General features: G+C 45.2%; 1 protein-coding gene across 1 annotated transcript; it reads right to left on the minus strand.

Annotated features, from left to right (window-relative positions):
* Positions 1-11,828: 11,828 nt before the first annotated feature.
* CTNNBIP1 (catenin beta interacting protein 1) lies at positions 11,829-93,903 on the minus strand. The gene is made up of 5 exons (XM_069241171.1): positions 93,768-93,903; positions 48,391-48,496; positions 45,948-46,066; positions 44,687-44,777; positions 11,829-15,728 (listed from the first exon to the last, which is right to left on the minus strand). Exons 3-5 carry the CDS (start codon positions 46,041-46,043, stop codon positions 15,670-15,672), a joined length of 246 nt encoding a protein of 81 aa, XP_069097272.1. The 5' UTR covers positions 46,044-46,066; positions 48,391-48,496; positions 93,768-93,903; the 3' UTR covers positions 11,829-15,669.
* Positions 93,904-144,179: the final 50,276 nt, after the last annotated feature.

Genomic DNA, 144,179 nt, shown 5'->3' on the forward strand with positions numbered 1-144,179 from the left:
CTAGTAATGCCATAGTCTTTTCTTGACGACCGTCAGGAAGTTGTAACAGGACAGGAAAGATGAACAAGGCAGTTGTATTGTCATTAAAGGAGCTGATGGAAGGTATAGCTGTAGATCCCGTCCCCTCCCTTCTTACAGAGGACGGGAGGTGGCGTTTCCCGAAGGTCTGGACGGACGTACTGGACAGGTACGGAGTATGTGACCAGCAGAACCACAATACAGGCACAACCCTCTCTTGCGTCTGTCTTCTCGTTCACTAGCAGAGAGCGGACCTCGGGTAGTATCCACCTGCATGGGTTCCCCTTCGATGTCTCTAGCAGGAGTGCGAGGTTCCTCGGAACGCTGCAGGTATGCACGTGAGCTACTTGGCTGGGTAAACCCTCTACTCCTTTTCTTTTCCGATCTCCGTTCCTGAAGACGATATTCGATGGACAGTGCTTGATCCATCAGGCCACGAAGATCTTCGCATCTGGTAGAATGCACTAGTTCATCCTTTATTTCTTCTTTGAGTCCTCTACGAAATAATGTTACCAGAGTACGTTCCACCCAAGTGGTCTCTGCCGCCAGCTGACGAAAACGGGTTATATATTGCAGGACGTCTTGGGAGCCTTGTTGGATGTCGCACAAGGCTTCTTCAGCGGAGGCTTCCAATCCAGGACGGCTAAACATTTGTTTGAAGCGACTCACAAAGGCGGAATAGTCTGACAATACAGGGTCGTCGGAGGACACCATCGGGGTTGCCCAGGCCAAGGCTGGACCGGATAAGGCACTGATAAGATAACCCACCTTGGTCCTGTCGTGGGAGAATTGAGTAGGTCGGAAGGCGAAATACACCGTTAAAGCATCCAAGAACTCGCGAAGCTTGGTTGGTTCACCAGAGAAACAAGGGGTAGAAGCGGAGATTGTCGGAACATCACTGGTGCGGAGGGCCAAAGCCTGTCGTAACGCAGCATTTTCATTACGTAGTTGTTGCAACTCCTGGGCTTGTTGCTGAATCGTGGTTAACAGAGATTGCTCCGGATCTGCAGCAGCCGCCACTGTATTATCCATGGGGTTTGAGGACGTCGGAATGGTTAGGCGCTGCAATCTGTCACGACTCACGTGCTGCTTGCGCCTGGAATTTGCAGATCTGGTGGCGTGAATCTTCAATGTTCGGCTTTGGCCCAAAAAGGGGCGACTCTTTCTGGTAGCCACGGTGCTGTAGGCAATGGAGACACCAAGAACAGACCGTGCCCTTCAGAAAGTAGCGCCAGAGGGAAAAACCCCTTCCAAAGGGGAAAAACCTCCAAACAGGAAAAGTCCTGGAGAAAAACAAGAACAAACAAACAGGAATCCAAAAGGAGCAAAAATCAGAAAACACAGAATGCTGAGTCCAAAACCAAAAGGCAAGGAAATCAGGAGCGAAGACACCAACTGAGCAGAAAGTGTTGCAGCGCAAAGAAAGAGGAAAAACACAGCCCTTATATACCAAAAAACAGGAAGTGACCCACAGGAAGTAAAAGGACACCATCTTAGATAGGGAAACAATATATAGAACAGAATAGTAGAGGAACCATAGAGAATAGGGAACAATGAATGCTGGGAAAGCACAGGAATCTGGGAAGGAGGAAAAGACATAAAGAAAGGCACACAACAGACTGCAAAAAGAAGAAAGGACAAAGAAACGAAGAAAAACAGGTAAGAGGGTTCAGAGACCCCTGGGACAGTGAAAGGCAGAAGGAAGAACGAGGCCCCAAGCAAATCTGGGGCCTCGAAACGCGCAGGAGAGGCTGGGGGCCCGCCGCGTCTTAATAACGCGGTGCGCGGCCCGAGCCGAACGCCCGGCAGAAGTCGAGCTCTCGGCTCGCGCCGCACCGCGCGGCGCGACAAGCACAGCTTGGACCAAGTGGCCAAGGCAGCATCTATGAGTCTCACTGAATAGCAAGCGGTTCAGAAGAGGGTGGGCATGACTGAAGAATTTGTCTTAGTAGGTATTTTTAAGTCTAGCCTTTTAACTGCCCTTTGAACAACTACTGCAAAAGAGGCACTTACTTCCATTGGTGGCCCAGGTCAAGAGCTCAGTCTCTGCCGACAAATCCCATCCAGATATAACCCACCACCAGTGTAGTGAGAGGAAAGAAGGCTGTCACCTGGTCCGTCATCATCAATGTCATGGGGAACATTTTGCATTCCTTGAACCATTTTAGAGTCAGATCCAAATAAGGCCTTTAGACCTCCTTAATAGTACTGGTGACAAGGATGAGGATTAGAGTCTGGCTACAAATTCACCTGTTGGGCTTTTGTTATATCGTAGTGTATCTTGTGCCGGCCAGGGTGTCTGTATTATCGCCCAGAATCCATCCACGGTTACCTTTAAAAACTGTTTAAAGGACATTTTAAAAGGCTAAAAAGTGGCAATTGGTCTGGAATGTGAATAAATGTCATCTACTTCAAAGCAAATAGCAACTTTCCGGATTTAGCATTTGCAGCAGAGGTTTCGATAGTAAATGTTTTGCACAGAACAATTCCTTGCTGGGGGCCCGGTGGGAGGTTTTTAACAAGGACCAATTACATTATTGGTGCATTTTCCTGTTCACCTTTTGCGGAGTGAGGTGGAAAGAGTTCAAGCGGGCCTTCGGGTAAGCAGAGTGTTTCTCTTGTTGTGAGCTGGGAAACAGGTTCAAACACATTATTTTTAAGGTTAAACGTTGCACAGTAATGAAAATGTCACTTACCCAGTGTACATCTGTTCGTGGCATCAGTCGCTGAGATTCACATGGTATGCATGAGCTCGCCATCTGGTGTTGGGTCGGAGTGTTACAAGTTGTTTTTCTTCGAAGAAGTGTTTTCGAGTCACGGGACCGAGTGACTCCACCTTCTGTGCTCATTGCGCATGGGCGTCGACTCCATCTTCGATTGTTTTCCCCGCAGAGGGTGAGGTAGGAGTTGTACTATAGTAATAGTGCCCGCGCAATGAAAAATGTAAGTATGTACCTATTAAAGGATTAAGTAATATATATACAAATGTACAAAATTGAAGGTAACTTCTGAACTGCTACAGGCTTCCGGGGAGGTGGGTGGGTCCATGTGAATCTCAGCGACTGATGCCACGAACAGATGTACACTGGGTAAGTGACATTTTCAGTTCGATGGCATCTGTCGCTGTAGATACACATGGTATGCATAGACTAGTAAGCAGTTAGTTCCCCATAAGCGGTGGTTTAGCCTGTAGGAGTAGAAGTTGTCTGAAATAGAGTTCTTAATACAGCTTGACCTACTGTAGCTTGTTGTGCGGATAGCACATCTATACAGTAGTGTTTGGTGAATGTGTGAGGCGTAGACCAAGTGGCTGCCTTACATATTTCTTGCATTGGGATGTTTCCTAAAAAGGCCATTGAAGCACCTTTTTTCCTTGTTGAATGTGCCCTGGGAGTAATGGGCAGTTGTCTTTTTGCTTTAAGGTAGCAGATTTGGATGCATTTAACTATCCATCTGGCTATACCTTGTTTTGATATTGGGTTACCTGCATGAGGTTTTTGGAATGCAATAAATAGCTGTTTAGTTTTTCTGATGTTCTTCGTTCTGTCAATGTAGTACATTAATGCTCTTTTGACATCTAATGTATGTAGTGCTCTTTCAGCCACAGAATCTGGCTGTGGGAAGAATACTGGTAATTCTACCGTTTGATTTAGATGGAATGGAGAAATAACTTTTGGTAAAAATTTTGGATTAGGTCGTAGGACGACCTTATTTTTATGTATTTGTATAAAAGGCTCTTGTGTTGTGAACGCTTGAATTTCACTTACTCTTCTTAGAGATGTAATGGCGATGAGAAAGGCAACTTTCCAGGTGAGGAATTGTATTCCGCAAGAGTGCATGGGTTCGAAGGGTGGGCCCATGAGTCTTGTTAGAACCACGTTTAGGTTCCATGAAGGAACAGGTGGTGTTCTTGGTGGTATAATTCTTTTAAGCCCTTCTATGAATGCTTTGATAACTGGTATCCTATACAAGGAAGTTGAATATGTAGTTTGCAGGTATGCAGATATTGCTGCAAGGTGTATTTTAATAGAAGAGAAGGCTAGCTTTGCTTTTTGTAAATGGAGCAAGTAATTTACTATATGTTTTGGAGTTGCCTCTAGTGGTTGTATCTGATTATGATGGCAGTACCAAACAAATCTTTTCCACTTACTTGCGTAGCAGTGTCTAGTGGATGGCCTTCTGGCCTGCTTTATGACTTCCATACACTCTTGGCTAAGTTGTAAGTGTCCGAATTCTAGGATTTCAGGAGCCAGATTGCTAGATTCAGCGATGCTGGGTCCGGGTGTCTGATGTGTTGGTTGTGTTGCGTTAACAGATCTGGTTTGTTGGGCAGTTTGATGTGTGGTACTACAGACAGATCTAGCAGTGTTGTGTACCAGGGTTGTCTTGCCCACGTTGGTGCTATTAAAATGAGTTTGAGTTTGTTTTGACTCAATTTGTTTACTAGGTAAGGAAGGAGAGGGAGAGGAGGAAAAGCGTAAGCAAATATTCCTGACCAGTTCATCCATAGGGCATTGCCTTGGGATTGCTTGTGTGGGTATCTGGACGCGAAGTTTTGGCATTTTGCGTTCTCTTTTGTTGCAAATAAGTCTATTTGTGGTGTTCCCCAGAGTGTGAAGTAGGTGTTCAGAATTTGTGGGTGGATTTCCCATTCGTGGACTTGCTGGTGATCTCGAGAGAGATTGTCTGCCAGCTGATTCTGGATCCCCGGAATAAACTGTGCTATTAGACCAATTTGATGGTGGATTGCCCACTTCCATATTTTTTGAGCTAACAAGCTTAACTGCGTTGAATGTGTTCCTCCTTGTTTGTTTAGATAATACATCGTTGTCATGTTGTCTGTTTTGACAAGGATGTATTTGTGGGTTATGATTGGTTGGAAAGCTTTTAGTGCTTGAAAAACTGCTAATAATTCTAGATGATTTATATGCAGTTTTGTTTGATGTATGTTCCATTGTCCTCTTATGTTGTGTTGATTGAGATGTGCTCCCCACCCTGTCATGGAAGCATCTGTTGTTATTACGTACTGTGGCACTGGGTCTTGGAAAGGCCGCCCTATGTTTAAATTTATACTGTTCCACCATAGAAGCGATAGGTAAGTTTGGCGGTCTAGCAACACCAGATCTAGAAGGTGACCCTGTGCTTGAGACCACTGTGAGGCTAGGCACTGTTGTAAGGGCCTCATGTGCAGTCTTGCGTTTGGGACAATGGCTATGCATGAGGACATCATGCCTAGGAGCTGTAGTATTGTTCTTGCTTGTATTGTTTGGTTTGGAGACATGTGTTGAATGACCCTGTTGAAATTGTGGATCCTTTGTGGAGTTGGCGTTGCTACTCCTTTTGTTGTGTCTATTATGGCTCCTAGATATTGCTGTACTTTGCTTGGCAGAATGTTTGATTTTGCAAAGTTGACGGTGAACCCTAAATTGTAGAGGGTTTGTATGACTTGATTTGTGTGGTTTGAGCATTGTGTGAGCGAACTGGTTTTGATTAGCCAGTCGTCTAGATACGGGAACACATGTATTTGCTGCCTTCTGATGTGTGCAGCGACTACTGCTAGGCACTTTGTGAATACTCTTGGAGCGGTTGTTAAACCAAAAGGCAATACTTTGAATTGGTAATGTATTCCTTTGAATACAAACCTTAGATATTTCCTGTGTGATTGATGGATTGGTATATGGAAATATGCGTCCTTGAGGTCTAGGGTTGTCATGTAGTCGTGTTTTCTGAGCAATGGTAACACTTCTTGTAGTGTGACCATGTGAAAGTGGTCTGATTTGATGAATGTGTTTACTACCCTGAGGTCTAGAATTGGTCTCAGTGTTTCGTCCTTTTTTGGTATCAAGAAGTACAGTGAATAAACTCCTGTGTTTATTTGTGTGCTTGGTACTAATTCTATTGCATTTTTTTGCAGTAGTGCTTGAACTTCTATCTCTAGAAGTTGTGAATGGTATTTTGATAAATTTTGTGATTTTGGTGGTATGTCTGGAGGGAATTGCATGAATTCTATGCAATAACCATGTTGGATAATTGCTAGGACCCATGTATCTGTAGTTATTTTGTCCCATGCTTCGTAATATTGATGTATCCTCCCCCCCACTGATGTTGTGTGGGAGGGGTGAGTGACGTGTGAGTCACTGCTTGTTGGTAGTGTTTTTGGGGCTTTGAAATCTTCCTCTATTCCTAGGAAATTGCCCCCCTCTATACTGGCCCCGAAAACCTCCCCTGTACTGTCCCTGGTAGGTGGGCGGTGCGGACTGTGAGGTGCTAGCTTGTGTGGCCTGACCCCGAAACCCTCCTCTAAAAGGTGTTTTGCGGAAGGTGTTATAAGATCCTCTGCTCTGCGGGGAGTAGAGTGCGCCCATGGCCTTGGCAGTGTCAGTGTCCTTCTTGAGCTTTTCTATAGCTGTGTCGACCTCCGGACCGAACAGAAGTTTCTCGTTTACTGGCATGTTAAGCACTGCCTGCTGAATTTCTGGCTTGAATCCAGACGTTCTGAGCCATGCGTGCCTACGGATGGTAACCGACGTATTAATGGTTCTTGCGGCCGTGTCTGCTGCATCCATGGAGGAGCGTATTTGATTGTTGGAAATGTTTTGACCCTCCTCAACAACCTGTTTTGCTCTTTTTTGCAGATCTTTTGGGAGATGTTCAATGAGATGCTGCATCTCATCCCAGTGGGCTCTGTCGTATCGCGCTAGCAGCGCTTGTGAATTTGCGATGCGCCACTGGTTTGCTGCTTGGACAGCAACCCTCTTCCCGGCTGCATCGAACTTCCTACTTTCTTTATCTGGGGGAGGTGCATCCCCAGAAGTGTGTGAGTTTGCCCGTTTTCTGGCAGCCCCTACCACCACAGAGTCTGGTGGCAGCTGAGAGGTGATGAAGACAGGGTCCGTAGGAGGCGCCTTATACTTTTTGTCCACCCTAGGCGTCACTGCCCTACTTTTAACTGGCTCCTTGAAAATGTCCTTTGCATGGCGTAGCATGCCTGGGAGCATCGGCAGGCTTTGGTAGGAGCTGTGGGTTGAGGAGAGGGTGTTAAATAAAAAATCATCCTCTACTTGTTCCGAGTGTAGTTCCACATTATGGAATAGAGCTGCTCTAGCCACCACTTGTGAGTAGGCTGTGCTGTCTTCCGGTGGTGATGGCCTAGTTGGGTATGTGTCTGGACTGTTATCAGACACTGGTGCGTCGTACAAGTCCCACGCATCCTGATCTTGGTCGTCGTGGCTCATGGCGGTGTGAGCTGGCGAATGTGACGGGGTGTAAGTTGGCGAAGCCGGAGTTACAGGTGGAGGCGAGGGAGGAGGTGTTACCTTTTGTGTTGTTTCTTGCTGAGGAGTAAACTGAAGCGTTCTCTTTCGTTTGACAGGTGGAAGGGTACTGATCTTCCCAGTCCCCTGCTGAATAAAGATACGCTTTTGCGTGTGATCCACGTCAGTGGATTGCAGTTCTTGTTCAAATCTATGTTTCTTCATTTGAGAAGACATAGAATGCTCTTCGGTATAGGAGCCAGAAACAGGGTCTGATGTCGCTTTTTTCGGCTCCGAAAGCCCTGTCGATTGTTTTTTCGGCTCCGAGGTAACCTTCCTCTTTTTCTGTGCCGAAAATTCTTGGCCTCTATGGTCTTCGGCGCCACTGTCTCGGCGTCGATCGGTGTCGACACCGAACTCTCGGTGTCGATGCTTCTGTTTAGCACTCTCTCGGTCCCGAGGAGGCTGCGTGCCGGTGTCTCGACCGAAGTCGGACGATCTCGACACTGAATGGGCCTTTTTCGGTGCCGATTGTTGGTCACCGAGAATTTGGGTGGAGCCATGGCCGGTTGGCAGTGGCGTCCCCTGGGCCTTCTTTCCTTTTTTAAGGTTTGATCTCGACGTCTTACTCACAGTTCTTGTAGAGTGTAGCTCGTCGGAGTCTGAATCCTGGATGGAAAAGGATTCCTCCTGTTCTTCTTCTGTCTCGAACTGTCGACGCTCTTTTGGCGTGGACGCCATCTGCAGTCTTCTCGCTCGACGGTCGCGCAGAGTTTTTCGGGACCGGAACGCCCGACAGGCCTCGCAGGATTCTTCACTGTGCTCGGGTGACAGGCACAGATTACAGACCGAGTGCAGGTCCGTATAAGGATATTTGTTGTGGCATTCGGGGCAGAATCGAAACGGGGTCCGATCCATCGGCGTTGTCCTCCACGCGGTCGGGCCGACTAGGCCCCGACGGGGTGCCGAAATCTACCCCGAAGGGCACCGAAGCGCTTCGATGTTCAACGCGTCGTCGTATGTGTCTATCTCTAACCGGATCGCAACGATACCGTCGAAAATCTTCCGTCTTCAGCTATCTTTCCGTTCCGAAACTCGGAGCGACATGAACACGTCCGAACCCGATGGCGGAAAGAAAACAATCGAAGATGGAGTCGACGCCCATGCGCAATGAGCACAGAAGGTGGAGTCACTCGGTCCCGTGACTCGAAAACACTTCTTCGAAGAAAAACAACTTGTAACACTCCGACCCAACACCAGATGGCGAGCTCATGCATACCATGTGTATCTACAGCGACAGATGCCATCGAACCATGGGTTTTAGATGAAATATGAATCACATACCTACAGGCGAGGCGTTGGTGCATTCCACAAGAGAAGCGTCCCTCCTGTCTCTGGCAGACACCTCAGATTCCACTCAGACATCTTAATTAGCAACAATAAAAGCTCTCAATTTTCGCAACAAACCTAGACTTTACAATATGTAGTGCCAGACGAAACTACAAGCAGCGCCACATACCACACAGGGGTTTATTAACCCAATCTAGCGCAGAATCAGAAATGTGGAAACCAGTGGTAGATGACGCCTTTGTCGACCCATTTCAGTATTCCCTCACTATATTGCACGTGTTTTATTGCAAAATATGAATGCCGCAGCCACAACATTGGCCTAACATTGCAATGCAAGGATTGGTTAAGTAGATGTATAGTTAGGAGCAATAAATATATACTTTGATAATTTAGCGCAGTGGTTCCCAACCTGGGGGTCCACCACTGCTTAGAAAATGAAATAATATTCACAAATTAATAAAGTGTGTACAAATTAATCGGCTAAATGTACAATTGAATTTTTTTTAATGTATTGTCAATGCCAAGGAATTTGAAATTGGAGTCTTAAAATTAAATTAGTATCCTGAGATTGATTTGTGAGAGCAACTCAGGTGCTACAAACAGAATACAGTATGGACGAAGTGTGGCGTTCATTAAATTTAGAAAAGCTCCAACCTTCCAATTGATTTTTTTTTTTTTTTTTGTATTTGTTTGCAAATTAAATAAAATGTGTTATCATTTGTGTATGTGTTTGATGGATGCTTATTTCTGTATTTTTTGTGTATTGTAGAATATTTAGACCTTGGTCCCCTGAATTCAGTAATAACTTAGTGGGGGTCCCCGGATTCTGATGATAAAGTGTGGGTCCACAGAAGGCAAATGGTTGGGAACCAGTGATGTAGCAGATGCAATATTTTTGTAGGTCGATGTTTCAAACCTCTGTACAGTGTCATATAGCCCCCATTTCTAAGCTTCCTGTCTTTCTTTTACTATCATTTCTCTGGGCCTGCCTGCAGTGTATCCCATTGTGCTGTTTCCAGGCCATTCGTTGATGTACTCCAGTTTAACCTGTACTCTGTCTTACCATGTCTGTCTAGGGCTGTAAAGGGACAGATTAATCTGTCTCAGGTGTGACATGTATGGTAAAGTGAGGGCTACAGTCCTCTCTAGTTGCAGGATAATTCAGTTACAGGCGTCTAATGGCTGGGCTAGGGTATTCATCTGGGTGACATCAAGTCTCCGGGCATTTGGTCCGCACAACAGCATAGTCTACACATGAATGAGCTGGGAGTTGTAGACTAACTTGCCATGAAGGACTTCCTCCCATTTCAGAAGGTACCATTCAAATACTGTCGGACTACACCACCATCATCCATTACAGTAACAGACACAGCAGTGTGGGGTCAAAGACCACTAGTTGGAAGGTGCACTCTTACTACAACAAAATACGTTCAATTTATACCAAACTTGGCAAGAAAGAATCATTTCACAAAAACCAACACATTAAGTACATCATAACCAACAGCTCTCCTTTTGCTCTTGGTAGGCAGATTTCTTTCTTCACATGTTTTTAGTAAACGGGTCTACAAAGCATGGTGGGGGCATCAGTTATGATGTATTTTGAGTGGTGCATACCATAACTGCAAATTTCAGATTACTTGTTTTCTTTTGTTATCAGTCAATATATGTGTGTGTGTATATATACAGACACACACACAGATACATATATAATACGGTGGCTGTTGCCACTGAATAGTTAGATATGAGTTTCCTAGTAAATGCTTTCTTCATTGCTTTTGTGCTATTTTACAAATCTACATTAAAAGTTTTGCAAGTGTGCTAAGAAAATGGAAGGTCCCAAAAGAACAATTTCCCATGTTAATTGCCATGGGAACCTTTGCTTGCCAATACAGAAAAACAGCAAAATAGCTAAATGGAATTACACCAAATTTGGCACATTAGAAGACATCTACTCAGAAAGTGTGCTTTTTGTGACTGCATGTAAACCCTTACAGTTGTTAACAAAATTAACGAGCCCTCAGAAAAGGTAAGATATATCGACGGTGGTAGTGCAGTATTACTCACACAGTAACAAAATCTGATTGGCCAAGGGAGCCTTTGCTCCTGTCAAGTCACTCCAGTACAGAAATGATCTGATTGGCAGGCTGCAACACTGAACTACATGTTTTGCCCGCCACTGCAGGACTCTGTCCAGACTATTAAAACAAAACAAACGAAAACAATTTAAAGCCATGTAAGGGGGCATGATGGGAACATCCTGTCCCCAGCGCCAGGTGAGGCTGGAGTTCCAAAGTGGTGTATATATATGGTCACTGGCATCCCCGGCTAGTACCACTGTACCCATCAAGGCTTCCCCAGTTGTACCGCAGTAATGAAAATTTAAATAAAAAAAAAAAAGGGTCCCTGCAGCAAACCACCATTATGCAGGCTATATGCCACGCACAGCGAGGGGTTAGGCGGCAGGCTGAAGGCTGGGCGCAGGTTGTGTTTAGGTTCCCTTGAGCTGGGGGGGGGTGGTGGGCACAAGCCAGGCCCAGCAACAACCCCATGCTGCACACAACTGAAGACCTTGAGCAGTGGAGGCTGAAGGGGATTGAGGGTTTGTTGGAAGGCCCGGCCACAGACCAGGTTCTGCAGCTAACAACAGTCCCCTCACCTGCTGCTCACGGCCAAAGGCACATGACTTAAAATGTCATACTGGGTGCCATTACGATGGCGACCCTATTTAACAAAGTCGAAATTACCTTGTTGTTCTTTTCTTTGGTGTTGCCATTATCCACATAAAAGCTCGACAAAGTACAAACGTGGTGAAAAGTGATGTACGTGTTCCACTAGGCAATTATACTTCAACTATGCAAGCAGGGTGCACTGCACTCCATAGGTTGGTTCTGTCAGTTTGAAAATGATTTCCCTTCCCTGGGCAGAGACGTGTGGGCGACTGTAGGGTGTCTGTGCAGGAGCTGCAGTGCTCTGTAATATGGCGCGGATGTGCAATGGCTCGAAATTAGTTCTCCAATTGAACAGGTTGACGCAGTCTCTTCAACATCCCAGAAACAGCTTACAAAAACGTTTGTTGTTCACCCCCAGTCAATCTCTAAAAGTATCAGATGGAACTCAAATAAGGCCAGAGGTTTCAAAAACCATAATGCACCAGTGTTTCAATTGTAATCATGCCCCGCCTCCCAGAAAATAAATCAGAAACACGGCTAGCAATTAAAAACTGTATTGTTACTTTCCCACTGTTACATTTTCAGTTAAATGGAGAAAACACAATGATCAAGGCAAAAGTTCTTCCCTGTGGGTATGTTTCGAACTGGTTTGATTTGAAGGAAGTGCGAAGGTCAGAGGTCACAGAATAATGTCTGTTCACCAGTGACAGAAGATGCTACCATAATTCCATGCACGCCCTAGAACCAACCTCAGCTCTATTAATGGAACCGGCTGCGTTGTTGGCCACATTTTGGGACTGCTGCTTAGTTGCAAAATGGAAACTATGGGTCCTTGTTCCCGCCCTGCAAGCTAATTTCAGTTTTTGCTGGATACAGACTGCGGCTGGATGCATTAAACTGGAGGAGCTTCCAGCGGTACTGCGGACCAACGTGCAAACCTAAGGACATGTTGCCAAAATACGGGTGTTCCCCACCAGTTATGACCGACAGTATGAACATTTTGACAAAACACTGCAATTATTATATACTCCATTCTCGCATGTTTCTTTTAGGTCTTAAAGTTCAGTGGCAGATTGCAATCTGTAAAAAATGCTCAGTACTGTCCCCATATTGGACTATAGCCCTTTATAAAGCCATGTTAAGGTTCTGAACCTTCTCACTGGACGTCATCCTCAAACATCTATCAATCAGAGCGTCTAGCCTTTAAACACCCAACACCTTGGAGGGGCCATGTGAAAACAAGCATAGCACAATAAGACTGCTGGTGTTCGTGCTATGCTCAGCACATATGTCGCCTAAACCTGAAGTCACTTGCCTCCTCGTCTGATGTTTCATCCTGAGATGGTCTTTTTGTGATTGAAGGGTAGCATTTTTTACTGCAGTAACATCTTATGCTTGTTTTTCAACCTCTTGATCATTCACCTCTTGGTACCTGTGTAGGATCCAACATTCTCCATATCTGCACAGTATTTTACCCATGTTTCTAGTATGTGAGCTCAGTCAGAGAAACCATCATATCATCCACAGTTAAAAAATGCAAACTTCTGAGAGAAACATTTAAAAAGGCAAATGTTGGGTGTTGATCTTATGACCAACCACACCACTGCCACATATTGGATCCTCTCAAAACCTTTGCTTTTTTTATGCAAAATGATGAGGAACCCGCAACTGAACGCCAGGAAGAGGCTTTGTTAAAAGCTAGGACGGTGCAAAACTAATAGCAGACATTTTAGTAATGGCTAGCCAGTGTCTCGTTAGGCAAGCATCATGCTACGTGCAAGCAGAGTATGCTGTTTGTAGCATTTTCATATTAAAGTCTCAGGGAACAATGTGTTCAAATTTGGTATAGCACGATTCTACAACACACAAATGCTTAAGTCGCCAATGGGCGCAGCTTAACTTAGTCTCGGCATCCGTCCACATTTCGGTGAGGCAGACTAAATGATTAACAGGCAGACCCCAACAATATTAGGGCCCCCTTCTACCTCCTCTTCCACCGCAGTCCATTAACGCCCATTCGTGTCTTTTTTATTTGCACAATTGGCCTTACCCTGTATTCCTACTCAAATTGAACCCCCTTGCACCCTTTAAGCCTGTCGTGGGGCAGCTTGGAAACATAGTTTAATGTTAAAAATAAAGAATGTGGACCTCTTCCCTTGGAAATGCTTCCACTGTCAGAGGCGGCAGATGTATGAAATGATGCGTTTTAGGAGGAAAATCAACCCTATGGGAACCAGCCCCCATGCCCCAGGGAACAATTATGAGACAGCCTTTCATGGAGCACCCAAAAACATCCTCAATTGATGGCTACAAGCGCCCACACCTGAGGATACCGTCATGGAAGCTAACAGCCCAGAGACACGATTTAAGGAGCAAGTGCCTTCATGAAAATCCTCACAGGATAGTTACCACCTCCCCTGTCGGCTCTCAGGATATGGAAGCAGCAGCCAAGGTACATTAAGGGAGGGAATTCACTGCATCCAGGACGGAAATATCTAATAATCTCAACAGCAGAAGACGACTCTTAACCAAAAAAAAACAACAACAAAACAGGAATGGACGACTCCTAATGAACGATGTGTAAATAAAGTATGAAATTAATGTGATGATCATTATTGTCATATCACAGACTAAAGATCCATGACCGTAGATACAAGACGAACAGATCAGTGCACAATAAAAAGGGGAACCCTGCCCACATTTTTGGACTTCCGTTAACTAATGCAGTTGAGGGAAGCTGCTAGCCCAACCCAGGACAGAACCAAGAAGTGGCCGCAACCAGGACTTAGAGACAAATAAACCAGTTGGGACTTTGGCACTAGCTCATGATCCAAATGAGACATTCCTGTGCTCCAGAATCCCATCAAAGAATACTGACCAGCAGCCTCACACGCAAATAATTTTTTGTAATGCCAATTGTTATCTTGGACTAGGATGCCCTATTTCTGCTCTCGTGCAGTCTAACCAGGGTAGCTCATCAGAATCGCTTTCATCTTGGCTGCTCTCAGTCACTCCTGGATAGAACTTAATTCCCCTGGGAATCATGGCAAGGAAACATGGTGTCATTAACAATATATGCAAGAAGGCAATATGGTGAGCACACCAGGATGTTTCATAGGCATGGAAATAGTAAAGTCCCACCATGAAAAGTCAGAGGAATGATTCCAGGGTTCAAGCAGGGCCTAAAATTCCCAAGTTGGGGCACTACGTGCCATGATCCAAGATAATCAGGGTCGACAGAGCACTTTGAAAAAATTTTTTACTGCAACGGCCATCGTGGACAACTCCCGCCCACAGATTAAAAGTGAAGATCAGCCCTTGCAGGCGACTAAGATGCTGGACCCCTTTTACTGCTAACATGACAGCAAAACAAGGAAGCCAACATCATCCTTAGGGTAAACTTTCCGCTTTATGAGTAGAAGCAGCCAGAAATATTATTGTAAATATTTCCATCTTTGCTAATGACAGATCAGAGCTGACATGACAGAGATACCATCTTCCCAACAATACCTGTTGCAAGGTAAACAATTAGGACTGCTTCCTCATAGACTAGGTTTCTATGTTTAGGGTGGTAACATGGTCGGTGTTAACTGCAGGGGGCTTGAACAGCCTCTATCTTTAGAGCAACAAATGGCGTCAGACACCTGCCAGCCAGCAGCACAGACAAAACAATCACAGTCCCACATCCTACTAAGCCCCGTGTCCCTCTGTGAGTAAAATAAATATTACAAAAGCACCCTGGGGTCTTTCAAGTCAGCAAACTCAGTGTAACATCAACTGAAGAGAGCAACAATCAGCACATTCATAATACTATATAAAAAAGTCAATGTCAGCAGAACGCCTGGAAACAATCACAATTGAAACAGCAACAAAATAGACCAATCAGAAGACAGCTCCAGCTCTTCACCCGTGCTCACAAAATGCATACTCCTTAGTTGGGGGCCACGAAGAAGCTAAGCTGACCAGTCTCCCCCGAAACCGAACTCCAGACACACTGTTGCAGGGCAGAGGGAGGAGGCCGGAATCAAAACTGTGAAGGAAAGGTTCATGTTGTTGGTGATAAAATCAAACATTCATGGTATGCTTTCCTCCTCCTCATGTTTTACTTCTGCCAAAGCAGAGGAAATCCATTTTAAGTCCGTCGTGACAATGCCATCGACGTCTTCTGTGCTTCATGACAGTCCTGAGGAGTGTATTCAAGGAGGCGAAGCTGGAGAGGACATTAAAAAAGGTGAACCCTCCTCTCACAAACACATGGCTCAGTCAAAAATAAGAAAGAAAAAACAGACCACCACTCAGTAGACACCATGGCCGGTCAGTACCCCCCTCCCATCCACCCTTTAAGTCCTATTGTTTCTCCAGATTCAAGATATTTCTGGTTATTGCCTTCTGTCCTCTGCTTCGGATTTAGAAAACGCCATTACCACGTCCTCTGCACCTGAAAAGCACACATGTGAATAATATTAAAAAAACAATAGGGTTAATACATAAAATTCATTCAACATGCATACACAAATATTCCTAAACCATTTGTAACTAAAGTCAATAGTTAAGAAACAAAATTAATAAGGATTAAGTCTCATCTTTTCAATGTAAACAAATATATATATATTTTTTCACTGAGAAAACAAAGGTTACAGGGACGTTATAGTTAAATTCAGATTTTGCACACACAAAACCATAGAAATTTAGCAGCAGTTATAGTTATCTCAAGTAATTATTGCTCGTGCCCTCCTCATGCACTGCCAATTATACCAGCAATAAATCACTTATGACATCTTCTATGACATCATTGATAATATCACTGGCACATTAGCAGTGAAATTTATGATGAGAAAAAAACTGTGCAAGGTGGGGGCACGAGTTAAAGATTCTTGAGATAACTACAATTTGCACTTATCTGTGAATAAACATATATATATAAAAAAAAAAAAAAAAATTTTGTTTTGCCGGCGTGCTGCAGTGCTCATATTCTAAGACATGACATCTGGTTACTGAAATACCCAGTTCTTGATTGTTCTGATTAAGAAAAAAGGTCGAGCCACAAAAGGCTGTTTAAGGTGGTACAAACTATTCCAGACAGTACTTAGGAGCATTAAAGTGAGAGACCCAACCAGCACAACGCACATTCCTTAGAAAGTTTACTTGAAACGTGGAAAACTGGAACACGCAGGAAAACAACACGGGGAGACTTCTGGTCAATGAAAAACATACCACAGTACTAAGAAATATCACTTGCAAATGAGAACCACATCCCTGAGCAATGTGCAAACCACAAAAAGGCCTGAACATTGGGGAACTAGTGGGTATTGTATTGTGGTGAGGTCTCGGTGCATGCACAGCACTGCTTGCACATAAGGATTCCATTTATTTAAAGCACACATACCTAATCTGTAGGAAGGTGTCTTCCACACCAGGTGTGAATTCCATTCAAGATGGAAGAAGGTACAGATTACAAAGAACGCCACAAAACGTCCAATACAAAACAATCGAAGGGCTCTTTTCGCTAGTGGTATTCTTTGTCCTCTGGTTTTGGAGCGCACAACTGAAAACAGGATGTAGAGCCTTCTACTAAGAAACGCCAATGATTTTGCGAGCAATCAGAATGTTAAATTGTATGGGCCTTATAATTTCAATAAATTGTAATTATAGGGTGTATTTAAAAAATAGTAACTTTCCAGCTTACAAACAGTAAATTCGTTGGGTTCTGCATTTTCTTGTAGCATGGAATACCGCCCACATTTTATTTGACATTATTCTTTGTTTTTGTGTAATGTGGGCACATCTTAAGGGTGTAAACAAGACTGTCAGATGACAGGGGGAGAAGGATAGCGGGAGCAGGTCACTGGAGCCAGGATGACCGCTTTGTTGCCGTCCAAAGGCCGGTTTCAAACCGCGCATTTTTAAGTAGGTTCTGAGCCCTCGACTACATACACAGGTACCTTCCAGCATCTTTTGGTGTACTTGGCTTGTGTTGCACACACCACACAGCTCAGAGTATATTCTTGAGACAAACAATCTTTTAATCGCCTGTCTGTCATTAAACCTGATTCCTTAGCCACGTGACCTCCATTGCGAGACTGATGAAGCATCTCCAAGGCCATCGTGTCCTTCTTGCTCTCCGTGGAGACATGGTGTCCTACCAATGGCACGTCATGAAATGGCTCCTCTGAAGCAGATGGGGAGGGCTGAAGCCCAGAGATGCATCAGTCATTCCACACTGTGCCTCAAACGTAGCAGTCACCGAGAAAGCGTTAATGGAAGTTAAGCTTTTTTTCTGGTGGTTACTTCTGCTTCAGGCTCAGACTGTGGAGCAACAGCAAGATGGAGCGAATAAACGACTGCAGAAAGCAGAGGAGCCCAGCAGCAAAGCCCGCTGCACAAAGCACAAGGGTTCAGAAAGCACAGCAGACTTAAACACACGGTACAGTTTATATTTATTGTGTAGTATAGCACACACCTCACAACCCAATTACCTCAAGGTGCTTCGGAGAAAAGTAAACTGAAGGCCAAGAGTTGTGTTAATAATACACACACTAGCACTGAAAAGCAAGCACAAAATGTACATTATCTGCAATTGGGCACCAGAGGGTTCATGGCAACAATAACTTCCCTTGGACCTGACATATTGAACGTAACACTTTCATGCTCTGGCATTTAATAGGTATTTGCCTGGGGAAGGAAGGCACGGTATTCCCACCAGAGTGTATGAAGACGGGCATTGAGGATTCGCTTTTATTCAGTCCCTTCCCATTGGTGGCAATGACATGTTCATGTTCAAGCAGTTCCTGGGTCGTAGCAGTCTCATAAGTGTGGTTGAGATTTTTTTCTATGTGAACCAAGTCTTAGTGTTAGAAGGTGTACGTTTTTAGTTCAACTTGAACAGCAAGATGGTGTAAGTCTAGAGCACATCATTAACAGGGTTGTTTCGGTGGCATGGTGCATCTACTGCAAAGTGTGTCCTGTCTCTACTTCTGCATCTGGTGTGGGAGTACCCACTATGGCCCTGCCAGAGAGTGAAGTAGAGGGTGGCGTGGTAGTGTTTTGATCTTCTCAAGGAGATACATGGATAAACATCCTGTTAAAAATGTGTCCTATAACATATCTTGAGTAAGATCATGGCCTACACAGGGAACCAGCGAAGGCTTTCTAGTTGGGTTACCACAGGTGGGCAGTTTTTAGCCTGCAAATGGGGTGTCCAGGGCGTGATAGGCTTTAAAAAAAAAAATGTTTAAGTCTTTCGATCTTACATGCAGAGAGACTAATGTAAATAGTCTTACAGTAATTGAGATGCTGATTTGTGTGCTGAGGCACATGACGCCAAGTATCTCATCTTCGTTCTAGTGTTTTGGCACGAGGGGGACCCGGGGCACAGTGATTCAATTTTATTGACCGACTGAGATGGTCCTGGGATGGTAATTTCCATTTCTGAGCCGTTTAGTTTTCGGCTGTTGAGTCCCATCCAGGTCTTGGGGCTTCAGGAGCTTAGGAAATGGAAGGAAGTAGTTTTTCTTCTGTGACACCAAGGTAGGTATAGGAGGTGAATGAGATCTTGGAGGTGTGTAATATAAATATTGAAGAGCAGGATATTTTTAGTTTGGGGGGTGTGAGGGTGGAGTGGCAGTGGTTTAAATATACTCTGCATGAGACTGCCCTGGGTGGCGACGATAGGTAATTTACTCATACCCAGGGCCAGAGAGAGGAAGGATGTAAATAATAGGAGTGTTCCATGTGGGAATCGGGCCACTAATTACCGGCAGTGGATTAGGATTTTGTGGTCCATTATTACATCAAAGGTGCCTCAGCGGTCTAGAGCGAGGACAACTTCATATAGTGGGAGTACAGCTACCACCGGACTAAAACTGCAGAACACAGCAGGAGTGTGGAATGACTGCAAAATGTAGAGGGAGTACACGGAGGCCCAATGACCACAATGAACAAAACGATTGCAGGCACAATTGCAAGCCAGAACATGAATCCAGAAACCACTGCACAGGCGACTGCAGTACACACAAAGTGCCGCTAGCAGGTATGGCAAGGGTAGAGGAACAGCTGCAGAACAGTGGTTCAGGAGCCAATGAAAACCCGTAAACCACGGCAGAATGCAGCAATTACTATCGGACACCTGAGAATGCACTGACTATTGCAGAATCGCAGAAACAATTGTAAGATAACTGCAAAAAACAGCAGTACACAGACACCACCTTAGAGCACTGCTGAAATACAAGCTCCTCTAAACAGCACGGCAGGTGGACGGAACTACCACTGAAAGTAAGGAGCGTGCAGTAACCACAAAAAAAAGGTGTGCATTAAATGCGCGAAATTTCAGTGTAGAACTTCAGACCAAAATAGAAGTGTGGGAACCACTGCTGAATAGAGTGGGGAGTAACAAAACAAGCATAACACATGGGTGGTGCTAAAACCACTGGAAATCTGACCACAGCAGAATACACCAGCCATGCAGGAGCCTCTGCATGTTAGTGGCAGCTCCGGGTATCATTACAGAAAGAAGGGATGCGGGGACCACTGCAGGACACAGAGATACAGACATCAATGCTAAAGAGAAGGGTTGCAGGGCCCAATGCAAAACACAAAGGGTCTGCAGGACCCACTGAAAATGTGCAGAAGGGATCCGCAGTGCAGAGATTACAACAGAATACACCAGGATCCAGGAATAATTGTACGAAAACTGCTAAAAATAATGGGCTGTATAAAGAACCGCAGAAAGCATTGTAGAATTTAAGCGGTGCAGGGAAGGTGCAGAAACTACTGACAAGGAACCGCCCAATACAACAGAGCTGTAGAAACCACTGGAGGAAGCATTACAAACCGGGGGACAAGAACCACTTCAGAATACATCGTGTTGCGTACAAACACGCCTGCACCCACGCACAATGAACTCAGCCATTCTGTTTTGCATAATGTCTGCATGTGCTGGGTGTGAGTCACATGCAAAGCAGAGGCGAGAACGGTTCTATTTCTACCCTCACCCGTCTCCACTACCTGCGTGTGCTGATGAGGAAGGAGTGACTGGCACTGTCCTGTTTCTACGCACTCCATCCCATAGGCCTGCTCCCCCCCCAATCTATAGTAGTTGTCACTGTCCTGGTTGGACCCTTCCTCGACTGCTCACTACGTGTGTTGGCTGGAGAGGGGAGCAGTATCAGTCACGGGCGTGTTCTAACCCCTCCAGCACGCTTGGTCCTCACCTGCCGCAGGTGCTGGATACAGAAGCAGATCAGTCACTGTACTGTTTTCACCTTTACCCAGGCACTCATTACCTGTAGGTGGTGAAAGGGGAAGCAGCAGTCACTGGTTCAGTTTCCGAGCCTGGTGCCCCTTCTCTTCCCCCTCCCCGACCCCTTTACGGGGGACACAATAGCAGTCAGTGTCCTGTTTGCACTAACAACCTTCCCCCCCCCCCCCCCCCCCCCCGATAGTGTTCATCTCCTGCATGTACTGGGGAAGCATTGCAGTCACTAGCCTGCTTCCACCCCACTAACCCCTAAAACCACCCCACCACCTGCAGACCGTGGGAAGGCAGCAGCAGTCACTGCACAGTTTCCGCGCCTGGTGCGTTCCACCTGCACTGCCCTATTTCCACCCCTCCCCCGCGCGCCACCTGCATGCGCTGGAAGCAGCGGTACCCAGATCACCCAGAGGACGCCACGAGCTATCAGGCTCCTGTCGTTGCCATGGAGACGGCAGTCGTCTAATCTCCCGGGATTACACCGAGCTCCAAGCAGCATTACGGCTCGGGGTAATGTTCGCAGCCGAGGGATAGAGAGGAGGCAGAGAGCGAGCTCAATGCCGGGGAGCAGCGGGGAGGTAGTGCCCACCATGGAGACTCGGGGCAAAATTAACAGTCTGCTCTTTCCCTGTCCGAAAGACCACACCTGGGGTGAAGTGGAGGATACCAGGCGCCTTTCAGTTTAGCACACAACAAATTCGACTAGCTGCGCGTTTACACCTCGAGGTGTAGGGAAAGAAGCCCCAAGTGGAGGCCTAGGACCAGTGCCTAATTTGTAAATAAAAACGTGCCGGTGCACAAAACTCTCCTCTGAAACACGCGGTTGCTGCAATGAAATGTGTCAGCACGGAATACGGAGGCAGAGTAACTCTGAAGAAATCTGGGGCCTCTTTAATCTATTTATAGCCACTCACTGCCCCTCCAGCTCACTCTTCAAGCTTTCTAACTCTGTGACGTTTTTTCGCTTTTCTCTTCCTCCGTCTTTCCCATATGTGTCTTTTGCTACAAGAACTCGCAGCAAATGCTTGAGGCAGAACAATAAGCCCAGGCCCACAAAAAAAGTGCCGGTGCTCAGCACCGGAAACAACAAGCACAAATTAAGCACTGCCTAGGCCTAGACCTCCGCTACCAACACGTGCCGCCAATCGAGCGTTCCAACTCCTCTGGTATCCGATTGTAGCAGGGTGTATTTTCTGAGGCTGACAGCAGACGCCCAAGCAAGGCAGTCCGTTCAGGTCCTTCCCGCCCTACTTTTTCACATCTAGAGGTAAAGCCTAAGGAGTTGGGGTGAGTTCGCAAAGAAGCCTAGAAGACACGAGGCCTCACAGGCCCACTCCAACTACAGCTGAGTACTGAATCTGGGATCTACATGACAGCAGCATATCAAGACTTCGGGTTCGCACATCTGTATTAGAATGTTACAGGTGGGGTGACCACCTGGCACAGAGGTAAGTTCAGCATGGGACTGTAAACACAATCAGGACAAAGGGCCAAAATTCAGGACAAAAAGGAGGATTGACCATGCCCCACTGGTTTAGCAATGCATTCATTTTCTATTTTTTTTACATTGCACTACATATTCACTATGCTGTGAGGCTGACTCTAAGTATGGTACATTCAGAAGGCACAGTATGCCCTTGTCGAATAGTAAATTGATGCCCTTGAGCAAAGTGTCACAAGAATACCCAGTCCTTCTTGGAGAGAAAGCAACAGAAACATTTTGATTAGGTTTCTAAACATTTCAATACACCTGGCAGTCTGGGAAATATTAAGATAACTGACTTTTTCACCTTCTGCTAGTTTGGGTAAGTTGAACAAAAAAATCTGGCTCACCTGACACTCCACTAGACGCCAAACCTAAAACAAGCATGTGCAATGCAAAAGGTCTCTCATTTGTTTGTGTTAGAGCTATTGGCATTGTAAATTGTTAACTAGACTTTTCTTGAAACATAAATTGGTCAATACTGCCTCACAATTTTAGTCTTTTCCTGCCACATAATTCCAGTGGCTACTGCACAGGATGTTTAAATATTTAGAGTAGTTGTGGCTTTTAAAAACAATTAAAGTGGTGCATTTCATAAGGCAGTTACTCAGGAATTTTTAACTGCTCTCCCTCATGTATTTAAAATTGTGTTCAGATCCCAGGCTGCCATATCAGCAATATTTTGTTGCCTTCACTTTCTGTAAATTTCAGTTCTGTATCGTCACATTCAAAAACTACAAGTACCAGAATTTAAAGGACGAAACCTGAAGGTATTAGGAGTACAGAATGTAGCTCTCCACGCAGTCCGAGACATTAAGCAAAATACATTTTCTCTGTTTAACAGAGAGACTAAGGACATGATGTTTAACAATGTAAACTTTCAGCATTTGAGGGAAATACGCTTGAATAACCACGTTTCAACATAGTACTTCATTTCAAAGCACTCTAGATAAGCTTTACCATTACCCAGTTCAAGAGTACTTACGAGCCTTCGAAGGAAGAGTTACCATGATTCAAATGTGTGACCTGCAGTTCATATCAGAGATAAACAGCAAGCAATAATTTGCTAGCTTGCAGAAAATGTGTTTAGTGACTAGAGCCAGCTACAGTGTGTCTCTATTAGTAGAGAGTTTCACAAGGATTTTTCCTAGGTGCAGATTTGAATTGAAATAATAAAAAAAAGTGTTGTAAAATGCACTATTGCCAACCCATGGGCAGCTAGTTACACATGACCTGTACCAGAGAAAAGAGCTGAGAAGGAACTCAACAGAAAGGTATGGGATAAAAGGTAGGATGTCAGATTTACTCATAACAAGATTTTACAGTGAACTGTAAACAGTGGCAGGGAAAATGAGCATGTAAAGGGGGCTGAAGCAGAAACAGTTCGAGTAACAGATTATGAAGGAAAGGTTGAAAGTGTGGCAGAAAGAGTAGGAGAGAAAGGGATGAAAGGTGAACAGAAAAATACAAAAAGCAGCGGAACCTTACAGAGGATGGGAGAGTACAAGAGTGTGAATGAAAACAGACACAGGGAAAGAAGAGTGACGGTTAATAATGAAGAGTAGTGCACTGATTGCAACAGATAGAATAACTTCTACACAGTGACAGAGTGAAATGAAGATAGCAAACAGAAACTTGAAGATGACTGCACTACCTCAAGTTGTGTAAACGTCTGAACAGAAATTGGAAAAGTATTTTCTTTTTATGTTAACAGAATGAAAAGTCTTGCAAGCCTTGTCTCGCCTTTCAACGAAGCTCTATTGAAGATAATAGCGGAGCAGCCTGAAAAGATTTATGGCCCCAATAAAGGAGATAAGCAATGCCCTGTGGGCTGATATCAGAAGGGGCTATGGAGAAAGAAAGGCTCCAGATGCCAGGTTCTGCAAGCTTCACATCATTCCTTCAAGGTTTAGCTACATTCTACATGAAAGGGCATATTGTGGCTTTCCTGAGCCAAATGTCAGTGACATAGGAGGAGGTGGGAGGAACGGAATACTGCAATAAAATGCAGGCAGCTACCAGCCTAAAACATCCACAGTGAAAAGGCAGCAACAAAGAAATGACTAAAGTAGTCTGTCACAGCAACAGATAAAGAAAGCAAAGTGGAATAACACAATAGTTGGTCACTTCTCTGAAACAGAAAAAGGCAGAACTGACCACTAGCAAGCAAGAATTTTTAAAGGACACTGCAACCAACAAATGAAATTGCTTTAAGCCATAAGAATTATACTAAAAGTATACACAAGGTCGAACCCTTAAGCTCAACCTAAAAATTATACACAAGTTTGAACGCTTAGGCTGAACCTAAAAATAATGAGGCAGAGTAGATGGTATGCGTGACAGTCTCACACCGAATGGCAGGATGTGAGGTACCCGCAACTTGTCTGTAGTCTTACAGCACCAATAATGCCCGGCTGCTGCAGCAATAAGAAAGAGAAGAAAAAGAGGGGACAAATCCCAAAACCAGATAGGTGCTCTATGAGTATTGGAAAGTATTGCTTACCTAGAAAGAAGTCTCATTAGGGAGGCCCGAAACAGAAGAGGCACCTGGTTGAATAAGCAGCACCCTCCCACCCAGGCAAACTGCTGGTGCGATGGACCAAGGGCAGTGCTTGTGAAGGATGGATAGGGGCCGACCTCTTTGAATGTTAGGCCCTGGGCAACTGCCCACTCTTTCCATGTCTAAAAATGAGTCTGCAGTGAGCCAAGCCTGAGCCAGTTGTCTGACTGATCCCTAAATGCCAAAGAGCAAGCAGAACCTTCAAAATATGTGGGGTATAAATTACACAACAAATAAAATACAATGACATGATAAATACTTTAAAATGTATTAAGTGTTTCTTTAGATGGAAGTGTTTCAATTTAGTATATTAGATCACAAAATTGCACTAATATTTATTTGAATTGGAAGTTTCTAAACATGAACTTTAGAACATTTATTAACCATCTATACTGATAAAGCCAAGAGAGAATAATGGGTACAAATTGTCAGGTGTCCCTTATGTCATGGATATTATAATTTTTATAGAAGAGGAACATTACAGGCTATTGACACACATATAGGTGAGGTTTTTACGCAGGAAACATCTTGAACTGAATATCTTGATTGTGCTCTCAAATGTCACTATCAAATAAACTAGACACAAGAACTAACTTGATGTGAGTTAAATCACACAATTTAGTCATGCAGGTGAGCCAGGATTTGCTCACACATTGTGCAATTAAGCAACTGACTAGATTACTTTCTTTTTCTCAATTCCTTTAAGCACTAGAAGGCAGTGTTTCATACAGTTCTGTCAGAGGCATAGTACATCGCGTTAAGTAATACAGATCACAGGTTAATTTGACACAATGTCTAAAAAGGAGTTACATAGTAAAGGTGAGGGACTGTGGGCCAACATATGTTAACAACAACGGCTTTCTCAGTGATCGAAGGGCATTAAAAAAGTATGGATACTGCGATCTTAAGTACAATAGGGGTGTGGTTAGTGTGCGTGGAGGCAGAATCAAAGGCATAGCTAAAAAGACAAAAATATTCTATGACAATTTTTTTACCTTTTACCATCAGGTAGCTGCCTAAAAAATGGTGGACACCTTAAATGAAAAGTAGAAGCAACTTTAAAAAAAAAAAAAAGTGGGGACTACACTATTTTATGTTATGAAACATCTGTTGGTTAACGTGATCACTGTAGAAATAGTGACTTGTGTATGTTTAGTGCTATGGGGTCTCTGCCTGTCACAGAAAGCACTGTGAAAGTGTAAGTCATTAGTTTAAATTTGCAGTAAGATGGGCTGCCACAAAATGTTGACATAAAATTATTACAAAAGTATTTTCAAGGTGTACATTTTAGTAATATGGATAATACACCTAGTACAAACAGTTTTATAACTGTCCATTAAAGGCAGGCATCCCACAACTCAGCCTGAAACACCCCCTTACAGTACCTCTAAAAATAATGAATGTTTGTCTTCTGGAAGCTTAAGTATGTCTCCATCAATTAACACCAGCTCCGAAGCATCCTCTACAGGTAAAACCAACTTTACCGAGCTGCATTTCTGTTCAGGCAGCTGGCACCCTAGTGAGAAGGCTTGTTTCTGTACAGTGACTCGGGTCACAGCACACAAGACCTTCCACTTCAGCGGAGAATTTAACTGTAAAGTTGGTCTTTTATCAAAAAGGCTAAAATTATGGACACATTCCGTCCATTGAAAATCTTTATCACGGACAACCGACTTTGGGGTTAATTCACAGACAGTCCCGAAAATTACAGACAGGTAGTCACCCTAGTTACATGATGAGGTCAAGGGACAAGGGGGTGGTCCGACTGACCGTGTAATGGAGTCCATATAAGTCAAGTTCATATTATTATTGGTGTGGCCCAAGTCATATTAGCAATTCCACGGATGCTAAATTCCAAGCTTATCTTGAAGCATGGCATTAATAAAATGCACACCATGGAAAAGACCAGAAATGAAAGAACTCATTTATGACTCAAGAACAAAAAACAAGGAACTTATGTATTTTGTGTGAGCCAGCCAAGCAGTGCTAGGTAGCCTTGCATGGCATTCCTTGAACCCTGAAAGCAGGAAACAAGCCCCAGGAAAATAGGTGGCGAATAATTGGTGTAGGTAATGTGCATCAATGTGACCTCATCATTTCAAGGCACTAACAAGCTAATTGTACCCTCCATTAGTCATATGTTAGGTAAAAACTTAACAAATTTAATACACAGATCACATGCAGGGAAATCAGAGGTTTATGATAATACGTTTTCATTGGTGCCTTGAAGAGACAGCCTGATTGTTTGAGGTCTATAAAAAATAAACAACATTTTTCCAAATGGAAATGTCGCATGCATATTTTGTAAACATCAGGGCCACTGGAATTATGGTATTGTGCAGGTGCAGATTTTTTCATATAATTATGGTTTTGCTGCATTTGCCACATAAACAATCATCTGAAGCATAATCAGCAGATTGCACCAAAAATGTTTCTAGCTCAAATGGATCAAAAGTTACAAAAAAATGTGGCAACGTGGTCGCGCCCTGGAGAAGGGCTTTGACAATGTTTAACTGGTCATGTTTCAGTTGCTTATTTCTATTTTTGGTTGTAGAACTGGAACTAATGGGGTGAAATATTTGCCCAGACAGTATTACCAGGTGAAAAAATAATGAAGTGATACTATAAAAAGATGTGGCTCATAATTTAGTGAAACCTGCTGCAAAAAAAAAAAAAAAAAAAAAAAAAAAAAAAACAACTGTATATATTATTCTTTCGTTGCGAAACGGGCGGGGCCTTGTGGGATGACCTGGACGTGGGGAGTGCACTGTGCGCTCCCCTCAGTGCGCATGTGTTTTTGGCCGGCCGGCCAAACACACATGCGCAGTGTGCTCTCTCCAGCCGGGCACTGTGTTGTAGGGCTGGAGAGAGCAGGCACAGGGTCCCAGTCTGCCTGGGAGCACCCTAACTGGGCGCTGCCAGCCATTCCAATTGCTGCTCTGAGCAGCGTCAGGATTGGCCGTAGGCAGGCTGGGAGCCTGTGCCTGCCTGCGGTGACGAGGGAAAGGAGCGGCGCGGCGGCAGAACAGGTACGTTTTTATTCTCAACTAAATGTCTGCCCTTACCATCTCCCCCCTGACCCTCCCCCCGCTTGTGAGCGCAGCGAGCCACGACTGGCCTCACTTATGTCCAGCCAGTAAACAATGTGAAGTGTACTGACCCAACTCTTGGACTCTTATCAGATTGTTGGTGGAACCCAAGAACCACAAGTCTGCATGACCTGGCGTCAATAGTATTTTCAGGCCTCTCAGGGCTGGCCCCTCCATCAACAGAACACTGCAGAGCTAGGAGGGAGATTCCAACACTCTGAGAAGCATTGTAAACTCTATAACTCTGTCCCCTTCAATCTGAATGTCTCTGAACTAATCCAATTCGTGTCATCCTTTGTACAAATCAGTTTACCAGGATTAAGCATTATGTAAAGGAAATGTTTTCAGTGTGGTTGTCAATTGTGGCATGGGACTGACGTTACACTGGTCGGTATGTTGTTTGACCAAAAAATTGAGCATTTAACATGGGTTCCACTGGTAATGCGGATTGAGGGCACGACTAATAAGATCAGTTTCCCGAGATTGGTTATTATAACACTTCAGTATATGACAGCATAGTAGTAAGAGATAAAACCCATTTCTTACCACTGTCACCTCTCGTGGGTGGTAGTAAAACTGAATCTACCTCTAACAGACTGTATGCAGTTACATCCTAAAGGTGGACAAGGGTGGCATGGGAAGAGCTAATCTACCAATACTTCAGAACACTTATTTCTTCGATATGTGTTAAGGCGACCTTAATAGTACTCTTCACCATTTTCATTTTTACCTGCTATATTCTACAGAAAATGTAAACAATGGAGAATATTGAAATCCCGGTAAAATGATAATATTCTGCAAATATTTTAAGATGCCTGTACAAACAAACTTTGCACTTAAGATTTTAATTTTAACTTGCACATAGCTGGTACACAAAAGGGATGCCGGTCTGTATAGCTAAAGCTTAGCAGTAACACTAGTTTAACAGCAGTTGCCTGCATAATTTCATATGCTCAACATGTTATATTAGGTTGCGCGCTCTAGCGCTCTGACATTTTGTAATCTATCTGTGGGCTTTTAACCACGCCCATCACTATCACCCGTTCATGGGCTTGCCTTTCAAAAATCCTTTATCATTGATAAATGCTTTACGTTTGTCCCTCCTTGGGGCAGTTTTGTTACCGCCTTGGCCATCGACCCCGTTACATGGATAATTGCAGGTTTGCCTGTACGTTTGACTTCAAGCAAACTTCTTTTTCCTTTTGTGTCTCTCATTTGCACTCACGCTCATTGCAGCCGTGGCGCTTTGAATTGGCTTGCTTATGTCAACTGTTTTACTTTTCATTTTCAATTTATGTGGCAAGAAAAGTCCATTTAGGAATTTACAATGCTAATAGCGCTAACGCAGGACCCATTGCATTGCAAATGCTTATTTGTCTAATGGCTGGATCGTGAACATGCTAGAATGCTTAGTAAGCAACTGTATGGCCATTTACGCGGGGAAGTCTTTATAACCAGGACATTTGCAATGTTGACAGGAATCAGCCCAAAGCCAGCTTAACCGGGACTCCAATTTGTGGCGCTAGTAGGCACCTAACTGGTGTTAAACATAAGTAATCCTTCCTTTTGCTACACAAAACGGTCGAGGAGCACAGGATTTACATAGAATAATTATTAATATATCACTTTGCAGGAGGGTTTAACATAAAGTAGGTTATTCAAGTATGTTTAAATCCAAGTGTGGCCGTTTTCAGCCTTGCAGTAGGACTATGAGATGCCTGGCTGTTGGTTAAGTGATAACAGAAGTGAATTCCTGAAAAAGGTCGGCTAGGTAAGTTTTTCTTTATAAATATCTCCCAATTGTCAACAGGCCAGGACCCTGCAAAAATAACTGAGAAGTACTTCCAATGTATGCACATTTGTAAATGTAATATGTTAGTATCCTTCTGATACAAAGTATATGAAGGCTGCTCTACTGTCTTCAGAAGAGTAGAAAGAGGCCAATCGTTTTGTCGATACAGAATTTTGAAAAAGACCTTTGGCAGAAATTTTATATTTAAGCATAACACAACTTTCTGTGGAAAACAAGTCAATGGTTTATATGCAGACAATGCACGTAATTCACTGCTACAACAGCCTGATGCTAATCTCACAATAAATGCAACTTCCAAAAGAAAGATTTTTCACATCCATCTGCGCACCATTCGAAATGGCGGCCCCATAAGCTTAGATAATAGTGCATTAAGCTCCCTAGATAGAGCCGACTGTCTCACTTAAAGGCATTTACGCTCTAATCCTTATAGAACAGTATGTACCTACGGACACTTACAATAAAAACAGACTTCAGGGTCTCTTGTTAAATATTGTAAGATGTAATTAAATGGATTACACAAGCCCTGTTCACTCAGTGCTTTAAATATTATGCTGTCATGGCATTAAATACATTTTATATCTGAAATGCCTCATGCTCTACACCACAAACAATTTTCAATTCAAGATGAAAGCCCATCCAACAGCTTCAAAATATGAACACAATCTTTTAAAAGTAGTATAATATCGCATCCTCAAGACCAGCGTTGGCCAGATCAGTGATTCTTAACCTTTTGACTTCTGTGGAACCCCACTGAACCCTTATTGCAATCTGGGGACACCCACTGAGTAATTTACTGGAAGCCTGGGGTCCCGAACTAAGAATTTTCGATGATCTGACCCGCAAATCAATAAAAACAGAAACAAGCATTCAACAATACACAAAAGATGATTTTTTTAAATTTAACTCAAACAAATATAAAACAATAACAACATGTTAATTTTAATCAGAAGGTTGGAACTTGTCTAAATTCAAATGAGGCCACTCGCTGTTGATACTAAATTCTGTATGATGCACTTGCACTGCTCCCACAAATCAATCTGAGGATATTAACTTCATTTTTAGCCACCAACTTCAAGTTCTTTCACATTTACAGAACGTTTTAAAATGTTCAAATGTACATGTTGCTTCCTTTTTTTCTACACTTTATTATTAATCTGCTAATAATATTTAATTTTCTAGACAGTCAAAATATGTCCTGAAGGTACTTCAGGTTTAGTTTTGCCAGCATTTGATGACAAACCTTATCCTTGACAAGTTATCAACCCTGGATCTGAAAGACGATTCCTTTAGCATAACCCAATAAGCACCACCCAATGGCTACACCATGGTTTTGCCCAGTATATATGGATTTAAAAGTTGCAGTTTGGTCAACCCAACGTTCACCAGCTCAGGACACAATGCCAGAGTTAGAGAGGTTGTTCTGCACTACAAACGGCAATTACAAATGTATCCTTAAAGGCTGCCCATGAAGCATTCTCACGCCTTGTGTGTTTATTGTTGCCAAAACATATCTGGGCTGTTTCTGATTCAGTTCAAGTGGACCATGCCTTGCAGTCCTGGTTGCATTTCTTTGTCTGGTGTGATGCCTAAACTAATTACAAATGGTTGTGCAATCCCCAAATTCTGAATTCAAGGTTGCACAAAGTACTTAATGAAAATGTTTAAAAGGAATGCCTTAAGTATGCTTTCCAAGATGGATTCCCATAAAAACCTGGATCTCTTGCCTTGTTTCTCCATTTACAGAGCTAAATCCTTGTTCTTGGAATAGGTCTTTAAAAGTGTTCTCTTTCTCAGAATTAAGATTTGATTCTTAAAAGAAAGACTGTCTTTTGTGCCCATCATCTGAAAAGCAAGCAAGGTGGGCGAAAATTATTTTCAATGTGATTTTTCTTCTCTACTTGTTGATTTTCTATATGACATGTGTCAAATTTCATTCAGCACATCTACTGATTATGCATTCTCTAGTTGCTTCCCATCCCCATATGTGTTTCTTTTCAGGTTATTTTATTTCACATGGAAGAACATATATGCCTTACCTGTATTTTAACCAGGCTATCACTTTATCTTACGAAATGCCCAGCGGTTTTCAGCCTGTAATTTTGTGGGAGTTGGCTGACAATACTTCTCTAGATCCCCATTACCTCACAAGGTGTTCCAGGCTTTCAAATGCTGGCATTTCCCTTTTTAGCCCTAAGGTATTCACAATGTTTTTAAGTTGGAACTGGGCAGCAACTGGAGGTATCAACAGGCTGCCTAGTGAAACCTCACATCCAGTTTCATGGGCTGTGGCACTGTGCCACACTGAGGTAAAGGAGTGTTTTATTTTTCAACCCTGATTTTGCGAGAACGATTTGTGTTGTACTGATTATTAATGATTTTCAACTTTGTATGGAGTGTTTCTTCAAGTTGGGATTTTTTCCTTGGCTCCCACTATTATTATTAATTCCAGACATTTTGGATGAAGTACACCTGTGGGGCATTGCCACCCAAGACAATCTGGGCTGGTGGATACAATAGAGGCAGGCAGCCATCAGTGTACGTACACTGTCATTTTACAAGAACCTAACCTCAACTACTTTTCATCTCAAAAACTCCAGCAGGTCTGCTTCTCGCTCCTGCTGCAACTGACTAGCTACCTTCACAGGACATGGCTTGGCAAAGCTGTTGGGATGGGTAGTAGGGATGGAATGAAGTGCCAACCTCTCAATGTCCTCACTTTTACCTCTTTTCTACTCTTGAACAAGAGAGATTACATCCTTAGTTCACTGCTTTAATGGAATAACCCACAAGAATGCCTATGAAAAACTTAAGATACGTGGGATGGAGACCTAAGAATTTTAGAGGATGATGTGTGAAAGAAGCACTGTGGCATCACAAGGAAATGGTGATCACGGCGAATTACAGAAAGCTATAAAGCAACTAAAGTTGATACATCAAGTGTGTTACAATAAAAGTAGATTATATGATATAGGTATGGCTCCAGATGGTGAATGTTAGAAGAATAGAGCAGAAAAGGGAACTTTTTCATTTTATAAAACAATTCATTACAAAGGAGCTCACCTGAACAATTCTGCATCAGTCAAAAAATAAATGTGTACTTGCACGGAAAAAGAATACATCAAGATCAAAGAAAAAGGTAAAAAATAAACGAGTTTCTAGTAAAAGTCAAAACTGCTTCTTTTGATTGCTCCAGCAATGGTTTCAGAAACTGCCTTCTTTCCATTAACAAATTTAGACAAATTAATAAGAAAATGGACAAACCCATTTGGTCAATGGCTCGAACTGCTGCGTTTATGCGCACTCAAGATTCTCCTAAATATAATGATAAAAACAATACCCTAATCTAAAAAGTAACAGGCGTCGCCTGATATGTGGCTTGGGACACCTCAATAAACTTGCCACATAAGATTTTATTTTAACGAAATGGGATAATATTAATGGCTTCTTGCTATGTATATATAATAAGAGTTAAAAACATTTCGAAAGAGATTCTGCCTTTAACCCTTTCTTATTAATTTTTTTTTGACAATCTACTATAACATTAAGCTCAATATTAATATAGCAATTAGATATTAAACTTTTAATTTTCTGTCTCAACTTTTGTATTTTGTCACAAATATTATTAGACAAATCTTTTAAGCAATCCATTGCCAGGGATCTATTTACAACACTTTTTAATAAAGCAAATAAACTAATACTAGCTGCCTCTTTCTGAAATTTATATAAACAGAGACTTAATTCCAGGTGGGCTTCTTCTAACCCTTCCCCACTTGCCCCACCCCGCCACCTCTAAGATGGAAAACCTAAAGCCTATCAAATTTCTTGAAATCTAACTCCGATTAAGTCTTTAGCCCTGACAATCCATACTATATCATAGTCTCTATTAACACCAAGTAAGATTTAAGAAAATGTTGGACAGGGAGGCACCAAAACGACTATTAAATCGAAAAAAACAAATCAGTGCTGTTCTACTGTGTCATAATTTGACCATAACGTTCACTGAATCACATCATATTGCTAAAACTCACTGCCAATAGACTGACTCAAGGCTTAACTGATGATCCAATTAAAATTAAATTTCTTACAACCAACGTGCACGACCTGGGTCTTAGTTCTGTTTTTATCAACATATTGGAAGTACAATGAACAGCACGTCATCTGCATATAACAAGGCATTATTTGGAGCGTTAAGTATCCTTGGGGGGGGGGGACTACCCACTGCCATCATCAGGATTGATGGGATATAATAAATAAACGAGGAGAACAGCAGGGGGTGAGGGCGTGTCTTGTCTAGCACTCCTGCAGGCCTTCCACCCTCAGGTTTTACCAGAATGCTTGTCTTAGCATAAATAGTAATTGATAGGCTCAATAATATTTTAGGTATTCCTACTTAATCTAGCTTTATCCGTACCACATGCCTACCCACCAAGTTAAATGCAACTTTAGGATCAACAAAGCACAGAGCCAGTTATCCATTTGCCGCAGTTGTAGACATTATTTAAATTAACTTGTGGGTACAGTGGTGTGATTGAAAGGTGCAGAGATTCTGTAAAGAAGGTCGGAATAATCATATGTATTCCTAGGAACTCCAATGCCTTGGATACGCAACTTCCATTACTAGATATTTTAATACTAGGCACCGAAATGCCCTGTTCACTGGCTGCAGTGAAGAGGGAGATAGCCAGGAAATGGAAAAGTCTAACATGGCCCACCAAGACAAGACGAACAGCTTAGGTTCGGCTCATAAAGTGATTGATTACACTTACTTGCCTCATGTGTGATCTCTCGTATACATTACAACCTAAAAGATGGATCAGTGCACGACAAAGGGGAGATTGACATGTGAAAAAAGGGGAAGCCTTCAGAAGTTTGAACAAAATATAGGAAACCTGGAGAGAGATGGGATTGGGGGCAGGGAGACCTCCTTGGGGAATATTGGAGATTGACCTGCTTTGTAGACTTCGCTAACCCAGACTTTGAGAGAATTGTATTCTTGCCTGTGATGGCTAAAGTCCATGGCTCACAGACAGGCTGTGGAAGACGGAGAAGACAACTATGTCAACTGTACTGATAGCAACTTTGTGATTGTTACTTCAAATTATTTCAATTTGCAGACTACGAAAATCAATAAAAAGAATTTCAAAACTAGCCAAGAAATGAAAATGTCACTTACCCAGTGTACATCTGTTCGTGGCATCAGTCGCAGTAGATTCGCATGTTTTGCAATAGCTCGCCATCTGGTGTTGGGCCGGAGTGTTACAAGTTGTTTTTCTTCGAAGAAGTCTTTCGAGTCACGGGACCGAGTGACTCCTCCTTTTGTCTCCATTGCGCATGGGCGTCGACTCCATCTTCGATTGTTTTTCCCCGCAGAGGGTGAGGTAGGAGTTGAATTGTAGTAATAGTGCCGATGCAATGGAGTGACTAAGTATGCACCTATTTAAGGTTGAGATGATACATATATAAATAATTGAAGGTAACTTCCAAACTGCTACAGGCTCCCGGGGAGGTGGGTGGGCACATGCGAATCTACTGCGACTGATGCCACGAACAGATGTACACTGGGTAAGTGACATTTTCAGTTCGATGGCATCTGTCGCTGTAGATACGCATGTTTTGCATAGACTAGTAAGCAGTTATCTCCCCAAAAGCGGTGGATCAGCCTGTAGGAGTGGAAGTAGTCTGAAATAATGTTCTTAATACGGCTTGACCTACTGTGGCTTGTTGTGCGGACAACACGTCTACACAGTAGTGCTTGGTGAATGTGTGAGGCGTAGACCATGTGGCTGACTTACATATTTCTTGCATTGGGATGTTTCCTAGAAAGGCCATGGTAGCACCTTTCTTTCTGGTTGAGTGTGCCCTTGGTGTAATGGGCAGCTGTCGTTTAGCTTTAAGGTAGCAGATTTGGATGCATTTAACTATCCATCTGGCTATACCTTGTTTTGATATTGGGTTTCCTGCATGAGGTTTTTGAAATGCAATAAATAGTTGTTTAGTCTTTCTGATGTTTTTTGTTCTGTCAATGTAATACATCAATGCTCTTTTGACATCTAATGTATGTAGTGCCCTTTCAGCTACGGTATCTGGCTGTGGAAAGAACACTGGAAGTTCCACTGTTTGATTTAGATGGAACGGTGAAATAACCTTTGGCAAAAATTTAGGATTGGTCCTTAGGACGACCTTATTCTTGTGTAGTTGTATAAAAGGTTCCTGTATTGTAAACGCCTGAATCTCGCTTACTCTTCTTAGGGAAGTAATGGCGATGAGAAATGCCACCTTCCAGGTTAGGAACTGTATGTCGCAGGAGTGCATGGGTTCAAAAGGTGGACCCATAAGTCTAGTTAGGACAACATTTAGGTTCCATGAAGGAACAGGTGGTGTTCTTGGTGGTATAATTCTCCTAAGGCCCTCCATGAATGCTTTAATGACTGGTATCTTATATAGGGAAGTTGAATAGGTAGTCTGCAGGTATGCAGATATTGCTGCAAGGTGTATTTTAATGGAAGAGAAAGCCAGGTTAGATTTTTGTAAGTGAAGCAAGTAACCCACTACATGTTCTGGAGTTGTGTGTAATGGTTGTATTTGATTAATATGGCAGTAGCAAACAAACCTCTTCCATTTACTTGCATAGCAGTGCCTGGTGGATGGCCTTCTGGCTTGTTTTATGACTTCCATACATTCTTGGGTAAGTTGTAAGTGCCCGAATTCTAGGATTTCAGGAGCCAGATTGCTAGATTCAGCTATGCTGGATCTGGGTGTCTGATCTTTTGGTTGTGCTGTGTCAACAGATCTGGCCTGTTGGGCAATTTGATGCAGGGTACTACTGATAGGTCTAGCAGCGTTGTGTACCAGGGTTGCCTTGCCCAAGTTGGTGCAATCAATATGAGTTTGAGTTTGTTTTGACTGAGTTTGTTTACCAGGTAAGGAAGGAGAGGGAGAGGAGGAAAAGCGTAAGCAAATATCCCTGACCAGTTCATCCATAGGGCATTGCCTTGGGATTGTTCGTGTGGGTATCTGGATGCGAAGTTTTGGCATTTTGCGTTCTCCCTTGTCGCAAACAAGTCTATCTGAGGTGTTCCCCAGAGTTTGAAATAAGTGTTCAGAATTTGGGGGTGAATTTCCCATTCGTGGACCTGTTGGTGATCTCGAGAGAGATTGTCTGCGAGTTGATTTTGGATCCCTGGTATAAATTGTGCTATTAGGCGAATTTGGTTGTGAATTGCCCAACGTCAAATCTTTTGTGCTAGCAGGCTTAACTGCGTGGAGTGCGTCCCCCCCGCTTGTTTAGATAATACATTGTTGTCATGTTGTCTGTTTTGACGAGAATGTATTTGTGAACTATTATTGGTTGGAAAGCTTTTAGTGCTTGAAAAACTGCTAGAAGTTCTAGGTGATTTATATGCAGTTTTGTTTGATGTACGTTCCATTGTCCTTGTATGCTGTGTTGATCGAGGTGTGCTCCCCACCCTGTCATGGAAGCATCTGTTGTTATTACGTATTGTGGCACTGGGTCTTGGAAAGGCCGCCCTTTGTTTAAATTTATGTTGTTCCACCACAGAAGCGAGAGGTAAGTTTGGCGGTCTATTAACACCAGATCTAGAAGGTGACCCTGTGCTTGTGACCATTGTGATGCTAGGCACTGTTGTAAGGGCCTCATGTGCAGTCTTGCGTTTGGGACAATGGCTATGCATGAAGACATCATGCCTTGGAGTTGTAGTACCATCTTTGCGTGTATCCTTTGTGTTGGATACATGCGTTGTATGATGGTGTTGAAATTTCGAATTCTTTGTGGACTTGGAGTGGCTACTCCTTTTGATGTGTCTATTATGGCTCCCAGGTATTGTTGTACCTTGCGCGGCAGAATTTTGGATTTTGTGAAATTGACGGTGAACCCTAGTTTGAAGAGGGTTTGTATGATATGATGTGTGATTTGAGCACTGTATTAACGAATGGGCCTTGATTAGCCAGTCGTCTAGATATGGGAACACATGTATTTGCTGCCTTCTTATGTGTGCAGCGACTACCGCTAGGCATTTGGTAAAGACTCTTGGTGCGGTTGTTAATCCGAAAGGCAGTACCTTGAATTGGTAATGTATTCCTTTGAATACAAACCTTAGGTATTTCCTGTGCGATGGGTGTATTGGTATATGGAAATAAGCATCCTTGAGGTCTAAAGTTGCCATGTAGTCGTGTAGTTTTAGCAATGGCAATACTTCTTGTAGTGTGACCATGTGAAAGTGGTCTGATTTGATGAAAGTGTTCACTACTCTGAGGTCTAGGATTGGTCTCAGCGTTTTGTCCTTTTTTGGTATCAGAAAGTACAGTGAGTAAACTCCTGTGTTTATTTGTGTGTTTGGCACTAATTCGATTGCATTCTTTTGCAATAGTGCCTGCACTTCTATCTCCAGGAGATTGGAATGGTGTGTTGTCAAATTTTGTGCTTTTGGTGGTATGTTTGGAGGGAATTGTAGAAATTCTATGCAATAACCATGTTGGATAATTGCTAGAACCCAAGTGTCTGTAGTGATCTCCTCCCATGCTTTGTAATAATGACTTATTCTTCCCCCCACTGGTGTTGTGTGGAGGGGGTGAGTGACATGTGAGTCACTGTTTAGTAGTAGGGGTTTTGGGGCTCTGAAATCTTCCTCTATTTCTAGGGAATTGCCCTCCTCTATATTGTCCCCGAAAACCTCCTCTATACTGTCCCTGGTAACTGGACGGTGTTGCTTGTGAGGTGCTGGCTTGTGTGCTCTGACCCCGAAACCCCCCTCGAAAGGGCGTTTTACGGAATGTGCTGTAATTCCCTCTGCTCTGCGGGGAGTAGAGTGCGCCCATGGCTTTGGCAGTGTCCGTATCTTTTTTGAGTTTCTCAATCGCTGTGTCCACTTCTGGACCGAACAGTTCTTTTTCATTAAAAGGCATATTGAGAACTGCTTGTTGAATCTCTGGTTTAAATCCAGACGTTCGGAGCCATGCATGCCTTCTGATAGTTACAGATGTATTAATTGTCCGTGCAGCTGTATCTGCAGCGTCCATGGAGGAGCGGATCTGGTTGTTGGAAATGGTCTGTCCCTCCTCAACCACTTGTTTTGCCCTATTTTGTAAGTCCTTGGGCAGATGTTCAATGAGATGTTGCATCTCGTCCCAGTGGGCTCTGTCATAGCGCGCAAGTAGTGCCTGGGAGTTCGCGATGCGCCACTGGTTTGCAGCTTGTGCTGCGACTCTTTTACCAGCTGCATCGAACTTGCGGCTTTCTTTATCTGGGGGTGGTGCATCTCCAGATGTGTGAGAGTTGGCCCTTTTCCTAGCTGCTCCTACAACGACAGAGTCTGGTGGCAGCTGTGTAGTGATGAAAACCGGGTTTGTAGGAGGCGCCTTATACTTTTTTTCCACCCTTGGTGTGATTGCCCTACTTTTGACCGGCTCCTTAAAGATTTCTTTCGCGTGCCGGAGCATACCAGGGAGCATAGGCAGGCTTTGGTATGAGCTGTGGGTGGAGGAGAGTGTGTTGAATAAAAAATCATCCTCGACCTGTTCTGAGTGGAGGCTTACGTTGTGAAATTGTGCTGCTCTAGCCACCACTTGCGAATACGCGGTGCTGTCTTCTGGTGGAGATGGCTTCGTAGGGTATGCCTCCGGACTGTTATCTGACACTGGGGCGTCGTATAGGTCCCATGCGTCTTGATCTTGGTCACCCTGGCTTATGGTGGTGTGAGCTGGGGAGTGTGATGGAGTTCGTGCTGGTGAGACGTTAATCACGGGCGGAGGAGAGGGTGGTGGGGTAACTCTTTTCACCACTTTTGGTTGTGGTGTCTGTTCAGTTTGGAACTCCAACCTTCTCTTTCTTCTAATGGGGGGAAGGGTGCTTATTTTTCCTGTCCCCTGCTGTATGAAGATACGCTTTTGCGTATGGTCCACATCAGTTGCTTGTAGCTCTTCCTCAAACCTATGCTTTTGCATTTGGGAGGTTAGCGAGTGCTCTTCTGTATGAGAGCCTGAAGCTGGGTCGCTTGTAGTTTGTTTCGGCATCGAAACCCTGTCTGCGTGTTTTTTCGGCTCCGAGGTGACTTTTTTCTTTTTCGGGCCGAAACCTCTCGGCGTCGATCTTCTTCGGTGCCGCTGTCTCGGCGTCGAGCCGTGTCCACACCGGCATCTCGGTGTCGAGGCTTGTCTCCAGCACTTTCTCGGTCCCGAGAAGGCTGCGTGCCGGTGTCTCGACCGGAGTCGGACGACCTCGGCACTGTTTGGGCCTTTTTCGGTGCCGACGGTCGGTCACCGAATTTATGGGTGGAGCCATGGCCTGATGGCAGTGGCGTCCCCTGGGCCTTGTAAATCTTTCTCTGTGTGGTTTTCGACGTCTTACTCACGGTTTGTGTATCGTCGAATCCTTCGGAGTCCGATTCTTGGATCGAGAAGGTACCTTCCTCTTCCTGCTCCTCGAACTCTCGGTGGGCTGTCGGCGCGGACGCCATCTGAAGTCTTCTGGCTCGACGGTCTCGGAGTGTCTTTCGGGACCGGAACGCACGACAGGCCTCACAGGTGTCTTCACTGTGCTCAGGTGACAGGCACAGGTTACAGACCAAGTGTTGGTCCGTATAGGGGTATTTATTGTGGCATTTGGGGCAGAAACGGAACGGGGTCCGTTCCATCGGCGTTCTTCAGCACGCGGTCGGGCCGACCAGGCCCCGACGGGGGATCGAAAAACTACCCCGAAGGGGCACCGGAGCTCTTCGATCTTCGATGCGGTGTGGAATCTAAGTACGCCGATCCCGAACGCAACAATACCGACGAAAATCTTCCCAAATTAGCTAATTTTCCGTTCCGAAACTCGGAGCGACAGGAACACGTCCGAACCCGATGGCGGAAAAAAAACAATCGAAGATGGAGTCGACGCCCATGCGCAATGGAGACAAAAGGAGGAGTCACTCGGTCCCGTGACTCGAAAGACTTCTTCGAAGAAAAACAACTTGTAACACTCCGGCCCAACACCAGATGGCGAGCTATTGCAAAACATGCGTATCTACAGCGACAGATGCCATTGAACGGTCTGATATCCCTGTGCTACTTCAGAAGTGTTTCTAAAATTGACACACTTCGTTCCTGTCGTAAAGCTACTTAAGTCCTTGCATCCTAGGCCATAAAAGTATCTCCAGGTTTTCCCTGCTGCCTCTCTCTGTCTAGCATTAACTCTGCACCTCTTCAGCTGGTAGACTGGACAAATGTTGAGATGATTTTGATGATTTATGGAGCAATGTTGTTGTTCAGAGTACATAACACAAATAGTGAAACAAATATCTAGCCTATTTCAGGTATCAGAGATGAGGATTATGCAAGAAGGGCCGGAAACAGTGGGTTTTCTACAAGTGATTCTCACCTGGAAGGAATTTATGCTTCCAATTCCTTGCAGGCTGCCGGATAAGGACAATACTTGAGCCCGATATTATCACTTATTCTAGTACATGCCTTTGAAATGCCTTGTCTATATTGTTCTACCGCCTGCTTGCTTCCGTCTCTCGTCCTGGTACTCTAGTACATGAGTTGGGGGAGACAGTGCACATGGCAGAGGGTAAAGCTTGTTTTGGTAGGGGGAAACATTTATCAATCTTGCTTTATTTCAGACTGATTGAGTCGGTTAATAATTAAAGTTCAGAGCTTGGGAATATTGATGGGTTCATATGTAGACTATTGCAACATAGGGCATCATAGAGACTAGGAATCACCAACTCACACGCAGGCAGCAATCAGACATCACACTGACATAGCATAAAGGTTTGCAGGCTGCCCCCCAAATCTTTGTTACCCTTGAACCCCAATATCTCTTACCAGCTTTCCACTTGCATGTTTTAGGTTAGAAAAACTCCAAACACAGGCACTGACAGACCTGTAAAGCTTAGGCCTTAAAAGGTAAGCAGAAAGGCAGAGCAGTGGCCAGAAACCTCCAGTAAGCCATGCAACAGCAAGGAACAGATGAAGTAGACACCACCTGCTCTCAAGCCCTGGCATGCTCCAAGCGCATGCTGAGCCAAGGAATAGACAGCCCTGCTCAGCTAATGGAAACAGCATTAGCAAACCTCACCGACAACAAGATGGCAGAACTGGTGTCAATAGTCACTTCACTCACTCCACCTATTCCTGCCACTGGTAACTTAAAAAGATGGCAGTCAATTGGCAAATTCACTGCTGGCTACAACTACCGTAGGAGGGGCACCAAAGAACTATTAATATATTCGAAACCTGGTTCTAATGACAGAGAAACCCATTGCTCTGGCTGAACCCACCTGCTTTCAACATCGGAAGGCTCAGCCCGTTAAAGCCGAAGTTAATTGTTTTGCTTTGGTTATCCACCCTAAAGTAGGTGAAAAATATCGTTTGTCATAGGGAAGTTGTGTGTGTATAACCAACATTTAGAAACCTGTGGCTCAGAGATTAAAAACTACAAGTAACCAAATGTCAGGCGAGACTTTCCATGTACAAGTGGAAAAGAACCACGTTTGGAATTCACAAACATTCCCCCCTAGTATGCCTGGAAAGTTGTGTCCCTCAGTAGAGCTTACTTAGTACCTTCTGTGCAGGAAAACCATTACGCCGCCCAGAAATCATTTTAGTAGATTCTTGATGTGTAAATTGAGCCACTTCGGGCTGTAAGTGTATGCTTGTGGCAAAATACGGCTTTATGACTAGAGCCCCACGACTCTGGAACACATTCCAAGGTTGTGTCCAAGGCCGTAACAGCCTTGGGATGCAGGCGTCCACATATCAATGCTTCACGGCTACAATGTGGCTATTCTCATTACAAATAGAAATTATATATCATTTGCCAAGCTGCATTCACAATGACGCAATGTGCTTTGTGATGTTCTTCGAGGTGATGTAGTGAAGACCAAAATGCTGTTTCTCAGGCCTGGAGCCTCTGGCTGTAACGCCTTTGGAGTAACAACATAACTTCGCAGCTAAGTAAGACGAAACAGTAGTCGCTCGCTGTACCAGGCTTCATCATTTTATTATTTTACATTTATGACCGGTTTGACTGCGCGAGATGAGGGTGTCTGGAGATGTAATGCTGCCATCCAGTGGACATATGGAGGATTGCAGAGAGGAAAGCAAAATGGGACACAGTCATACGGTACCACGCACCTCCAATTTTAGACAATGAGGAACACAGAGCCTCAGCGTAATATGTGAAAGAAAAAAAAAAGTAGCGCAGCGCAACACAAGCTGTTAGGGTGGGTGGGGTGAGTGTGCGCGCGAATGTGTGATTCTCGGCACAAAAGCAACAGGAAAATGTAGGCTAATGCAAAGATGGCTGGACACATCAAAGCAGGCAAGGGTACGGTAGGATAAAGCAGGGTACAGCAGAGTACGGTTTATGACAGGAGGCTTGCAAAACAAAGAAGGGAGGGGCAGGTTTAGCAAAGAAGGATAAGGTTACTGGGAATGGATACGCAGGACATGAGCGAAAGTGCCAGGAATGGCGGCCCATAGCTATGGCAAAAAAGTGCTGTGCTGGTTATATAAGCGGCAAGCAAAGGAGGACAAAATAAGGCAGAACCGAAAAAAGCTAAACATAAGAGAGCGGCTGGAAATGGATAAAAAAAAAAAGCAAGGCAGAGGAAGACGAGCGAGAAAAAAGTATCAAAGGCTTAGGCAGGCAAAGGCAAAACAGCATATACAAGTTTAGGATAGCCTATGCAAGGTAAGAAAACCTTCCTTAACAAGCAGGATGAAGATCAAGCATTTGCAATGCAATGGGTCTCACGTTTACTCGAGTTAAAGCTATTAGCGTTGTAAACTCCTAACCGGACTTTTCTTGCCACATAAACTGAAAAATAAAACAGTTTCACATGAGTGAGCCGACGGCCATGAGTGCAAGGCGAACACACAAAAGGAAACAGAAGTTCGCTCGAAGTGAAACGTATCGGCAAAAGTGCAATTATCCATGTAACTGGCAAAAGTGCAATTATCCATGTAACCGGCAAAAGTGCAATTATCCAAGTAACAGGGTCGATGTTATGCAAAGCGCTCTACTACCACCCAGCGAGATTGCGCTGCCTACGAAATAAAGAAAAAAAAAGTGCAGCTACCATAAAGAAAACATGGAGCCTCGTATTTTTTCAGTAGTTGGCCGGTGCGCTCGCAGCGGGGTAAACACTGGAAAAGGCATGAAGTATGCATGCTTTTCACTAATTAAGTCAAACTAATATTAAAAGGCAAGCCCACGAACCAAACTGATGGGCTTGACATGGGTGTGGTTAAAAGCCCACAGAGAGATTACACCAGGGACAAAGCGATTTGCGCTCAATGCTAAAAAATGACTTGCGTGTTGCATATCAAAGGCACAATGAAGGTAAAAAAAGCTATGCATGATGTTGATGTTTAGATCGCTGCAGGTTTGACTCCACATTACAGAAAGGCATCTTAGTAAAGTCTATATATGCATGTGTATATATTATGTATAGGTATTTGTGGCACAATGAATACCAGAATAGCTGCAGGAGTCCGGAGTTAAGATTCAAGATCCTTTACAATAACGCAGAACTTTCACAGGTGGTGAGTCACAATGAGTGGAAATCTAATGGCTTCTAAAGAGGCGGGTCTTCAGCTCATTTCTGAACTGCAGAAGGGTTTGACCAGTCCCTACTAATAATCACTTCACACCAAAAGCCATATCATTCCCAATCTACACCACCGGATACAGAATAGTGCACAGTATGTAAATTTACAATCACTTTACACTGCTAAGTACTCCTTATTTTTTGCGCCCATGGTTTTAGGAGATGGTTTCCGATATTCGAGTCTACTCTGAAGAGCCTACACGTCCATTTGATTAAGGAGCGTTATATCTGTGCACTGTGACTTTATCTTCCACCATGGATCCAACCAACTGAGCTCATTTTCTATTTACTGGCGAACAAGCAATCCTGATTAGGCGCAAGGTCAACAATATGTAATAATTATGTGAAGAGACGCCTGCTTCTTAAGTGAGACCATGTGCGAACACAGGCATTGAAATCTAACCCCATCTCTGGCAAACTATATGAACACATCTCTTTCCTGGCACTCAGCCGGAAAGATCATTAAAGTATCTAACTTCACTTGCTAAAGGGGAGCTCCTAGGACTCGACTGAACTCTGTTCAGGACTGCCACAAACCCCCACCCCACAACTATGGGCGATGAGACCCCGCTTGACCTCCTGCACTCACCCTGGTCAATGTTGTGTTGCGGCAGCTGGCTGAGTTGACTGTTCACCACACAAGCATACGTCCGAAGAAAGGCTTCCTCATTCGGCGTCAGCTATAGAAACCGGAAAAGGTAAGGAAAGGACAAAGATGATTAGTAGCTCCCTTCAACCAGCAACGCCAACGCCAACCCCAACCCCATCCTTCTTGACTCGAGCTGTTTCTGGGGCTCACTCGAACACAGTGTTCTCAAAGGAATAATGGTGGTCTACCAGGTCGAGTTAGTAGCCACTTCCGATCACTGAGCTAAAGGGACTCTTTAAGCACAAAGCATTATGAGTTTGTGACTCCTTGAGGCCACAACCCTTAGGGTCTCAATAAGCTTATATTAAGAAGCAGCAAATGTGACAGTCGGCATACCACCTTACTAAAACTCTATTAATATTCTTGGCCAATTCAGGCCCACAAAATCAAACTTTACACAAGATCCTGATATCAAACCATTCTACATCAACCCCAGTCACTAAATACACTGCTGGAAAAACAGAAAACACTGGCATTTCCACCCACATTCACACACTCTTCTCTTTTTATTATAAAGGAGTTTCATTGGCATTTTCAAATGATTGATTAAAAGACAATATTCCATGTTTTACATATAGCTAATAATTGTTTACATCTTTGCATTATTCATGCTAATTAGTTGAGGCACAGATTCAATTTGTGGTATGGCACTGTTGTCTCCGTGTGACGATCACACAACAGTTATTTTTAATCCCCATTATAACTTCTAACCATCCCACAAAAATGATTAACAATTCCTGGAGAACTAAATATTTTACGTCTTGCTGACCTAGGTAAAGAGAAGGATAAGCTACGTGGCTATAATCGCCTCTCTGTTCATGCCTGCCTTTCTTGCAGCTTGTGCTTGCAGTCTCATCAATTGAGGGCGTACCATCGCACACTGTTAACACCCATTAAATACACAGAGTAGATACGCACCCCAAAGAAAATACAGAACAATGACCACACATGCACTCGAACCAGTATCCTCCACTCGTGCACAACTCATTCACAGAGGAAAATTAGAGTTCCGGGTATGCAGGCAATTTCTTGATAGGCTAGCGAGCCTTAAGGGTCAGCAGGGCTGCTGCCACAGCTAAGCTTGCCTTTCAAAGGTGGCTGCAAAAACCCCCTTTTTGGTTTCTCCAACGAGTACCCTGCTTCAGTGCTCTTAACCTATGGAGTTATTGGGTTGGGGCAAGAGGTGAACCAAGCAACTTACATTGGAGCCCATCTTCCGAAGCATGAGCAGGACCCGCACTTTTTGTTGGATGTACATCTCCTCAGGAGTCTTCCCGGGGGTGGTCTCAGGGTTCATCCCCTTTCCCTGGCTCCCAGGTCCTACAGAGAGGATCAGATACGCTTTTTATTATGTTGGTTATCTATGTATTGATTTAAACAATTGTAAGGTGTGAGCAGAACACTTACATCAAAGACCCTAAAGAAACAACAACACAAAGGCTAGACAAAGCAGCTTTCGATAAGCAAGGCTCATAGGGAGGAAGGGAAGGGGGTTACAAATCACAAGGGTAGACAGTGAAAGTCTCCGCCAGGCAAAGATGGATCTGCTAGGAGCATGCACACAATATTAACTGGCAACCAGTGAAAGCTGTACTGCAACAAGCAGAATGTGGAGAATCATAGGGTCTCACCAAAAAGGGAATCTGCTTTATTTTTAGGCTTAAGGGCCAAATCATGAGGTGTATACAGAATTTACTGTACCAATGTAGTCAGATACACCTGGTTTCAGCATTTAACAAGTGCTTTAAATTCTGCTTTTAGAAATTTTTACTCGTGAATGGGGAATAACATGTAGAATTTGGTCCTCGCTGCACCAACATCTGCATGTCCTCATAAATACCGGGCCCTTTCCCCTATTAAATAGCATTAGTTTTGACTGCCAAAAGTTATCGTGGGATACACACTTTATCTCAACCTATAGGGGGTGCAATAAAGTCCACACAACTTGGAGTTACCATTGGAGAAATTGTTTTTTTTGCAGGGTTCGAAATGTAGCAGGCAACTTTTAATCTGCCCCTAGATGTCCATACAGCGAGTAACCAAGGTACCTACTAGAGTTCTCCCTTTGGTTTCTATGTGACCCTGTTTCCTGCTCAGGAACCGTGTGAGATAGACAGTTATGGTAAAGTGGCACAAAGACAAGAACAGATGCAGTGCTAGATCTTGCCATTTATGGGGGGCTTGAGCAAACACTCCCCTCTTTCTGCCCGAGTCCGAGGAGACCTCAGACCTGGACCACTTTTGAGAATTCGACTGGGTTGGCTACATCCTATACTGTCGGTGGAAGGCACAGGGAAGCTGCTACCAAAGCAGCCATGAAAAACCTACCTGCAGTTCTTCATAGGTGGGTCAATTACCCACTTTCATGAGTAAAGATCCCACACCCATTAACTCATGGCAGCCTCCTTGTGTGCATGCGGGAACTTGACACAGGATGGCCTGCTTCATACAAACAGAACCTGAACAAAGGTTCCAACTGTTCTGGCGGCACCACTAAAACCTATAGACTGTGTAAAAGAGGCGCGGAGTCCATCTATTTTTTTCAAACATTGTACAACCGTACCTTATTCTTTCCTTTGGCGAGCCTGCCACTTCCAGGGATGTGAGTGGGTACCTTCCATGAGTGCGAGCAGACACTTTGCAGTGATGTGACTGGCTCCGGCTGCGATATGGTGGTTTTCCTCCATGAGACTAAGCAGACTTTATCCTTGGGCTGGTGTGCCTGTACTCAGCCTAGAAGGCTTCTTCTATTGACAGGGCACTCCCTCCACTTGGCGGAGCGGGATTCCTACCTCTGAGCTGCTAGGACCTTTCACGAGTAGGAGTGGGCACATTGGTATGGCAGCCTCCTGCTTACGATAGGGCAGATTCTTTTATGGGACTGGGCATCCTCGAAATAGCGTTCTCGTTGCAGATTCTACCACAGGATGTGCATCACTGATAGTATAGTTGGATAAGAATGTTTATAAACTCACAACCAGGACTCAGTCTACAAAAACAGTAGATATTGTGCATTTGCGGGACGTCCTAACAGAAGTCAGACAAAGAAGGGTCCAGTGAGATGGTTTGTCAATAACAATTTGGCAAAATTGCGAAGTAGATTAATCTGAATTTGGCACTCTATCCTTGTCAGTTGCAGAAGCTTGTACTGGTATAATTCCATCTGATGCCTTTAGAACAGCTGGAGTGAAACCTTTCTGCTGGCCAGTAGATCCTAGGGATCCATCTTCTTGTTTGTCTTGTTTGCTGCTCCTCCTCGCAGTCATTCAAGTGAAAGCTTCTGTCTCTGCTTCAAGCCCTCACAGAAAGAGGCGTGCCACCCCTCATGTTGTGAATGCCTATGCCCCTACGTGAGAGATATCTTTAATTTCAATGCTACCCCTCCCCCCTTCGAGTGGAAGACTACATTGTCAAAGGAAGGAATGTTAACACCCAGCCAAATATGAAGCCTTTCTACTCCCAAGAAAGAACCAATCCATCACTAGCATGGGCCAGCCACACCATTGGGAAGTGCTAAATCACTTGAAAATATGTCCCACTAGACCCTACACCCCCGAGTAGGGAGAGTGGCCTGTCAGAGGAAGAGAGATATCCCACCCTAACATGAGCCCATCCCACCCAAGGGACCGTCAAGGCATCCTCACCTGCTTTTGAATGTTCCAATATGGTCTACTCAGCAGACTTCACAAATCCAGAGTGACTGAGGGGAATCATAGGGGGCGGTGAAGGGCGTCACAAAATGACAATGTCCTGCAAAATAGAAATGACAGCATTCTCCAGATCAGTCAACATCTTTCAAAGAAAATCCAAGACTAATACCAAGAATGAATTCAAAATCCCTGGCATATTAGTAGAACTGTGCTCGTTCTTCATGGACAGTCTCAGCAACCTAGATAACAAACACCCTTACACACATGGCTTCACTACTCATCCTCTTGGTTAACACGGGGCCTGGACAAACACGTACAAGCCCACCATTTAACTGCACCAACAGCAGCAGTTCAGATGTAGTTTGTCAAAGAAAACATTTTCACCCAGTTCCAAAGGCTTGACCCACAAGGTGCAGCCTCCACAGGAGATGAGGACTGCCCAACAGGGGAGGCTATCTAGACTTGAACAGTCTTCCAAGGTAAAAGTAGAAAACATGCCTATCGGACCTAGCCTCAACAAGAGACACCAACCAAGAGCAACCAATCTAAAGAGAGACTGGACCCCAGGCAACCGCATGCAGCCTTTCCAAACAAGGGCTAATGAAAGTGGTTACAGCCTTCCTAGGAGAAGTCAAGGCTCGGCCAACCAAACACAACCTCCGTAGGTGAAAGGGGTTCCTTGGCCAAATGGACACAATCTCCTCCGTGGGAAAGAGGATTAATGGGAGAGAGCATGAGTGAGATAGAGGGAGAAGGTCAAAATGAGGGCTGGAGGATGAAGAATATAAGTTAAATTAGGACACAGAGTGAGAAAATAGTGGCAGAAACAAAGGACAGAGCAGTCATCAGCGCCATTGATGTGCCATTCTACTGCCAGTACCCTTTTCACTTTCGAGGTCCCTGTTTGTGATGATCAAATTATGGGTTTCTGGGTCCACGATGGGATTCACAAATGCTGTTTGCATGCATTGTTTATCACATTAATGTCTGTCCTACTGGCTTTGCCAATGCCATGGAAAACGTAGCAAAATGTATTGCTGTCTACGTAGACTGCATGTATGAGAAACAGAACCAAGTGTGACAAACTGCATACTTGAGTTTATTTTTCAGATTCAGAATAATTCCTCACTAATTCTAATGGAAACACTTCCTGGAAGGTGACATAATACATCATCACATGTAGTGAGAGTATAATAAGGGGTTGGATGGGGCCAAGCCAAAGCCCACTCTGCATATTTTAAAGAATTACTAAAAATATGTAATCCAAAAAAACAGCACTGTCAGACCAGAATTAAAAAGGTTCCTTTACCATACCTAGTTAGGCCATTGTTGCAAACAACTTAGAATAGTCATGCACCCTCATTTGCTGTATTTTGTTACTCACGAGCATACTACTTTGGGTCTGCAAAATGCGTGGAAAGTAGTTTTCAGTGCATTTAACACTATTTGCATTGGCATGGACTGGTACACCAAATTGCAAGAGACAATATATCGGTCTAGGGGACGCCCTCAGAAGCATGCCAAGGTGTAGGGGAAATGGTGAGAGTATTATGGTCTTTCAGATGTTCAGTTGTGGGTCCTCTCCTGGTCTTTAATGACTTGTTTTGTGGCTATGTATTTCTTATATGTGCTCAGAAAACCAATAAAATATGTATGAGTTACAGAAACAGAGGTAGGGTGGATTGGAATAGGGTGGACTGGAGTGGATTAGGTTGGACTGGAGAGTGGTGGATTGGATTGGGATGGGAGTGAGGTTGATTGGAGTGGGGTGGATTGCATTGGGGTGGGCTGGATGGATTGGAGTAGGGTGATCTGAACTGGGGGTCGGGTGGATTGGGAAAGAGTGGGTGGATTGGTATGGGGTGGATTGGAGTGGGGTAGCTTGGATTGGGGTTTATTGGAATGGGGTTGATTGGAGTGGGGTGGAATGGACTGGATGGATTGGAGCAGGGTGGACTGAACTGGAATTAAATGGGGCAGGGTGGATTTGATTGTGGTGGACTCGATTGTCATGGGGTGGATTGGGATGTGGTAGGGTAGGCTGGAAGGATTGGATTGCAGTGGACTGGGGTGTGGTGAAGTGTGGTGGTCTGGAGTGGGTGGACTGGACCGAAATGAAGTGGGGTGGACTGGGGTGGGGTGTGCTGCGCTGCACTGGGATGCAGTGGGGTGAAATGGGGTGTGCTGATTTGGAGTATGGTGGATTGGATTGGGTGAATTGCATTGAGGTGAGGTGGACTGGATTGGCGTTCGGTCATTTGGTTTGAAGTGGGGTGGATTGGAGTGGGGTGGGTGGACTGGAGTGGGGTGATTTGACTGGAGCAGGGTGGACTGGATTGCAGTGGGGTAGATTGGGCTGGGGTGGATTGGAGTGGTGCGGAGTGGATTGTGTAGGGTGGACTTGATTGTAGTTAGGGTGATTGTGGTGGGATGGAGTGGGGGGATTGGGACAGACTGTTTTTGATTGAGTGGGCAGGGTGGAATGTGCAGATTGGAGTGAGGCAGATTGAAATGGACTGGAGTGGGGCAGGTTGGTCTGGATTGGAGTGGGGCAAGCCATTTTAGATTGGAGAGGGGCAGATTGATCTGGATTGGATTCGGGGCAGATTAATCTGGATTGAAATGGGGAAGATTGGAGTGGGTTGGATTGGAGTGAGTCAGATTGCTTTGGATTAGAGTGGGGCAAACTGGAGAGGGTCCAATTGCATTGGATTCGAGTGGGAAGATTGTATTAGAGTGGGGTGGATTGGATGGAAGGGGGTGGATTGGATGGGAGTGGAGTGGTCTGGAGAGGGGTGAATTGGGGTGGGGTGGACTAGGGTGAGGTGGCTAGGAATGGAGTGGAACGTATTGTTTTGGATTGGAGCACATTTTTTTGGTTTGGAGTGGGGCAGAATCCAGTGGGACAGCCTGTTTTGGATTGGAATGGGGCAGATTGTTTTGGATTGGAGTGGGGCAGATTGTTTTGGATTGGAGTGGGGTGGATTTGAGTGGGGCAGATTGTTTTGGGGGCAGACTGGAGAAGAGCACCCACGAGCAAAAACAAAAGAAAACATGAGTGGAAAATGAGAAAAGATGAGTTGGCAAAATAAAAGAAAGTTCGCTATAAAAAATAAAAACTTTGCAATTTTGTTTGTCCTGCAGGGTACGTTTTTGCCAGTCACAGGCTTTCCGTTTGAAGTTAAAAAGAACAAAACAGTACCTCGATCAATTCAGGCGCAGTGGACGGGCACTGATTAAGTTGAATCAATCAGCGGCAGGTCACTACTCCAGAGAGGAACGGAAATTATGCCAGGCTTGTAGTGACGAATTATGAGGCTGTAAAAAGTGTGTTGCGAAAGCCAACAAATGGTGAGCGTTAGGCGTGCTCCAAGCTCTTTACTGTACACAACAGTCTTGTATTTGCAATACCGCACGCTCTTGCAGGCTCAACCCTAAAAATTATGGTAATTTCCCCAGAGTAAGTGTTATGGTCGTAGGGTTCAGGGAAGGGTGGAGTTAAAGGGTAGTAAGAGCTGTTTAAGGATCATGGAAGGGTAGCATTAAGGGTCAGCAATGGTTTTAGGGTTTCAAGGATGACTAACATTAAAGAGGAAATATTTAGGGTTCAATTTAGGTTTGTGGTAAGGTGTAGTTTGGGTTTTTAGAGTTCGGGTATAGGTAGCATAAGGCCTTATAAGATTTGTAGAGTTCATGGAAAGGCGGTGTTAAGATTTTGTTGAGTTCATGGAAGGGAATCTTTATGGGGCAGTAGGCAGTTTTTAGGGTTCATGGGAGGGTAGTGTTAAGAAGTAGCAGGTTGATTTTGAGGTTCATGGAAGTGTAACAGCAAGGGGTATTTAGGGCTCAAGTAAAAGGTAGCATTAACGAGTAATAGCAATTTTTAGCGCTCAGGGATGGGCATCGTTAAGGGCTAGGAAGGGTTTCTTGCAGTCATGGAAGGGTGCAGGGTTAGTTAGCATTAAGGAGTATTAAGGATCTTTATGGTTCAAGGATGGGTAGCATTAAGAGGAAGTAGGGTTTTCTGGTTCATGAAAAGGTAGCGTTCAGGGATAGTATAGGGGTTAAGGACGGGGCATTAAGAGTAATAAGGGGTTTTCGGAATCATGGAAGGGTAGCGTTAAGGTGCAGTAATATGTTTTATGGTTTAGGAAAATTATTTTTTAGGTTCAGAGAAGGACAGCGTTAAAGATAAGTAAGGGTTTTCAAGGTTCAGGGATGGGTAGCATTCAGAGACTGAATGGGGTTTGTAGGGTTTAGAGAAGGAAGCGTTATGGGTTTCGCAGGTTTAGTTAAGGGTTGCTGCAAAGGGTAGTAAGAGTTTTAGGGTTCGTGGATGGCTACCGTTAAAGGATAGTAATGTGTTTTTAGAGTTTAGGGAAGGGTAACATTTAGGGGGTTGTAGGGTTTTGGCAAAGGTAGCATTAATGGGTTGTAAAAGTTGATTAGGGTTCAGGAATTGGTAGTGTTAAGGGGTAGTAGTTATCCAGTTGAGGGAAAGGTAGCATTAAGGCACCGTATGGGGTATTTAGGGTTCAGGACAGGGTAGCTATGAGGGGGTAGCAATGCGCTTTTAGAGTTTAGGCACGGGTAGCTTTAAGCTGTTCTAAAGAGTTTTTAAGGGTCACAGAAAGGTATAGTTATTTCATAGGATGAAGGTTCTAGGGTTCAGGAAAGGGTACCTTTAAGTGGCTTTAAGGGGTTTCAAGGGTTCAGGAATGGGTAGCATAAAGGGTAATGGGTCTTTAGGGTTCAGGAAACTGAAGCATTAACGGGTAGTAAAGGTTTTTAGGGTTTAGGGAATGGTAGCATTAAGGGGAAGCAAGAACCTTGTACGGTTCAGGGAATGGTAGTGTTAAGGGGCAGTAAGGGGTTTTTAGGATTCATGGAAGGATGATTTTAAATGACAGTATAATAAATTAGCAAAATAATTTACCATGTTAAACACTAAATTTTAAATGAATTAAATCTAATATTAGTAATTCGTTTTTCCAAAATTAAATAATTGTTTTGGGAGTCAAGGTGCGTAAAAGAGTCTCTCCAGCCCATAAAACTTAAATTTAGCAATTAGACTGATGAAAAGGCACCATTGTCTCAAGGAGTGTATGTTGAGGTATCCTGAGGTTGATGATGGAAAGTGAGGTTGGGAGGTGGCTGGGACTTCAATACAACAAAACACTCCTCCTCATGACCTTCCAACCAGCTGTGCTGCTAACAGAAAAGAACAAACACCACAATTATTTATCTAGGATTGCAGTGGCATGTTTGACTTAAATGTCAAGCTTTGTTGTTATACATCAGCTATACTTATTAAAGAGCCCTGACAACTCGATAAACCAATAACTACATCTCTTGGATTGTTAGCATTTTTTATTGGAAGCACGCAACTTCTGCCGAATCCAAACCTGTACTCCTGTCCACCAACATATGGGCGGAGGCAGTCCTTCATGTTATAATCCTGAAAGCTCTTTTTTAAGTTGATCACATAAGGTCTACTGTGACTTCCGCTGTCAAGTCAGCCCTATTGAAACAAATATTACCAAGCATTACCCAACTCTCTTGGCACCTCGACGAAAGAAAACAGTGGTGGGAAGAGGAGCTAGTAAGGAGAAAGAAAGATAGGTACAAAGGGAGAGGGTAAAAAGAAAGTGGGAAAGAAGGGACATTAAAAGGGTGAGAAAGAAGGGTGGATAGAGGGGTGTGAAAAGGAAGAGAGTAGGCAAGAGAGAACAAAAATGGGGGGAGTTGAGAAGAGAGGTAAGCTAATAGAGCTATGGGCGAAGGGATTGTGAGAAAAACTGAGTAACAGAGGGAGGTGAACAGAGTGAGATAGGTGGATGGGAAGGAGAAATGAGGAGCAGAGAGTGGAGAAGGTGGTGGGAGAGAAATATGTAACTGGAGAGGGGGAGGCTGGGTTGCAGGCATTCTGAGAAAAACCTAACAGACAATAGACTCTGGTCTGCTACATGCTGTGACTGAAGGTCAGACCAGTTAATGAAATTCCTTAGAAGCAAGACCGAGAGCCACTCAGATTGCGCAAGCTCCTGAAAAACATAGAGGTCTCGAGTGACCGAAGGGCACATTGGTTGTATCCATGTGATTATCAGGACTTGGGGTCATGAGAGAACTGTAGGAAAGTACTCTTTTTGGCATGGTTACCCCCACTTTGTGCCTGCTGTCAGTGTGTTTTGACTGTCTTCACTGGGATCCTGCTAACCAGGGCCCCAGCGACTGTGCTCCCTCCCTCGAAATTTGGTTGCTTAGGATTTAGCACATCCCACAATTGGCATACTGGTGCCCCCACATAAGTCCCTAGTATATGGTACTTAGGTACCCAGGGTGTTGGGGCACCAGGGGTTCCCCATGGGCCGCAGCATGTATTGCGTCACCCATGGGAGTCAATGCAAAATGTGTCCATTGCAGCCTGCGTGAAAAGGTGCTTGCACCCTTTCACTACAGGTCACTGCACCAGGTCAATGTAAGTTACCCCTATGGCAGGCCCTCCTAGCCCAGAGGGCAGGGTGCAGGTACCTGTGTGTGAGGGTACCCGTGCATGAGCAGAGGTGCCCTTAAGAACTCCAACTCCATTACACTGGACTTCGTAAGTGCGGGGAAACCATTTTACATGTGTACTAGACACAGGACACTACCTATGTCCTGCTACATAATGGTAACTCCAAACCTGGCCATGTTCAGTGTCAAACATGTCAGAATCATACCCCAACACTAATCACAATATTGGTAGTATGATTCCATGCACTAGGGGACTCCTTAGAGAACCCCCTGCATTGTTCCTACCAGTCTTCTGGGGTTTTCGGGGCAGCCCTCGCTGCTGCCACCTCACAGACACGTTTCTGCCCTCCTACTGCTTGACCAGCTCAAACTGAAGAAGGTAGAACAAAGGATTTCCTTTGGGCGAGGGAGGCAACGCCCTCTCCTTTTGGAAATAGGTGTTACATAGCTTGGGAGAGGTAGCCTCCCCAAGCCACCGGTGTGCTTTGAAGGGTACATTTGGTGCCCTCCTTGCATAAACCGATTTGCACCAGTCCAGTGAAGGAGTCACTCCCCTGCATCTGCTGGCACCAACTGCAAGGACAACAGGCTGTGTGGATCCTCTCACCTCCGGAACTGCGTGGATCCTGCATCACAAGTGGTAGTCTGGAGTGGTCCCCTTGGTCCTCTCTACCAGCTATCCAACTTGGGAGATGGTAAGCCCCTGCCTCTCCTTGCAGGACAGTACACCTATGCACCCTCAACCCTTGCAGCTACCAAGGCTTGTTTGTTCCTCCTCCAAGGGATCTTCAGGCTCCGTGTAGCCCTGGCCTCCAGCACTCTCCCCTTCAAAGCAGTCTCCTGCCTGCTGCTCCAGCGACATGGGACTCCCTCCTTTCCAGGTGTGCTGAATGGGCCTCACTGCCACTCATGTGCCTGTTGCCTGTGGGGGCTGCATCCTTGTCTTCTGACTCTCCTCACTGCTGGGGGTCACATGGGACTCCCCTCCTTGGATTGAGTATCCCTGGACCTTGCTGGTCCCCGGCAGCTCTGTAACTCTTCATCTGCAACTTTTGCCTTTGCCAAGGCGTGTTGGTGGTTTTCCAACACCATTGACTAACTGCAACTCTTCTTCTGTTGCTAGACATCAACTGCATCACTTCTGGTACTCTTCTGCTCCAGTGCTGCACAGCAAACTCCTTGTCTCCATCGTCGACCTGGTCCTGCGTCTCCAGAACGGTGGGTAGTGGCTCCTGCTACAACCGGACACTCCAACTTGAACTGGACTTGGTCCCCTTCTTTTCCAAGTCCTTTTCTGACAGGATTTACCTTTGGTTTCCTCCAGTCTTGCTTGGGTCTTGTACAGCCCTTTTCCAAAGTTAACCTGTGGGTTTGGGGCAAATAAGGTACTTAACTCTTCTCTCCTCTCCTGGTGGCTAGGGGCACCCTGGTACTTACATTTTGGGGTTCCTAGCTTCTCCAGCTCCCTTCTACAGATTCCACTTCCTTGGGTGGAGGACTGTCTTTCACATTCCACTTTCTTAGTATTTGGTTTGGTCTCACCCAAGGGCCTTCACTATTTTCTATTGTTTTACTATTTGCTATTCCTTTCTATGCTAATCACCGATTTCTAATGTGTATATAATAGTGTGTTTACTCACCTCCTAATGGAGCTTTACACATACGGTATTTTAGTTTTTGTGTTACCATATTGAAGTACCTTTATTTTTATTACACTGTGTGGTTCTTTCATGTGTGTAAGTACTGTGTGACTATAGTTTTGTTACATAAGCTTTGCATGTCTCCTAGATAACTCTTGGCTGCTCATCCACAGCTACCTCTAGAGAGCCCTGGCTTCCTAGACCCCGCCTACACTTCCCTAGCAGGGGATACCTGGACCTGGTATAAGGTGATAACAACATAGGTACTCACCACAAACCAGGCCAGCTTCCTACAGGGTCAGACCCACAAGACATCAAAGAATTAAGTTGCAACCTTACTCGTGCAAATGTTCTGAAGATCTAAAGGAGCCTTATTAAGCAACAAAACACACGTGGGGGTCTGGCAGAATTAGAGCGGGAGATGCTGATTACCCCCAAGAACAGGACCCGATGCCGGGAGATAAAGAGGGGGAAGGAGAGGGGGGGAAGAGAGAACGAGAGAGAGTGGACCCTGTGCTTGGAGAACAAACGCAGGTCAAGGTCAGGGAGGGGAGAGAGGGAAGATAAGGGACTAGGAAGGGGCGTCTGTGCGAAGGAAGTAACAGAGAAAGGGACTCGTGGATGACGAGTGGACCGGGCAGTCAATGTAAGAAATGTGGGCTTAGGACATCTGGTGCCAGGAGATGATGAAGAGAGAAGCTTAGCGCACCCAATACAGCTAAGAGATATGGCGAAGGGAAGAAAAGTCCTGATCTCTCGCTGTTAGGTGCCGACAGAGGTGGTCGGGGCACTCACTACCAAAGAAGGACAATATGGCTCAGAGACCCATATGCAGGTGACGGAAAAAAGGGTGGGGTCCTAGTACCCACTCAGAGTACATCCTAGAGAGAGGGTCCGGGGAATACAGCGCCAGGGATGTGCTGGGGGGGGGGGGGCTCACGGCACTCCCTAGCCCTTCAGATGGGCGAAGAGAGGAGGGCTCGGGCATACACAGTTCCAAAAGAGGGGAGGGAGGGGGGAATGGCGACAAGAGGGGGATTGTGAGGGTAACAACGCACCCGCTCTCCTACTCCATTTGTTCGCGACCACATCGGGCTATGTGACCACTCGTCACGCACAGCCGGGCTGCCAGGCAGCAGCGTCCTGCGGCTGTTTCTGCCCATAGGGGTGGGGGAGAAGGAAGGAGGGCGTCTGTCCGGTGACGACTACATGTGCCAACGCTTTCAATTCTCAGCATCCCGGCAATGTGTCAGCGTGATCCGACACCCAGCCAAGAATCCGACACAGTGCCAGCCCCAGCTGCCACCGAGGCCGGACACGAGCACCAGCAGCAGGGTCAGGGAGGGGTCACTCGCCGTCACTCTCCGGTTAAACTGACAGGCGCGCCCAACATACGGGCTCCGCAGCTAAACAGGAGTGAGGGGAGGCGCAAGGGAAGCGTACCCGGCCTCATCCGTCCTGACCAGCGGCGGCACTGTGATGCACGGGAGACAAGTCCCACCCTATCATATGGTTGGGGAGAGCTGTTCCAAACCAGCAGAACCAGGCCTCCGACCACTTGGGGAGCTTGGGGAGGCTTGTTGTACCCTATGAGAACTAGGCCTGAGACTACTTGGGGTGCTTAGGGAGACTTGTCGTGCCCTATCAGAACCAGGCTTGCGACCAACCGGATAGGAAAGCGACACTTCTCGTCTGTTGCCACTCTGGGAAGCACAGGCAGGCCAGTCCTAACCCAGCAGAATTAGGCCTGCAGCCACCCAGGAATACTTACGGAGACCTGTCCCATCCTATGAGAACCACACCTCCAGCACTCAGGAATACATAGGGAGACCTGTTCCAGCCTAAGAGAATTTGGCCTCCAGCCACCCAAGAATGCTTAGCGAGACCTGTCTGGTCCTATGAGAATCAGGCCTGCATCCACCCCAAGAATGCATAGGAAGACCTGTCCCAATCTATGAGAACCACACCTCCAGCCACTCAGGGATGCATAAGGAGACCTGTCCCATCCTATGAGAACCAGGCCTTCATCCACCCAAGAATGCATAGGGAAGCCTGTCCCATCTTATCAGAACTAGGCTTGCAGTCACCCGGGAATGCTTAGGGAGACCTGCCCCACCCCACTATAATAAGGCTTGCAGCCAACCAGGAAGCAAAGGTTGATTTATCCTACTCTTTAAGAACCAGGCATGAGGCCACCAAGGGCTCCAGAACAGACCACACCTATGAGAACCAGCTATGCAGGAATCTGCCTGGTTTGTAAGAACTGTAGAAGGTCATCCAAGCAAGGTATTAGTCAAACACACCAGGAAAAAGGAGGGTGTACAGTGCACAAACACTGTGTGCATCTTTACCACGGGGTCTTACTGACAGCTGCTGGAGCCTTGGAACCCAGCCCAGGCCCGAAATGTTAATGGACGGAGACCATCTTCATATTGCATCCCATCGGACACCTGACCTTCAGCCTCCGGCAGCTGGACGGCGTGCTAATGCCAGGTCTGCGAGAGATGAGCAGGACTCGAGCATGGACAGTCTATTTATAAGTGTGCGGTTATACAGCCCAGGATACTCAGTCAGTAAGCCAACACCAGAGCCAAGACTTAGGCAAGCAGCGATCACTCCCTCCACCTAGCATCAATGCCAGGAGAGCCCATCCCTCCACCACCATGATTAGCAGGATCCCCCTCCAATTTCCAAAATCATGGTCAGCTGGACCACCTCTCAGCACATGAGCATTAGTACCCTTTCACCTAGACCCAGGCACACATATTCTGAATGAGCATGACCAAAAGAAACCCATCACCTTCCCTTAGCTCTGATCAGCACAGCCTGCTACCCTAGTTACCGGCCAAGAAACCACCCAAGGTATACAGTATGTAAAAGCTCTGACCACCAGATCCCTGGGACCCTGGCCAGTAACATCAATGCAGCGCTGCTTTAAAGTGAAACAGGTACTTATGTACCAATAGCTCGAAAAACTTTGGGCTTGTATCCTGCCATAGGTTGCTCAGTGCAGAAGTACTGTGAGCATGCCAGGAGGTGTACAGTCTGGGGACAACCAGGTGAAAAGTACCATTAATAAAATTACATACTAAATCAAGATAACAGAGGGAAACAAACCAGAAAACTATAATTGGGGCCACTGCAAATATGTGGCAGAGGAGGGCCAAATTGCGGCGCGAGGTGGTCATTTTGTGGTAGTTTTACCTCGTTATTTTGTCATTTGTTGCACTTGTTAATATTCTCTGGGCATTGGTTGCACCTCATTAGTATCAGTTTAACACCCAATTATAGCAATAGGCAAAAAAAGATAAACAGTCAACCTTTACAAAGGGCCTTTTGCTGCACAGTAACACATGTTGCTGTGGATTTAGTAACTTTTGCACCTTTTGAGTTATAAATTATTTATTTATTTAAAATCTGCAGATTATGCAGCAAAATGAAGGATTATGTGGCAAACGTGGCTAATCTACAACTATGCAACAAATGTCGCATCTGCACAATCACTTAATTCCAGTAGACCTGACTATAATGTCGAATTGTACTTTTGGCCTATAAACCCATATGTTTCTTGTGTTTTGTTTGCTGGCTTCTATGGCATTAGGGCCTGCCATACATTTTATGTTGGAGTTGTACGTTGTCAGTGAGAGTTTCACACTTATCAGTTTGTGCTTAAGCAGGCAAGGCAACACAAAAGGATGATGGACGGAGTGTTGAAACTTTTCAAACACTCACCCCAAGTCACAGATCTGGGTTCAATCCACTGTTCTTTTGCTCACCATGCCACCCCAGTTTGGACCTAGCCATTTGCAAATCAGTCTTGACCCTGTTCCCCATGGGAACAGTCCAGTCTGAACTGCCAGGCCTGGTCCTCCCTGGACCGGAAACAAGCATCCTGGGACCGGTTTCAGGGTATCACCCTTCATCAGCCAGGCTAGCTTGAATCCAGTAGCACAGTGAGCAAGGGACCCACGTCTGGGCATACCCTTCCCACTTAGAGCAACTTTAGCAACACAAAAGGATGCCTAATTGTACTTTTGGCCTATAAACCCATATGTTTCTTGTGTTTTGTTTGCTGGCTTCTATGGCATTAGGGCCTGCCATGCATTTTATGTTGGAGTTGTACGTTGTCAATGAGAGTTTCACACTTGTCAGTTTGTGCTTAAGCAGGCAAGGCAACACAAAAGGATGATAGACAGAGTGCTGAACAATGCAAACACTCAACCCCAGTCACAGATCTGGGTTTAATCCATCGTTCTTTTGCTTACCATGCCACCCTAGTTTGGACCTAGCCATATGCAAATCAGTCTTGACCCTGTTTCCCATGGGAACAGTCCAGCCTGAACTGCCAGGCCAGGTACTGATACCCTGAAAGCAGTCCCAGGATGCTTGTTTCCGATCCAGGGCGGACCTTGCCTGGCAGTTCGGGCTGGACTGTTCCCATGAGCAACAGGGTCAAGACTGATTTGCATATGGCTGGTTCCAAACTGGGGTGGTTTTTTAGGGAATAACATTTGCGCTAACTCCTGAGCTACAACACCAAATTGCACAAAGACAAAGCAATGGGGAATATTTACAGAATAAATAATTATGTTAATTGCGGAAGCAGAAGGACCCTAAAGAAAGATGCCTCAGACCGCCAACAACTTTAAATGTTGGATTTCAGCATAAGGGCCATAAGCGAATAAGAAGACAGGAAGGGAAGGGAGTCAACAAGTGAGTGATATTACTAACCACAGCAGTGGCAGGAGAAGAAGAAAACAACAACATGGAAAACACACCGAGGAAGAAAAAACTTGAAGGAACAGAATGAAAAAAGTATAGGGATAATTGCAACTACAAACAGATAATTTTCAACTGACACCGCAAAGTGATAGAAATAGAGAATGTGTAGCTGCGACACCAGTTCAATAGTTTTTTAGTAGCAACAACTGTCCGTGAACTCAAGAATTTTCCAGGCACCAAGGTACATCGTGAATGTAAGCTAGGTTCAAGAATGCACATAAAGAGGAGAGTATCTGGCCAATTAAAAAAAAAAAAAAACACACACACACACACACTCTTCTCTATCTCACTCACTCCACCCTAGTTAACAGGCAAGTGAATACAACAGTTTGTATCGGGGCAAGCAAAGTAAAGCAGGATATGCCAGCATCTAAATGGGCGCTGAAATAGGACATCAATAATTATTACAATTTCAACATGCTAAGTGTTAGCTTTCTCTTAACACCCTCCATTGGCACAATGTTAACCTATGAGGCTACATTCAATGCGACTCATAGATCTTCAGGGATACTCTGGTCTTGTCCAAAAGCTTCTATTCCGCCCCGGGGTGGCAAGCTACAAATGTAGGAATTCTGGATCTAACAACTGCCAGGCGATTCTTGGCATAAAACTATAAAAGACAACGAAAAGAGCTGAAGCCTCAGTATCCAAGGAAAGGTAAAAGATGCAACACAAGATACAGTATCCAAAAAAATCTACCACAGAAGCAACAAAGTTTCCACGTTGGTGAAATCAAAGGTGCTGTCTTGAAGATCTTATGGAGAAGTCAAAGGGGACCCCAGTTCTGGACATGGTTTACAGACTACTGTCCCTCAACCATTTTAGGAGCCAACTGGTTGTACTATGTTTGTGAAGGGACAACTGTAATAGAATGTCAGTGCCTATGAAGAAGACCTTGTGGAGTTGTAAGATTTCAAGCATCCCGTTTTGCAGGATCTAATGGTTGTGGGTAATATTTCCCAGGGGCATGGATACCCACAGAACCGGGGGCATTTACCGCAGTCCCTGGCCACACCAATCTCAACTAGCAACTATCTTTCAGGTTAAGGCTTGACTGCAACTTCAAAAGTCGATGTCTCTGGCCTGTAAGTCCTAGAAATTAGGTTCAAACAGCTTGGTAATGAAGGTAATCGCAGGCAGCAAACACCACAGGTGTTATGGTTTTACAGATAAGGTGCACAATCCTACACTGTGCCAATATGCATCATCAACTGGGTTTGACAGATGCAAACCAGAACAATGCACCCTAATACAGTGAATGGTGCGCTCTTTAGAGCATAAGTGCAAACCCACAACTGCACTCAGAACAGCACATTGGCGAAAGGCAGTCTGGTTCCTGAAAACCGCTTGCCTGTGTTTAATGGCAGGTGTAAATCTGGCCTAAGTTTCAAAGAGGGGCAGTTATCCTCTACAAATGGGTGCAGTCAATTAGTTCACTTGCCTGCAGGGGGGATTCTTCGTGGCTCTTTAGGAACCCCCTATTTACTAACTTCCAAGGGTCACCTTGGAATGGCTGGGTCCAAACTGAGGTGATGCAGTGTGCAAAATACCAATGGACTGGGATGTGGCCCGAGTAATTACCAGTGGCTGAGATTAATTCAAACATTCTTTCCATCACTTTTTTGTCAACGATGAACCAAGTGCTAGATAAGAACGTCAGTACTTGCCCCTGTAGTAGCCAAAAGGTGAGACAAGCCAATCAGACGGTTTGCCTTCTTTAAATGTTGGGGGGGGATCATACTCCAGTGCTGGAGCAGTCCATGTTGCTCTTTATGTCCATATTAAAGAAGTTTCTCAGCCATTCATCACACCAGTTCAAAGTGGTTCCAGGTGAGATGCAGTTTCAGCTCAGATATAGCAGAGCAGCTGTTCCTATTGTTATAGACCATTACAACAACGTACAATAGTAGGCATAGGTGGACAGGTTTCGATCAGATTAAGAGAAAACTAACCAAGATAGGAGAGTTGGCTAACCCCGCCTCCCTCAATCCATCAGTTACAATATGTTTCGGCGATGGGGGGCACGTGTACATACAGTATAGTCCGTTTTACATAGACAGCCTGCATTTCTCCCCACACCCCATGAACCCCAGTTGTGGGGAGCAGACAGACCTTTGGGTGGGCGGAAATGAGTAGTCAGTCTTCAAACAGGGGTAAAGGTGAAAAGATCATTATCCATCGACTAGAATCAAGCTGTCTCCACCATGAATAACCATTGAGGCACGTTTGATGGGGCAGTACCCACCCTCACATAGAAAAGGGGGTACACCATGCGTTTCCACTCAGTCACAAGAGCACAGTTGTGATGACAACAAATTTAAAATCATCATGAAGTTCCTAAACTGGACTCACAGGACTGTTGAGCTCACAGAAAAGAACACATTACGGAGCAAGCATGCACTGATTTACCAAGTTATGTAGGAGACTGTTACCTCAACTGACGTCAAATGCCCATCAGATCTTGTCACTCAGCAAAAGAAAACTTTAAAAAAAAACAACTTAAGATTGAGCTTTTGCATCATTCACATGGTTTGCTATTTAGTAGGAGTATAAATACACTTTCACTGAATGTGATAACTATACATCTGACTTCAATAAAATGAATGACACCAGTTAAAATCATGTCGTACAGCTAGCGAATGCACACTTTAACAAGAGGCTTGGGGAAACAGCCTAGCAGCACGACTAAAACCGCTTAAGCGGCTAAGCATAGACTTCCGGTGAATAGCAGTACCTCGGCAGGTACCTGTATCAGTCCTCGTCGCACCCACGCCTTCGTAGCTACACTCATTTGCTTCTAATGATTTTCGACGGAAACGAGAGGTTGTACACCTGTGCGGCGCATTGTATCTTGGCTTCGGAGCACTAGGAACGCTTCTGTTGCAGAAGTACCATGAAGGCAGGTAAATGTCGCCATTTCCTTCTAAACCCGATTTGTGCAAGCCCACGCCTTGCACTTCTAACCGTTCGAAGTAGTCCTGCGCCTTTTAAAGTACAACACTTCAGTTTTATTTTGTTAGTACAGACAATGTCAATTTATAGTTTTGAAAATCATTTGGCATTTTTGCACACACAGTTGCCATTGCAATTCAAAAGATTACGGTTCTAGGACATCAGCCTAACACATACACGCACCTAGTACACTCACATGCACTCTAAATTAGAGGTACTCTTCTCATGCTGTTACACAACCAAGCTTGACATGTATCTAATATGTATGTATTGGCAATACAGCCCTGCCACACACAGCAGTGTCTGGGCTCAAAAGCTGTGTTGGTTACTGGCACGTTTTTGCTTTCAGACTATTTTCGCATACACACTGTTCCCACACTGATACAAAAGCACGGGTTCACGATCATAAGCATTTGGGTAAAAACTCTTCTTCATTGTAGCAGCATTCTGGTCTTCTATGTTTAAAGCTCCATTGATAGAACCCAGAGCTTATGGACCTTGGTTACATGAAACTGGCCATCGCTTTAATTATTTGGACTATGCATTCACCCTGTTCAAATCTCAATCTGGCCTTGTAACTCAATATCCTGGCTCTCATCGGGATTCAGACGCAGCCAGCTGTCCTCCTACCACCTGACCTCTTCAGGCAGGCAACTAGCCAGGGTGCTTCCTGCTATCTCAGGTCTCCTGTACAACAAAACACGGCTTGGTTTGCTTTTATTGTTCTTAGAACACAGTTGGCAATACCTATTTTATCCACACGAAATTTCAGCAAAAGAGGGGGCGGTACCATCATCTGCGGACCCACATACTGCACAGCTTCCACTGTGCTGTTTACACAGTAGGCATCAGGTTAGAAGCTTGTTCATCTTCTACGGAAAAGTAGAAGCACTACCAAGCCACTCATCTAGTACCCACTAAGATCGGTGAAATGACACAGTAGCTTTCTACAGACTAACGTGCTGAAGATTACTAAGAGAAAATGTGGACAGTAAGAGGTCAAGGCAGACCAGAGCACACTCGTTCGATTGTCAAACCCCAGGAGGTGACGTGGTGGTTGATTTGCCGACCTGCTGTAGAAGCCCTGCAGTTAAGGGATTGTGACCTCTGCAGATGCTACAACTGGGAGTATAAGGTCTCCGGTCAGCTGCTAAATAGCTACTTTCTGACTGGTCTGCTGCCTACTGCAGGAAACAGAGGAGTTCTTGATGGGATCACAAAGTGGAAAACTTAAGATTGCTCTATGTTTCCCCCCTTGATAAATTCTCCAACCGTGGGAGAAATTAATTATTGTGTATACAGTTCTTCCCATAGGTTTCTCGTGGGGAAGAGAGTCTGGGTCCCTACACATCCTTCTGACAGTGCGGGCCACATGCCTATCCTACAAACTACTGCCTGGATCCGATCTGGAAACTGCAGATTTCCTACCGGATCTGATGCTGCAATGGAGGCTCTTCCGGTGCAATCCTCTTAAAGACTTCTTGCCTCTGTAGGAGAGGAGCTCTAAGTAGCGTCTAGGGCTATTAGTAGAGGTATGCCCAGGGATGAGACCACAAAGAGAACTGATGCCAACTACCTACCATTACTATTTTATCTGTGTCTAAGATCACACATTGTCATTCATCACCTCTACAGACAAGGTGAAGTGTCAGTGCTAAAAGGACAACAAACCCAGGTGATGCAGACCGACATATGGCGAAAGAGAGGAACAATCTATGATACAAGCCTTAACTCGGTTTTGAACATTAAATCAAATTAAGAGACACTGCTGGCACCCAAACAATGGCAAAGCCAAAGTAGCGTTGCAGTTGTACCTCAGACGGGCAGGCTGATCTCACCAAAGTTAAAATAAAGATTGGAAGTTCTTGGGCCGAGTTGGAGGACATTTATATTTCTCACAATACTTTGGTTAAGTGCCCCAGCATTGCCTTGCAGCTGTAAATAAGCCAGGCACAGAACTGTTAGTGATACTGGAGGCTGCAAAGAATAACTTAGTCTACCCTGCCTGCCTCCTTGATCCCCCAGGTCAACGCTTAAGGCCATAGATCCCCACTGACACGCGGCCATCTTGGACAGGCAGTTTTATCCTCCACATCAATTTCCTTCTCTTCCGTTACAAGGTGCTTATATGGAAGGGGCGGGGGGGGGACAGAAGCAGCTCCTCCTCTGGGGCAGACTTGAACATTAGTAGGTCAAGCAGTATAGTTCATCGAGGGCCCGCTGCAGAGACAGGGGTGTGGAATTTATTGAAATATCTACTTGTCCACGGGACAGGCTGCTTCTCAAATCTACTTGTCCTGTAAAAAGATCTACTTGTCCCTTTGGTGCCATGTAGTGTGGCGCCAAATTATGGCAGCAATCTCATTATGTAGGAGCTCTGATAATAGCCTCTCTGATTATGCCATGGCTACTACCATAGTAGGGCTTGAATACTTGCAGTTTCAATCCCTACTGTAGCAATTTCCTTATTTTTCCACCTTTCTGCAGATCTGCATACTGGGGCTGGAGGAAGCAGTAAGCAATAGTTCCAGGGCTGAAATGCCTTTGAGTCTGCAAACCTACTAACCTGCATGTTTTAAAGATTTTCACCAGCTTCTCTCTAATATTTTCCCATAATAAGAAAGGTTGGACATTTACTCCTGACAATGGCAGAATTAGAACTTCTTCCAGGGTTGGGAAGAAAGTGGCTGGAGGGAAAATGAACTTGCAAATGCTCAATAGATTTTCACATGAGAAAATCTACACATGCGTATTTACCCATGCTAAAATACAGTTCACAAATATTTTATAGGGGTACGACATATACCATGGGTGCACTTTTGTGACTTTCTTTAAGAATTTGGGGCCACATGTAGGTAGGTTCAGATTTGCGACCCGTAAATTGCGAGTCGCAAATCCGAATGTAGGATGGTGTCCCTGACACCATCTGTGATTCGCAAGGGCTTCGCAAATGCACACCTCATGAAAAATCATGAGGTGGGATGCAATTTGCGACCCCTTTGCGAATGGCGGCCTCACAGGGATGGTGGCCTGCTGGAGACAGCAGACCACCATGTCTGTGACTGCTTTTCAATAAAGCAGTTTTTTTTTTTTTGTAATGCAGCCCGTTTTCCTTAAAGGAAAACGAGATGCATTACAAAAACGAAAAATGAAACGTTTTAGTTTCATTTTTTCAGAGCAGGCAGTGGTCCGCAGGACCACTGCCTGCTCTGAAAAAATGTTTACAGTGACATTCACAATGGGGAAGGGGTCCCAGTGGGACCCCTTCCCTTTTGTGAAAGTGTTAGCACCCATTTGAAATGGGTGCAAACTGCGATTGGCTTGCGCCCGCGTTCGCAAAGCAATCCTACATTGCACTGCGAGTCGCAATTAGGAAGGGAACACCTCTTCCTAATTGCGAGTCTCAAACCCGTTTTGCGATTCGGTAACCAGGTTACCGAATCGCAAAACTGGGTTTGTGCATCGCAATGTGCTTTTTGCACGTCGCAAACAGCGAAAGTCGCTGTTTGCGACATGCAAAAAGCTACCTACATGTGGGTCTTGGTCCCTAATTAGGTCTGGTGTTAACAAAGACATTTTGTTTTTATTAAACTTCTATTTCTCTCTCTTTTGGCTGGCTTTACTGTGAGTGATCGCATTCTTCTCTTCCACAAGGAGCATATTGGCACACAAAGTAGTTTTGTTCAGTGTCAGGAACAACAGTGGCAATCAGTGACGTAACGAAACTGGAGGGTGCCCCTTTGCAAAGAACATGGAGGAGCCCCCTCTCCAGACTCACTTCAGGGCAGGTGCTGTGCTGAAGGGGCCCCCTGGAGGGCGGCTGCGGGGCCTTTGTTATGCCACTGGTGGCAACGTGTGCTTTTGGAGTTCAAAAACGTTTTGGGTTTTTTTTGCCAGTGTTTGTTACAATGTTGAGGGCCTGGTAGCTCCCACAACAATAAAGTGTTACAAAAGCCATGTCAAAACAAGACACGCATTGATGAAACTAAAAGACTTATAAAAATATGTCAGATCAGTTGGCTTTGTCAGTGTTTGTTTATTTTCATGCTTCCCATAATAGTGTTGAAAATGGTTACACTGATTTTCCATTCGAAATATTTTTGGGAAATACTAGCATGCATCAAAACATTTTACTAAATGACACTTCATTTGCATCTAATCAGAGAGCATTCTGGGAGCATTATACTTAGCCTCATAGCCTAAACTTTTCAAACATGTGTATACACGTTTTTTTTTTTTTTGTACTGGAACCAACGTCAGTAGTGAAGTGTGACCTTAAAACATTTATTTACAGCACTCACCCTAATAATGAAGGTTTTCAAATAATGAACCATAAATACAAGTTCGAACAGCATTATCTTTTGGAAACACATTACCTCAACTGCAGAGAGTTCCACTCTCTGTAAACAGGCAGCCACAGGGTTTGTGCTGCAGAGGGTTGGGCCTACTTGTCCCAAGGACAAAGTGAACATAAAAACTTGTTGCCCTTGACCTCAAACAAGATGTCCCGGGCGTCAGGCGATAGGAATTCCACATCCCTGAGAGATAATGGACACCGCATGCATATATCACAGGTTCACGTATCAGCAGCAGCAAATCAGCCTCTCATCTTTACCATGTTAATTAAACGAGTATTAAAGAGTGGGTTAATAGTACATCTATTGTTAAACAGGAGAATGTGAGGCTAACGCTATTTAAACAGTCAATACATTTTTTTGTGAGCGTGTTTGGTAAAGGGAAATGTAATTCTATTTAAGCTGCACTTTCCATGACAAAATTTGTTTTTTTCATTTGCTAATCTCTTAGAAGTAGTTTGACAAATGCAGAAAACGTGGTAGTCGCTCGGCAAGTCGAGTTTAGTCTCTCAGCAAAATTTGTTGCAGAGCTTTATAGGATAAGGAAACTAGGGTTGATCTGAAAGTAACATTCTCGTTTTTCCTCTCCACTATAATAATAAAATTACCAAACTTGGCATTAAGTATTGTACTGTATATCCGTGGAGGGCTTCAAAGCCCTAGGAAGGCAGATAACACGTTCTGGGCTGTTGGGTTTCAGGCTACCATGCAAGTTGCACTTGGTTGATAATGTGTGGATTTAGACTGTAGCGTGTGTAGGAAGCATCAGGTGATATGCATGTGGTTTGGAGTGGTGCACTAATCAAGCTGCGGTAAACACAAAACTGCACTTGCGCATGAAGTGAATAAAATTCCAATATTACCAGTGCTTAATTTGTTTAAAAAAAAGGTAAATGCCAGGGCCCTCGTCAGGAGGCCACAGCAGTTTGCACCACGCATTGTCATTGACAGTGCTGCCAAAGACTCTACCTGCACAACTACTAATCAACACACTCCTACAAGTGTAGCAGTTCAGATTATCCGAGATCCCCAAAGCTACAAGAATGGTTTGGGTGGCAGGTATTCGTTGTTTTTAACTGATTTTGAATTAATAAACAACTGTTACTCCATTCAACTCTAAATTACACAAACAGTGCCACCATGTGGAGGCTGTCACAACTGCAGGTGTTGACAATTAAGTGCCTGTAGGAGCACTGGAAACCACGGGCTCAATTTAAGCACTGAATTTCACAAACCTGCAGCCAGAATCAGAATGAACGGTCTTCTTTGCAGATTCATAGGGGTACACAGAAGTGGTGCTCACTCGCTCCTATTTCACATGCGTTGGTGACAGAGCCCTTTGTGGGTGCTATCAAGCAGCTGTGTTAGAAAGGCTATATTTCAGAGGGTAATTTGATAATTTCCCTTTACAACCACCTTCATAAGCCAGCCTGTAACCTCAGCCCAGTGATATGGGAGTTTTTGGGCTGTTCACCAGGATCTTCATCAACTGAAACAGGTCTACTATATTCCCCCTTACTTCACGCACCACAAAATACACCCTGGACTACCCTATACCATAGTGTAAAACTCAGTTAAATACCTTGGGGTCTGGATTAGCCGGGATATCAACACTAGCGCCTCTGAGTACTATGGGGTGGCCTTAGCGCAAACTGAAGACCGGGTGACTAATATCGCTGGTTGGCAGACGGCCATTAGTGAAAATGGTTATCCTATCTATTTATCTATTCTATATGGTTCCTATTATATTGATGCAGATGTTCTTCAGGACACTCAAATCCCACATGATAACCCTAGCATGGGCTGGAAAACAACTTAGAATCCTCTGGGAGGTGCTGACCCTGCCATACACACAAGGTGGACTGGGTGCCTGTGACTTCGAGCTCTATTACAGCTGCACACAAGTACTGTTCACTCACTACCGGGTTAAAAAAAAAAAAAAAAAAAAAAAACACACACACCAGAGACGTCATCAACAAAAGTCCGTTTTTGAATAGCCCAGACGTGGGGGAGGGAGAAACCTACTTGCGGATGAACACACTAGTATATTGCAGATCACGAGCCCTGTTGTAGGACTCGCTAGCCTTCCTTTCCACAGGCACATGGAAAGTGCTAGGTATGCTTATTACAACTCCATCTAATTGACACATAGTGATGACACTTTATAAAACAATACAAATCGAGGTCTTACAACCGCAACCCAAGACCAGAATACACTGGGAAAGATACTTGGGGCATGGTTCACAGTCAAGGAATGGAAATACAGCTGTGAACAAATAGAGGAGCTGTCCCCAAGACTTCATGGACTTAGCTTGGGATTGCATGTGTTGGGGGATATTGGTCGGAAGTGTTCATTTAGCTCTCAGACATGACCGGTGTGTTGTTGCGACCCTGGCCTAATAGCTCTTCTGGGATGTACCCTCGCAGTGCAAAAGGATCTCTGACACTTCATCTCTGTTGCCCTACTGCTAGCAAAGTGACAGGTAGCCTGCATTTGGGGCAGAAACAGGGTAACAACTGTGAATACATGGGGGAAAGCATGGTATACTGTAATGCCCATATGGACCAATACTATACCACGATTCCGGTGGCCAGCTGGCCAAAAGACTTTTGGAGCTCACTGTAGACATGCCTACTGAACACTACAGTGCAGGAGGCTGAGACTGTATTAGGCCAAGCACAGACATCTACCCCTGAGCTGTCGTCCACACCTTGATTGATACCCTGCTGGAGTACCCACCACACTTTAGTAACTCAAAGTAATGACTGTCCTTGCATGCCCTGCTTGGTAATTGCACTATAATTTACCTAGACGACTAAAGCTAAACCTATTTTAGCAGCTGACTGCCCCGTCCTCAATGATGAAGTGTTTTTTTTGTATTTCATTACCGTTCGTTTAATATCAAGTCACCCTGGTTGCAGGGACTCTTTATACTGTATGTTTTTAATTAAATCTAATAAAGCTAAAAAATAAAAAGTTCCAACTATGAGCTGGAGGAAGACTAGTCCTGACCTGTGGATGAACCAGTGTATGATACCATGCGACCTCAATGGGATGAGTATTACCACATACAGCTAGAACAGAGCTTGAAGCGGGTGAATGATGTGTCATATATGCACTATTATAAGGAGGTATCTAGTGGCTGCATTCTGGACTGGCAGTAGTCTACAAAGTACAGAAGGGCCCCAAGGTACAGTCTGTTAGCATAATCTACGGCACAACAGGAAGGAGGAGGAGACATGGACCCTCTGAGGTAGCCTAATATGTAGAAAGTGTGGAAACATTTTTTTATCCACAATACCAAGGAGAGGTTAGACTCCACAATCAAACCCATGATGAAACCCAGGTTCTTCGCTTCCACAGAGATGGTTGGGGGGGGAGGTGGGGGGGTCCAGGTTTTTAGGTCATAGGGCGATGTCCATGTTTTCCAGATGAGAACCTTGTGTTTTTTTTAGGAGGTATGTTTGAGGCAGCTGCATTACATCCAATATTCCACTATGGAAGACACTGACCGAAGGAACACATATCCAAAAAGAAGCAATTTCCAGCTTTTGGATAACCTGGATGTCATCTTCATAGTGGTAACAAACAAGGTAAAGGACTTGGTGAGGTCCAGAACAGGGCAGAGGTATGTCTTAAACTGGAAAGGGATGATGGTGGCGAGTACAAAAGTAGAAGAGACATAGAGCCCAATTTTGAGCTCGGCCAATGGGTACTCCATCACAAATGTGGCAGATACCCTGTCAGCTTTATTACAAATGCACTATAATGGTGTTTGAGAAAGACATCTTTTTTCTAGGAAAGGAGAAATCTGGGCAAAATATATTACTTGTAGGTATTTGCCTTAGAAGGGATTGTTGGAGATAGGCCAGAAGCAGATCAGGTTGGCAAAAGACGACATTATTTTATTAAGATAGTGTGATGTAAAAGGTCTTAAGGTCACTGGCACACGTGCTGGATGTTAGTGTGGTTGGTGATTGGATTGCACTGGTCACACAAGTAGTTGTGGCGGAAAGGAGGACATTCTTGAATAACTAAAGGGAAGCACTGGTCGGCCAGCAAGCCAGCAGAGTCCAGGCCTTGACAATTCCATTATGTTGTTGGTAGCGAAGAGAGTGAAAGTGAGTAGTGTCGCTGCTAACCATAGTGGAGCCCTGAGTGCAGGAACTGAAGTGTAGTCTGCCAAGTGATTTGATAAGGAAGTATATCTCCAATTACCTGGCTTTGGATAGTTGTCTATGGTAAGCCAGATGAGAAGCAGCCACCTGGACCCCGAAATTTAGCAAAAATCTTGCTAATTCCTTTGATAGGTTTGCAGCTTCTGAGATGCTTTGGGTATAATGGAGTATCTTCACCATCGTTATAGTGGATGAGTGTCTTCTGAAGTTCCATTTGATTTGAGTTGTTTTTCTTTCACAGTTTTACAGGGAATTTGTTTCCTGCTTTTAACATCTGTCTGAAAAAGAAGAATCCGTCTTCTATAAGGTTTGTGGGCTGGGATGTTTTAAGAGACATCTATTTGTCTAAGGTGGTAGTGAAAATGTGGTAGGGTGCTTGACCTGTCATCATCATGATGACAACCTTAAAAACTCAAGCTGTAAATGAAGAACACGGACATAGCGTTTCTTCCACAGTTAGAAAACAACCATGGCTTTCAAAACAATGTGTGTGGAAGAAGCAATGAGGAAGTTGAGATCAAACTATGTGATCCGTCCATGTAATTAGTAAGTTTACTATCAAATTAAAGTACCCTACAAAGATGAATATTACATAGCTGTGTTGCCTTGCGAAGTCACAGGGTCAAAGTTGGTTGAGGTTCTCAGCTGGTAGGTTCCAAAGGATGAATCTGGGTGGACTCTAAGCTGGGTTGTCAAACAAGTTTCTGAGGTTGTCCAATATGCATAGGCTGGAGTGGTCAAAGGCAATGTTAGCAATGAAGTTAAAGTGGGCTTTGAAGGTGAATGGGTTGCTCTGCTCGGGAGTCTGCAGCTCAGAAGAAACAAGAGATAAAAGGCAGAATAATGGGAGCAATAGATAATCACAGATTCAGATACTGTGGCTGAAAATATTTGGATCCTAGTAGTATGTAAGAAGTCCTATAAAATGACTGCTAGTTTTTCAACTAATGCTCTTGGTAAGCCAGTTTCTGATCAGAATTTACTAGCCTGGTGGATCTGCCCTGTGTTGAGTGGGGGCTGTGCCATCTTAAAGCAAGATTTCTGTTATAAAGAGGAGGCTAGGGTCAACTGATCTTGCACTCATAAAGCTATATGGAAAGTAAGGGATTACAAGATGAGGCCCGGTTAGTGGTGGCAGAATCAATATGTTCACCGTGAGATTGCAGGAGGCTGAAGAGCAGGTTGACTGGTTGGGAGGAGCAAAGTAGCACACTGACTAAAGGATACTAGCAAATACAGGCGGTAAGAGCATGTAGACAGGAGTGAAGTAATTAAGAAAGAAAGATAAAAGAAGGTTGGGGGTTGAGGTAATGACAAGAGGGGTAGATAGAATATATATATATATATATATATATATATATATATATATATATATATATATATATATATATATATATATATATATAAATATATAAATATAAAAGTGAGAAACTGCACTGGAGGAAACAAACTCATAGAAAATCATTTTAAGAAAATAAAAATAAACTGAAAATTAATGGAAGCAATGCAGTTTAAAAAAAATTTTTAACAGAAAATAACTGAAAAAACTGCACAAATAAACAATACTATTTTGCTGTGCTTGGAAATTACCAAGTATAGCATATCTGCAACGGAATATATGTTTAAAATGGGGAAAAAATGACATACCCCAGATAAGGTTGAAAGTCAAAAAAAAAAAAAAAAAAAAAATAAAGTTGCTACAATCTCAAAAATGAAGTTTCAGATAGATAGAGGACACGTAACACCATGAAATAAGGTTGTCTATTGCTGTTGAGGGGTTCTGCCGACATTATAAAACATGAGAGCAATGGCAGATTGGTTTCTGAAAGTCACCAGCACCATGAGATGGCAATATAGGACCATAATATACATGTCACCCATCATATATATATTTTTTATATTACATGTTTAGTTTGTGGTATTCCACGTGAAATTAACAGCGTACAATTGACACCAATTAAAATAAGAATGTTTGTGTTTTATTTATTTTTCTTAAATGAATTGTTGGCAAAACAATGGACTACAGTGAGTGCCAATGTATTCATGCAATTAATTATGTGCCTACATTTAATGCATTGTTATGGAGCATATTTGCCGTTTAATTTACAGATTTCACAAAAAATCTGTTTCTAGGAAAATAATGCCAGAGAACGTGTTGCATAATTTAAAGAACCCGACACATAACCATAGCAGGTTCCCTGTGAAATATAGGTTTTTATATCCCTGCATTTGGTGCAGTACAAGCACCCAAACGATTATATATATATATATATATATATATATATATATATATATACACACACACACACACATTTATTTTGTACTATGACGGTTACCACTGTGTAATTACAGTTCAGTTGTACTTTGCAATGAAAATGTGCCTATCCACTAGCTTAGTCAGCTAAAGTTCAGCATGCCACATTTCATGAAGATCCGTACAAGTGGGAAAAAAGTTAAGTCAGAGTTGAAAAAACAATAAGAGTTATCCCCATTTTAGTTCCCACAGGGAATTTTACACACATCTGCAGCCTGAACCGCTGAATGCATTTAGACCAAGTTTGGCATGAAAAACTGAGCTCGAGTCAGAGACGTGCTTTTGTTGGTTTGGTATAACTTTGCTGTTTGGGATTCTCGAATCTGGGCATTCAAAAAATAAAGGCATCTGATCGGACAAAGGAGCCTTCTCGACAATTAGCCCTTTTGCAACCACAATGCTGACAAATCAGTTTGGCTACCTTATGAGAAATCTTTCTTTCTGGAATCTATTTCAGGATGCAGGGTACAGCCCTTTGCACTGAACAGCAAAAACAACCTTATTGGGGTATGTAGGCATACTGAAGCCCCAGGCCACAGTGGAGGACTTTGAAAAAAAAGTTGCAAGGTTCGCAAATCTCTAATACTTAACATGTACAGTAGCTGCCTAGCACCTCAGTCATCGGCTGCAATTTTAGATTGGAATTTGTTAGGTCAGAAAACAGAAACACGATTCTGAGGTAAGCTTTACGACACGAAGCCTGCCTCAGATTTGCAAATCCTATTTAAGATTTGCGAATGTGAAAAAAATAAGGCTTTGCCAAAGGCCAAGCACTAATGGTTAACCCTCTGCACAGCAGACGTCACCTCCCACCCTCTCTTGCGCACGGCTGATAGCGTCAAAATACAACCCATTGAAAAATGGAGCATCCCAAAAACCACCGAGTGTTAAGAATGACTTTGATCACCGACATTGACAAACCACAAGGACATGCAGCTACCCAAACTACCAAGTTTAAAAAGAAAGTCCCAAACCCATAAAGTAACAGGCTAAAAGTAATCCACTACAAGACTGTAACGAAAATCATAACGAGCTGTGGAGGTCAATCACTTACCCAACTACCACATTTCTAAGGATTCCATGGCATCCAGAAAGGAGTGACCAAGGGTTTCACCTCATCACCCGGGCTAATCCAGATCAAAGTGTAAATCTCTGTTGGTGCCCCAATCAGGACCAGTAACAAACACTGTAGTTTTGTATCAATACAATTTGTGTCAAGCATGTCATGGAGCAAATCATGAAGGCAAATAGTGCACACTCAAGATTGTGCATCTTAAAACAAAAGGAAACGTGCACTATTAGATGTTATCACCTATTGAAAGCTTTGCAAATCAGAAGGGTTCAGTAACTGTGTACACAGTAGATACAGCACAGCAATATTAGCATTTACCAGGTTTTCAGTTACCACCTGGGATTAAGCAGCTCCTTTAAATCAGTCCCAGTGTTAAAAATCTATACGGTGCGCCTAGAAGCAGCAGAGTGCAACCCTCTGGAAGATGCAGCCTTCAAAGGCCTCTATATGTTAAGAATCAATGGGGTCAACCCAGTAACGATAGACATGTCGTTTCCCAGTCAGTAAGTAGTATTACTCTTATGGATCTACACAGTACCAACAAACGTGCAATCTAGCTACCCAAACCCCCTGTAAGAAATAAGAACTGTATAAAATAGACAATCAAGCAGCGAAAGTGCAATCCACTGGAAGAATCCAGCTTCCCAAAGACATCAAGTGTTATAATCTACATTTCCACAAAGGAGGGGCTGAGAAGAAATCTACTGGAAGAAGAAGCTCCCTACCCAGCAAAAAGATCTATGGTCCACTCAATCAGGAGCAGAAAAGGTGCAACTTAAGGAACACAATCAACCAAGGTTGATAAGGATTTCAAAGGGGTCCCCAGAGAAGACGTGGAGTTGCTACTCACTAGAAGATGAAAATGCCAAAAACGTTTGGGTGCTACAAATCTATGAAATGCTCCATGGAATACTGGAACTGCAATACTCTGAATGTTGCAGTTTCCAAGCAAAAGATATTTGAAGCATCCACCCAGAGGTTACAATAACTATGGGACTGCACAAGAGGCAGAGATGTGCACCTAGACTGAGTCAAGGCAGAATATTAAACATTAGATTAGGATGAACTCTATTAAAAAAAAACCTTCTTGTGGTACGATAAACACCACAATTTTAGTACCTGTTGTGAACTACATAATACCAACGGGGGCATATTTTGCAATGTAGATGTTTATAATAATTTAATAAACCAGTGTCAAAGTAACCAGGAGCCATAGTGGGTCAAAAGATGCATACTTTGATCCCAGGTGGGAGCAGAAGATATCTCAGAAGGATTGCAATTTTTCTTTCACTGAGCTTGGTGTATGAACAGTTTTTCGACTTCACCATCTGAAAGTAATGAGGGCAATCAAAGCTGAAATTGTTAGCGTAAGCCAAGAACTTTTGTTTTCCCCAAAAGATACATAATATACATGTACAGTAAGCTTTGGGTCAACCTCAATAAGCCACTGGTTTATTTAGCGCACAGCTCTCTGGCTTGAAACATCACCTCTCAGGTCTGCCCACCAGAGTATTTTTGTCTCTCAGGCTTATTTGATGTATTGTTCGACCTTCATAGTGATGCATGCCGGACAATTTTATAAGTGAAAAGTAGTGTCACTCATGCACTTAATGCGCTACCACCTCTGGTCGCCACTTCTATTCCACTGCCAACAGCATGACCATTTTCCTTTGTGTACTCCCGCAGCGCTACATCAACTCCAAACCCATGTCTCTGTTCATGCGAATGCACTGGCAACCCATCTCCATAACCTGGCCACTGCTACTATCAAGCATGCCCGGTGACTTCCTCCAGCTGTGCAAAAACATTCGCAAAGCCAGTATGTGTAACTTGTAAATCACAATGTAAGCCAGGCCGGATTCCTTTGTCAGTGTAAGTTTCTTGTTTTGGAACCAAAATTCCTTAGATAGAGCTTAAAGGGTCAGATATACTTAATGTGCTAAAGCAATAGTTTTATTTCTTAAATAGTTATAATACAGATCTACAGTGCACCACAACAAAGAGCTATTGTGATACAAAATCTATCTTCGTGCCAAATTTGTTGTAAATCAGTTCCAAATTATTTGCCACAGTGAAAAGCAAAAATAAACCTATCAAAAGGTTCCGGTACTTAATAACATTTTAACTCATTGATCAGGCAATCCAAACTGGGGACAAACAGCATGAGGTGATGAGCCTACACTGGTACGACTCATCTAACGCGTCGAACGTTATTACCGAAAACAAAAATGCTATTTTCAATAGTCCCTTCGATCATAAACACTTATCACAGACCCTTTGCCCATCCCTAACAGGCTCTGGGTGAAAGACAAAGCAGAAGGTCAGGTATTGTGCTTAACACAGCAGGTAAACTCGCTAAGTGAAGTCTGGGCAATGCATTCGCTAAAAGGCTAGGTCCAGTGCTCGCTGTACCTGCCACATTACCTGCGAGTTAGGCCACAGGTTTAGGCCTTTCAACATCCGTGTATTTGTAAATGATTTGCACAGAAACAAGGCTGTTTACCCAGCAAGGCAACAGATGTGTAAAAGGACAATCAACAGTGACTTGCTTGGTGTATCATAAAGGACATTTGTGGTATCCTGTGTATGGTCATACACAGAACACAAGTGAGCCATACTGTACTGTCAACAAGTTTTTATTGGAATTTCGATACTTATAATACACCATTTTGTGCTGCGAGTAAAGAAAAACCAAGTTACTTACTTGTATACTGTGGTTCTCCAATATTGATATCTTTCAAAGATTCGCATGCTTGAACCTTCTCCATCGTTATATATAGGCGCGCACACACACACACACGTGAATCTATGAAAGATATTAGTACTGGAGAACCCCACAGTGTACAGGTACGTAACTTGTTTTTGCTCCAGTATTGGATTTTTCATAGACTGACATGCTTGAATCAGAGCAGCTAGCAGTTTGGAAAGAATACATGGTGGAGGACCAGGTGAAAGCACTCTACAAAGACATACATAGTAAGACATGAGCCACCAGAAAAATAAACTCAACAGACCACAGAATGGTGATACAAGCAATAACAATACATCCTTATAAATATATACAGTACCGAAAGAAATTAGGAAACTACAATTTGTACCTTAATTAAAGAGGTGACCTAAAACTGCCTGGCCAACAGTGAAACCCACTTTCCATGCCGAATCCAAACAATAATGCTTGGTGAACGTATGTGCATTTGACCACATTGCTACTCTGCAAATGTCTGGAAATGATACTCTGGCAAACAAAGCAGTGGATGTAGCCATCTTTCATAGTTGAATGTTCGATTTATGAGGACAGTGGTCTTCTCGATTTTATGTGGGAAAACGCTATTGCTGCCATCACCCAACGGAATATACTGCTTCTTGAAAGTGCGGAACCTTTCCAGGGAGGTGCAAAGGAGACAAGAAGCAGATCTGATTTCTTGAAAGATGTCGTTCTGTGAATATAGAACTTCAAGCAGCGTTTTACATAATCAAAAGAATGGAGAGCCCTCTCTGCCTCAGAAGAAGGGTCCTGAAAATACATTGACAGAACAAAAGGTTCATTCGAATGAAAAGAGGTCAGAACTTTCAGGGATGAACTTAGGGTTGGTTCTTAATAGTGCTTTATCCTCTCTGAATTGCAGGAAAGGATCTGTGAATGTAAAGGCTTGAATTCCACTGACCCTTCTAGATGATGTAAGGGCCAATGAAAGTGCTGTTTTCCATGATAAATACTTTATATTTGCTTTATGGATTGGTTCAAATGGTGCACTCATAAGTTGGGAAAGAACTGTATTAAGCTGCCAAGATATTGCAGGAGGTTTTATTGGTGGGAAGGCTCTGAACAAGCCCTTCGTGAATTCTTTCACAAGTCTAGTGGATCACAGCTAAAATTTCATTGTTTTTCTCCTGAACCTGGAAATTGCTGCTAAATGCACTTTTATTGAAGAATGCACCAAGCTTGACTTCACCAGGTGAAGAAGATATGGCAGTACTTGTTCTGGAGAAGAATAAAAAGGATGCCATTAATTTTTGATACACCAGCAGCAGAACCTCTTCCACCTTGCTACACAAGACGTATTTGTTGAAATAGCATGTGGCTGTTATAGGATGAATTTCATTCCGCTGGTATATTCAGAGATACAAATTCATTGTCGTGAGGTGCCATGCTGACAAAATGAGAGAGCTTATTTGAGGATGCAACTCCTGACTGTTGCTCATGGAAATCAGGGTCTCTATCGGCTGAAACTGGATGGGCGGACAGACAGACAGATAGGAGGAGGAGTTCCATGTACCAATACTGTCTCGGCCATGCAGGTGCTATGAGAATGAGACAACAGTGTTCTGACTTAATTTTGCACATTGCCCTGGGAATTGGAGGAAAAGGAGGAAGCGCAAAGGTGAACATTCCTGTCATCCATTGTATGTGAAGAGCATTCCCCCATGACCGCCTTTGAGGTAACCTGCTTGCAAACTCTCTGCATTTCTTGTTGAGTTGCAAAGACATCTAGATTTAGGGTACCCTATTTCTCGAAGTTCTGAGACAATTGATCCCGATTCATTTTCCATTTGTGACAAACTTGTTGTTCTGCTTAGAGAATCTGTCCCTTCATTTTCTATGCCTGGGACATGCTCTACCTGCAGAGAAATGCTTTGCATTAGCAACCACTTCCAAATTCGCTTGGCCTGCAAGGAAAGACTTTTTGATCTGGTTCCCCTGTCTTTCGAGATATAACATGGTGGTGGTAGTGTCCGTTCTCACCTGAACAGAGGAGTTGCAAATTCTGGGCAGTAATGCTTTCAGGCCCAGGAATACAGTTTTCAGCTCTAAATTGGTGTACATTTGCGCTTTCTAGACAGACAATTTCTGCGTATTTCTAGTTCTTGAAGATGCACTCCCTAACATGCCAAGAAAGTGTCCATGATCATTACAAAACATGGTTGAGCTGCCTCGAAGGTTAGAACTGGAGTGATGTTTTCTTTCCTTCCCAACATGCCAAGGTTTGTTTCATTGTAGGGATGATGTCTTATGTCCTCCAATTAACCGTGAATCAGTAGTCACTGTGCATACAATAGCTCCTGCAATGGCCTCATGTGGAAAAAGCTATTTGGAAGTAAGGGGATGAACGAAGATAGAATCTCCAACATTACCTTGAACTATCTTACCGAAGTGAACCTTATTTTTGAAAGGGAAGTACTTATCTCCATTATCTTCTGAACCCTCTCTGCAAGTATGCTTTGGCAACTGTGGTGTCCAGAAAGGCCCCTAGAAATACCAGTGACTGAGATGGAATGAGGGACGTTTTTCTGCATTCAATTTCAACCCCTAAAAGACATGAACAGCTGCCGTAAGGCCACAGTGGATTATTTTGCAAAGGAAGGATGGCCCCTTCATCAACCAGTTGTCTAAGTAGGGAAAAACCTGTAGTCCCATTCTTCTTAGGAAAGCAGCGACTGGTGCCATGCACTTTGTGAATGGTAGCTGATCACAAGCTGAAGGGTAGGGCTCTGAACTGATAGTGGCACCCTACCACCTCGAACCTCAGGAACCGCTGATGTTTCACATGGATGGGAATGTGAAATATGCATCCAAGATAACAAGCGATGCCATGAAATCTCCTATGTTGAGCAGCAATAGAATTTCTTACAGGGACAGCATCCGGAAAGGCTGTTTCTTGATAATACTTGTGCAGCTGCCTGAGAGCCATGACTTGCCTCCATTTCCCAGACTTTTTCTGGATGAGGGAGAAGTTGGAGTAGAAACCTTGCCATGCGGTTGGAAAGGAACTTCCTCTATAGCCCCTTTTGAGAGAAGCAGACATATCTCTTGCTTTAAGACAGTGAGATTTTGATGCCTTCTCTTGGGAGGGAGTGATTGGGAGGCATTTGAGCAAATTTTAGGGTGTGACCATGATGGATTATGTCTAACACCCATTTGTACGAAGAGATGCTCTCCTAATGATCGTATAAGGCTGAGAGATAGTGGTTCAACATTTGATGGTGGGATTGCGAGGTGCCTGAAGCCTGAGAAACATAACTGTCTTCTTGAAGCTTCCTGGGTTTTCCCCCCGGTCAGGAGCTTCTTTGTGCTGGTTCCTTTGAGTTGGAATTTCTGAATGACTGTTGCCCAGTGAATTGGGGATGATACCCTTGTTGTTAATATGGCTGATATCTGTAAGACTGATAAAAAGGCAGTTGAGAGAATTGTCTTTTTCCTCTTCCTTCCCGAAAAGATTGAAAGCACTTGTGCGGCAACATTCCAAATGAATGTACTGTATAAGTGTCATCCTTGATGGCCTGTAGAGCATCATTTACATGTTTGCCAAACAATTTCTCACAATCGAAGGGCATGTTGAGAATATTCACTTGAACCTCAGGGTGGAAAGAGGTGGCTTCTAGGCAGCCCCATCTTCCCAATACTGCTTCTCCTGCCACCTGCCTAGAAGCAGTGGAAGAAATGTCCATGGTAGTACCTATAATTTCAGGACACCTTAGCACCTTTCCTCACCGTCTCCCTCGCCTCCTCAATCTTATCTTCCAGAAGGAAATCCAAGAGAGACGCTAGATCGGACCACATTTGACAGTCATAGCGACCTAGAATGGCCAGCACATTTGCGGCTCTGCTAGAAGTAGCAACCACTGCTGCAAAATGCTTTCCTATTTTATCAAGCCTCTTGCCTTTCGTATCTGGTGGCGCAGAGCAAGATATCGAAGGAGTTCTGCACCGTAGCTGTGCACTTTGCATCACTACTGTATCTAGATGAGGATTTCCTATCAAACAGGCCGGTGAAGAATCCGGTGCATTATATTTCTTGTCAAGCCAGGGAAGAACAGCAGCGACCGATGCTGGGTTTTTGATCAGTTTAAGGTCTTTTCCCCAAATATAGGTAACAATTGGGATGGATCTTATAGCCCTTAAAATCATACAGAAAGCATTTTGTTTATTTCACTGAGAGAGGTAGATGTGGAAGCCGCCTAGCTCCTCAGGAGGAGAAGTTGCTGACAAAAAGGTGAATGTGATGAAGGGGCAATGTAATCATCCCGCTCCTGACCCAATGTAGCTGGGTCTCTAAGTAGCTCCTCTTCCGAAGGTTGGTCATCAGGATTGCTCTAAATGTAATCATCCCCGATGGTGAAAGAGGTAATACCATCCTGTCTTCCTCCGCGCGAACAGGCACTGGAGTCTTAGTTAAGGATGCCATGACAGGGGCATACGAGCGAGCTGGAGTTGTAGGTGTTGGCGCAATCGCTTCTGGGAAGCGCTTGTTATAGTCATTTAACTCTTGAAAAGAGTCATAATGTTCAGACAGTCTGTTGGCGTGAAGGGAAAGAATAATCTCCCTCTAGGTAAGTGGAAGTACCTCTGTTAGAGTACCCTTTCTTCATCAGTGTCCTGGCACATTACCTTCAGTTGGGAAGGACTGTATCCTGGACTAAAGAATCCTTCACTCCTGATTTTTCTATCTTAAGAAGATGCGGAGGAGGTAATGGGGAGATCTTACTTAGTGATGACAAACTATCTCTCAGACACATGGAAATCCCCTCTGCACAGAGTGCTGCTTTGTTGTGTATTATCGACAGGCTTGTTGACGATGGCTCCGTCAACTAAGAGGTACTCTTTTTAGTAGATGTGGCCACTGATGACAGTCTTGATAATGGAGATTAAAAGTCACAGTCAACAGGGTGGCCATCATGACCTGGAAAGTACAGACATAGCTGCCGTCGACAATGGGTCTGTCCGTTGGCGACCTAATCTTCAGCGACCATGACTCCTTCTGAGGAATGACAGGTCCAGAAGAAGAGCTAAGAAGACCTCTTGTGAGTTGAACCGGGCGAGGAGTCCTTAGTGACCGATGTTCCAGAACCAGAGGCTTCCTCAGAAGGCGTAAGTCCTTTTGGGTCCTTGAAACATGCGGTAGAGCTCTCACTTTTGCGTTTACACTCAGGTGGAGAGCGACTTGGAAGATTCAATCATGTGAATCTATGAAAGATACTGAAGAACCAAAACTTCCAGTCACTCCCTTCTAAACAACTGAGTTTGTCTGAGCAGACAACAGGATTTAACAAATACTTCTCAGACATTCAGTCAATGACACCCATCCAGTGAAGTAGGCATTCCGTATTTTCATATTAAGATTAACCCTTGTTTTTCTTCAGGACCAAGCCCACACCTTCCTTATTATTAGAACAGAAGAATTATTTGGGGAGATGCAACCAGACATTTCTTGACTGGAGAGGATCCCTGTAGTCAAGATGAATAGCCTATCCAGGGTAACTCTTTTCTTTTAGGCCCTACATGTCAGAGTTGAACAAGACTTTTTGATAAACTTCAAAGCACATTCCCCAAAGTTTTATGGAATGGAAAGAAAACATAGGCTACCTATTAGACTACTGTTTAATTCCAAAGGACAGGAAGGCTTTTCCCTCCCTGATTTTCTGTCATATAATCATGTCATAGCACTACTGGACAATGCCAAAATAAATCTAGCAAACTATGGATCCACATGGACCAAGCAATCATAGGGAAAGTGATGTGAGATGGCATTTATCTTGACGACAGAGAGGCTCCCTGAATTCCCCTATTACCACCCAACAAGAAAACCTCTATTATCTTGGAACGAGGAAGCGATCACTTATTGTTTGACTTTGTTTCTGTTGCTCTGCACTCCAATCTGCTTAATGAGGAAACACACCCATTGTCCTGTCTAAAATCCCTATGGTTGATGGAAAACAGGGCATAGGAAATGTAATGCTGTGAAACCTCGTTGTAAGGGTGACATTCCTGACATTTATGAAATGCTAGTTTCTTTAACACCCACACTCCTGTGGGCTCATAAAAACAAGTGGAATGACCAAATGGGTAGGGTAAATCATGAACCGGATAAGGAGCGCTCAAAGTAAAGAGGTACCTTATGGAGGTACTTTACAATTGGAATCATACCCTGTCGAAACTACAATGCATGTACCCATCAAAGAACTCCAACTGTTAGTGAGGTTGTGGTATGGTGGGGGATGCAGAACATTTGATGACTGCGTTGCCACATCTGTCCATGATATGGTATGAGATTCTCAGTGCCATTACAGACATGCTGGTTTACTCAATTCCAGCAACTGTAGAGAAGGTACTTCTGGGAACTGACGACTGGCCTCAAGTCTTGTGATTATTTTCTAAAACATCAATGGTGCACTATTTAGACCATTGACTTGAAGATTTCTTAAATTTGTGATGGGCTTGCTTGAGTGGAGAGGGTTTATGCCCCAGATGGTTTGTGATTTTACAAAATGAGATGCCAAGATCATCATTTGTGGAGTGACAGATTAGCAACGGGCTTAGTTTTGTCAAATTGTAATTTGGCTTGGGAGTACGTTGTGTACAGTGATGACAACTGTAAGCCTATTGCCTCTATATTACAAAAATAATTACAAATAAATTACACAAAAATTACATCCCATAGTTTGATTCAGCAATTAAGTCGTTTCTGATAACACTGCTAACCGTTAGGAAATTGAAAGTTAAGGAATCTTTATATCCCTTGGACTAAGTTACCAATCACCATGACAGTTGGCAGATGCCTGGTCTATTTAGCTATGTTTCTTCATTTCAAATGTTGTGCAAAGTGGTTAGAGGGGACCAAGAAAATTAACTGAAGAGTTTAAAGTGAGCATCCAGTTTCAAATCCTATATCTATTTCTACTCTATGCTACAGCATAAACTGCCAAAAAGGACTACTCAAAACTTGGTCTTAAGATCGAACTTTGCACCTGATAGTTCTTTTTATTGGTTTGGTGTAAACAAGCCCAGTAATTTTTTATTTTTTTTTAAAGGTGTTTCGTGGGCTTGAAAGACTTAATTTCAAGTATAGATGGTGCATTAGGCTACAGAATCACTCACAAGCACAAATTTAAAAATCTTTCTGTTGACTGTTTCAAAGTAGGCAGTCTTAACTAATCTGCGGCCTCTTGTGATGTGGTTGACTACTAATATCAGAAAATTATTGTTGCAGTCACTTTGTACTATCCAAGAAAAGACAAATAGTCTACAAGTCCAATGCTGAGGAAAACCATCATGAGGGCAATTAACAGAGTGGCCAAACCACAGTGAGGCCACCCTGGTGCAGCCGAAATCTGATTCCAAATTAAAGAGAAAAAATGAATGGTTGGTTTGCTAGCTGTGATTTGCTGTAAACAAGCTGCACTACTCACGGTGCTGCCAACTTTCAAAGATTGTAAACATTCCAAGATGGTGATGCATTGCTGTAAATACGGAGGTATTGCAAACTATTAAATCAGACCCAAGAGAGATTGGTTTTAGGTGGGCATCTGGGACGGAGGACATGGTCTCACTTTACATGGACAGGGTATATTATATCAATCTATCCATTTTACACGGTGGCAGTTGCCACTGTGTAGTTGTCGCGAGGTCAGACTTTCCATAGGAAAAGCACAAGAGCTGCCCCCGCCCACAGGGATTCAGTCCCTGTGTCCTGAAACTTTAAATCCTGATCATCTCAGTCATTGTGGGGGCTGGGTAACCCAAAACAAAAAGAAACAAGCATTTGCAATGCAATGGGTCTCGCATTTGCTCGAGTTAGAGCTATTAGTGTTAACTCCTAACCGGACTTTCCTTGCCACGTAACTTGAAAATCAAAAATTAAACAATTTCACATAAGTGAGCCAATTCACAGCGCCACTGTCGCCATGAGCATCCGCGATAAGGAGAGGCACAAAAAGAAAAAGAAGTTTGCTCGCAGTCAAACTTATTGGCAAAAGTGCAATTTGCCATGTAACAGGGGCGTTAGCAAAGGCAGTAACAAAACCTCCCTAAGGAGAGACAAACGTAAACCATTTACGAATGTCATCCAAGGATTTTTGAAGGGCAGGCCCACTAATGAGTGAAAGTGATGGGCGTGAGGTGGGCATTGTTAAAAGCCCAGATACATACCAACACATTGGAAAAGCAGTGCATGAGCGCTGCTATGCTCGAACTAAAAAGAAAATATTTAAGCCCACCAGCCCTAAGGTACTCTTGCAGGAACTAGGGTCCCCCTCTTCAGCTACCTCTACCCCCTGTATAGTCCCACGACACCCCCGCTGAGCCAGTGCAATCCGTATTAGACCACAGGACTGAAAATAATAAAGGGAAATCTTATCTGGTGCTACGCACCATTCTATTACCCTTACACTGAAAACAGCTCTACTGAACCCTGTGTAGATAAGATGTACATCAATAGATTTCAAAAGGTTTTAGTGAATTTAGGGTTGGTTATCACTACAAGGAGTGTAGATCTGCAACCTACAGATCCAGTGACTGGGTAACCGAAAATTGCTAAATGGTGATCCGGTATAAAAATGTGTAGGATTCTGTGGGGGGTGGGGGTGGTCGACCAATTAAGGGGTTGTAAAAAAAAAAAAAAAAAACATCACAAATCTAATATGGGTGAGGTGCGCTTTCTAAGTAACTGGTTCCTATCTGACACTTTGATACGGATGTGAAAATGTATTTGTAAACTTTTTGTTTATGTTGTTAGTGACCTAAAGTTTTAGTGATAATGGGTTATTAAGAAACAATTGACAGTTATGGAGACGTGCAACATTAAATAAAATGCACTGCTCAAGAAAGACATTACACATCGACTCGTAAATGACAACACAAGTGGCATTATCGGAGATGTCACTCATAACTCACAAATTACATTACCGGCGACTTTATTTATGACATCCCTCGACAGAGGGCCTAAACAGATACACAGCATCCTAAACCAACTGGGCAGTGATAAAGTCTCTCATGCCAGAGGGCTCTTAGGCTAAGGATAAGGAGTTTAAGACTCTAACTCGAGCTGGGCCCTACACTGTGAAATAATTAAGCACAAATAAGCATTGGTCACCTGCCAGAGTATAGGCCTGGCCATTGATCAGGTGATGCAGTCAAGCACTTCCCCCTCAGCACAGGACCCAAATGAATGCCAGTCGCTCTACACACAGCCTGGTCAGTTTGTTTAAAGGCACAGCCCGTTCGACTGTGGTATACATTGTCCTTGAATGGCTTCAGTGATTTCAATGTTGATGTCAATGCGTAGATTATCAATGACAAGGTGGCACAAAGTTATACAGGGTACACTAAAAACAGTTTTGCTTATGTTAAGCCAACTGGAATTCTTGCTCGCCATTACAGCACACACTACTGAATGGAATTACACCAAACAGCATGGATACATAACTGGATGCAGAATAGGTTCAAATTCATTCAGAGGGATGAGATATTTATGTTACAAAAAGCTAACGTCTATCCTTTGAAGGATTCATTTTAAATCTCTAGTGATGGTTTACTTGTGGGTAAGGATAAGAGGGTGAAAAATTCCAAACAGAAATTGAATCTGATTGCATGAAGGAGCTTTTTTTTTTTTTTTTTTACACATTGACCATTTTCGGTTCCATCCAGCACAAGAGGCCCAGGCAATCAACCCCTACACACAGAAAGAGACAAATAAAGCATCCAAGGTGAATGAATCAGTAAAGTGGCTGGTGACAACTTGTGACGTGGTTAAGGAGAGTCAATGGATATGTATGTGGTGTCAAAAACATTTTTCAGCAACTCATTTGAGGTGTCTGAGGACACATTAGACCCAGAGAAAAATGAGACCTTTTTAGAGAACATTACATCGAAATGAGCTGACTTCCAAGCATTCTGTACACAACGAAATGTACCGGAAATACCTTGCCAGCTATGTCGTAGAGCAGGGGATGGAACCAGCAAACTAGACACAAGAAGTGCTGAATGCTTAATCGCCGCATCCTCGGAATATACCTTTATAACCACTACTGTAACCTGACCAGATCATACTATATACGTTTTCTCTACTGTCCTGAGGTGAGACCCGCCTACATTTCATGGTAATTCTGTTAATTATTGCCTCGCTGCACTTTGTTAAGCAAGAGTTCCTAAAAGAAGGCGAACACTGGTTTGAGTTTGCTAGTTTAGACTGTTCTGTATTAACTGGGCATCGCATGTTTCTGTGCCTCACCTATTCTAGCACAGCTCTGTTTCTTCATGTGTCCTGTGTGTTAGTTGGGCATAATACGTTTTTGTTACCTGGCAGTTCTCCCTGCTTTCTACCAGACACCTCCTCCTCCATTAACTTGTTGCCTACACTCCTCACCTACCTTTAATAGTGGTCTGACTTCCCTTGTGTGTGGGATTATTCAACTATTCTTCTAATATCACCCCAACTAGTTTCATATTATCCATCAATGAAGTAGTGGGATTTCCAGGAAGAAATTTAGACAGATGTTTACTTTGGAACCTACTGTTTATTTTGATTACATGTTTAACCTTTGCCAACTACAAGAAGGAACTTGGAGTAAAAATGTATTTTAAGTACTAAGCACTTGTAAAAATGTATTTTAAGTACTAAGCACTTCTGCCCTGTGAGGGACCTGTAATAACAGACATCTGTGCCTCACCATTCATCTGACCAGACATCCCTCAAGCCTTACAACCTGTCTTTTTTGGTTAACGGCATCAATAATTAGCTAACAGGTGTCATCACACTTGCTGCACCACCAAAGAAATTTCGGATCTCCTGTAAGGTAGGCCGCTCAATATGGTTTTCAACAGCCTTACCAAAATGTGAGGAACTAACCAGCACATTGAGCAGAAGTGGAGGTGTACATACTAAACTCAAGAGCTGCCGTCAGTCCAGTGACAACACAGCAAGTCTTGAGAAGACTCTATATCCAAAATGCAACAGCCAGGTTCCTTCTAAACCTAAATCCCGGACATTATATATCTCAGGAGTGTGGAATTCCTATAGCCTGACATCCAGGACATATTGTTTGGGGTCAAGGACAAGAAGTTTTTGTGTTTATTTTGCCATTGGGACAAGTAGGTCCAACCCCCTGCTGCATAAACCCTTTGGCTGCCAGTTTACAGTTCCACATTATGGATCAGGGAAGGGCATTGTCTACAGTTTAGGTAATTTGTGTCCATATGTTAATGCTGTTGGAACTAGTATTTATGGTTCATTAACGCAGAGCCTTTATTATTAAGTTGAGAGCACTAAGGAAGTGTTGTAAACTCGGTCTGCACTACTAACAGAGGTGCCAGCATAAATATGTGTACATATATTTGCAAAATTTACCAATATAAGGTTAACTATGAAGCTCCCAGAATGCTCTTTGGTAAGATGCAAATATTTACAGAAACTTGAAAGCAAGATTGATGATTCTTTGCTTTCAAAATAAAATGTCCACCACAAAAATGCAACTAGGAAAAAAAACATTTTCCTAAACAAAGGCCGTGAAATTTTTAAATATTTTTGGTCTCAAAAACCACACATTGCCACAGTAGTCCATGGCACTGAACAAAACTACTTGATGTGCAGTTATGATCCTTGTGAAAGAGCAGAATGATGCCACGCACAGGAAAGCCAGCCAACAGATAGATAGAGGCAGAATTGTATAGAAACAAAAAGATCTTGGTTAACGCTAGATCTAATTTGGGACCCAATTCTTAAAGAAAGTCACAAACGTGAACCTATGGTATATATGTTGCTGCATTAGTGCAGATTTATGGCGTTAATGAATTCACAAGAATTTACATAAGTAGACCAGGAAATCGTACTCCTATAAAATATTTGTAAACTGCATTTTAGCATGAGCAAATATATGTGTAGATTTGCCTATGTTATAGTCTGTTGAGCGTTTACTTTCCCTCCAATCACTTTCTCCCCCAACTCTGGAAGAAGTTTTTGAAGAGTAAATTTCCAACCTTTCTTGGTATGGGAAAAAATTACAGAAGAACTGGTTAAAAGCCCTAAAACATGCAAAGGACATTCCAACCCTGGAGTTATTGCTTACCGCTACTTCCAACCCCAGTATGTAGATCTGCAGAAAGGTGGCAAAATAAGGGGCTTATTTATGAAAGAGTTGTGTCGCCCTTGTGCCATGCCAACAGTGCACATGAGCAATGTAACTGTTAAGTTAGATTCATAAAGCAGCACAAATCGCTGCACTACTCTGCCTTGGGAAGGCGTTCCAGGTGGCCCATGGATTTTGGCGAATCCCCAGATTTACCATTACTGGTAGACCCAGGGAATGCGTCAAATTCCCATCCTCTCCAGGTAAGGCATAACAGGGAGAAATATCTTTATTTCTCCTCATTACTTACTCTTTTTATGTGTGCTGTATTCTGCAGTGCACAGAAAGAGAAAAATGCCTCTCATGATTGTTTTTATGCAAGATCCTCCATCCTGCAAAAAAATAAAATAAATCATGCTTCCAACACATGGCGCAAGGGGATATGCATTGGTGCTAGGGAACACCCTGTGCTTCAGTGCAGGAAAAATACAGGAATGCATTGTACAGTTTTAAATATGGTGCATTCCTGCCCTTTCCCTATCACGCAGTGCAGCATGTTTCCTTAATAAATATGCCCCTAAGGGAGTTGCTAGTATTCAAACCCTACTATATTATGAGCCCTGGCATAATTGGAGAGGTTATTATCAGAGATCTCATATAATGAGATTGCTGCCATAATATGTCGCTACACTACGTGGCACCAAAAGGACAAGTTGATTTTTTAACAGAACAGGCAGATTTGTAAAGCAACCTGTCCAAATGACAAGTAGATATTTATTCAATTCCACACCCTGTTCCCACAGACCCATGTAAGTTTCTGGTTAATAAGGGTCAAAGTGGAAGCTGTGTGTATCATTACAAAGCTTTCAAAGACAAACGGCCCAAATTTGCCCGCTCAAGTTACCCACATATTTACAGACTCGCACTCTAAAATCCAATAATGCTCGCCTTATTGAGAAACTATGCTTCAGTAGGAAAATAAAAGACTGGCCACCTGAGCTTAACTCAAGGCCAGCCATCCTTCAGAAAAAAAACACTGACTGCACACAGAAAATTCCCTGGCCCCACACACAGCCCTCAATAATGCACCAGCACAACAGATAAACAATCTGTTTACCACAACTAGCCCCATAAGCACCTACCTCCACCCCATACTACCACCACCTTCTCACCATTCTCAACCTATCCAACTCTCCATCCTTATCCCCATCTAGCTCTGCTCCTTTGCATAGTACTGCATCTCACACTGTAACTGTTCCCTGAACACCGAACTACAAACACTCATTCACCAAATACACCCGCACTCCAACACCCCCTCCACTTTAACAGACAAGTCCACAAACCTTGACATGACTTAGTACAGTTCTCTGCATTAGATCAGTAATTATAAAGTTGTACGTGAGCCACAGCTCCTGGATACCCTCACGGGAGATAGTGATCTTTACAAATACAAATAACCTAAACGGGGATTAACATTAGACAGAGAAAACAGGGAGAGTGTTAATGCTTACCAGGTATATAATTATTATAAAGTCTATAAGTACGTGTAGTGACTGCCAAAAGGAGGTAAAAACAACAGCAAAGGGTTTTTTTCACATTGACCATACACAGAGATAGTGTCATTGGCTAGGATGGGCTTCAAAGAACACCAAGCTGACAACCTTGTTGTAATTTAGCCTGTATTGTTTTAACTCATTTTCCATTAAAAGTTAATCAATCTACTCAATGCAAAGTACACTGGGTGAGTCTGAACTTAATAGTATGACCCAACACCACTTCCTCAATTATTGTACAAGTCAGGTAATGGCTGACACCAGAGCCATTCAGAACCTTCACAAAACACGGAAATAATAAAACCAGAAATCTATTCGAACAAGCACATTTTTGGGAATGGGCGACCCTCACAGACTGGAAGAGATGACAGGGACTGGGATTAGATGCAGCTTAGAACCTGAACCCAGAAGAGATGGGTTGAAACCAGAGGCCGCCTTAAACCTGTGCAGAGAAGACTGGGGCAGGTAGCTCGTGGCCTGTTACAACCTGCACAGTGCAGAGGGAGGCTGGCACCAGAAGCTAAGAACCTGTACGGAGCAGGCAGGAAATAAAAAGAAATGCATTTAAATCATAAGAGTAGACAGGCTTGAACCGGCACAAAGCAGGAAAGGGTTAACTAGCAGAGGCCATGATAGTGACAAGGGATTGGTAAGGGAGTATGAGGGAGTACCAGGACTGTGTGAGGGTTGGATCAGGCTATCGAAAGGATAAATGGGGAGAGCCGGATAAGGGGAGGCATGCACTACGTAAAGGGACGCCGCTGGTATAAAGAAATAAGCATGACTGTGAAAAGGGAAACAAATAGAGCTGTGAAAAGGGAAAGCAGAGCTGTATAATGAGTCATGGGTGAGTATGCGGGGAATGGGATGTGTTCGGGGAGGCTAGGCAGTGTAGAGTACCGGTGTCTCAACCAGAAACCTTATGATTTTCCCTGGCAGCCCCTCACCGCACCCACGGCTTGGTTTCCCCGCGCCTCCATTCACGTCTTGGACAAAATGCAGCCTTCCTCCACCTCCCCTCTGTCTGCCCCTCCTCAGCCCCCTGCCTGCTGCACCCCGTCCCCAACTGAGGCCCCGGCTGGAGGGGCACAAAGGCCGGAACAGGCCGCAGCCGGGGCCTGGAGTGGGCCAGTCTGCCGCTTCCCTCACTCTTTCCTGGGATCTCGTTCTTACCTGCTTGTCTCTGGGTTTGGCCCCAGGAACCTGTCGGAGCCCTTCCGATGGGATAAAGGGGGCCTGGAGCCGGGTCCGGGGAGCGAGCGACCACTGCGGTGTGTCTTAGTCCGGGCTCCAGGGGCGGGGAAGGAGTGGGGAGGAGCCTTAGGAGGAGGAGAAGGCGGGCACCCCGAGAGCCACCCCTAGCCGCGCCACCCACCAGGGGTAGGTAGCATTTTGACATTGTATTTAAAAAAATCATTACATAGCTTTCCTATATAATCGTGATACAGCGCCAGCAACGAATTGTAAAGAAAATACAATTGAGAACACGTTTTCATTTAGTAAACATTGTTGGCTATATCGCCTCTAGGCGCTAGGCTACAAGTGCCCTGCTAAAGTAGAACGGATTCAGAGTGCTGGAAGGAAATGAATCGATCTTTAGAATCTCTTCCTCACCAGCAAGTGTGCGGGTGATGCACTATAAGAGTACATTTCGATTATCTAATTTGTTGATCATTTTGAATAGATGCAGCGTGTGGAATAAAATCGCTTTGCTTTATTGATAGCTGCGTTTTAATTCTGTGATGATGTTAGACCCTGAGGCGGTTACTCTCATTGCGGGTTGGTGTTTTCTTGCAATGTCTTTCTAGTATTCCAGGTTCACTTTTCAGCAGTTGAAACAGTGGCTTAGAACCGGGCAATATTTCTGCTGCGAGGTTGCTGTTAATAGGTTTGTGAATAAAGCCAGACAGAAGTGAATGTGGAATCCATCCGCGCTACAATGTATGAGCTGATACTTTATACAATTAGTACTTCTTAAAAATAAAAAGAGAGATATTACTAGTGCAACTGCAGTAGTATTTATGCCGTGAACAAAATAGGCAGAAGCCATATAAGCTTTCGTCACCCATTAAACAGGAGTAGCCTGGGCAGTTTACAAATATAACCTAGAAATCAGTGCATGCTTCCCTAACGCACAAAACCTGGTACAAGATGTGAAGGGGCAGCCATGCAAGCTTCTTTCACACACATCAGGTGCAGCATTATCAGCAGTAGTTCTCGGTTCTACCTGTAGGACATAGACAACATCGGCGGCAGCAGTGCAAGCATCCCAGAAACACACTATAAACACAGCACGGGCACTGGCAGGAGCCTTCCCACTCACATTCTGCTGATCTGTCACGGCTGTCTCCATCCCTAAGCCTGGCACAGTCTCTCTGAGGTCAGGGATTTCTAACGGGCTGTGGCCCACGACCTATATCTACGTAAACTTTGAGCGGAATGGCCTTTCTTCCTTAGTATGTATCATAATACACGTAGGATTACTTACGGTCCTCCTAGTCCTCTTCAGAGTCTAGGTTTTCCCAGTCCTATTCTTCCTGGTGGCGTTGGTCTTCATGGTTCTGGTTTATCTGTTGCCCCCCCCCCCCTCTTTCCTCCACCTCTGCATGGTCTTCTTGATGAGAAAGTGAATTTAAAAATACACGTCCATGAGAACATGCATGTTTACTATGAAAACGCTTATGCTCATGTGAGCCTTAATGTGTGCTGCTGTATTTTATTCGTAATTTGTTACATTGTTTTTATTTCAGCTTGAAGACCACCAACATCTTAACATTCCTGCACATTTACACAATTTTAATGGACTGTGGCCATTTAACTCCACGTTGTACAATTGCACTTTTACTGAACTGCGTACTAAACATAGCCACAGTCTTAGAGTGGCACAGTGAAGCAAGGATTTTAGACAGTAGTGGAGTCAGCTCCTCCTAGTGCTACTTTTATCATGTCGTCAAGTTCCTCTCGCATTCCTTCCCAAAAGAAGATTCTGCCACTTGTTCATTAAGCGTTATATTTGAGTTTTTGGCTTTATTATATGGCTTCGCTCTTATTCACTTGCATTGAGATGAAAAGTATAAACATGTAAAAGTTGTATGGTTTTTAGCAATACATGCTCCAACTGATGTAAGGGGAAGTTCTGTTAGACTGAAACAGCTTTTGCCTTAAATTATTTTTGGTTGTTTGCTGACTTTTTTACTTTCAACACATTTTAGACTTTAAAGGTTATCCAGAGGGTTGTGGTTTTATTTTACACAGATCCTACTAGTGGTCTGGTTCTGGTTCCCGGGCCCCTGTCTGTTGGTCTTCCTGGTCTTCTCCATAGTCCTCGATCCATTCCTGCTGGTCATCCTGATCCTCAGGATTTGGTCCTCTTGGTCCTGATCCTCTTGCTCCAGATACTCTGGGTCCTAGCTCTCCTGATGTCCTGGTGCTCCTACTTCTCCAGATGGTCCCCTTTCTCGTGTTATTCCTGATCATCCTCCTGTGCTTGGAACTCCTCGTCTTCCTGGTCCTTCTCCTCTTCCTCCTTTTCCAGGTCCTCCTCTTCATCTTCCCATTCCTCATGGTGGCCACACTACTAGTCCTCCTCTTCCTCCTGGAACTTCATATTCTCCTAACTCCATTTCTATTTCCCCTCTTCTGGTTCTTCTGGTCCTTCTCCTGGTGAATCTCAATCTCTTGGTCTTTTTTTTCTTCCTCGCCATCTTCCTTCTAATGCTGATTGTCCAAGTCCAGCTTCTCCTGATCATCCTGATGTTCTGACCTGGTCCTTTTGATTGTGCTGAACCTCCTCTGCCTCCTGGTCTTCCTGATAATACTCCTGTCCATCCACCTGTTGGTTCTGCTGGTATATCTGGCCTCAGCCCTCTTGGTCCTGGTCATCCCAATCTTGGTACTCTTGATTCTCCAGGAGGTCATGTCCTTTTTTTGCCACATTTTGCCTTTATTTCCCTTTCCTCACACCTCACACCTCTCACCATCTTATTTCATACTTGCCCCTTCTTTCTGTTCTTCTGTTTCAATATTTATCATTACCTCTAGGGTCTCTAATCTGTCTCTCCACACCTGTCTCTAATATAACTCACCCTCACTACTTCACTTTTCTCGTTGTACCTCTTTTTTTATTTCTTCATCTCTCTAGCACTATCTTTACACCTCTTTTTATCTCACATCTCTCTACCTCTTTCTGTTCATCTCTATATTAACTCCACCTTTCTTTCTGTATTTTATCAGTGTCTCTCTATTTCACTTCTGTTCTTGCATGATGTCTTCTCTCTTTTCACCATTCAAACCTCTTTCTTCCTTTCTCTCTGCTTCACAATTCTCTTTACCTGACATCTATTTCTATAGCCCTTCTCATTCTGACTCTCCCTACCCCACTACTTTCTGTCTTGCATATCTCCGTACTTCTAAATAGCTCACTACTCCACCTCTCTACCTCAGCATCTCACCGCAACTGCCTCTGTCTAATTCATTCCTACCTTACCTCTCTCCATCCCACTCATCGGTGTACCACACCCACTCCCATTCTTTACATTTCCCTCTTCCTATCTCTCTCTCCCCACGTGCAAAACTTTATCTTTCTACCTCTCCTTCTCTACCTACCTCTTCCTCTTTTTAACTCTCTATATTTTCCTTATCGCTACCTCAACTTTTGCCCTTTTCCTTAACCTCTCTCTACACCTATCTGTCTACATTCCACATCTGCCTTTTTTTAGCCTTCTGCCTCATTTCTCACTCTACACACCAATTCTTGCCTGCATCCAAACCCCAGACTTTCTTTTACCTCAACAGAGTCAGAGACTACTGTCAATCCTGAGGAATGTACACAAAGAAACAGGAGAGGAGGGAATAGGGAACAGAAGAGAATTAAGATGAAAATTATCATATCTCTCCTGATGGAATGGTGAAAACTCATGGAGGAATGTTTTGATTTTCATACTGCAGCGAGAATACAACATGGGAAGGGGGATGTCTGAAGCTGAAAATTAAAATGAGTAAGAACGTGGTTCCCAAAACTATATTTTGCACAGGCCCTAAAAATCCTTGAGATGGTACGGGGAGCCCTGGCTGCTTCTTCAGGAAGGCTGGGCTGTCCTATCCGTGCTATTTGGTGAAGGATTTATTGGACAACCTCATTCTTTACTTTTTGCTGTGGTTGCCTGTGGTGGATCCTGGCACTCATTTTAGAGGACTAGGACTTATTTTTCATCATCAAAGGTTAACCCAGAGCAAGAGAGATAGAGGCAGAAAAGGTTGAAAGAAGGAGGAAGAGAAAGGGAGGAAGCAGTTACAAAGGGAGAACACATGGTGAAAAACAATTTGTAATGGTGAGGTAAAGAGACAGGAAGTGTATGGGGTAGTGGGAAAAAGAGGAATAAGATGGATTGAAGACTAGGCTATCTTGATATTCGGCAGCCCTACTCATCAGCAGTGCTGGAGGTGATCTCCTAAGGAAGCCCTGGACTCCTGCACTGTTTATGATTTCTTTAACCAATTGAACATGGGTGATAAGAGCCACCCTGTACTATCCCGTAACCTAGCAGCAGTATACATTATTTTTCCCACTGGCTCTCCGCACCGTCACTTATCAAAGTTGTTGTAGGAAGCTGGCCTGGTGTGTGGTGCACACCTGTGGTTTTGGCACCTTGTACCAGGTTCAGGCAACTGAATGAAGACAGTGTCTAGGAAGCCAGGGCTGTCTAGAGGTAGCTGTGGATGAGCAGCCAAGACTTGTCTAGGAGACATACAAAGCTTATGCAATACCACAATAGTCACACAGTAACTTATGACACATGAAAGGAACCACACATTGTTACAAAAATAAAGGTACTTTATTACAGTAACACCACACTAGATTACTTATAGGCATTCCCTCAACTTACACACTATATATATATATATAGTGTGTAAGTTGATATATATATATATATACAAAATAATAATTAGGGATTCACATAGGAAACAACAAGCATTGGCAAGAATTGTAGAAACATAGTTAGGGCCATAGGGGAGGACCACACCATATACTAAAATAATGGAATGCAAAGTGAAGTCCCCCACCCAAGGGTATGGAGTAGTTAGAGGGAAGCTAGAAGAACTCAGGACCCCAAGAGGTGAGTACCTGAGTGACCCTAGCGACCAGGAGAGCAGAGGTAAGTACCTGGTCTTCCCAAGGACTAGAGGAGGATTTAGAAAATGGATTGTGCAAGAACAGGACCAGACCAGGGGAACACAAAGATGGATTCTGGAAGAAGAGGACCTGCAAAAGAAAGGGACAGAGTTCAGTCCACGATGGAGTGTCGAGACGGGGCAGGAGCCACTACCCACCCTTCTGTGGATGAAGATCCGGATCGACAGGGGAAGGAGAAGATCAGATGTGGTGCCCAGGTGCTGCAGAGGAGTCCTTGGAGCAGTGCAAATGATGTCCCAAGTCGGTCGCAGATGGTCAGTGGTTGGGAAAACCACCAACAAGCCTTGGCAAATGCAATAGGAGGCAAAAGAAGAGTTGCAAGGCTGAGGAGGACCAGCAAGGTCCAGGGGACTCAATCCTTGGAGGGGAGTCTGGGCTGACCCTCAGCAGTTGGGAATGCCTGCAAAAGCAGTCACAGTCCCCACAGAAGACCCACTGGCAGCAGGCACAATCAGCCCACCTGGAAAGGAGTCCCACGTCGCTGCAGCAGCAGAGAGGAGCCTCTCCTTGCTAAAATGAAGTGCTGGAGAAGGGCTACTCGGAGCCTAAAGTTACCTTGGAGCAGGAGAAAACAAGCCTTGATTGCTGCAAGAGTCGCGGTGCACAGGAGACTGTCCTGCAAGGAGAGACAAGAGCTCACAGTCTCCTAAAATGGACAGAGGGCAGAGAGGACCAAGGGGACCACTCCAGACCACCATCTGTGTTCCAGGAGCCACACAGTTCCAGAGGAGAGCAGATCCACGCAGCCAGACGTCGGTGCTGTAGGTGCCTACAGGTGCAAGGGAGTGACTCCTTCACTCCAAGGGAGATTCCCTCTTGCTTCTTGGTGCAGCTGAAATCTTGCAGACCCAGAGGATGCACAGCTGTGGAAATGTTGCAGTTGCTGGAAGGAGCCTGGGAAGCAAGTTGAGGTTGTCACGGGAGTTGCAGTCTTGTCGGTTCCTGAGGTGTCCAATTGCGGTTACGGTGGCCAGGAGCAAAAGTGGACGATGCAAAGGAGTCCTGGTAGAGTCTTGCACGCTGAATCTGGTGACCCACCCAAAAGGAGTCCATAAATAGCCTTACCAGGTGGATTGGTCACTTTGTATGGTGACACGTATCAGAGAGGATCACTGATGTCGCCTGCCTGACCTGGCCACTCAGATGCTTTCAGGGGCCTCTGCACATCTTGTTTTCAAGATGGCAGAACCAAGTGGCCACCTGGAGGAGCTCTGGCCACAACCCCTGGGGTGGTGATGGGCAGGGGAGTGGTCACTCCCCTTTCCTTTGTCCAGTTTCACGCCAGAGCATGGACTGGGGGTCCCTGGGCTGGTGCAAACTGGTTTATGCAAGGAGGGCACCAAATGTGCCCTTTAAAGCAAACCAGTGGCTTGGGGAGGCTACCCCTCCCCAGCCTTGTAACACCTATTTCCAAGGGAGAGGGTGTTGCCTCCCTCTCCCACAGGAAATCCTCTGTTCTGTCTTCCCCTGCCTCAGCTGGTCAAGCAATAGGAGGGCAGAAACCTGTCTGAGGGGCTGCAGCAGCACGGGCTGCCTGGAAAACCCTGGAAGAATGGTAGGAGCAATACTGGGGGGTCCATTAAGGAGCCCCCAAAGTGCATGGAATGATACAGCCAATACTGGCATTAGTACTGGGGTATGATTCCAACATGTTTGATACCAAACATGCCCAGGGTCGGAGATACCGTTATGTAGCTGGGCCACAGGTACCTGTGGCCAGTACATGGGTGAAATGGCATCCCCACACTTACAAAGTCCAGTGCTTTGGAACGGGAGTTCGTAGGGGCACCTCTGCTCATGCAGGGGAGCCCTCATACACAGGGACCTGCACCCTGCCCTCTCGGCTATGAGGGCCTACCATAGGGGTGGCCTACAGTGACCTGGTGTAGTGACCTGTGGTGAAAGGGTGCATGCACCTTTTCACGCAGGCTGCAATGGCAGGCCTGCAGACACATTTTGCATGAGCTCCCATGGATGGCACAATACATGCTGCAGCCCATGGGGAACCCCTGGTGTCCAATGCCCTGGGTACCTAAGTACCATATACTAGGGACCTATAAGGGGACACCAGTATGTCAATTGTGGAGTGCACAAAGTTCCTAGGAAACCACATTTGGAGGGAGAGAGCACAATCACTGGGGTCCTGGTTAGCAAGATCCCAGTAAAAACAGTCTAAGCACACTGAAAGCAGGACAAAAGTGGGGGTAACTATGCCAAAAAGAGGATACTTTCCTACAGTTGTTTAAAACTGAAAGCAATGTGTTGTATTGTACAATTTGTATAACAATTGCTACCTCTGTGTGTGGCACTGAAGCATTTACCCATACGGATAAAAAGCTACACGTGTAGGGTGTAAGAATGGAAGGGTGATGTTCGAGCCTGTATAAAGGAAATCGGAGTTTAAAATGAATTTGTCTGGAAGAAGTAGTTAAGTCATATGTTTAGAAAGATACCACCTCATTCAGTAGGGTTAAAAAATATAGGCATCATCCCAAGTGACCAACATCAACAGTGCCAAAACAGGTCATCCTGTTCCAGTATGGCAAACAAATCACTACACCATGCTGCAACACAATGCATTGCAATGAGGGTAAAGATAGGACTGTTTTCAGACAGAAAAAGGTTTATCAGGAGGATACGACTTAATAGAATGATACTATGCTTTGGATCACTTCAATGCCTATTACCCATCATAACATCTCTTTAACACACTACGCCATCTAGTTGCTGCTGGAATCCAGAATGTACCCAGTTTATGGACTTAAAAAGCCAGAGGCAAGCAAGTGAGGTGTGATCCAGCAGCTTTTTTGCTGTATTTGTCCTCAGGAGACCCCAGGGGTGTTAGGCGTTTACAGCGATACACACTGAAAACATTCTTGACCACAGACCCTCAAGTAGCAATGTCTGTGAGTTGCCTTAAGAGCAGTTAGAAAGGATGCTGCTTGTACACCCATCCTTTTTACCCGAAGTTTGTCCTCTAGCACTCAACAATGGGCAGGTATTGCTGGGCCTTAAAAAACAAATCTTAATATGGAAGACGTATCAAGATGCTACTCAATCACAATCAAAGCTCCTTGAAAAATGTGGATTTATCCCAACTTCTAATCCCATCTGCCTTCTCAAAGTTGTATTAATTTCTATCCTGTCATTCAGAATTGTAATGAAAGTTTTGTGCTGGGTGTCCTTTGTATTTGGTCGCACCAGCTATATCCAGATGGGCAACCCCAGGTTCGACCAAATTCCTGGTACCTAAGTGGGTCACTCTTAGCGCCTACTCTCTGTTTCAACTGAAATGTTTTATTGCATTTGAGTGCCAGAGTATAAAAATACAACGTAGATGTATATACATAATGAGTAGAGCAGTCATCTGTCTGAGATGCTTTCTTCACCTCCAGTACCCACACTGAATGACACCCACCCCATAAAAAATGTAAAAAGGAAAAAGAAGAAACTTGATCCACCCCGCCCTCCCCCCAACACCTTCGTATACAAGCCATTCAGACATATATATTCATTATGCTCAGAGGGGTCCCAACTCTTCTCAAAATGTGCCACTGCCGTAAGGTCAGACGCTGGCATTTCAATAGGTCTAGTTCTCTCAGAAGGGCGGATCTCATGTTGTCTATTTGGCATAAATAATCAATTAAACACTCAAACTACTAACTTGCCAAAATCAGCAGGTGCCCCAAGAGTATTGTTTCGAACTAGAGAGTTGCCTCCTTAGTCCTAATATTACTGTTCCCAAGGTCTCTGAAATCTGTTAACCCATTACCTCTTTGATCCTGATGAGCACTTCCTTCGAAAAGCCTAGGACTCTGAGGCAAATCCACCATGTATAGGTGGCCATCCCCTGAGCCGCATGTCTCAGTTATGTCTGGGTAGATGGATTTAGCTGATCTGGCGACAGATACCAATTACACACTAGTTTTCAGCAGTGCTCCTTATGCTGTGCACTTTTGAAGTTCTTTAAAATATCTTCCCAAAGTGTGCTCCACTCTGCATTCATAATGTCCCTACATATTGCTTGCGCTCTCTATCTTTGGTTTTCCCATTTCCCATATTTTTCTAATTGTTTTCAGTGCTTTGTATATACTCAAATTACTCCTCTAGAAGATGTGCACTAAGTTACCAGCTGTTCAAGGGCTACCAGCTTTCTCTTTGCCACCATTCAATTGGCCGGCTGCATTGCAGACTGGTGTATCCGAGAGTATGATAGTTTCTCTTCTTCACTCAGATGAAATTCTTGTTTGCATTGGTTAAAGGGATTATTCTCTTCACTAACAACTATGTACCCAAATGTGCAACATTTGCCCTCCGTCCATCTAAGAAATTGTGATCCTAATAAATCTGCAGTAAAGTCCAAAGTATGATGAATTGGCAGTAAAGGTGATGGGAACGTTGTCAGCCACCACTGTTAGGTTACAGAGCCCCACATAAGCACTCAGCAACAGAGTGCATCTAATGGTGCTGATATACACAATGGGAGGTCTAGTCACATCTGGTAGCGATAGCAGGTCCTTCAACAACCACACTACCAATGCCCGGTCCATGTTGTCCCATTTTTATCCATTTTGCGAGCTGTCAGCAGTTGCAACAGCCACAAATGCGCAGCTTGATAACAGCTACAGAGGTCAGGGTTGGCAAGGCCACCCCTCACTCTTGACACAATCAGTATTTTCTTTGAGACTCTCTAACCCCTTTCCTCCCACCTCACATACACCTCTCAATCTTCTTTTGTATAGCATTGAAATTGGGAGTGCCTAAAAGGCACAATAGCATAAGCAAAATATAAATTTATACCATGACCAGAAGGCCCATTTAAGGATAAGATCTTCATTTTTCAAAATCAGCCTAAGTAGCTAATCTTAGTGGATGTCAATTTGCTGACAAGAGAGAGGATAAAGAGAGAGGTTGTTACCAAAATATCTAATAGATTTGTCCATACAAGTAAAATGGAATTGCTCTTGTAATCTGAAAGCATATTCCACAAGCAGGATCAAATTTAGTATTTGCAAGTTATTCTTATTAATCCTACAGCCTGCTACTCACTCAAATTTTTCAAGTTGGGAAAGGAGCACAACTATTGATGTTTCAGGATTAGTAAATTACTTGAGTATATCATACGGAATGACGACAGCTGGCTGGATATCATACATAATGTATGTGTTATATTCTATCTGAGATAAAATCATTTACCATCAATTAGGCCTAGTTCCTGGTGCCTCAGGACTAGTCTGCTGCCCGAACCAGGACCACTGGCATGTCTGTTAAGCCTGGGGTGGGGCAGAATTAACAAGTATTAGGATGTGTACCCAAGGGCACCTACAGAAAATGCAACAGGACATTGAAGGAGAAGCTGTGGACTTGAAGAAGATGACCTGCACATTTGGTGATCCTGCCAGTGCTTGAAACTGTAGAACCCAGAGGCCACCAGACAGCCCTTGCCCCAACACCCGCCACACGCAGACTGACAAAGACTGTCTGTTATTTCACTGGAAGGAATTTATTTACAACGTTGGGATTAAAAAACATGCAGTTAATTTCAATTAACAATTACATCAATAAATTCATAACATTTCAATCAAAACTTCAATCATTCAAGTCATAAATCTTGCTAACAGCCTGACATCTAAAGGATCCCTCCGCGTCCCGAACTTCCGTTGGACCACACAGGTGAGCCGTACCTCAACTGTATCCCTGGGAGGGGGGTTCCCCACACTTCACTGTCCCTTGTCCTCGTGCTCTGGGTTCCACCCCCTCCCCAAACACCAATCCGCCGTGGGGGTGTAATGGGGAGGCCAGGAGCGGGAACCCCATGCCCACCCCAGCTATCTGGCCTCCCTAACCCCCAAGCTGGTATGTACATCCGCAAGTTGGTTCAGGACTGCAGGATCCTACCTTTGGTGTTATCCAGGGGACCCTGCTTTGGGGACCCCTCTGTTGCTTAGGGTGATTTTAGTATCTCCTCTCCTGCCAGTCTCTAAACCTTATACCAGGGGATGGGAGGGTGGGTTATGCCGTTCCAGGCCCCCAGCCGCCAGTGCCGCATCCACGAAAAGGCTGGGGCCTTTTCTGGGGGGCACTTAAGTACCCCCCCCAACGGATGTGGCGCCAGACCCGGAAATGACACAGCCCACGCGACCCCTGTAACAAGCACTTCTGCCCTCCCGCCTCGCGAGGTGAGAGGGCTGAAGTGCCCACGGCCAGCCAACGCATCACTAGTGCGGAGAGCTCGGGCCACGGCGGCCCGTGCTCTAAGAGCTGCGCCCCCCCCCAAATTTGGGGGGGGGGGTGCACTACTGTAGAACCCGGAGGCCACCAGACGGCCCTTGCCCCAACACCCGCCACACGCAGACTGACAAAGACTGTCTGTTATTTCACTGGAAGGAATTTATTTACAACGTTGGGATTAAAAAACATGCAGTTAATTTCAATTAACAATTACATCAATAAATTCATAGCATATCAATTAAGTCATAAATCTTGCTAACAACCCGACATCTAAAGGATCCCTCCGAGTCCCAAACTTCCGTTGGACCACACAGGTGAACCGTAACTCACCTCTATCCCTGGGGGGTTGGGTTTCCCCACACTTCACCGTCCCTTGTCCTCATGCTCTGGGTTCCGCCCCCTCCCCAAACACCAATCCGCCGTGGGGGTGTAACACGGAGGCAAGGAGCGGGAGCCCCATGACCACCCCAGCTTCTGGGCTCCCTAACCCCCAAGCTGGTGCGTACATCCGCAGGTTGGTTCAGGACTGAAGGATCCGACCTTTGGTGTTATCCAGGGAACCGTGCCTTGGGGACCCCGCTGTTGCTTAGGGTGACTTTAGTATCTCCTCTCCCGCCAGACTCTAAACCTAAAACCAGGGGATGGGAGGGTGGGTTACGTCGTTACAGGCCCCTAGCTGCCAATGCCGCATCCACGAAAAGGCTGGGGCCTTTTCTGGGGGGGACTTAAGTACCACCCCCCCCCAACAGATGTGGCGCCAGAAATGACATGGCCTGCGCGACCCCTGTAACAAGCACTTCCGCCCTCCCATCTTGCGAGGGGAGAGGGCAGAAGTGCCCACGGCCAGCCAACGCACGACTAGTGACAGGGCTCGGGCCACAGCAGCCCCGTGCTTTAAGAGCCGCTGCCCCCCCCCCCAATTTGGGGGGTGCGCTTTACCACAGAACCCAGAGGCCACCATACGGCCCTTGCCCCACCACCAGACACACACAGACCGACAAAGACTGTCTGTTATTTCATTGGAAGGAATTTATTTACAACGTTGGGATTAAAAAACATGCAGTTCATTTCAATTAACAATTACATCAATAAATTCAGAACATATCAATCAAGTCATAAATCTTACTAACACCCCGACATCTAAAGAATCCCTCCGCCTCCCGAACTTCCGTTGGACCACGAAGGTGAACCGTACCTCACCTGTATCTCTGGGAGGGGGTGGTTCCCCACACTTCACTGTCTCTTGCCCTTGTGCTCTGGGGTCTGCCCCCTCCCCAAACACCATTCGCCGTAGGGGTGTAACAGGGCAGCCGGGAGCGGGAGCCCCATGCCCACCCCAGCGATCTGGGCTCCCTAACCCTCAAGCTGGTGTGTACATCCGCAGGTTGGTTCAGGACTGCAGGATCCTACCTTTGGTGTTATCCAAGGGACCCTGCCTTGGGGACCCCTCTGTTGCTTAGGGTGACTTTAGAATCTCCTCTCCCGCCAGACTCTAAACCTAAAACCAGGGGATGGGAGGGTGGGTTACTCCGTTCCAGGCCCCCAGCCGACAACGCCGCATCCACGAAAAGGCTGGGGCCTTTTCTGGGGGGCACTTAAGTACCCCCCCAACGGATGCGGCACCGGACCCAGAAATGACACAGCCCGTGCGAGCCCTGTAACAAGCACTTCGGCTCTCCCACCTCGCGAGGTGAGAGGGCGGAAGTGCCCATGGCCAACCAACGCATGACTAGTGCGCAGGGCTTGGGCCACGGCGGCCCTGTGCTCTAAGAGCCGCCCCCCCCACCCAATTGGGGGGTGGGGGCTCTATCATAGAACCCGGAGGCCACCATACGGCCCTTGCCCCAACACCCGCCACACGCAGACCGACAAAGACTGTCTGTTATTTCCCTGCAAGGAATTTATTTACAACGTTGGGATTAAAAAACATGCAGTTAATTTCAATTAACAATTACATCAATAAATTCATAACAAATCAATCAAGTCATAAATCTTGCTAACACCCCAACATCTAAAGAATCCCTCCGCGTCCCGAACTTCCATTGGACCACACAGGTGAACCGTACCTCACCTGTATCCCCGGGGGGGGAGGGGAGGATGGTTCCCCACACTTCACCGACCCGTGTCCTCGTACTCCGGGTTCCACCCCCACCCAAACACCAATCTGCCGTGGGGGTGTAACGTGGCAGCCAGGAGCGGGAGCCCCATGCCCACCCCAGCGATCTGGGGTCCCTAACCCCCAAGCTGGTGTGTACATCCGCAGGTTGGTTCAGGACTGCAGGATCCTCCCATTGGTGTTATCCAGGGGACCCTGCCTTGGGGATCCCTCTGTTGCTTAGGGTGACTTTGGTATCTCCTCTCCCACCACAAGGGTGACCAGGGGCCCAGAGGTCCTTTGCCCTCCCCACCCCCAAAGAAGTTGTGAAAAAAGGCCCAAGTGTCCGCGATGAAACAGTGTGTGCCCGCATCAGATAAATGCACCCCATCTTTGTGAAGCATGTCTTCACCTTTTAGCAGTCCGTGTGGGAAATTCCATAAGCGACCTGGACCAGGACACAACCTTGTCATTTCCACGTTGAGTCGACGCACGGACATATTCATGGTCCTAGATGTAGTGTTCAGACCCCAGTTGCGACGGGGTACCATATGCAGCCAAGAGATGGCAGTGTTCGAGAATTCCTTGGATAACAGGGATATTTCTGTTAAAACCGCTTCTCTGAGAGCTTTGCGCCCCAGTCGAACCAGGTAATTTCCACCTATATGTATGACGATGAGGTCCGAGAACTGGAGTCCCTCGCACCCTTTTGCCATCTTCACCAGGGGCCAGATGTAGCAAAAGGTTTTTCCCATTCTGTGTCAATGGGAAAATGTGTTCGTACATATGACCCCTGATGCTGCAGCTGAGTGACTCCTACACCACCAATCCCACACCACCGAAAAGCCACATCACAAATGGCTGCCGGCTTAGGCTTACGTAGCAGTTGCAACCTGTAGGTCGCCCACTGGACAAAGGAGTGCCAGAGCACCCAAACCACATGAGACAACATAATACTGAAATGAAAGAAACCAGCATGAGTAACCAGCACCCAAAGAATCAAAAACAGGCATGCATATCACGTATCATTGCAACTCAGGCCGGATGTAACGTTTATAGCAACTGGATGACCATCTACCAATTGTTTTCACTTCTGCAGGTAACATTCCAGCACCAGCCGCTAGAGTAGCCACCCCAACCCGAAATTAATGCGGTGAGTAACCCTGTGGATCTACCCCAGAAGCCTCTAGTGCCGCCGACATTACTGCCGAGAACTGGTACTGTGATAAGCAGTACCCGTTCTTATGAAGGAACAAAGCTGGGGCCCCAATAGTTGGGCGAACTGCTAGGTAGGAGCCCAGGAGATCTACTGGGCACAAGGGGGAGCTGTGCGCTGCCTTGAGTTTAATGGTCGACCCTCTCCCTTACTGATCTGTCTTGGATCTTTGTAACCAAATCGTTACACACTCTGAGACCATACATACATCGGCCCACTGGAGACCCCCTGTAAAATCGCCCTTGGATGATCTCACTAGTTCGCCCACGCGGAATGTGCATTAAAAGGCAGTAGAGAATGCTGCCGCAAATAGTGTCGCCTCAAAGGGGGAAGAACAAATGATATCAAGGCTGGCAAGGACCCCCCAATAGGTGAACCGTAAGGTGGTGCCTAGTGTCCTTCTTTGCGCCATCTAGGCGAGCCCATCCGGCCAACGCACTCCTAATGATAAATGCATTTAGCTGGGTCTCCTGGTTATGTAACTTTGCGAATAAGCGAATGGCGGCAAGGTGAGCCCTTGCACAAGAAACTGGTTTTCCTTGTTTCCTAAGATTCTTAAAAAGAAGCAAATGGCCTCCGTTGAAAACTATTCAGAGATTTTGAGAGTGCTTAAAAATGTTCTATATTGCTTAAATGATTTCTCATATGCCCCCCAGGTGCGGGTTGTTAGGGACGCAGCTACTAATTCAGAGAGGGTGGGACTCCAATCTTCCACAGATATGCTGGGAACTCCGTCATCTTCTCTGCCTCCTGAGGGTGGAACCTCCAAAAATCCTGCATCAATGAGCGGGATAAAGCATCAGAAGCATTTTTATTAACACCAGTGACATGTCTCGCACGGAAGGTAATATTTAGTTTGAGACACAGTAAGACTAGATGTTTCAGTAAGCGCAACACAAACCTGCAAGAAGCACACTGCCTGTTAATGGCCTCCACCACCGCCATGCTGTAAGACCAGAATATCACTGATCTATCTTTGAACACTAGGGCCCAGATTGTGACAGCAACCACAATGGGGAATAACTCCAAGACTGCTACATTCCTTGTAATACCAACGTCATGCCACTCGGCCGGCCAATCTCCGCTACACAAATGGGGGACAAGGATAGCCCCAAAACCAATACTACCAGCTGCATGGGTGAAGAGACCCAACATAGTACTGGAGACTGGGCGGGATGGCCAAATTACAGCCCCATTGAAATGTTGCAGAAAGCATTGGACAGAGAAAAGGATCGAGCCATGGGGATAATTCTTACAGCTAAACTGAGATGCCGTACTAAAACCTGCAGCTGATGAAGGGTGACTTTTTTCTGTGCTAGGACTGCCACTAACTTATCCACGGGAAGGCGACACACACCAACAGCCGTGTCTATCTCAATCCCAAGGAATGTAAGGCAGGTCATGGGCCCTGCCGTCTTGTCTGGGGCTAAGGGGACACCGAATTCTTCAAACATAGTAGTCAAGGCCCTTAAGGCCCACAAGCATCTCCCTGATCCAAGGGGGCGCAAAACTAGAAAATCATCCAGGTAATGAATCACATCCTTGTGACCAGTGCACTTGGTGAAAACCTATTGCAACATGGAACTAAATTGCTCGAAATAACTGCAGGACACACTACAACCCATTGGCATGCATTTACGTAATAATAGGACCCTGCAAATTGAAAGCCTAATAGATGGTAATCATCAAGATGCACTGGGAGAAGCTGAAAAGCAGATAGTATGTCAGTCTTAGCTAGAAGAGCCCCTCGTCCCAGGTAACGCAACTTCTCCAGAACCTGGTCTACCGCTGCATAACGAACCGAGCATAGTTGCAGGTCAATTGCTTCATTCACTGGAGACCCTCAAGGAGCTGAAAGGTTATGGATCAGTCTGAATTGCCCAGGTTCTTTCTTGGGAACAAACAAATTCACTGAACGGGGCGAGGAGAAGGGTCCCGCCAACCTGCCCAACATCCTTTCCTTCTCAACCTTCTTTGCGACCACTTCCTGATATCTCCGGGCTGAAAGTAAATTAATGCAATGCGGGTTAGGGGTCCCCTTGAGGGCAGGGATCCTGAAACCAAAAGAGAAGCCTTTGTACAGAAAGTCTGCCGCATCCTTATTTGGATACAACTGTAACCATGGGAGGAATCCATCAATCTGTATGGGCGAACGCAAGGCTAGTTCAGCTTGAGGGCTTACTCCCCTCCTTACCCTTCTCCTTGGATTTCTTGTTGCATTTGAACTCTGGGTGAGAAGGGTGTCCACAGAAGGGGCAGTTTTGTTTAAATTTGCAGGACCCTGCCGGGTGTGTGCACATCTTTCTCTTGAATGCCCAGCAAGAGCCCTTTTTCTCACTTGAATATTGAGGGCAAAAAGGCTGTTTTCCAGATAGCTTACTATTTACACACTCCAGCCACACATTTACCTCGGTCTGATCCCAGCCTATGTCTGGATCCTCAACCTTAGCCCACCTTAAGTCCCTATTGTATTCAAGCCATGAACTACCTCCATACGTGTGGTGGGCTTTCAAAATCTTATTAGAATAGAAAATCATAGATGTTGCCTGATCTGGTTTCTTTTCCAACATGACAGACATGTAAACATTAAACCCAAATAACCAATTTGTTATATTCTCTTCGACTCTGGGATTTTTATCATTGGAGTAAGAGGTCTTCCCCTCCATATCCTTCGAGTCCACCTCTCTTCTCTTAGCTCTGATGAGAGAAAAGATATAAAAAAACTCCCCTTTCCCAAAAAATTATTTTACCTCTGGGGGGGATGTGCGACGTGATCTTTCCTGGCTGGGATAATAATGGGGGTCATTCTGACCCTGGCGGTAATTACCGCCATGGCGGAGGTCGGTGGGCATTCTGACCGCGGCGGTTCAGCCGCGGCCAGAAACGGAAAGTCGGCGGTGTACCGCCGACTTTCCGCTGCCCTTGAGAATCCTCCATGGCGGCGGAGCGCGTTCCGCCGCCATGGGGATTCTGACACCCCCTACCGCCATCCAGTTCCTGGCGGTTCTCCCGCTGGGAACAGGATGGCGGTAGGGGGTGCCGCGGGGCCCCTGGGGGCCCCTGCAGTGCCCATGCCAATGGCATGGGCACTGCAGGGGCCCCCATAAGAGGGCCCCAAAAAGAATTTCAGTGTCTGCCTAGCAGACACTGAAATTCGCGACGGGTGCAACTGCACCCGTCGCACCTTCCCAAACCGCCGGCTCAATTCTGAGCCGGCATCCTCGTGGGAAGGGTGTTTCCCGCTGGGCTGGCGGGCGGACTTTCGGCGGTCGCCCGCCAGCCCAGTGGGAAAGCCAGAATGACCGCCGCGGTCTTTTGACCGCGGAGCGGTCTTTCGGCGGGAACCGCGTGGCGGGCGGCGACCGCCGTCTGCCGCGGTCAGAATCACCCCCAATGTGTCTTGGCCGTTGCTTGTCAACAAACCAACACCCCTGACTTGTTTGTATGGTTGTCCGTGACGTTACCTCTGTCCACGCTGGTGGTGGGAGAGGCCTGCACACCCGGTGACGGAGTGTCACTCGAGCCTACATTACCAGTAACCGATGGCCCATTAATGCACGCTGCTGCAATCACCGTGATCTGGCGCTTGAGTTCCACTAATGTATTCTTTACAGTATCTGTAGGGGCCCACGAGGCAGTTGATAGGACAGAGGAAGACGGGGTATCCAGGGTAGACAATAGCTGAACCGCTGACAGCAAAGCCTGTGCGGTAGCATCCTGTGTAGGTGTCTGAGGAGGGGGGGGGCATGGGAAGGGATGCAATGCCTTGCGCTTGGGAGGCAGGAGTAAGGACCGGTTGCACTGTAGTCTTCACCCCTTGTGTGGCTGAGGGTGATGACAAAGCTGACAAAGCCTGCCGTATATCTGCTAAAACGGACATGACCCCTTGATCAGTCGCAGGAACCACCCTCACTTTTACCGGGGGTACCTCCAGTGTCCCCCTAGTGGTGACTGCGCAGGAGTAGCTGCGACGGGAGGAACCTGTCAGGGGGTAACAGGCGCCTACCTGGCCGATCGGGATTTTGTAGTCCTTAGGGACTACCTATCCCATGACGCTTCGCGCGGGAAGACCGCATAACTCCGGCACTTCCCGGAAGCGGTTGCGCGTTATTCTTTCCTCATTCCCCGTCGGAGGCACAACGAGGGCAGGGTGGACCGCGTTCCCATGGGGGAAGTCACCACGTCCACAACGACGAACTGAAGGCATCCGGAACCCTCACGGAGATCAGCATTTTAAGGCAGCAGGAGATACGAGCTGCCCCCCTTCGAGATTTGGAACCGGTGGTAAGAGGCGAGCCGGTTTCTTGCCGGAGGCTTTCGCCTTCCGATATGGTTTTGGATCTAGTGATCAGACATTTGGTGTACTTCAGAGATGATGCACAAAAATTAGAGATCCTCGTGAAACATGAATGGTGGTAGTTCAGGACAGAACCTTTTGTTTTCTTCGTGGCAACTCAGGATCAAGACGTACTGTTTGCAGAAGTCAAACAGCCGGGAACATTTGTCCGTTTATCTTATTCTATGAATTAGGAAGGGGTGACTTCTTCAAGTTCGTGACATTACTTAGAGGTTCAATGTTTTAATTGAATCAAAAGAAGAAGTGCGGGACAAGTTCTTTTCCTTATTATATATTTTTTTCTCTTTTTTGTTGCAACCTAGCTACAGGATTAATTTGCATAAACATCGGGTTTTGAAAAACCCTTAAGTGACTAGTGGTGTTCGTAGTCGGCCTGGGCATCCATCGATGATTTAGGTGGAGAATAGACAGGCGTTGGACTAGTTCTGCCCGCATGAGTTATGGGCAGGGACGGTCGTGGGTATTTTAGTGAGACTTTATGAGAGTAGATAGGCAATGTGATATTTAACACTGTGTATTTTTTCTTTACAGTTATCCCGTCCCTGCTGTTCCTTTCCCCTTCCTTCCCTCACCTGATGACTCCAATACACCGTGGTTTTTATCGGTGACTTGGTGGTGTCGGGAGGTGGACCTTTTTGCATCACACCGAGTCTGAGGAGTACCTACAACGTGACAGAATAACGCGCCCACGAATAATACTCCTCCCGCTCGGTGTAATGCAAAATGGCATCTATGGATGACGTATTACAGGCGTTGGTGGTGGTGCAACAAGAGTTAGCTAATTCTAGGGCCGAGACGGCGACCCTAAGGGAAAAAGTAGAAAGGCTTACTAGGAATCCCTTCGATGCCTCAACATCTACACCGCAGATAACCGTGAACGTCTCCCCTCCAATCCCTTTGGCCAGTCCGGAACGGTTTTCAGGGGACCCCAGGAGAGTTCAGGCCTTTTTAACCCAGTTGTCTCTTCAATTCTCTTGTAAGCCTGCGTCTTTTCCCTCTAACCTTTCCCGGGTAATGTTCGCTATTTCTTATCTCTCGGGAGACGCAGCTAACTGGGCAGTGCCGTTAGTCAGAAACGATGACCCCTTATTAGCGGATTGGAATGCCTTTCGGGCGGCCTTCGAGAGGGTGTTTGATCATAGAACAACCACCTTTAGCGCTGATAGGGAATTATTGGAGCTGAGACAGGGGAGATCTGACCTGGTCACTTATCTTACGACCTTCAATAGACTGGTGGCGGAATCAGGGTGGCCAGAGGAGAAGCGAATGTCTCTCTATTATCAAGGCTTACGAGACGACATGAAAGACATACTAGCTCAAATAGATCCGCAGCCTTCCACTTGTACTGATCTTGTGAATCTTACTCTAAGATTGAATCACAGAATAGCGGAACGAAGAGTTGAGCGTAGAGCAGGTGATCGGCGACCTGTCATTCCAGAAAAGGAGGGGCAACCAGTTTCTAATCCCAATGATTTGAGTGGGGAACCTATGGAAGTGGGAGCCGTTAGGGCACCCCTGTCAAAGACCGAGAAGGAGACCAGGAGGGTACAGGGGTTGTGCATGTACTGTGGCAGGAAGGGTCATTATGTGAGAGAGTGTCCCCAAAAACCAAAAAAAAGGTTATCCTACTTCCCCACTCAAAAGGCAGCGGTTACTTCAGGGAAGACTTCAGAGAAAGAGGATTTGTCTCTTATAGATTTCCAACCGGGGTTACGGTTAACTTCTTTAACCCTTGCTCCACAAGAGGAAAAGGCGTCACATCTCTTGTTAGCAGTAGAGCTGGGGTCCCGAGATCGAAACTATCCAGTAAGGGCAATGATAGACTCCGGAGCCACGGGAAATTTCATAGATGCAGGTTTGGTTAAGAGACTGGGACTTTCTAGCATTCCCAGGAAGGAACCTGAAATAGTACTGGCAGTTGATGGTACACCACTGAAATCTGGACCCCTTACAGAACAAACTGAGGACGTTGAATTGGTTTTTAAAGGGGTATCTCCTGCCCATAAAGAAAGGATCAGGCTAGATATAATAGAGGCTCCTCAGTATGAAATAATTTTGGGGATGCCTTGGTTAAGAATACACAATCCTGTTATCAATTGGCAAACCAAGACGGTTAGTTTTCAGTCCTTGAGGTGTGAGAGCGTCTGTTTCTTGTGCGACAATCCCCCCATGTTAGCATTGGCTCAAGGGCTACAGTTGGCCACAGTGGTGGAGAAAGCAGTGATATTACCCTCTGTGTATGCCGAGTTCAAGGATTTGTTTGACGAAGGTCAGGCTGAGACGTTGCCACCCCATCGTATATATGACTGCAAGATAGATCTGATTCCTGGAGCACTCCTTCCTTCTTGTAGGGTATATGCTCTATCCAACCCAGAAACCAAGCATTTGAGAAATTATTTGGACCACTTCCTGGAAATCGGGTTCATTAGACCCTCTTGTTCTCCGGCAGCCTCCCCACTCTTTTTCATAGCTAAGGCTAATAAAGAGTTGAGAACCTGCATCGATTATCGAATGTTGAACAAGAACACGATAAGGAATAGATACCCTCTTCCCCTCATTCCTGTGCTATTGGAACAGGTGAAAGAGGCAGTAATATATACAAGGTTGGACCTGAAGGGAGCTTACCATCTGGTCAGAATCCGCGAAGGGGATGAGTGGAAGACAGCGTTCAAAACTCGCTATGGCCTGTTTGAGTACTTGGTAATGCCGTTCGGGTTGTGTAACGCCCCGGCGGCTTTCCAGTATTTTCTGAACGATGTTCTCAAAGAATACATAGACCATTTCGTGATCGTTTATATAGATGACATTCTGGTGTATTCTACATCCTTGGAGCGCCACCTTGAACATGTTTCCTTAGTACTTCAAGCATTGCGACATCACAGTCTTTATTGCAAACTGAGCAAATGCGAGTTCCATGTCCAGAAGGTAGAGTTCTTGGGAGTGGATTTAAGCCCTGAAGGGTTCGGCATGTCGACAAGAAAAATACAGGCCGTTCAAGGGTGGCCAGTACCCACTAGTGTGAGAGACGTGCAATGCTTCCTTGGGTTCTCCAATTATTACAGGAGATTCATTTGTCGTTTTTCCCACATTGTGTCACCTATAACAAGGTTGCTAAGAAAGGGTGTGTCTTTTGTTTGGTCAGAGGAGGCAGAGAAGGCCTTTTGCTTTTTAAAACAGGCCTTTTGCTCAGCACCTATACTTCAACATCCACAGCCAGACGTACCTTTTATAGTCGAAGCAGATGCCTCGTACATAGCGATTGGGGCTGTGTTATCTCAAAGAAACAAAACCACCGGACAGCTTCATCCTGTTGCATTTCTATCTAGGAAGCTATCCGCTGCGGAACTCAACTATACGGTAGCAGAAAAGGAACTGCTAGCCATAAAAAAGGCTTTTCAGGAATGGCGACACTATCTGTGGGGGGCCCAACACCCGGTCACGGTATATACTGATCACCGAAACCTTCAGTATATGAAGGAGGCTAGGCAGCTTACCCAGCGACAAATGAGGTGGATGCTGTTTTTTTCAGAATATGAGTTTGTAGTCACCTTCCGTCCTGGGGTTGATAATCGCAAGGCAGATTCACTGTCTCGACAAGAGGATGTGAAGGAAATAGCTTCAAGACCTGATGAAGCAATCATCCAACCTGAAAAAGTGATTTGTGCCCTTCATATCTCCCATTTCCTAGAAAAGGTTTCGAAGCATAAGTCTGCTGCTCAATGGAAGAAATGGGCCGAAGTAAGTCAGGACCGTACCCTTAAGCATGGAATACCGTTGCAAGGTAATCGTTTATATTTACCAACACATGAACTCCGAGTACAAGCCCTCAAGTGGTGTCATGATGCAGTAACGGCTGGTCATCCAGGATACACCAAAACCGCGCAAATAGTTCAACGACATTTCCGGTGGGAAGGTTGGGCTAAAGACGTTGCGACATGGGTGGCTCGGTGTGAGATATGTGCTCGAGCCAAGGGAGAAAACGCAAAGAGCCAGGGCAAGTTGATGCCTTTGCCCACTCCGGAGAAACCATGGCAAACCATCAGCGTGGATTTTGTGGTGGGATTACCAATGGATCAGGGGTACAACGCTATCATGGTGGTAATCGATAGTCTTACCAAGATGGGTCACTTTCTCCCTTGCAGAAACCTACCTACAGCAAGCCAAACCGCCCATCTAATTCTGTCGCAAGTGGTGCGGTTACATGGCCTACCAAGAACCATTATTTCGGACAGAGGCCCCCAGTTTGTCGCTAGGTTTTGGCGCATGTGGTGCAAGGTTCTGCGCATTGAATCCGCCCTATCCACCAGTTTCCACCCACAAACCGATGGCCAGACGGAGCGCCTCAACCAAACCCTGAAGAAATATCTGAGATGCTATGCAAAGGACGCCCAGGAATCTTGGGTAGCGTTGCTGTGGCTGGCTGAACTATCATACAACAATGCTTGGCATAGCTCGATAAAGGAGTCTCCTTTCCGTGCTAACACGGGATTCCACGCGGAGATGTTACCTTTAATCATACCTCGGAATGTCACGGATCAACCTACGGTCCATGCTATGATTAAGAACCTCCAATCCATGCACAAAAAGATACGATTCAATCTGGAGAAGGCCAAGGAACAGTATAAGAAATGGGGTGATGAGCACCGGCGTGAGGCGCCGGTGTATCAACCAGGGGATCGAGTGTGGCTTTCCACCAAGTATATACGCTTCAAGATACGTAGCGTCTTTCATCCTCGTTACATTGGTCCCTATGTGGTATCACGCCAGGTAAACCCTGTGGCTTACCGTCTTAACTTACCTGCTTCCTTAAGGATCCATCCGGTGTTTCACTGCAGCCTTTTGAAACCAGCTCTTTCAACGGCCCAACGGGCGGTACCTCCGGTGGTTAGAGATGGGCAGCTGGAGTATGAGGTGCGCAGTGTGTTAGATTCCAAGCGGAGAGGGGGTAAGTTATGGTACTTGGTTTCATGGAAAGGGTACACTGCAGAGGAGGATTCATGGGAGCCGGAGGGCAATATCCATGCCCCTAGGGCGGTGCAACGGTTTCATGCTCGCCATCCCACTAAACCTGGCCCTAGGAGGCGCGTTGGAGGGGGGCGTACTGTCAGGGGGTAACAGGCGCCTACCTGGCCGATCGGGATTTTGTAGTCCTTAGGGACTACCTATCCCATGACGCTTCGCGCGGGAAGACCGCATAACTCCGGCACTTCCCGGAAGCGGTTGCGCGTTATTCTTTCCTCATTCCCCGTCGGAGGCACAACGAGGGCAGGGTGGACGGCGTTCCCATGGGGGAAGTCACCACGTCCACAACGACGAACTGAAGGCATCCGGAACCCTCACGGAGATCAGCATTTTAAGGCAGCAGGAGATACGAGCTGCCTCCCTTCGAGATTTGGAACCGGTGGTAAGAGGCGAGCCGGTTTCTTGCCGGAGGCTTTCGCCTTCCGATATGGTTTTGGATCTAGTGATCAGACATTTGGTGTACTTCAGAGATGATGCACAAAAATTAGAGATCCTCGTGAAACATGAATGGTGGTAGTTCAGGACAGAACCTTTTGTTTTCTTCGTGGCAACTCAGGATCAAGACGTACTGTTTGCAGAAGTCAAACAGCCGGGAACATTTGTCCGTTTATCTTATTCTATGAATTAGGAAGGGGTGACTTCTTCAAGTTCGTGACATTACTTAGAGGTTCAATGTTTTAATTGAATCAAAAGAAGAAGTGCGGGACAAGTTCTTTTCCTTATTATATTTTTTTTTCTCTTTTTTGTTGCAACCTAGCTACAGGATTAATTTGCATAAACATCGGGTTTTGAAAAACCCTTAAGTGACTAGTGGTGTTCGTAGTCGGCCTGGGCATCCATCGATGATTTAGGTGGAGAATAGACAGGCGTTGGACTAGTTCTGCCCGCATGAGTTATGGGCAGGGACGGTCATGGGTATTTTAGTGAGACTTTATGAGAGTAGATAGGCAATGTGATATTTAACACTGTGTATTTTTTCTTTACAGTTATCCCGTCCCTGCTGTTCCTTTCCCCTTCCTTCCCTCACCTGATGACTCCAATACACCCTGGTTTTTATCGGTGACTTGGTGGTGTCGGGAGGTGGACCTTTTTGCATCACACCGAGTCTGAGGAGTACCTACAACGTGACAGAACCGTGGAAACTTGCTGCACCGCACCCATAGACCCTCCCACAGGGATGGCTGTGACCTGCTTCCTAGCTCTGTGGTTTACAATGGGAAAAGCAGCGGGGGCACGTACTAGGACAGACACCCCCAACCCCAGTGTTTTCCCTGTCCGAGTCCGAGATCCCACTGTCTGATTCCCCCTCCCCCAAGTTGGCCAAGACTAATTTTAACAATTGAGACAATTCATAATCATTCCCTTTTCTCTGTCCCACTCTGCTATAACTTGAAGACATGAACCCAAATGCACGTACTACTATTATGATTCAACAATAAATTAACTAACAAGTGAACTTGTCAAATGCACAGACTACTATTATGTATCTACAAGGAATGACCCGTATATTGAAGAGATAGTAACTACCCTCCCTCCCAAATATGCACTTACCCCAGATCCTGAAGCGCGTTCCTGGCCTGGACCTGACCGACGTTGGACGCAGAAATGACAATGCTGGAGGGCCACCCCTTCAGGTCAGGAAGGTGGGGGGTGTGGAGGAGGGGGCCTAGGGATCTCTTTAACTTTGAGGGCAAATTACTACCTTCTGTAATGGAAAGGGGAGAGAGCAAGGGGGGGGCAGAGGAGGAAAGCCCAGATGAGGCCTCCTAAAATGCCCCCTGAGAGGGGGTCAGGTGCAGCCTGAAAACAGTGGCACACAAGCACATTCTGGCCAGAAGACCCCGGGGAGGTTCCACAACACCTTTGGTTTCCAAAGGCCAGGGCGCCAAAAAACACGGAGCAGGAGGGAACCAGCGGAGGCTCTCAAAATGCCTCTGATCAATGTGCTGAGGGCAGGGGTGAGTGTCGGGACCGGGCAGAGCTTCCACAATGGCCCTATCCCTCGACGATTTACGCAGGGGTTAAACCGGTCGTGGAGACGAGGCTTCTAAAATGCCCCTGCAGTAGGGTCTCCGCCGGTAGGAGGGGGCCCAGACAAGGCCTCCAAAAATGCCTCCGAGTGTGGTAGGCCCTGGTGCGGCTTCCAAAATGCCTCCACACAGAAGAGGGGCACCCCGGTGAGGCGTGAATGGCTCCAAAAAACACGCCCCAGACGCGGCAGGTGTGGTGATCACAAGCGCCGACAGAGAGAGCAAAGTCGGCACCAGCTGTGAATCCGTTGTCAATGCCGTTCCCGGCCCCCAGCCGCCCATGCTGCATCCACGAAAAGGACGGGGCCTTTTCTGGGGGACACTTAAGTACCCCCCCCAATGGATGCGGCGCCGGCGGCCGGACCCGGAACTGACGCAGCCCGCACAACCCCTGTAACAAGCACTTCTGCCGTCCCACCTCGCAAGGTGAGAGGGCGGAAGTGCCCACGGCCAGCCAACGCATGACTAGAGCACAGGGCTCGGCCCACGGTGGCCCTGTGCTCTAAGAGCCGCGCCCCCCCATTTGGGGGTGCGCTGTACCATTTTGGAAGGAGATCTTGATTCATGTCAAAAGGGCTATTGGGGTAACCAATTCAAGCCAATCCAGTAAATAAAGATGCTGATTTTTGGTCCCACCAAAATAAAGAACTTATCCACAACAGACAGGAGAATAACATTGAACATGATACACGTAGACAAGCAGCTAATTGCCACAGATTGAAAACTACTGATATACTAACAATTCAAGATTGGGCAAGTAAATTGCAGACATAGCTGGCAATGGAAAATCTGACGTGGGATGCCATTGATTGCAACTATGAAGCTTTCTTGCTTCCACTGGTAGAGTACCTCTTGGGTTCCCTGCGATCCCCCTGATTGTTAAACCTAGCTTTTTTGGTAATCTCATTGAAGGAAGCTGGCCTGGAGTGTAGTAAGCACCTATGATGTTATCACCTTATACCAGGTCCAGGTATCCCCTATTAGTGAAGTGTAGGCAGTGTCTAGGAAGCAAGGGCTCTCTAGAGGTAGCTGTGGATGAGCAGCCAAGACTTATCTAGGAGACATGCAAAGCTTATGCATTACCACTATAGCCACACAGTACTCTCACACATGAAAGAACCACACAGTGTTACAAAAAAAAAGGTACTTTATTATAGTAACACACATACTAGAATAATGAATAGGCAATCCCCCAACTGAAGGTAAATAAACACACTATTATATACACATTAGCAATCAGTAAATAGCAAGGAAAGCAATAAGCATTGGTAAACGCAATAGCACATACTGAGGGCCCATGGGGAGGGCCAAACCATATACTAAAAAAGTGGAATGTGAAAGCAAGTCCCCCACCCAAGGAAGTGGAATGAATAGAAGGGAGCTGGGGGAACTAGGAACCCCAAGATGTGAGTATCAGAGTGACCCCCAGCGACCAGGAGGGTTTTCCCCAAAACTAACAGGAGGAATTTGGCAAATGATTATGGAAGACTCAACCAAGACTGGAAGAACCCAAAGGTGGATCCTGACAGAGGAGGACATGCAAAGAAAGGGGACCAAGTCTAGTTTGTGTTGGAGTGTCCGGTTGTGGCAGGAGCCACTACCCACCCTTCTGTGAATGCAGGACCAGGTCGATGGTGGACAAAGAAGTTCAACAGTGCAGCACAGGAGATGAAGAGAAGTCCCAGAAGAGATGCAAGTGATGTTCCAAATCGGCAGCTGAGATGCAGTTGGTTAGTGGTGCTGAAAAACCACCAACAAGCCTTAGGGTAAATGCAAGAGATAGAGAAGAAGGTTTTCAGGGCTGAAGAGGACCAGCAAGGTCCAGGGCACTGGTCCCAAGGAGGGGAGTCCAGGGTGACCCTCAGCAGGTGGGAGAGTCAGAAGAGAAGGTAGCCCCCACAAGCAACCCACTGGCAGCAGGCACAGGAGTCGCAGTGAGGCCCACCCAGCACACCTTAAGAGGAGTCCCACGTCGCTGGAGCAGCTGGCAGGAGACTGTGTTTTGCAGGAAGGAATGCTGGTGGCTGGGGCTACCAGGAGCCTGAAGATCTCGTGGAGGAGAAGCACACAAGCCTTGGTAGCTGCAAGAGTCGCTGTGCACAGTGGTGCTGTCCTGCAAGGAAAGGCAAGGGCTTACCGTCTCCCAAGTTGGAACAGCTGGTAGAGAGGACGAAGGGGACCACTCCAGACCACCACATGTGATGTAGGATGCATGCAGTTCTGGAGGAGAGCAGATCCATGCAGCCGGTCGTCGTTGCAGTTGGCGCCTGCAGATGCAAGGGAGTGACTCCTTCACTCTAAGGGAGATTCCTTCTTACTTCTTGTGCAGGCTAAAGCCTCACTGCCAGAGGATGCACAGCCAGAAAAATGTTGCAGTTGCTGGAAGGAGCAGGATAAACAATGTTGCAGAATGGAGTCATTGCTGAAGTTGCAGATTTTCGGTTCCTGGAGGGTCCAGTTGCAGTCTCAGTGGCCAGAAAATGAAGTAAACTATGCAGAGGAGTCCTGCTGGAATCTTGCACATCGAATCTGAGGACCCACCCAAGAAGGAGACCCTAAATAGCCCAGGAAGGGGGACTGGTCACCTAGCAGGGTCACCACCTATCAGGAGGGGGCTGTAACGTCACCTAACTGATCTGGCCACTGAGATACTCCCAGGGGCCTCTGTCCACCTTGGATTCAAGATGGCAGAATCAAGTGGCTACCTGGAGGAGCTCTGGGCACCACCCCTAGGGTGGTGATGGACAGGGGAGTGGTCACTCCCCTTTCCTTTGTCCAGTTTCACGCCAGAGCAGGGGCCCGGGGTCCGTGTACTGGTGCAAACCTGTTTATACAAGGAGGGCACTAAGGCGGTCATTCTGACCCTGGCGGTTGAAAACCGCCAGGGCAGAGTGCCGCGGAAGCACCGCCAACAGGCTGGCGGTGCTTCATGGGCAATTCTGACCGCGGCAGTAAAGCCGCGGTCAGAAAAGGGCAACCGGCGGTTTCCCGCCGGTTTACCCCTGCCCCAAAGAATCCTCCATGGAGGCGCTGCTCGCAGCGCCGCCATGGGGATTCCGACCCCCTTCCCGCCATCCTGGTCCTGGCGGTAAAAACCGCCAGGAACAGGATGGCGGGAACGGGTGTCGTGGGGGCCCCTGGGGGCCCCTGCACTGCCCATGCCACAGGCATGGGCAGTGCAGGGGCTCACTAACAGGGCCCCATAATGATTTTCAGTGTCTGCCTAGCAGACACTGAAAATCGCGACGGGTGCCACTGCACCCGTCGCACCCCTTCAACTCCGCCGGCTCCATTCGGAGCCGGCTTCATTGTTGAAGGGGCTTTCCCGCTGGGCTGGCGGGCGGCCTTCTGGCGGTCGCCCGCCGGCCCAGCGGGAAAGACAGAATGACCGCCGCAGTCATTTGACCGCGGTACGGTCTTCTGGCGGTTCCCGCCAGGCGGGCGGCTTCCGCCGCCCGCCGGGGTCAGAATGACCCTCTAAGTGTTCCCTTTAAAGCATACCAGTGGCTTGGGAAGGCTACCCCTCCGAAACCATATAACACGAATTTCCACAGGAAATCTTTTGTTCTGCCTTCCTCTGCCTGAGCTGGTCAAGCAGCAGGAAGGCAGAAACCTGTCTGAGGGGTGGGAGCAGCACCGGCTACCCAGAAAACCCCAGGAGACTGGTAGGAGCAATATTGGGGGTCCTCTAAGGAGTCCCCAGAGTGCTTGGAATCAGACAGCCAATACCTGCAACAGTATTAGGGTATGATTCTGACATGTTTGATACCAAACATGTCCCGCTTCGGAGTTACCATTATGTAGCTGGACACAGGTAGTGAGTGACCTGTGACCAGTAAACGGGTAAAATGGCTTCCCCGCACTTACAATGTCCAGTGCAATAGGGCTGAAGTTCGTTGGGGCACCTCTGCTCATGTAGGGGTGCCCTATCACACATGTACCTGCACCCTGTGCCCTGGGCTAGAAGGCCCTACCATAGCGGTGACTTGCAGTGACCTGTAGTGAAAGGGTGCATGCACCTTTTCATGCAGGCTGCAATGTCAGGCCTGCATACACATTTTGCATGGGCTCCCATGGGTGGCACAATACATGCTGCAGCCCATGGGGAACCCCTGGTGCCCCAATGCACTGGGTACCTAAGTACCATATACTAGGGACTTATATGGGGGCACCAGTATGCCAATTGTGGGGTGTGCAAAGTCCTAAGCAACCAAATTTAGAGGGAGAGAGCACAATCACTGGGGTCCTCGTTAGCAGGTTTCCAGCGAAAACAATCAAAGCATACTGACAGCAGGCAAAAAGTGGGGGTACTTTCCTACACTCATGACTCGGGAAAAGCAAACCCCAAGATGGGGGGCACTGCTCATTAGGGGACGGGGCCGCCGAAGCCGGCAACCTCTACACACTAGTGCTGGCCTGGACTTCCGCCCCGAGCCTCGCGAGGGGTGGGGGTGGAAGTCTGAAAGAAGTGGAAACGTTGCAGCTGAGTTTTGCCGCCGACCGGTTCCAGCCGCTGCGGACTAGTGGGGGGGCTATATAATCACCCCCTCCCCCCAGGAAGGCTCAGCCTTCACTTTTCTGGATACGCGGCGGTGGGACGGGCAGTCGGCGCACAGTTGTCCCACCCACCTTAAATTAGGTTGTGAGGAAGGTATTTAGCGGGAAATGAGGTATTAAAGTAACCTGAAACAACAGAGGGGTCCCCAAGGCTGGGGCTCGGGAGAACACCAGGGATGGGATCCTAAAGTCCTGAGCCAACCTGCGGATGTACACACCAGATTAAGGGGGAAGGGAGCCCAGATCGCTGGGGGGGCCATGGGGCCCCTTACACCCCTTGGCAGCTTGGTGTTTGGAGAGGGGGCGGAATCCTGTGCGGGTGGTCAAGGAACAGAGTAGTCAGGAAAAACCGCCCCTCCTAGGGATACAGGTGATGTATGGTTCACTTGTTTTGTCCAATGGTGGTTCTGGACAGGAAGGGATCCTGTCATAAGTAAATGATTTATGGTTACTGGAGTTATCTCAAAGATGTGACTTATGCTTTATGTAAATATGAATGTGATTTATGGTTTATGTAAATATGACATACGTTTTTAATTGAAGTGATTTATGTTATGCATATGTGTAGAGATGGCATAGATGTTGATAATAAATCTTCTTTCAACAAAAGACTTGTCGGTCAGCGTATGGCTGGTGTTGGGGTGAGGGCTTATGGCGGTCTCCAGATCCTAATGTTGATCTAATTCTGCATTAGATGCAGTCACTGAATAATGGTAAGATATATACACTTTGTATGCTTTTCTAGATGTATTTTGTGCCGTTTTCAGGGTTAACGGGCTTGAGAGGGCTCTTTGTTGGTGATGAAGCTGTGGTTGTAATGTGCTTACAACTGACAAACAAATAAAAATGTCATTGAAAGAATGACATGAGCACGAGCAATAACTAATGACGCCCTAAGGGTTTTTATTTTGTTTTGTGATGTTGCTTTGTGCGCCCTAAGTGGCAGGGGAATGCCCAGACGTGGGTCCCTTGCTCGCTGCGCCACTGGATTCAAGCTAGCCTGGCTGATGAAGGGTGATACCCTGAAACCGGTCCCAGGATGAGTGTTTCCTGTCCAGGGAGGACCTGGTCTAGCAGTTCGGGCTGGACTGTTCCCATGGGGAACAGGGTCAAGTCTGATTTGCATATGGCTGGGTCCAAACTGGGGTGACAAGGTGTGCAAAATAACTATGGATTAAACCCAGATCTGTGACTGGGGGTGAATATTTGAAAAGTTCAAACACTCCGTCCATCATTTTATTTTGCTTTGTGATGTTGCCCTAAGGGTAAACCCAGCCTGCTTGGCCCCAGCCTCCACTTGAGAGTGCAGGAAAGCTTGGAAATCATGGCTAAGCAGTGCAATAAATAGTATCCAGGGGGCTTGAACGGTGTAGAGGAATTACAGTACCAAACACTATTACTGACAAGAGTCCAACAGCTGCCAAGGGACCCCAAAAAAGCTTGACAGACTGTAAGGGCCATGTATGGTTTTGAGATCAATAGCTGTAAAGAGAAAGATAGAAGTCATACATGAATGGTTAACAAAATTATGAACTTGTAAATATATCTATGCATTTTCAGGTACCTGTCTTAGCAACCACAATGTTCACAAAAATACACTAAAAAAGAACATATAGGGCCTCATTTCAACTTCGGCGGTCTTTTTTCAAGACCGCCGAGGTACCGCTGGGCTGAAGACCACCAGTGCAGACGGTTTTCCGCGCAGCGCATCATGACTGCTGGCAGCCCTACGTCCTTTTTCGGACGGAGAGCCGCCAGCAGCCATACTGGCGGTCGGCAGGGAAGTTGAGGCTGCTCCACCTCCACCTCCACCGCCCCGTCATCAGAACACCCCCCACCAAATCCCAACCCAGGATTTGGTGTGGCGGTGTTCTGGTGAAGGGGAGCTGGCGGTGGAGCAGCCCCCATGGATCCCGTTCCCTCCCGGAGGATCACCGGAACAGGTAAGGTGATCGTCCGTTAGGGGAGGGGGGTGGAGGGGTGTTGTGTGTTGTGTGTGTGCATGTGAGTATGTAGAGGGGTGTGTGAGTGCGTGTATGCAGGCGGGCGGGTGTTGTGTGTCTGGCAAATGTGTTCGGTCGGTCTGTTTGCATGTCTGTTTGTATGTGTGCGGGTATGTGTTGTTGTAGTGTATGTGTGCGTGTAGGTGTGTGTGTGTTAATGTTGGGGTGGAGAGGAGGGCAGGGGTGTGGGGGGAGGACTCTGGGTGGGGGAGGGGGTGGAGAGGGGGGCAGGGGTGTGGGGGGAGGACTCTGGGTGGGGGAGGGGGTGGAGGAGACCCCTATCAGTGCCAGGGAAGGAATTCCCTGGCACCGATAGTGCCTACCACCATGGATTTCATGGAGGTTCCAAACCACATGAAATCCATGGCGGTATGCAGGGTTCTGATAACGCTGGTGGTCTGGTGACAGCCGCCGGGCTGGAGACCGAAGTTTCCAGCCCAGCGGTCGTCACCGCCCAGGCGATCGGAGTGGAGAAGTGGCGGATGACCATGGCGGTAACCGCCATGGTCATAATTCCATTTTTTTTTCTGCCGGCCTGTTGGCAGTATTTACCGCCACTTCTCCCCCGCCCGCCAGGGTCGTAATGAGGGCCATAATGTGCTCATAAATGCACCCCGCAAGTAGAACCCTTTGTTGTGGGTTACCTATGATAATGACATTTCTAGTGGATACTACATGTTCCTTCAAATTCCTCATCTTACGAATAGCCTTCAGGCACCAGTCTGGATTTGGAAAACTAAAACTAGAAAGTCCTCCAGGGCAAGATAGAGTGAGGGCCGAAGGCCTTGCACTATCATCTCTTCCAGATGATCCAGCCCATTTAGGAGCCATCTGTAACAATTGTGGCCTGCAACTGAGGAAACTTTAGGGGTGACCCACTGTGAGCCTGGAGGGACACGCCCACCTATAGAGGCCCAGGGGTGGAGAACTTAAGATCTATAGGTGAACAGATAGACTCCCCTCATGCTGGAGCCACTGCATTCTTAATCACCACTTAAGGGCCCCTCATTCATCATCTGACATGCAGTACCACCAGAATATAAGAGGCCATCAAGTCTAACAGTTATGCACCTGTAGAACCGAGTTCATGTACATACAAAAAAGGTGTACACTGTTCCAAATGGAAAAATATAATCACTAGGGGAACATTAAAGTTCAGGAGCAAGAGCCCTCACACATCCGAGAGTATGTCATGCTTCATCATCGGGTAGCTCCTCGTCAGACTGGCGCTGCAATATCTGACGGGCTCCCCGTAAGGGGGCTCTTTGCCGGAGATCTTTTAGGTAGCAGCCGTGGTAGCGGACACTACAAGACCTGGTGTTGCGGTCAGGCGCTAATCCTGGCAGGAGAGTGAAAGCTAAAATTGGTTCCCAGTCTTAATAGGAGCGAGTCAATTTAATTAATCAATGGAATAAGACCGGGACCAAGATTAAAAACAGAAGGAAAGTGTAAAATGAGGAATAATGCTCAACCACTTTCTGCATGGTGCTGGAGCTTAAGGAGATTATCGTCGGGCTCCTAGGACATGGTCAACATGTTTCGCGTACAGTGGTCTAACAAGATCCTATGACGCTTCTTCAGGACCAATACATAATAAGACTTCTCCTGTCTATATTACCGAAAGTTTGCAAAAATGTCAAACAAATCATATAGTCACTTACATTGAAGTTCACTAATTGTCAGAAACCTCTAAAGGTCGCCCTAGAAAAATACAAACAAATCATTTTGATCAAAACACACGGAAAAATAAGGAAGGACACCCGTGACACAACAGTGTGTAGTAACCAGTTGTGTAAAAACATAATAAGACAATATGCTTACCATCCCTTGGTACATGGGGGGCCCCTTGGGAAGTAGCATGCCGAAAGCGGTCACTACTAATAAAGTGGCGCTGGTTTGCGTCAGAAAAATTTACCGCCGACTAACGCCATTTCTACACACCATGCAGGCGCCTTATTTAAGGATTGAAGTTAGCCGGTGCTGCGGGATGGTCAGAGTAAAAAATAATGACTCAAACCAGGCAGCGCCGGCGTAGGGGAAAAAGGGGGTTGTGCGTCAAAAGATGGTGCTAGTCAGGTTCGAGTCAAAAATCATGGCTCAAACCGGACTTGCTCCATTTTTTGATGCACAACCCCCATTGAAATGACTCCTGTCTTAGCAAAGACAGGAGTCATGCCCCCTTGCCCAATGGCCATGCCCAGGGGACTTCTGTCCCCTGGGCATGGCCATTGGGCAAAGTGGCATGTACGGGGGCCCAAATTAGGCCCCCCCATGCCACTTAAAAACATTAAAAAATAATACTTACCTCAACTTACCTGGGATGGGTCTCCCCATCCATGGTTGTCCTCCTGGGGTGGGCGAGGGTGGCAGGGGGTGTCCCTGGGGGCAGGGAAGGGCACCTCTGGACTGCTTCCGTGGTCTGAGACCATGGAAGTGAGCCCACAGGCCCCTTAACGCCTGCCCTCGCCCAGGCGTTAAAAAATGGCGCATATCAGGCTGTGCGCTGTTTTTTAAGGGCATCCCACTCCTGTGCGTCCAAATGACGAGGAGTGTAAATAAGGCGCACAGGCCTTAAAGTCATTTTTTGGACGGGAACGCCTACCTTGCATGTCATTAACGTAAGGCGGTTTCCCCCATCCAAAAAATGACGCACACAGAGGTTTTTGACATCCGCGGGGTCGGGCGTCATAGTTTAAATATGGGGCAAGGTTTGCGCCGAATGTGCGTCAAAATTTTTGATGCACATTCAGCGCAAACAGACTATAAATATGCCCCTTGGAGTGCAAGGCCCGAAATTGTGGAATGGCCGCACACTTTACGAAAAGTTATGTGTTTGACTCCAGACAAGACAGTAGTTGGTGAAAAAAATATTCGGCAAATTCACAAACAGTATCGTAAATCTGCACCGGTAAAAGTGCGTCTGCACATGGGTGCAGATTTATGATTTTTTCCCCTATTCACAAACATTTCCTGTAGTACACCTAGAAAGCCGTGCCTTTCGCAGTTTACTGCCTTCGTTAATGCATGCTACATATTTTTAGAGTGGTTATTTCCCCTGTGTAGAATTCTGCATAAGTTAGAAAGAAGCATTAAGTGAAAAAGGCGGCCCTGGTGTGCCTATGCACATTTCTTTTTTGTGTCTTTCTTCGCCGAGATATATTTTTCCCCATGAAAAAAATGTTCTCCTACAATTCCAAGAAGCTTGAGGGGAGGGGGTCCCTCTCTCTTGCAGTCTGCGGAAGGGAATTTTCTCAAGATTCTTTCTTCTGACCATTTGCAGAGTGGAAAGCGTTGGAGGGTGGTTTGTGAAAGCTCACAAATCAGGGCTTGATCATCCCATTTCCAGTCCTTGCGTGTTGGTTCTAAACCCACGCTGCCCGCGAGGTAAGCACGGGGGGCGCTGCTAAAATTGGTGCAGCAGGTGCCGTGACACCGGAGCCCCTGGTCTTTGCTGTATTTTACCACCCCCAAATCGGTCAAAGGGGCCATTTTCCTCGCGTGGAAGGGGGGCAATAGCATCTGTGCTATGCTAGTGGGTAGATATTAGAGAAACTTACTATAACTAGGTAAATGTCAGCCCAGATCTCCAGGGCCTGCGCAACTCCAGGTGTCCCATTAACAGAACGTATCTAACTAATTGGTGGTAGGGCAGGGTGGGCCATCATTGCCGCTAATAGGCGGATATGTTCCTCTAGTCTGCTGCGCAGCCAACCTCTCGCAGTTGAAAGGCCCTCGCCTCCCTTTTTTCTCGCCTCTGCTGCGAGATTCGGCTGGTTAAAGGCATCAAAGAGCGTTTGATGATAACACAAGCGCGCCGCCATTACCTTTTTATGTGCAAAATCTCCTGCCGCCGACAGGATGAGTGACAGCGACGCTGGAAGAGGATTCTGGGAAACATTCCCTCTATTTACTGCTGTCTTTCCTTTGGGGTTAACTTTGTAAGAAGTTACCCTGTTCACCGGCACTAAGCATTTGTATTAGTAATTTTACCTTTTTTTAAAACTATTTGCAGGGCCCCTTCTTCAGTGGGTCCTCTTAATCGACAATTCTAGTTCTTGCCTGGAACATCTTCGCAGCACCACCTCCAAATCTACGTTGAACTGCCTCGACGACGACCTTTAAAAACCGACATGAAAGCTCTTCTCTTTCAACTATATGTTAGCTAAGACACTGCACAGACATCTAAACGACTTCAACCTTTTTTTTTTTTTTACTGTTTTATGTACCATGTTGTATTCTCTACTTTTGAAATTACGTCTAGTAGTATTTGTTCATTTTAAAACATCTGTAACTTCCATATCACAAAACATTTCTTCTGTTCTATAAAGTGTTCTGGCACCTTTTGATAATATCCACACTGTATAAATATGCATAAATAAATACATAAATAAATACAATAAATACCCTGATAAAGGGAAGAGCCTGTACTGACATCCACACTTTATTGTGCCACTATGCTATGGATTCGTGCTTAGCACTATACTAAAGTAACAAATCAATGTCTCCATGTGCGTGTGGCAGCGTAAGCTGCAACCAGGAGAGAAACCTACTGGCTTCTGAGCAAATTAAGTACTGTGACCTTTAATAACAGGCCCTTTGTGTTAATTATTTTTTAATGTACAATTACAAGAAACGAAACATGCCGGAGAACGGTAGGAGGAGGGTGATGACCTAGAGGAAGACCAGGAGCTGCACAGGCAGGATTATTGATGTACGCTCGCTCCTGATGAAGTGTGTGTTACACCGAAATGCGTTACACGTAAGACATATACTTGTGACCATAAAGCAGTAATGCCGATAACTACTCAGTGATTTAATGAACACAGGATGCAGACCTGTTGAGTTGTGTATATACTTCCAAAAAAAGCAAAACAGGGAAAAGAAACGCAGGGAAAAGAAACGCTCGAGTGTAAAGTAGATATTAGTATATGGGAACATGTGAATTTATATTTGAGTCCGATGCTTCGAGAGTGATTGGCTGAATCCGGTCAGTCAATCAATCAATCAATCAATAGGTGTTTACTTTGCAAAAACACTTAGGGCCTGATTACGGCGGGGATTACTATGTCCCAAATGTAGCGGATATCCCGGCCGCTGAATTACGAGTCGATTATATCCTATGGAACTTGTAATACGGCGGGCGGGATATCCGTCACATTTGGGACGGAGTAATCCCCTTCACCAAAGTCGTAATCAGCCCCCTTGGTGTGCCATTACAAGTTCAAATGTGGACCACTTGTTATGGTTTGGCAGCGTAGCTGCCACTAGACAATTATGAGAGCATTACTAAAGAGGGCCTTTGACTCCTCCCACATGTGGAAAGTCAGGAGCACATGTTTTGGTTGGGAAGAATTTGTGTACGTCCACAAAAAAGTGCTTTCCCTACACACAGCTGTGTTCATTATACTCTGGCTTGATAGCCCAGCTGCCGCCACTAGAGAGGGACTTTGAGGGACTAGAGAGGGACTTTGGCTCTGTCTACATGTTGGGAGCCAGGAGTACATGTGTTGATTGGGCAGACGTTGTGTGCTTCCACAGAGAAAAGTGCTTGCCCTCCACTCAGCTGCAATCATTTTGTTATTTATCCAGCTGCCTAAGCTGGAACGTTAAGGGGCACACAAACGAGAAAGGAAAGCTATTAAAGTGTCTTAGATAACTAGATAGGTTATCTTTATTTTCTCTGGCAGCAGCACAGATTGGAGGAGGGCATTCATTAACCTATATGGATTTTTAGGTCTGGCTTGAGTGAGCTTTTAACCTACACCAGTATTATTCTATTATCCTACAGGTCTTTGCTTCAACACAAATACATAAGTATTTCCATACTGTTTATATGTAATACTTCACATTACCTTACATCATTAATTTAAAGCCAGGCCTATTGACTTTGTCAGTCTTGTTTTGTTTATTTATCTAGCTGCCTGAGTTGGAATTACAGGGATATACATATGACATTGTAATGTGATGAAAGTCTCTTTGATAACCAGATAATTTATGTTGGTTTTCTCTGGCAGCAACACAGATGGGAGGAGGACAGTCTAACCTACATGGATTTTTAGGTCAGGCTTGACAGTGCAACTTTCACCTTACCTCTTAACCTACACCAATGGTATTTTACAAATCTTTTCTACTGCACAAATATATATCCATTACCATTCTATCTACGTTTAATGCTTCACATTACCATGCAACAGTCTTTTAAAGCCAGTCCTATTCGCATTGCAACTGCTTTTTAGCTATTTGATTAGCTAATCGGAACCACTTTTATCTTAATGCCCGGAGGAATTTTCTTTCCCAGTTTGACTGTTTGTGCCATCACTTGTACTGTTTTCCCTCTGTGCTATTTTACCTTTCCTTTTGAAGTTCCCCACCAACACCATCCATAGTGGCCTGAGAGCTGGAAGAATAATTGCAAGCCGCATGTGGATGAGCCCTGATTTTGCCTGGCAATGTGTAAGACGAGCACCAGGCTGGCTTGCTTTCCAGCTGGATCAAGAACTTGAATAAGAACCTTCCAGGTCATTAGTGTCTCCTTGTGTGCCCACAATCCAAAGGGAAGCTCTGGCCAACTCACCTCCTCCTGGTCTCACATGTGTTGACTAGTGCTCACTCAGTCTTTTAAATCTGTGGTTATTAAACCTTTAAGCCAGAGGTCTTCAAACTGGGGGGCGGGCCCCCCTAGGGGGGCCTCAAGTGGTCCCAGGGGGGGCGTCAAATTCTGACCAAAGGAAGCATTATACAAATAACAGGCCTTTGTTTTAAACAAAAGCATGTTATTGCATTAAAAAAAAAAGTAACAGTACCTAACTGCAATGTTTAAATAGGTCTGGACATATTTAAACATTGCCATCTTCATAAAATATTTGTGAATAATTCTGAGGGGGGGCCCATAGATTTTAATTTTTCAACGGGGGGGCGCGGCATTAAGAAGTTTGGAGACCACTGCTTTAAGCAGAGCACAAGTCCTAAAATAAGAAGTGGAGGACTAACCAAATTAGGCAGTATGCAAGTGCCATCATGGCACGTGACATCACAGTGTGTGCAAGCTCAGAGCATGACATCACAGGTGTCATCACAAACCATGACGTCACAGGATGTGACACCACAGGAAGTGACATCAGATCTTAAGACCTCACACACACACATATATTTAGCAGGACTATCATGAGTACATTTGAGCACATTACAATACTTGACAGATTAGATGTTGCATCAGAGTTATGCCAAAAATGAGAGACAAATCTGGGCCTCAACTTAAACATTTATTTTTTTAAACTCTGCCACAAAGTAACTGGCAACAAGGAGAAACGGGACACAAAGTCTGTTCTGCTTAATTGGTTTCAAAATATGCATTTTCAGATATCTCTGCGGGTTGCAGGCAGCTGCTGCATAGATCTTTGTGCACCCTGTAAATCTCAGGGAATAATAAAAATGGTAAGCTAACTCTGGAGGTTGACATATTTACTTGAGAGATCTGTCTTTTGACTAGTCCCAGTTTTGAATCAAATTAGCATAGAGGGTTAATATGTCTCCTGAAAAGCACATCAAGTGACAGGTTTCTTATTTTATGTAGATGGGTAAGTAGGTTACTGCTTTTAACATAGAGATCCTTTTGATGCTTGCACTTCATAAATTGTAATCCTTCTAATATAGCACAGTGAGCTATAAAGGAAATGTGACTCCTACACCTTGTAACTTTCACTGATTTATGTAACACATCCTGAACATTGATTTACACACACATGATTTATTGTCAATGTATAATGTGTAAATGTGATGTAAAGCGCTTCTACCCACTGGATTGGGATGAGCAGTGCTATAAGAGAAATAAAACAAAATTGTGGTCTTTGCCTTGTTATTTGTGTAAAAATGGGGATAGACCAACACGTGACATTCTTACACTGCATGCATATGTCTTATACAGAGGGACGGAACAAAGATGCTGTGACTTTGCTGAAGTGGTGCACAGGTTGCCTTCATTATATTAGAGTTCTGATTATAATTTTACTAGTGATCATTAGTTGTCTGAGGACTACTTTTTTGGAAGTGGGTGTTATCACCAACCTTCCAGCTGGGTACGGGGCAGGATGGAGGAGAGGAATTGCTCTAATACCCTCTTGTCTGCACATCAAACACACCCACTGCAGGAGGATTAAGGCAATGTATCCAGGCTCTAAGAAGGAAACTCAAATGCAAAGCTTACCAGTGGTTGTGGTGTCAGAATTTAATAAAAGTTGCAGTGTTCCATTTACCATTCTGTGCATGAGAGGCCTTTCTTCTATTTTCATAATTTGCAGTGATGATGAAAAAAAAGCACTGTGCAGGATAACAGCAAAATGCTTGAGAGAGTCAGCAATATGATGTCTCTATTGTTTCTTTATGGGTCACTAAAAGATTGGTGCCAGTACCACAATGGGGATCTCCTTTCGCTCAGGAGATCAGGCTTTAAAGAGCGCAACATGAGGGAACCATATTAAAAGGGACTTTTGAGCGGATATTGTATTTAGAATTCACTTGCACTGTGTATCTTTATACAATCTACTTTTTTAAAGAGTCCTTAAAAATGGCACCTACTTGTACATGTTTTTTGGTATCCTTATCTTCCCCTCAGCTTTGCTCTCTTTCACGATTTCTCAAATCAGTGTTTCTCCCTCTTTTTCCTTCAATCCAGCGCTTGTACCACCCTTCCTTCACTCTTTCCTTCACCCTCTTTTCCCCCTCTAGTCCTTTAGTCCATTTCCCTTTTTCATCCACTTAGTTCTTCTCCACTCGGCAGGTCTTCCCATTTTCACCTCTTCTATTGTCAGCCAGGAGTCAAAATGACTGGCCTGCATCACTCAAGCTATTGGCTAGCTCACTTTAAGGCTCCTGCAATCCTGCAGTATGTGTTGTTAGGTATGACATGCAATAGCAAATGAGCTGCATGTTCTCACTTGCAATAAATATTGAATACAATAAGGGACTTGGAGCCTGCCCAATGCTTACCATTCGTTGGCTTCATTGTCACTCTTATTTTCTGCCTCCTAATTGGGCAGCATGTGCTGGCTTCACTTCCTCTTCTTTCCTTGGGAGCATGGTCCAAGTACACATTAATTATATTTGATCAGTGCCCTTCCACTGCTGCTTGTGTTGGGATTGAGGTACTTAGTTTTCTTATCCCCCTCCTCCCATAGTTTCTTGCCTGTTGTTGATTACCAGTTGTCCATGTTACTAGAAAGCAAATATGTTACTGCTGTACAAAATGGCTGTTAATCAGTGGCATACTGCATGTTGATCATTTAACCTGCCTTGTGATGCCTAGCTACAAATTAGAGAGGATATGAGAAGGTTATTCCTGTCAGTCACCATACCAAGGAATAGCAGTCAATTAGTCATTGTGTCACAAAATGTTGGGGCATCAGTTTTATTTGACATACTGCATTCCCTTCAGTTATTTTGCTACTGAATGGATGTCTGTGCAACAGATGATTGTCCTTCAGCCAATGTATTCAGTGGCATAGCGAAGGTTCCATGGGCTCTAAAGCATGCAAGAATAATGTGCCCCATATCCTGGTTTGGTAGTAAAACAAATCTGACTTTGGCATGCAGGGGGGCCGTTCTCCTAGGCCCACTACACTGTTGATATCTCGGTATGTGTATGCATTTGTCTAAGTACCTATTAACCTTTCTATTTGCCCCATTTTTCTTTCTGGGACCAGCCCCAAACTATGCTTCTTTTCTCCCCTGAACTGTAGGTAATATCTGAGAAGGTGGTGCTGAATACAAATATTAGGACTCGGAAGCCGCCAGTGGGCCCTTACCCCAACACCGGTCATACACCAACCGACAAGACAATTTTAGTTTGATGGAAGAAGTATTTATTTTTATATATACTTTCATTAAAATTCATAGAAACAATTTATGCAAGTCATCATATGCACATTACTCAAATAAAACATTTCACTGCAAACTTAATATATATACTGTTATAGACGATACTTTATCATTTGTAACCATAAATTATTTTGACAGGATCCCTTTCTGTCCTGAACCTCCTTTGGACCACACAGGGACTGGTCATCACCTGTATCCTTAGGGGGGGCGGTATCCCTGCTTCCTCTGTTCCTTGCCCCCGTGCTCAGGGTTCTGCCCCCTCTCCAAACACCAATCAACCAAGGGGTGTACCGGGGCGGCCCAGGGCATGAGCCCCGTGACCACCCCAGTGATCTGGGCTCCCTACCCCCAAACAGGTGTGTCCATCCGCAGGTTGGTCCAGGACTTCAGGATCCTATCTCTGTTGTTATACCGGGGCCCCACCCTTGGGGTCCCCTCTGTTGCTTCCGGTTACTTTATTCTCTCTTTCTGCGCCACGAGGGCGACCAGGGCCCCAGGGTCCTTCGCCCCCTCCCCACCAGAAAACAAACACTTAGCGAAGAACCACATGTCTGCCATGAATTGGTCAGTACCTGCATCGGATAAATGAACCAAATCTCTATGAAACATTTCAGGTCCTTTCAATTGTCTATGAGGGATGTTCCACAAACGGCCTGGACCAGGGCAAAGCTTTGACATCTCCGCGTTAAGTCGCCTAACTGACACATTGATTGTTCTTGGTTTTATTCCTGGGCCCCATCTTTTCCGCGGCACCATGTGAGACCAGGCGATGGCTGCATTAGGGAATTGCTTAGCAAGCTTTGTTATTTCTAAGAATATTGCCTCTCTGAGGGCTTTACGACCTAAATGTACCAGGTCGTTGCCCCCAAGGTGAATGATGATGAGGTCCGGGGATTGGAGCCCTGCACATACGCAAGCCAAATCAACCAGCTGCTGCAGCTGTTTAATTCCTTTGCCGCCAACCCCGCACCACCTGAAGGCCACGTCTAAGCTTGTCGCCGGATTCGGTTTACGGAGCTGCTGCAATCGGTACGCCGCCCGACGAACGAATGAATGCCCCAGTACCCAAACCACACGCGGAGCCATCTACTGCAATAAAGGGAAAATTGTGTGAGAAATGATACAGATTTTTTAGATAACACACATAACCACTGATTAGACCAGCTCCGGCCTAACGTAACGCTTATAACAGTTAGATGACCATCTGCCAATGGCCTTAACCTCAGAGATGGGCAAGCCTGCCCCCGCTGCTAACGTAGCCGCGCCAATCCTGAACGAGTGCGGGGAGTAACCCAGAGGTTCTATGCCCGCTACCTTTAGTGATATTTTCATTACCTCTGTAAATTGGTAGCGCGACAGACAGTCCCCATTTGAGTGTATGAATAACGCCGTTGATTTTTCTAAAGGCCGCACCTTTAGGTATGCATCTAGGTTGGCTACAGGACAGATAAGAGAACCCTGCGCTGCCCGAAGAGCAATCCTCATCCCTTTTCCTAACTGATCAGTCTTTGATTTGCGCAGCATTATGGTGGCAGAGTTATTACTGATTATTACATCTGGCCACTGGAGACCCCCCGCATGGTCGTTCTTGGATGTACCTAACATTTCCCCAATACGGAAGGCCCCATAGAAGGCCACAGAAAAGGCTGATGTGAATAAGGCAGTCTCAAACAGGGATTAAGTAACCACGGTAACTGCACCCAGCAATTTTTCTAGTAATTGGGGGGTTATAGGCCACCTGGAGTCTACCCTGGGACCCTCTGCTCTTGACCACCCCACCAGCGACTGCTTAATAATAAAGGAATTGAGTTTAGAGTCTTGCCCTCTTAGCTTGGTGAAAAAACAGATGGCCGACAAGTTGGCCTTGGCGCACGACACAGGTTTACCATTGCGCTTTAAATGTTGCAAAAAGGCACAGATTGCTTCGGATGAAAACCAATCTGAAGAGTTCACTGATTTCAAAAACAGTCTATAATGCAAGAAGGCCCTTTCGTATGCCCCCTTCGTTCGTGTCGCCAAAGAAGACCCTACTAGGGCTGACAGTGCGGGACACCAATCCTCCACAGTGATATTGGAAACTCTGTCATCCTCTCCGACGCCTGTGGGTGGAACCTCTGAAAATCCTGCATTAATGATCGAGACAAGGCATCAGCCGCATTGTTATTTACCCCTGGAACATGTTTCGCCCGGAATGTGATGTTGAGTTTCAAACATTGCAGCACCAGATACTTAAGTAGTCTCAGCACCCATCTGCAGCTAGCTTTTTGTCTATTGATCGACTCAACGACTGCCATGTTGTCTGACCAAAATACTACTGTCTTGTTTCTCAATGTGTCCTCCCAGACAGATACCGCTACAATGATGGGAAATAATTCTAAGAATGCTATATTTTTGGTGAGACCCAACTCAACCCAATTAGTTGGCCAATCCGCCCTGCACCAGGCAGAACCTAGGATAGCCCCAAAGCCCACGCTGCCTGCAGCATCCGTGAATAGGCCAAGAGAGGGGCTGTCGGCAGGGGGATGTGGCCAGATCACCGCCCGTTAAAGTCTTGTAGGAATGCCTCCCACACTCTCAAATCGTCCTTTACTTCAGCAGACAGCCTGGTGTGGTGGTGTTTTTTGGTCAACCCTAGCATAGACCTAGCTATGGATCTGGAAAAAGGACGGGCCATGGGAATGATCCTCAGGGCGAAATTCAATTGACCCACCAGGACTTGCAATTGGTGCAGGGTGACCTTGGTACGGGATAAGACAGTTCTGATGGACCCCTTAAAAACCTGAAGCTTGCCCAGAGGAAGGCGGCACTCCCCCGCTACGGTGTCAATTTCAATGCCCAGAAAAGTGATGCATGTGGAGGGGCCTTCTGTTTTTTCTTGGGCTATTGGGACCCCGAATTCCTTGAACATGGTTGTCAGAGACTGCAGGGCCCAAAGGCATTTTTTAGACTCAGGGGGGCCCAAAACTAGGAAATCATCCAAATAATGTATTACATTTGCATGACCTGTACGCCTGGTGAAAATCCACTGTAAAGCAGAACTGAACTGTTCGAAATAACTGCAGGACACACTGCACCCCATGGGCATACACTGGTCATAAAAATAGTCCCCATTAAATTGGAATCCCAAAAGATGGTAATCTTCAGGGTGAACTGGCAAAAGCCGGAAAGCTGCCTCGATATCTGTTTTTGCTAAGAGCCCGCCCCAGACACCTCAGCAACACTAGTGCCTGGTCTACGGTAGCATAACGCACTGAACATAGAGTCGGGTCTATCGCCTCATTTACTGACGCACCACGGGGAGCAGATAGATTATGGATCAATCTGAACTGCCCCAGCTCTTTTTTGGGTACTACTCCTAATGGGGAACAAACAAAATTAGCTGTGGGGGGAGAAGGGAAGGGGCCAGCCAGTCTCCCTAGTGTGCATTCTTTAGCACTTTTTCTAGCCATCACGCCGTGGTTTCTCACGGCAGACAGAAGATATCTGCAATGACCTAAGGGGGGGACCTGAATAACAATTGCCTGAACAACAAATTTTAAGGTAAGGTTTTCTTTTTGTTTTTTTATTGTTCATTAGTTGTTTAGAATATATATATGTATATATATATATATATATATATATATATATATATATATATATTAGTAGTTCAGGCAATTGTTATTCAGGCACAATTGTTGTTTAGACAGTAGTTGTTCAGTACTTAGTTGTAGAGACTTTTTAGTTGTTTAGCAGTAGTGGTTTGGGCTATAGTTGTTTAGGACCTAGTTGTTCTGTCACATATTCGTCTTGCCTATGCAAAAGCTATTTGCTTTACCAATGCATTTAGCCATGTTGTACAACAGTGTGGCTGTGCAGCATGGCTAAAAATGAAGTTAGAAAAAAAAACGGCCATCACAGGCTCCGCCCTAGCACTTTTTTTTCTTATGGCTGGTGGGGCGAAACAAACAATGGGGTGGGGTTGGAATTTACAAAACAGACAAGGCATGAGTCATATGGCGGTCATAAGAAGGAATTTGCAACACGGACAAGGGGAAGGAGTGGGAAGTGGAAAAAGCTACAGACAATGGGTGAGGGGTTGGGGCAATATGCAATGCGGGCAGTGGTGGGTGGGAGGATAAAACAACACAGAAAATGGGAGGTGGGAGTAGTAAAAATAACATTGATTACAAGGTTTTAGTGTGTAAATGCAACACGGAAAGCAAGTTGGTAGGAGCTAAAAGCAATACAGACCATGGGGGTGGGAGGGGAAAAAAGCAACACTGACAAAGGGGGTGGGAAATTGAAAAAAGCAACATGGACAACAGGAAGTTATTATTATCATGTGGTATCAAAGCATTGTTCTCTAAGCGCAGTAGCTCACATGGATGCATCAAGGAATACGACTGCCACATTCTGTGGAACAACAATTTTGACAAGTGTTTTCTCTAGGCACATGAATGCTAACATATTGAATGCCGCATTAATTATTCTTGTGACAAAACATATTATGGGTGTTATTACTCCCGATGTGTAATGTACAACGTGAATGTTTCTGCTGTGGACTCATTTGCCTTAATGGACATATTTTTGCTTTGTACTTTCAACGCTTCACTGCCTGTACCCCTGACCTATACTGATGCTCAACAAATATCCTTAACTAACCTATAGTTAAGGTCACCGAAATGATACAGTAGTGGAGGACCGAATTATGCAGTAAGAAAAGACACATTGTGTGCAGCAATACTACACATTTTGTGATAATATCACTTCATTATTTTTAAATTTTGGCAAAGGTTTCACCTCATCGGCACCAGTGTAACACCCAAATACAGCAATAAGCAGCTGAGAGGTGACCAGTCAGCATTTGAGAAAGCCTTTCACTGCCTTGGCAAATGTGTAGCTGGGTTTTTAGTAACATTTGAATCGCTTGAGCTAGAACCTTTTTTTTATGTTAAAATCTGCAAAATTATGCAGCAGATCATGGATTATGTGCCAAATGTGTCAAATCCATAATTATGCAGAAAACGCTGCAGCCACAGAATCGCATAGTTGCAACGGCCCTGCCTATGTTATACATTGAGCAGAGAAACTGCAGATTATGGGTACATTGGAACAATGATAATGTTGTAGGTGTTTAAATAATCAATTGTTTTGTTAACTACACTTCAGTACCGTCTTTAAATCTATGGCCTTTTAGGACCCGATTCTCAAAAGTCAGACATGAACCTCTATACATTTATACGTAGGTTTGGAGTACATTTCTGTTTTTTTTTTTTACATGTGGCAGTTTTCTGTGAGTATTCATGGGAAACTGTGACAGCCACATTTTCCCAGATGTAGTTTTGGAGTTGTTTTTCTCACATGAAAGCATTGTCGCTAAGTGTAAAGCCTGCTGAGTCAATCCAATGTCTAGTTGCAGTGGGTCACCCTTTAACATTTTTTCTCCCCTAGGAAAATACTTTTTCTTGTGGAGAAACCCTTTCTCCCTCTACCCCAACGGATTTTGGGGGTGTTTCCAATGTATTAATACTCATAAATTTACATGCTTTCAAGTGTTCGCCCACTTTGGTAGTATTACTGCACTCGAACACCCACTACAGCATCTTGGAGCATACATACTCACAAGTAGAAGTATAGCATACTTATGTCATATTATGTGAACAAATCCATTTACTAAGATCACATTTTCTAAATTTACACCTGTAATAAGGCATGTGGGGCATATTTATACTTTGTTTGTGCCGCACTTGCATCATTTTTTTATGCAAATGTGGTGCAATCTGAACTCCATATTTATATTTTGACGGTAGACACGTCTAGCATCAAAATATTGGAATTAGCGCCATTTTTTGGATGTGCCAACCTGCCTTTCGTCAATGAGATGCAAGGCAGGCATTCCCATCTAAAAAATGACGCTATCCCCTGAGCACCATATTTATCCCCCATGCTAAAATGACACCTGGGTGGGAGGCGGACCCAAATAATGGCACTAAACCTGCTTAGCGCCATTATTTAACGACTGGGTCAGACCAGGTGTTAAGGGACCTTTGGACTAATTTCCATGGCCAAACACAATGGAATGGGCCCACAGGTGCCCACCCCAACCGTGCTAAAATACATTTTTAAAAACACTTTTTGGTATACAGTATGTATTGGCCCTTTTAACATAGTTGCCAAGTAACACCATGTTAATTATGAAATCTTTATCAAGTCCTGGCTTTTTAATTAACAACACTTTTCATTTTGCGACTTGTGTTTTGCCTTTACCATAATACTCATTGCATTAAAATACCTTCAGAGCTCTGTGCTGTTGGCCTAAAAACCAACACTGCCTGGAACACATACAAAAGATATAGAACCTCTTGGCAGGTATGCTTAAATATGGTGTATATTGGTTACTAGTGAACATATTGTGAACTAGCCACAAGTTTGTAAACCTGTAGGGGATATCCCTACAAACACCTTCACTTGTCTCCTGACCAAAGGTTGTACCGGGGAGGTGGGATCTGAAGGGGTGGTCATTGGGCCTGAATACAAAAACACAATAGGCATAGAGACTGGGAGCCCTACAACAACTGTATGGGGGGAAAAACAAACGGCAATAGTGGGTGGGAGGAGGGAGGAACCCAAAGGGCAATGAAGGGTGGACAGGAGGGAACAGCAGAACACAGAAGAGAAAACAACATTGAGTACTGGAAGTGGATAGAGAAGCACACAAGGAAGACAGCTGAGGAAACATACGGGCTCTCATGGAATGCAGCTGCATTTCTGGTAGACTTCAACCTAAAAAACAATTGCTTCTGTCTGTTATGCGTCTTTGACATAAATAATTTGATGTAAACTCAAATTACAGTGTTCTTTTGAGATGTAAACTAGTCCCTCATGCATGACAACATCCTAAAGAAGGTGGAATGATACATCAAACATACATCATAGGGTTAGAGAGAAACACTCCTCCGGTTGGAGCCAAAGTGCACTCTTTGAATATTTTAAGGGATTGGTAACAATCAGTGCTTAATTTGTAAATAAAAAGGCACCGGTTCCCAAAGTCCTCCTCTTAAACACACGGCTGCTGTATTTAAATGTGCCAGCACAGAATACTGAGGCAGCGTAATCCTGAAGCCACCTCGGGCCTCTTCAATCAGTATAAACCACTCCCTGCCCCTTCAGCTCACTCTGGCAGCTTTCTACTTTCTCCCTCTGTGACGCTTTTTTGTTTTTCCTTTCCTCCGTCTTTCCCATATGTGTCTTTTGCTCGCAGCAAATGCTTGAGGCTGAAGAATAAGCCCCGGCCCTCAAAAATAAGTGCCAGTGCTCAGCAGCGGAAACAACAAGCACAAATTAAGCACTGGTAATAATAGGTGAGCAGCAGGCTGCAGTGCTAAGTCAGACTTACTAATTGTTTGCCTTTTTCGAAAATCAAGACACCTTTCACTCCTCTTCAAACCAGTGCAGGTGATACATTTTCTAGATTGTTTAAAACAGCAGAGTTCATTTTTCTAGACCTCCTGGCACTAAGGATTCAGTCAATGTGCCAACCCGCGACAGAAAGCCAGTTGGCCTGCACCCATTCCACTACCCACTGAGAAATATTTGTATGATATGTGTTTAAGGTAACAATCAATCCCATGAGACCTAGATAGATAATGGAACCCCAAAGCTCCTTTCATTAGGAAATAACACACTCAAGAACATTAGAAAAAAGGAATGCATTTTAAAGATCTATTTTAAAATCAAATATCTAGTCTAGTTCACATGATATATATTGTAACCACAATGAAGACAAATACAATGGCAGCAGAAATATTTACTAAAAGAGTGAACATGATGAAATACTCCAACATGATTGCTGCTTTTTTATTGCAATGATACACAGATTCTGCTACTTCTAAGCACTAAGTTAATTCTAGCACAGCAGAATAGAAAAACCTATTTTGAGTTTTCAGAGATGGTTCACACCCGCACACTTGTTGGAACAATAAGATCTGTGTTAGGCAAAATAATAAGGTCTGCTATTCTTGTTGTACAT

Source organism: Pleurodeles waltl, chromosome 6, assembly GCF_031143425.1.
Source record: "Pleurodeles waltl isolate 20211129_DDA chromosome 6, aPleWal1.hap1.20221129, whole genome shotgun sequence".
Taxonomy (NCBI): Eukaryota; Metazoa; Chordata; class Amphibia; order Caudata; family Salamandridae; genus Pleurodeles; species Pleurodeles waltl.

What these genes read in the sequence shown, in the direction of transcription:
- CTNNBIP1 (XM_069241171.1), bottom strand. Translation starts at nt 46,043, where the DNA reads ATGAACCCTGAGACCACCCCCGGGAAGACTCCTGAGGAGATGTACATC. An exon ending in TTCGGAAGATGGGCTCCAAT is followed by an intron (nt 44,778 to 45,947) that starts GTAAGTTGCTTG and finishes CGGTTTCTATAG; the next exon opens with CTGACGCCGAATGAGGAAGC. An exon ending in GCAACACAACATTGACCAGG is followed by an intron (nt 15,729 to 44,686) that starts GTGAGTGCAGGA and finishes TGTGCTTTTCAG; the next exon opens with GTGCAGAGGACGTGGTAATG.